Source organism: Lates calcarifer, linkage group LG4 (assembly GCF_001640805.2).
Source record: "Lates calcarifer isolate ASB-BC8 linkage group LG4, TLL_Latcal_v3, whole genome shotgun sequence".
NCBI classification, from domain to species: Eukaryota; Metazoa; Chordata; class Actinopteri; family Centropomidae; genus Lates; species Lates calcarifer.
In genome coordinates, this window is record NC_066836.1 from 17647249 (window position 1) to 17790566 (window position 143318).

Below are 143318 nucleotides of genomic sequence, written 5' to 3' on the forward strand. Positions count from 1 at the left end.
TGGCAATATCTTCATTTTAGGTCAAAGACAGGTGGAGAATACTTGTTTGTGCAGCTCCATCCTCAGGTCTGCTCCTCCATGCATGTGTGTGCTGGCTGAAATGCTTGGAGCACTGCGAGCCAGATAGGAGGGATTAAGCTAATGCACTTACAATGTCTTACACATTTCATGTGTTGGTGAAGGGAGGGGTTCAGCCAGGAGGCTAATTTGAGCTACTCCAAATATTTTCCCCATACAGAACTTAAATAAGTGACAACTAAAGCCCACCTGATGAAAACAATGAGATGTGAGAGTTTTGGAACAGATGTTGAACCTTATGTCATCAGGGGAACAAAATGAAATTGAGTTTCTGTTTATTACTTCTTCAGTTTTTGGTAGAGGGACATACTCCAACAATACAACTACACATACACACCTGAAACATAAGCATAAACACAAACATATGTATGCATGTGCACGCACACATGTACTACAAAACGTGTCCTCAGTTGAGTACTGTTTGGTTGCAGCCAATTGGTTGGACTGAGGCCCAGTCTTTGAGAGAAGTAAACTAAGGCCAGTGGCTCTAATCTGGGAAGCATCTCTTTCACTAAAACGTCACTAACGTCATCACAAGTCATTTCTCTGAAGAGCCCTAAGTGCATTCAGTCTGTTCAAATACTAATGGCCTCACTGTTGTCTTCAGCATGGCTCAGGTTTTACAGTGGCATCTAAAGTGTGTTAAAGCCCAGAATTTGGGGCCATGATCTAATATGTAAAATAAAAACAACTATTAAATACTGTAATGTGCAGGTTTCATCATTGCATCATTATGTTAGATGTGTTTATTTTGAAATTTGTACATATGCAAATATAGATGGTGTATTTGCACACGTTTGAATACATATGTAATACACCTTGAGTAGAGTAAAAGACAAGTGGTGAAAGAAGCAATCAGATATTTTACTTATATGAGTATCAATGCCACAACTAAAAAAAATCTTTCAGGTAAAAGTCTCTCTATATTAAATGTTGGTTGGTACTATCAGCAAAATATACTTTCAATTTAAAAGTGCTCAGTGCAGCAGTAGGGCTTGGTCAGTGTTACAGTATTATATGTACAGTATATATTAGGCTATACTGTTGAATATTATTGATGTGGCAGAGGCATTAATTTAAACGTTTTATTTTATTTTTTTCTTTTACCAATATAATTGTAGTGGAGTGAAACTTAAAAGTAACATAAAATTAAAACACTCAAGTAAAGTACAAGTTACCTGTACTCAAGAACAACTGAGTCAATGTATTTAATAGCTTAGCACCGCTGTAAGAGACTTTAAACTGGTTGTTAGCAGCTAATGCAGGAGTGGTTTTAGCTTTCACACTACATTACCCATGATACCCTCGTCTGGTGAACCCTCTCGTGAACCGTATGATGTTGCGCGTTTACACGTCCCCTTTGTTTAATTCGTGTTTGACTTTTTAAACCTTACATACAAAATGAAAGAATGAAAACGTCTAAGCTCGCATTTCCTCGCTGTTTATTATTTTTTCTTCTGTTTACGCCTCTGAACAAGTGCGTAAGAGGACAAAAGCTGAAGCAGCCAATGAGCGAATAGTTTGTTACAGTGTCCGACATTTCTGGTGGGATGGTGAGGTTGGGCGTTACAGATATTCAGGAAATTATGATTCCTCTGTTTATTTTCCACTTTGCTTATGTCAGCTGGATTGTACGGTGGTTAGTAAAGACGGCCCGTGTCTCTCAGGTAAGACTTTTTCTTTCAAACGCCCCAATATAAATGTTAATTGCCGGGGTAGCACTAAGGGTCGTTTGTCAACACTCTCCCCGGAGGGGGTCCACCCGTCAGACTCTACATAATGTTAGGGGTCCTTGAGGTGGGGAGCGAATCTGCAAATGCAGCCATGAACACCGTTACGAAGTCAGAATAGAAACACGGTTACGAGCTCAATTTCACGTCTCCGTTAGGCCTGTATGGTCTATTGGATGCAGTGTTTATAGCAATCGCTTATTCTTTGTATTACGAAATAGGAAACATTTACATTAAACGTTAAGTCTTTATTGTGCATCTTTTCATGCACAGTTTTCACATTTATAACTTTTCACCATAATGTGTCAGCTTCATGCAGACAGTCCCCTTGCATTTACATGCCATTCGTCTAGCCTCTTCTCACTCAAATCTAAATCTAAACACAGTATTTAAGATGTTAACACCTATGTATATTCAATCTGCCCACTGTTCCTATTCCTCTGGTTTTCAGGAGTGATTCATGGTAGTTCATCAGACACAATGAAGAAAAAGCCTAGTGCTCCTGTGCGTCCCAAACGCAGCAGGCTGGTCAGTGCCAGCAGTGAATGTGCTGCAGGGGTGGACACTGTGCTGATCTCCAGTGCCCCACCAATCTCTGAAACTGTCCCAGGATCAGCCTCACAAATCAGGCATGTGACTATGTCACAGCACAGTCACAACCTCCTCAAGTTTTTGAATGAGGACCGGACCCGGCAGAAGTTCTGTGATGTATCTGTGTCTGTGGGTGGGAAGCTCTACAGCGCCCATAAGGTGGTGTTGGCTCATGGGAGCAGCTACTTCCATGCCGAGCTATCCAAGAACCCCGCTACAACACATGTGACTCTGGACCACGTGGAGGACTCTGTTTTCCAGCACCTGCTTGGCTTTTTGTACACCTCTGAGTGCGTTGTTGCAGAGACAGACCTTGTGGCTCTAACTGAAGCAGCCCGATTCTTGGACATGATGGATATACTAAAGTTGCTGTGTGAAGAAGGAGATGTCCACCCTGTGAGTGTGACCCAGACCCCGGCTGAGATAAGAGAGTCTCCTGATGTAGAAATGACCTCTAGTGACTCACCAGCAGGTGACACAGACATCCAGAGCCCATTTGAGCCGAGCACCCTGTGCAGTCACCTGGTTAGCTCTGAAAACTCAGTGCAGAACCACTTGGCTGAGAGTCATAGTGATGAGCAGCAGGAAACCTCAACTGAAAAAGAGAAGATAGCAAGTCAGAGGGGCGTTACCACACGGAGATCAGCTCGTAGGAGGAGAACACCCACTAAATACAAGAGAGATGATGTAGAGTACTTTGTCAACACCCCTGAGGAAAAGCAAAGGACTGTATCACCAAGAGAGCTGGATGACGCCAGGGTAGAAGAAACAGGGGAGGCGGCTGCGGAAAACCAAACAACCAAACCAGACATGAGCGAAACATCTAAACCAGCCCAGGGGAATGACGTAGAGGATGAGGAGGATGAAGAGGAGGAGGAGGGAGGAGACATGAATGAGGACGTGGCTGCCCAAAAGAAAGCTGCTGAAGTTTGTGCAGCAGAAAAGAGTGCAAGTCAGCAGGGTTCAGATGCAGAGAGGACAGAGCGCCAGGCTGTTGGACAGGTGGAGGCGCACACTCCGGCACCAGCAGGGAGCTCTAACCAGAGTCCAGTGTACCCTGAGGGTCTGGCTCCAGTCATCATCTTGACCTCTAGCAAGAAGACTCTGAAGTGTCCCAAATGTGACAAGATCTTTGACCGCGCAGGTGGGAACCATAGAGAAAGGTCTAGATTATAAGCGTTATCTCTTGCAGCAGCAGTGTTAGTAGTGGTGGCTGTTGTTCAGGGGTATTACTGGTATTACTGAGAACTTTAGCCAAAGTTCTTGTTTTGCTTTTTAGTCAGTTTACCTTACAGACTGGTACTAAACATGAGAATTGGCTCTATTAACTATTATTTACCTAACCTAACTTTAACTATGAAGCAATTCATCATTTTGTATATAAAGTGTCAGAAAATGAAGAAGAACACTTATCACTATTCACCACATGCCAAGGTAATGTCAGTTTGCCTGCTTTATCCAGGCAACAGTCGAAAATCAAAAGATGTTCAGTTTGCAAAGATATAAAATAAAACATGAGCAAATTGTTACATTTGAGAAACTATGAAGAGCAAATGTTTGGCTTTTTAAAGATAATTTTTGACATAATTATCAGAATTGTTGTTTATTGGTGTTCTGTTCTTCTTTTATCCTGTTTGAAAAAAGAATAAGAGCTGATCATTTAAATAGCAAATTTCCCTTTGGTCTGTCACGTGTTGCCTCTGCCAGAAAAGCTGTGGTTGTATTTGTGTTGACAAGATGCTCTCCTCCTGTTTTGTACTATTTAGAAACACAGTAGGTTTCCTTCAACCTGATGGCCACTCAGTGTAAAATTCAGTGGTCACAGTAGTGCCATGTTTATTGACAGCGATTATACTAATGTTTCAAATAATACAATATATTAACCGTTCCTTCACTGTTCAGGGAAGTATGAGAGTCACACCAGAGTGCACACAGGAGAGAAACCGTTCCAGTGTGACATCTGTCTCCAGCGCTACTCCACCAAGTCTAACCTGACCGTACACAAGAAGAAGCACGCCAGCGACGCTCCCTTCCAGAAGAAGGAGCACAAATGCCCTTTCTGCAACAAACTCCATGCCAGCAAGAAAACGCTGGCAAAGCATGTCAGGAGGTGAGACACACAGCTGCATCATAACATCCAGTCTACCCTCAGTCTCCCTTCCTATTCATTGTACTTTGTGTAATAATTTAGTCATCTGATCAATATCAACTGACATAGGTTAATTGTTCGGTGTGTTTGTTTTAACTTGTGGACCTGTCTCCGCTGGTTCACATACAACACTTTGGTGTTTAGATAACATTATTGTCCTGGTTAGGTAACCCCGGTAGCTTTGTAGCTGAATGTCATTGTTGCTAGTCTTGGTGCTGCATTGTTGTCCTGCCATATTGGTTGCTCTCTTAAAATATGTGGCTGGCAGTGCAAGGTAGTAAAAAAAAAAAAAGTAAAAAACAATTTAAGTTAAAAGGTTTTGAACACTTTCTACAATGCTATTGTCTTTGCCAGCACCAACAGGTTCATAAAGAGGCTTTCCTAGTTGTATTTGTATACAGTATTCAGATATTATCTTTCTCCAAAACTGAACAAGTTTTTTTCAGAGTTTTTTAATGGATATATTTTTTACATGCTCTCATGATCACAGTCATACACACAAGCCTGCAGCCATGCAAGTGGTTTTGTGAGCCTGTACTAAATGCTATTGCTCATAGTATAGCTAATAGCTAATAGTAATGTCAATGACTATGAAAACATGCTGATTTTTAGCAGGTGTAATATGTGTTTACAGTCTTAGCTAACTGTGTTAGCATGCATGTCACTGGTTCTGCTGGTATTTGGTCATAAACCAGAGTATTGGACTCTCAGACCTGATGATGGCACTAGATGCAAAGTTTCTGGATCACCAAAGTGATTACAGTCCATCCAGCAGTTGTTGAGACATTTTATCAACCTCATGGTGGTGCTAGAGGAAAAGTCAGCAGATCACCAATGTCAGTCAGCATCATCTCTTAACTGAAGAGATTTTTCATCCTGAACCAAAGTGGTTGACTGACTGACATTGCCATTACTAGAGACAAAACTCAATAGTTTTACACCTTAACATGGCTGTATTATTGGGTGTATTATAAACATAAAATGATGGCAACAGTATCATCAGATGAAATTTGGAAAAAGTACTGTATATGTTCATGTTGACTGTATTTTGGTTTCTAAGTTCTCTATTTAGGAAATCAGATGCTTAATTTGTGTGGCACTGTTGATCTCCATGATGACATTAGCTGCTATAGTCATGCTGTATGATCTTCTTCTCTGTCCTGTCAGGTTTCATCCAGACCACATCCAGGAGTTTCTCACCAAAAGGAAGAGGAAGACTGAAGGCTGGAAATGTGCTGTAAGGACTAGTTCCACTTTTTGAATATTCTTCACATTTTGTCTGATGATGCAGATTGATCATAAGTACAGGCCAGAGTTTTCTTTTCCCATCTTGATCTTATGAATAAACCTAGAACTTTCAAATATGTGCTTATATGTATGTAAGTATGATGATGGTGAATTAAATAACTTCAGTAATGAATACATTTTACACTGTTTGTGAAGAGCGTGTTTAACAGCTTGTAACCCTTGAACTTTCTGAACCAGATTTGTCTTAAGACCTTCACGCGCAGGCCTCATCTGCAAGAGCACATGATCCTGCACAGCCAAGACCGGCCTTTTAAATGCTCCTTCTGTGATGAATACTTCAAGTCAAGGTTTGCCAGGCTGAAGCACCAAGAAAAGTACCACTTAGGTGAGAGCTTCACTTGAGAAATGTAAAGTCTTCCTTTATATATTATTGACAAACAATTTTTTTACAAATGGAAAACCTCTCTAACAATTAAATACTGACATAGAAAAAAACTCAGAAGATAAAAGTTATTGTAGCAATCTATGCATTAGACAAATAGCATTTCTCCCATCTCATTTTTAGGTCCTTTTCCTTGTGAGATCTGTGGCCGACAGTTTAATGACACAGGCAACAGAAAGAGACACATCGAGTGTACTCATGGAGGCAAAAGAAAGTGGACCTGCTTTATTTGTGGGAAATCAGTGAGAGAAAGGTGCGTCTCTCAGTCCATGAATGCTCTCCACATTTTCCTATTGTCAGGTGGCACTGTGAATGTATTATTAGCACAAACCCTCATTTTGATGTGCTAAGTTTCAAAAAATATTTCTTTTTACAGGACGACCCTGAGGGAGCACATGAGGATCCACAGTGGGGAGAAACCTCACCTCTGTAGCATCTGTGGCCAAAGTTTCCGTCATGGCAGCTCCTACAGGTGGGTCCAGTGCTGTTGGTGAATATATCAAGCTCTCAGTTTGATTGGCTGTGTCATTAGTGGAGTTGCCTATAATGAGCTAACTGTTCCACGGACAGGCTTCACCTCAGAGTTCACCATGACGACAAGCGCTATGAGTGTGATGAATGTGGGAAAACCTTTATACGCCATGATCACCTGACCAAACATCAGAAAATACACTCAGGTGCAGTATAAATCAAATTATGTTTCTCAGTATAATATAGTGCAGTAAGAATTACTGTAAACCTTTCCAGTTAGTAATTACATTAACTTAGCCCACATTTGTTACAGGTGAGAAAGCACACCAATGTGAGGAGTGTGGCAAGTGCTTCAGGCGTCATGATCATCTGACTGTCCACTACAAAAGTGTTCATTTAGGAGAGAAAGTTTGGCAGAAGTATGTTATTGTACAAATCAAAGTCCAACTTTATCTCTTTTTTGATAACATTGTAGAAGTTGTAATATTACCCTTAGAGGGGTCCTCAAAGTTTGGCAGATGTTCTTGGTTTCTGTCTCTGTTAATGAGAATTTTTTTCCCAGGTATAAAACGGCAGTGCATCAGTGTGAGGTTTGCAAGAAAGAATTTAAAGGAAAGTCCAGTCTAGAAATGCACTTCAGGACTCACTCAGGTAAGGAAACAAAGACATCAGTTGATGTATTTGCTTGAAAACATGTATGAGGACATAAGAGTGGTAAACTAGTGTTGTTTTTTCTCAGCTGGTCACCATTCCCCACCCTCCTGGTTACACTTCACAACCTTTCTGTTCAAGCATGGCACATATGCAGATTACAGTGGTAACAGCAACAGATTTACCACTTGAAATTCATAGAGAAGTGAGCAAAAGCAACGTCTCATTTCTAGATGACAACTGTGGATTTTGTGGGCTGATTTTACGCCTCTTGCTCGCAGTTTTTATCAGCTGTATCTAGCCAGCATACCAAAATAGGTTGAAAGCTCTTCAGCTGACTTTTTAATGTCCCTAGCTTTGTTTAAATCAAAAGTTTTGAATATACACATGGCTACATATATTGTGCTAAAATACTGGGGCCAAAGCTACGTGTCTCAGTCAGGAATCATTCTTACCAGTTGATGATCCATTTAGAGGACAGGGAAATAAAGGAGCACTATTGTTTGTGTTTTTCAGGGTAGAGCTTGTTAGCTCATAAAGTGTAATTAAATGTCATTTGCTCTAACAAAAATCTTGCATCTCCCAGATGCTAACTATGGAATAACAGTCTTGAACAAGCATCAGAGTGGTTAGACTAATGTACAGTAAGTTTGGCTGGAATTACTGGGGCGTTAACTTCCTTAGACCAAGTGCGGAGCAAGAATGACCTTCTGTTTTAACTTTTGGCTCCCACAGAGTGGATGTTCCAGTCCTCAACAGGCCTCAAACATTTGCAGCTAATGGCAGAACATATAAATACACCATTTAATCAAAGCTTGACAGGTTTAAGCGATAAGATTGGACGATTGCTGTCATAGGGTGGGGGTTCTTTAAAACGGTCAGTTATTCTTAAAAGAGAGGGCGCAATACAACTGGCTACCTAACATACTTTTTTGATACTCTCACACTGATGTCTCCACTTGTGTTGATGACAGGTGAGAAACCCCACAGATGTCCTGAGTGCCACCAGACATTTCGGATCAAGAAGACCTTGACAAAGCACATGGTGATTCACTCAGACGCTCGTCCTTTTAACTGTTCCCAATGCAGCGCCACCTTTAAAAGAAAAGACAAGCTCAAGTATCATGTTGACCACGTGCACAGCACTCGGTTTATTGAGCAACCCCTCAGCACGCTCAGCGAGGACAAAATAGTCTCCATTCCTTTTGAGGAAACCTCAAAAGCATATCGTGCTGAACCTAAGTCAAACCTCCAAAGCACTCCCCCTCCTATGAACGTCTGTGTGCCAGTCACTTTAGTTCCTGTCCAGATGGCAGGAGGAGCGCAAGGCAGCCTGAATGCTCACGGAGCCTCATCTCTCTCCTCTCAAACGCACAGTGTTGTGAGCATGCAGGCACAAGGACAGCAGCAGAACTCTGGCTACCAGGCCGCCACAGACCTGGCATTCTTAGAGAAGTATACCCTCACCCCCCAGCCCGCCAACATCGTCCACCCTGTGAGGCCCGATCAGATGTTGGACCCCCGAGAGCAATCCTATCTGGGCACGCTGCTGGGACTGGATTCAGCTTCCTCTGTGCAGAACATCTCCAACTCCGATCACACGCACTGATGCTCCTCAGCATAAAAATGGGACTTAAAGGCACTGTCCAAAAAACCTACCCAGTCATTTGAGTCAGAGGAACAGAAGCTACAGTCTTCACCACTAAAATATATTTACATTTCAAGACAGAGAGCAGTTTTTGACTTCCATGTAGATGATTCAATTTTAGACAAAAACCACACAACTGTACTTGATTCATACGGCACTGGAAAACCCCTCTGATGTTCAGCCTCATCTCACAGAAAATGTATTTCTGTGAAATGGTCAAAAAGAAGAAAACTGAGTGGATCAGGGAACAGAGTATGTTTCTGTTGTAACTAAAGCCTTAACAAATACCTTCTTAACTCTGAAAAAGTCAGGTGTGGGAACAATATTATTTGCTCATTTTGGCTTTTAATTTGTTTTGTTTTTGAGCAAATTAATTGGTTTACCAAATATCCATGGGTTAATTGATAATAAAAAGATTACACTGCAGCCCTGTAATACTGAGGAGACTGAAATTGAGTGGCCTTAATATGTATTGTTATTTGTGAACTGCCTTTACAACCTGTCACTCAAACATTTTGGGTTTGCAACTGTGTAATGCAAAATGAACAGAGAGGAGATTTTTTTTAAAACTCATGAAGTGTAAATATGAGCACAATAATTAAGTGTCACAAGTCAATGTACTTATGTAAATATGCAAGAACCTTGTTTCAAAATACAGATGTTAAATCACATAAAATATGATGTGATAAAAACTAATAACTTTTTTTAAGAATTGCAAGATAATTGAGATTTGATAACTAAAGAGAGGAAAAACAATAGAATGGCAAAAAAGTACCAGTTGCATCCTGGGGTGGTATTTCTGGTGGATTTTAATTGTTTCAAAGCAGTTACAGATAGTGGCGTTCAGAATTCACTGTTGGTGAATTCAATTTCATGATCTGAAACACTGCTGATGTTTTTGTTTGTTTTTTTTTTCAAACTTTGTGTCATGATCAATAAAAGCAGGATAAGTGGATAATAGAAGTGGTTAATAGATGGGCCGATTGATTAATTTATTGCTTTTGGGGGACGATGTATACGTGGAAAACTCTACAAACACAATTCTAGAAAGATCAGAGTTGAGATCCATGTCTTAAGTTTTATTCAGGCCAGTCCACCAGTCATTTTTGTAACATTGTGCATATGGACAAACAATGTACTCCTACATTGTGTGAGTGTGCAACATGATGATTACAAATTGAAGTTTCCAGGATGGTATTTGTTTTCAGCGAGTGGTGAGCAAATCAAAAGGCAGCAGTATCTCTTCTCCTTGGTGACAACCTCAGCAAAGGTTCTGGTCAAAAGACAAAGTTTTATAGATAATAAACATAATACAAAAAAAGAATCAAGTGTAATATAAATACATAATCAGAAATATATGTAAAATTAAACGATTGCTTCATACAGGAGTAACACTCACCGTCTTTATTTCCAACCAGCTGCAGCCTAAAAATAATCATAGAGAAGCACATCAGTGAATATTGTTTTGTCAACTGAATTGAACTGTAGAGGATAAAACCGTGTGTATGGTGCAGAAACTCAGTCAATCAGCTTGTGAATAGGTGTAATATATAAGACCAATAGCCCTCTCTCCATGTTTGTATGGTAAATATGAAGCTGGAGTCAGCAGGGTAGTGATGGGAATTACACTGCTCTATTTTCTTTTTGGTTGGACCACAACAGCAGGGCCAGAAAATGTCTGTCCCTGACTGACTGATGAAGTTACACCAGCGGTCAGTGGAGTGTTATAGTTTCCCCACCGACTGTGGCTCTTTCAAAATAAATAAACGCTAGATTTTTTTGTCTATAGATCTCTCATACAACACAGTTAAGCCTGGGAACAAATCCTTTATTTATTTAGCTTGCCTATAAGGATAACAATAACTTTTAAACCTTGTGGCTTTTCGTCGTCTTGATCTGATGACCGACAGTGATAATCAGTCTTTGCAGACAAAATTTACAAAACTATCTGGCAGATAGTTAGCACACACATAGCTGACAATGATTAGACAAACATGGTTATCTTAATGTAATGATCTTAAAGTCATACTTACAGTCGCTTAACCACGCTTTTCCATAAAAGCACTGGACCACAGAAAAATGATCTGTCCACCAGTGGTCCTGTCTCACACATTCCAATCTCACCTTCTCACCATATTTTATATATTTAACTCCAGCAGGCACTAATTGATGATATTGACTAGTGTCCACAGAGCAGTAAGCAGCTGCACAAAAGGAACAACAAAAAAACTGTAAACTTTTTTCTTGGCCAACCTCATTGACATTGAAATAATAGTTAATAGTACTGACTTATACCTTTGCAGGTGGGTAGTTTTGACCATGTGCCATCTGCGTAACAATGCACTCTCTCTGGGCCCATTAGTGTGTAAAAGCTATTGCACCGATATTTCAAAAACATTTGATAATTTCCCACAACATCACCATTTGGGATCGTGGGGGGGGCTCCACATTCATCCTCTGTAACGGAAAGAAAAAGAGGTTTCTAAAAACAACAAACGCTGATGGACCCAATCTACCCATGATTAACATACAAGTAAAAATGGTTCTATCTATATATTTACTTGGTATGATTTGAGTTTGAACGACTCTCTCGTTTGGTCTGGAGCTGGTAGAGGACCCTGTAGGATGAAAGAGACACTCCAGTTATTAATTAGTTATTGCACAGTTTTTATGCATTAAAAAACATAAAAAATGCACAAACTTTTTTCTCATCATGCATCCTCAAATCTGAAAATAGCATGGTTGCTCTTGCCAGAGGAGATTTAATTTTCAGTCATATTCATATTCAAAATACTATGGTCTTCATTCATATCTAATGCAACTCAAGATCTACCTCCTTCCACAGGCCGTGTCCCACCACCACTAGATGTAGTGTGCCCCCCTCCTGTTCCCTCTCCAGTACCTGGTCTGCTGCCTGGGGAAAAAAATTCCAAGATATGAAAATTCCACATATATACATTTTGGGGTCCTTTGATAAATTGATTTACTGATTCATATTCAATACAGATCAATAAATTACCTCCACCTGTAGACCATGTTCCACCGCCAGTAGATGTAGTGTGCCCCCCATCTTTTCCCCCCAGAGTGGATCCACCATGTCCAGTATCTGGTCTTGTTCCTTGGCCTGAGAGAAAAAAATATATTGCGCACACTAAACATACAATATGTTCAGTCACAATAGGAGGTGGTTTTCTCTCTGGACAAACTTCAATGTTGGATTATTTCTGTTGGCAGTTACTTGCAGCAGTATTAATTGATCTCTGTGAACACTTGAAGGCAGAACAGACAGAACAAGCTATGAAACATAACATTGACATACTATTATCTCCTATTTACACATCCAGTAGTTACACATTAGCATTCATATAGCCATCCATCCATTTTCTTCCACACAGAAAAGCCCTGTGTGAACCAGGGTTCAATGAGGAAACATTATCTTTACAAATGTTTTATGAGGAAGGAAATGCATTCAATGCATTTGTTAGATTTCAGTTATACACACGATGCATTTTAGTGAGTAACACTGAATTTTGACAGAAAATTTGCTTGTTTACAAGAAATTTCCACAGGATAATCTTTATGTTACAAACCAAAACATCAGACACTAAATCACTTTAAATCTCTGTAGAGCTGAGGGAAACAGAGTCAGATGATAATTATCTGTGGGTTTCTCACTATGAGCGACACTTTTCAGACTGCACAGTCAATACAGATATACTGATAAAGCAACTTTAAAAATAACAGAACTTATTCATTTTGAAGCCATTTCTTGTAAAATATACACTTAAACAACTACTACTAATTTGTTTTCCCAAACACATTTTGTAGTGACACAGTTGATGGATTATATTCCCTGGCTATATCTTTTTAGTGTCATGTGATCTTTTGTAAATATACAAATACTGATGATAGCCACTTCAATGGCAATTAATAAAAAGCATTTTCATCACATCATATCTCAGCACATTTACATTACCACTTACTGCATGTTGGAGCTTCAGTCCAGGTTCCACTTATACAATAAATGAACTGTTTAGTGTGTCCTCCCTCCATCATATATCCATCTTCACATTCATACTGCACTTCTGAATCTACAGCAAACACCTCCTGGTATCTCTGATGAATTATTACAGCATGTGGAATTTTAGGGGGCTCACCGCATGTAGAGATGCTCTCTGTAAACAAGAAAATATACCATGAATAAGAACAGGAAAAGGTGTTGAGATGGATCACTACATGATGCTGTAGTACAGTAGGTGACACTGGTTTAAAATATTATTGTAGTCACTGCTTTTTTTTCTTAAGTTTTTTTTTTTCTCACATCTGTCAGACTTACTCTCACAGATGGGCAAAGACGACCATGTTCCATTTGTACATCTGGCTGTTGCGCTCCAGTCTTTGTGTTCATATCCTTCATCACATGTTGTCCTTATTGTGTCTCCCTCCTCATACCAACCATTTGAGTTTTCAGTGTATTTTGCATTGGGGATAGTTGGTGGAAAACAGGCCTTTTCATCTGAGGAAAGAAGAACAAAACTTCAGTCAACATTTTTATACTTCACAAAATGACTTTTATGAATGTATAATGTTGATACTTTGGAAATAAAAAGTAATATCTACTTGCAACCTCTCATCACAAGTTACAAGTGATGAATTTAAGTTGACATTAAACTATGCAGAGTTTAATCATAAAGATGCAAAGATTAGAGAAAAAAATAAACATAACGTTGAGTCACAGAATTCAGTTTTTTTTCTTTCCTATTGATGACCATTTATATTTATCTTGTGACTCTTTGTGGTGGTCCTGAACCCTGGGTTTGTAACCCCTGTTCAAAATTAGCATAGTATCAATAATTTGTTAATGTAAAGGGTTGTAGCCACAAATGCCTCACTCTCTAAAAGTCATGAAGAATGTGGTTTCTTCAAGAAGATATTTAATATTTGAACTTTTAAAGGTGCTATATGTAGGCTAGATGAAACTTCATTTCTTTATTTGCCAACAGCTGTCTTGAGCTTTGTAAAGCAACAAAGTTCTACTCTTGTTTTTCTTCTATTTCTATCACTTCTTTTCCTCTAGTGAATTAGCACTCTAAAAGCTAGTCACAGCCTGTCCTATCTCATAATACCACTTTGTGATAATGAGTTACTGTAGATTCCAGTCTGCCCTCAGTCCAGTATGAGAGGATGAAGAAGTAGAGCCACCCAGAAGACATATCTGACCTCTTGTCTTGTAAAAGAAATAATTGCTGAAGCTTAAGGTAATGCTAATGTTGGCAATATAGTGCCAACAATATCACTATATTGCCTATATATATATAGCACCTTAAAAGCATTTGTTACAGGTGTAGTAACACATTTCTTTCTTTCTTTTTATTTTATTTTATTTATTTTTACCAGGATTAAAGACTGTAGTAACGGTGCTTAAATAATGCATATGTTTATAGGCAATATAAGACATTAATTTTCTGTTAACATCTTATTTCAGATATATATTCTTTACGTTTAGATAATGGACTCTAAGCCTCTTTGAAAAAGTTACATCTAAAAAGTTACATCTGTTTATTTGCTGAAATAATCTGGTGCCCTCAATGAATCTGTCTATCAATTTTCAGTTTATCTAGCTTTAAGATAACTGATGACATTATTATTCCTTAGCAGCATACACAAAACATCATGACCACTATGAATTTAAAAGTTCCAGATCACCTTCACACAAACCCAGTAGAGATATTAATGAAACACTTACCTATACAATGTGGTTCATGAGACCATTTGCCATTTTGACATGTGCTGGTTGCCCACCAACCCTCCACCGCTGGTTTACGACCCTTATCACAGGCATAAATTAATTCTTTTTCACGAGAATCATTTTCTTGTACAGGGATAAAATAACCACCAACCAGTCTGGGAGCAGGACAAAGCTGAACTGCACTTTGTGCTGAAAGAAATAAAAGTACATACTTAACACATATCTAACTAATTAATGTGTTTCTAAGTGACAGTTCAATGCTCTTACCATGCAGCACTCCAGGAAACAAAACCAGGAGAACAAATCCAAGATACCTCATGCTCATTTTGTCAGGAATTAAAACACTACAACACAGCAGAGTGAAGAGCTTCATTCAGGTTAATAATTGTCAAGGTCTTTTCCCCAAAGAGCTAATAAGTTAAGAAATAGTAAACATTAAGCTGAGTGACTGTCATTATACAGATGCTTGGAAGCCAACACAAATATACTAATAGAGGTCATGTACTTTAGTCAGAACAGTCACATTTTGCAAATCCTATCTTGCTGGAATGAGGTTCTTTACACATGTGACCAAAGTGCACAGACCAGTTTTATTTACAGCTGTTGCTTTACTAGCTGTCAGAGTTGGACTTTATTCTTATTTTGGTACAAACCGCACCATGAACATATCTAAGAGAAGGTTTGATAATATTCAAGAAAATGCTGCTCTTGTTATTTCACGTTTGTTATTTATTTAAGAAATACCCACAGTGGTTCATTTGTTCATAAATGTCTCAGACAATGTTTTCTACAAAAAACTATGAGATCTTTCACAGTTCAGATTTCAAATTGATTTTCTGGACTGCTGTGTTCAGAGATCAGCATTATGCAAAATCAAAACACAGTCACACCAAAGGACCGACTTTAGAAAGAGAGGAGGAGTTCTGTAAAGATTTGATTTAAAAGATTATAATTTTATCATGGGATATTTATCTTGTGGTCTTACAGTTTGTCTTTGTGTTCCAGCTCAGACTTGGATTATTATCTGCTTGATCCTCATGTGCTCTGCATCATTTCATTTCAGCCATAAAACTAGACCTTGTGCTAGACATGTGCTTTTCACAGTGCAGTAATTTATAAAATGAATGATGGCTGAATTCAATTTAGCTGCTTCAGTGTGAGGGTCCTGGTGTTGTTCATGTTGGCTCACTGTCACACTATCACAACACTTGAATAGTACACCTGGATGCCTGTGCTTTTCCTACTGCAAGTCAAAATGTTTGTTGTGAAAAAGGCTTGCTGCCTGCTGTTGTGCTGTGGTTTAGACTGCCTTTGATTTCTAGGTGACACACTGCTAATATGGAGGGCCACAAGTGTCAAAGAAATTGTAATAAAGTATCTAATTAATTAGTAACCAATGGTACAGTGAAAATTAATTAATGTATTTACAAATTAATTTATCCCTCTATGAATATTTAGTCTAGATTACAAAGTAAACCATTATTTGATGTTTTAATGAGAAATAAAAATGAGAATTATAAAAAGAATTTACTAATTAAATATTAATACAAATTATATTAGTTCAAATTAAAAATTACAAAAACAACAACACCTAAACAGTCTTGGAAAAGGTGGCATGAGGTGGGTGCGGCTCTCTAACCAATCATAGAGCTTGTTACATCCCATGGCTAATTTACTTGTTACTTTACTTGTTTTATCAGTGCAAGCTCTGAAGTGTCACAGAAAAACTAACTGGAAAATCCCATTGTTTATCTATTAATTCTTTAACGTATTTTAAAATGATGCACTTGATGATCCCTTTTATAATTCTTCTTTTTATTGGCCATTAAAATGTCAAATAATTAGTTAGTTTGTCATTTAGCATATTAATTTATAAATCAACAAGTTAATTCAAACAAATTGATTAATGCTCATTCTTATTGTACAGTTATGAATTAATGGCATGCTTTATTACTATTTCTGGTGTCCCTGATATGCTTACTTGTGTTTAAACTGCAGCAGAAAATAAATGAAGAAATGAATGAATGAAGATAAATGGAAGAAAGAAGTAAATTTTAAAAGCCTTTCAAACAAAAGCCTGTGATTTAATTTAAAATTTCAAGTAATCATTTAAAAACAGGATTAAGACCTAAAATTTTGTTTTGGTAATTTTTTATGAGCACAATAATTAAGTGTCACAAGTCAATGTACTTATGTAAATATGCAAGAACCTTGTTTCAAAATACAGATGTTAAATCACATAAAATATGATGTGATAAAAACTACTACTTTTTTTAAGAATTGCAAGATAATTGAGATTTGATAACTAAAGAGAGGAAAAACAATAGAATGGCAAAAAAGTACCAGTTGCATCCTGGGGTGGTATTTCTGGTGGATTTTAATTGTTTCAAAGCAGTTACAGATAGTGGCGTTCAGAATTCACTGTTGGTGAATTCAATTTCATGATCTGAAACACTGCTGATGTTTTTTTTTTTTTTCAAACTTTGTGTCATGATCAATAAAAGCAGGATAAGTGGATAATAGAAGTGGTTAATAGATGGGCCGATTGATTAATTTATTGCTTTTGGGGGACGATGTATACGTGGAAAACTCTACAAACACAATTCTAGAAGAGTTGAGATCCATGTCTTAAGTTTTATTCAGGCCAGTCCACCAGTCATTTTTGTAACATTGCATATGGACAAACAATGTACTCCTACATTGTGTGAGTGTGCAACATGATGATTACAAATTGAAGTTTCCAGGATGGTATTTGTTTTCAGCGAGTGGTGAGCAAATCAAAAGGCAGCAGTATCTCTTCTCCTTGGTGACAACCTCAGCAAAGGTTCTGGTCAAAAGACAAAGTTTTATAGATAATAAACATAATACAAAAAAAGAATCAAGTGTAATATAAATACATAATCAGAAATATAAGTAAAATTAAACGATTGCTTCATACAGGAGTAACACTCACCGCCTTTATTTCCAACCAGCTGCAGCCTAAAAATAATCATAGAGAAGCACATCAGTGAATATTGTTTTGTCAACTGAATTGAACTGTAGAGGATAAAACCGTGTGTATGGTGCAGAAACTCAGTCAATCAGCTTGTGAATAGGTGTAATATATAAGACCAATAGCACTCTCTCCATGTTTGTATGGTAAATATGAAGCTGGAGTCAGCAGGGTAGTGATGGGAATTACACTGCTCTATTTTCTTTTTGGTTGGACCACAACAGCAGGGCCAGAAAATGTCTGTCCCTGACTGACTGATGAAGTTACACCAGCGGTCAGTGGAGTGTTATAGTTTCCCCACCGACTGTGGCTCTTTCAAAATAAATAAACGCTAGATTTTTTTTGTCTATAGATCTCTCATACAACACAGTTAAGCCTGGGAACAAATCCTTTATTTATTTGGCTTGCCTATAAGGATAACAATAACTTTTAAACCTTGTGGCTTTTCGTCGTCTTGATATGATGACCGACAGTGATAATCAGTCTTTGCAGACAAAATTTACAAAACTATCTGGCAGATAGTTAGCACACACATAGCTGACAATGATTAGACAAACATGTTTATCTTAATGTAATGATCTTAAAGTCATACTTACAGTCGCTTAACCACGCTCTTCCATAAAAGCACTGGACCACAGAAAAATGATCTGTCCACCAGTGGTCCTGTCTCACACATTCCAATCTCACCTTCTCACCATATTTTATATATTTAACTCCAGCAGGCACTAATTGATGATATTGACTAGTGTCCACAGAGCAGTAAGCAGCTGCACAAAAGGAACAACAAAAAAACTGTAAACTTTTTTCTTGGCCAACCTCATTGACATTGAAATAATAGTTAATAGTACTGACTTATACCTTTGCAGGTGGGTAGTTTTGACCATGTGCCATCTGCGTAACAATGCACTCTCTCTGGGCCCATTAGTGTGTAAAAGCTATCGCACCGATATTTCAAAAACATCTGATAATTTCCCACAACATCACCATTTGGGATCGTGGGGGGGGCTCCACATTCATCCTCTGTAACGGAAAGAAAAAGAGGTTTCTAAAAACAACAAACGCTGATGGACCCAATCTACCCATGATTAATTCACTCAGTAGGATTATTGACAAGAGTCATGGCTATGGATTCCTAATTAACTGGTGAAGACAGATACAGTGGATATAAAAAGTCTACACACCCCTGTTCAAATGCCAGGTTTTGGTGATGTAAAAAAAATGACAGCAAGACAAATAATTTCACAACTTTTTCCTTTTTCTATCACCTTTAATGTGACCTATAACCTGTACAATGCAATTGAAAAACAAACTGAAACCTTTAAAAGGGGAAAAATATAAAATAAAAAACTGAAAATAACCTGGTTGCATAAATATGCATACCCTTAAACTAATACTTTGTTGCAGCACCTTTGGCTTTTATTACAGCACTCAGTCTTTTTGGGTAGGAGCCTATCAGTGTGACACGTCTTGATGTGGCAATATTTGCCCACTCTTCTTTGCAAAACTGCTCCAAATCTGACAGATTGCGAGGGCATCTCCTGTGCACAGCCCTCTTCAGATCACCCCACAGATGTTCGATGGGATTCAGGTCTGGACTCTAGCTGGGCCATTGCAAAGCCTCAATCTTATTCCGGTGAAGCCATTCTTTTGTTGATTTAGATGTGTGCTTTGGGTCATTGTCGTGCTGAAAGATGAAGTTCCTCTTCATCTTCAGCTTTCTAACAGAAGGCCGAAGGTTTTGTGCCAACACTGACTGGTATTTGGAACTGTTCATAATTCCCTCCACCCTGACTAAGGCCCCAGTTCCAGCTGAAGAAAAACAGCCCCAAAGCATGATGCTGCTACCACCATGCTTCACTGTAGGTATGGTGTTATTTTGGTGATGTGCAGTGTTGTTTTTGCGCCAAATATACCTTTTGGAATTATGTCCAAAAAGTTCAACCTTGGTTTCATCAGACCATAACACATTTTCCCACATGCGTTTGGGAGATTTCAGGTGTCTTTTTGCAAAATTAAGCCGGGCTTGGATGTTTTTCTTTGTAAGATAAGGCTTCCGTCTTGCCACCCTACCCCATAGCCCGGACATATGAAGAAGACGGGAGATTGTTGTCACATGTACTACACAGCCAGTACTTGCCAGAAATTCCTGCAGCTCCTTCAGTGTTGCTGTCAGCCTCTTGGCAGCCTCCCTGACTAGCTTTCTTCTCGTCTTATCATCAATTTTGGGCGGACGTCCTGTTCTTGGTAATGTCACTGTTGTGCCATATTTTCTCCACTTGATGATGACGGTCTTCACTGTGTTCCATGGTATATTTAATTCCTTGGAAATTGTTTTGTAGCCTTCACCTGACTGATATCTTTGAATAATGAGATCCCTCTGATGCTTTGGAAGCTCTCTGCAGACCATGGCTTGTGCTGGAAGATGTGGCTACAAAAATGTCAGGAAAAGCCTACTAGAACAGCTGAACTTTATTTGGGGTTGATCAGAGGCACTTTAATTGGTGACAGGTGTGTGCTGACTCCAGTTTAACATGAGTTTGAATGTAATTGGTTAAATCTGAACACAGCCACATCCCCAGTTATAAAAGGGTGTGCACACTTATGCAACCACATTATCTCAGTTGTTTATTTTTACTTCACCTCCCTGAAAGATTTCTGTTTGTTTTTCAATTGCGTTGTACAAGTTATAGGTCACATGAAAGGTGGAAAAAGTTGTGAAATTATTTATCTTGATGTAATTTTTTTACATGACAAAAACCTGGCATTTGAACAGGAGTGTGTAGACTTTTTATATCCACTGTAGATAGTTATAATCAATATTTTTTTCTAAATAACTCAGTAAAGGGCCCTGATTGGTCACGATATTATCTCATCATATGTAACATAAAAGTAAAAATGGTTCTATCTATATATTTACTTGGTATGATTTGAGTTTGAATCACTCTCTCGTTTGGTCTGGAGCTGGTAGAGGACCCTGTAGGATGAAAGAGACACTCCAGTTATTAATTAGCTATTGCACAGTTTTTATGCATCATTGTTCCACACTACATTGCTTTTTTTCACATCATACATCCCAAAATTTGAAAAAGTAATGGTTGTTCTTGCCAGAGGAGATTTAATTTTCAATCAGTGGAATTCATATTTAAAATATTATAGTTTTATGGACTTCAGTGTTGTGTTATCTTAACACTTGAAGGCAGAACAGACAGAACAAGCAAACACAATACTGGCATGTTCCCCTCCCCTCCTATTTACACATCCAGCAGTTACGGTTACCCAACTGTTCATTATTCAGTTATTTTTTTCCGTCTTCAATGGTAGAGACAGTAGAGTGAGTCAGAAAAAACAGGGAAAGAGAGCAGGGGAATGACATGCAGCAAAATGTCTGGCCAGCTGGAAATGGAGCTGCTCAGGGCTTGCGCCCATATGGTATGTGCCCTTACGATTCGGCTATTGAGTCACACCCTTTCTTCTTCTTTTTTCTTTTTCTTTTTAAAAGGGGTTGTTGGTAAATGGACTGTACTTATATAGCTCTTTTCTAGTCATATCGACCACCCAAAGCACTTCACACTGCAGGTCGCATTTATTCATTCACACAGCACTTGTTCTATACATGTAAGTGTTCTCTAACACATACACACACATTCACACACTGATGGGGCAGTTTGGGGTTCAGTATCTTGCCCAAGGAGCCGGGGGATCGAACCACCGACCTTCTGGTTGGTGGGCAACCGCTCTAGCTCCTGAGCCACAGCCACCCTGTTGGTGGAACAGAATAGCTGCTTTAAAGATGCAGAAGTAGTTCAAAATCTAAAAATTAAATGGGGTCCAACCCACACAATGCCACATAACCACCCCAACACCACAAATCATTTGACCCAGATCTGGCCCAGAACCTCCACAAAGTTCTGGTGCACATCTTGTTTTTGGGAGACATGAGGAATGATTTCTTGGAACAAAGATATTTCATCACATCAGCGCATTGTCCACTTACTGCACGTTGGACCTCCAGTCCAGGTTCCACCAACGCAAATAATGGGATTTGTAGTGTCTGCTCCCTCCATCGTATATCCATCTTCACATTCATACTGCACTTCTGAATCTGCAGCAAACACCTCCTGGTATCTCTGATGAATTATTACAGCATGGGCAACTTTAGGGGGTTCACTGCATGAGTTGATGCGTTCTGTGAAGAACAAAACAAATCATCAGTAATATAAAGTGCTCACTACTGGTTTTGTTCCTATTGTTGTGTGTTTTCTATCCACAGCGAACAAATATAAAACATCTGTCAGACTTACTCTCACAGATGGGCAAAGACGACCATGTTCCATTTGTACATCTGGCTGTTGCTCTCCGGTCTTTGTGTTCATATCCTTCATCACATGTTGTCCTTATTGTGTCTCCCTCCTCATACCAACCATTTGAGTTTTCAGTGTATTTTGCATTGGGGATAGTTGGTGGAAAACAGGCCTTCTCATCTGAGAAATAAAAGAGAGAACAAGACCAAGGTTTGACAACATTTCCATTCATTTAATGACATGTCTGTACATAGATATTTCAGTCTGGAGCAACAGGCTGATGTTGCCATCTATAGAGCCTCACAGCTAGCATAGCTAAAGGAAGAAAACAGTTGATCAGCAGATGCATTCAGGGAACACTTACCTATACACTGTGGCTGATGAGACCATTTGCCATTTTCACATGTACTTGTGACCCACCAACCCTTCACTGGTGGTTTATGTCCCTCATGGCAGGTATAGGTCAGTGTTGTTCCATTAGAATAGGTCTCTTGCCTTGGGGAAAAGAAACCACCGTCCAGTCTGGGAGCAGTACAGGACTGTGTTGTATTTTGTGCTAAAATACAACAAGAAGCAAGATAACTCTACAGTAACTGTGTTTCTAACAAACTGAAATGGTTTTAAGTGAAAGTATTCATTGTTCTCACCATGTAGCACTCCAGGAAACCAAACCAGAAGAGCAAAGCCAAAATATCTGATGCACATTTTGTCAGGAATGAAATCATCCCACTACAAAGCAAAACTATGACCACAGTCCAGATCAGAATCAGTTAGTTAATATATAGCAAACACCAAAGCACCATGCAGGTGGACTGGATCCAAAACAAAGAGAAGCAAACACAGAATACACATACAGAAAAAGAGAGAAAACATGCACATACTCTACAGTTATAGTCCTTTTTCCTCTTCATTAATAAAAAACCACTGGACCACAGGCTCTACACAGTCATTTTAGGTCAAATTAGTGTATTAATCCAAATAATTGTTATGATGAGAAAGAAAATGTTTAGAAGACTCCAGATTCAGATCAGTTTCTTTTGCTAAAGTATCTTATTTGAATGAGTTTCCTAAGAAACGTTAGTTTCGTTGTTTCCTGACCTTGATTAATACTGTTCATTGAATCTATTCATTTAATGTCACATCATGTTCTTCAAGAAGCAACACAGTTTTATGTTTATTACATTAATTAATGTGTTTGGGAAAGGCCTGTGATAATGATTCATTAGACCATCTACAGATCATTTGCTTTACAGCTCTCTCAACAAAAAACTGTTTGATTATTTAGAGTCCAAATTCCAAAATGATTTCCTGGACTGCTGTGATCACAGGTCAGTTTTCTGTCTCCCCTGATCTAATTATTTATCCAGCCGGGTCTTCACCACTTCTGAATGAACACAATAAAAACACATATGGCATCTTTTATGAGGAGGAGGGAGTAGATGACATTTTGAGAATTTTAGTGGAAAAATTCTATCAGACACAAATTATCATTCAAAGCAGATTATTATAAAACATGCCTGGAGCAGAACATTAAACAATAAAATGTAAATATTTTGCTGAGATGAAATTATGTCTCATTCAAAGCTGAATTCACATTTTTTAATTTGCCACATTTTCCATGTGCAACAGCTCCCAATTTTATGGAAACATAATGATTTACACATTTGCAGTTACAAATAACACAACAATAATAGAATAATGTGTTGTATCTGTTCAAGGCTACTTAGTGTTCATTACTACATGTTAGCATGCTAACATGCTAACTGACGTTGAGCAGGTTACATAATCTTCACCATCTCAGTGCGTCATCATCGTCACTGTGAGCATGTTAGCATTTAGCTCAAAGCACTGTGTACGTCTGTCTGTCCATGTGTCTGTGCACTTTGCTGTGATGTGGTCTCAAGAAGAACTGATACTTCCTGATATATCCATGTTTAGTGGAAGGGCTGCTCTACACAACGTGTAGACAAAATAATACAAAGGTTTCTGTTGAGATTTCTAGTGAACATTTTATTCAGACTACTGTAGCCATACAAGCTTTAATTATGTGTTCAAAGTATTGACCATGTGTTTGGAGCATTAAGAGCTCAAGTCATAAAGATACAAGCTGACTGTCAAATAATGTCCAGCTCCAACACTGAGTCTGGATTTTAGGTCAAAATGAAAAAAACAAAAAACTGGTTTAAAAAAAATCAAATGAAGATGTGACAACATTTTTCTGAGTGTAGCTGTTTTTCTGGAGGAGACATTTTTAAAAGTTTCCAAAAGGTATTTGTTGTCAGTCAGTGGGGAATGATCCAACAGGCAGCAGTCATTCCCTTGTTGCAATATATCGACAGGCTCCCTGGTTACAACACAGACAAAAACAATAATGTTAACAGTTAATATTAACAGGTAATTAAAGCAAAATAATGTTAATTAATGTAAAATAATGCAGAGTAAGAGTGCAGTGTTAATGTGTTATTCAAGATTAAGCACATAAAACAAATCAATAATAATATAGTTATTTGAAAAGTAAATCCAAGAACAAGACTTACCAGCCAATGGTTATAAGAAGTACAACCTGAATATAAATATATATATATAAGTTGTTAAATTCAGTCAAACTTCTGTTACTGACATCTGTGTGTGTGTGTGTGTGTGTGTGTGTGTGTGTGTGTGTGCATGTGTTAACACACACGGAGGTTAATGGATCGGGTGAATAAGATATATAAGGATCAGTTAATAGTTTTGCCTCTTGTGATGAGGTTTGCTGACAATAAGAAAAATATAAAATAATGCTCAGCTTCTCTTTTAAACACTCGAGGTTCAGCTGCCTTATGGTGTATGAATTTATTTATTTTCTTCCTTCATTATTTCTCCTGAAACCCTCTTACTTACTGTGAATCAGATCCTGGAGAGTTAATATTCATTAATGTTAGCTTACAATAAAAATGCTGAAACTGAGAGCACTGTGTTCAAAGTTCAAATACAAAGAGCTTATGTATATACTTACAGTCGGTATAAGTTATTCTTCCATTAGTGCACCGAACAGCCACACTATAATCTTGCCACATACATGGAAACTTCTGCTCTCCTTCCTTTAAATATACAGCTGCAGATAGATCTAATCCATAAACGTATGGACCAGGTTTCATGACACAGAATGCCTCTGCACAGAAAAAACAAAAAGCTTATTGATAATTGTTTACTCACATATTTGATGGACTTTTTGAATGGAAATAAGTATTGACTTGTTTTTACCTTTGCAGACGGGCAGTGCTGACCAAGTGCCATCATCGTAACACTCCACAGTGTCTAAACCTTCTTGTTTGTAGAAAGAATTACATTTGTATTTCAAATACATTCGTTCCACTTGCACAACAACAGCGTTTGGAACAACTGGATATTTCCCACAGGTGTCGACTGAAATGAGAAAAGAAGTTGTTTGAGGCTGTCACAGTGTCTCACTGAAACAGTGATCACAGCAGCAACAACATGACTTGTTGTAATAAAATGAACATCATATAATCAGTCTGTTATTTGTTTTCATTAGACCTCGCTGAAAAGCCAGAGACACTGCTGCTGAGAACTGAAAACCAGCTTTACTGTACAGTAATGACAAAGATTTTGACCCAAGTCATCCCCAAACCCCTGAGTTACTTCTGAGTGGTTGTAAATTCAGCTTTTTCAGTACAGTAACTGGTCTGTCAGTGAAGAAATATGTGAAAAGTTACAGCAAGAAAAGACGTGAATCAAGACTGATACATGTCATGTAAATGAAGTAATGAATCTGGATAATTTACTTGATGCGTATACAGATCGACTGCCAGAGGTGGTAGAAGATCCTGTAAGATACAGAACAAATAAAGACAAACAGAGGACACAGCAGTTCACTTTGGGATGTTTGTTAATATCCATTTCTTTCTGATTCAGGGTAACATCTAAAGAAATGACCTATCATGGCTTTTGAAAATGAAAAACCGTAAATTATAAAGTAAATTTAACTTTAACTTTAAATCACTGAAAGAAATCTGCTGTTAAAGATTAGAGTTTGTTAGAGTGATAGAAAGGTCAATAATCTACCTCCACCCCCAGGCTGTGTCCCACGGCCAGTTGATGTGGTGTGTCCCCCACCTGTTCCCACCTCTGGAGAACCACCATGTCCAGTACCTGGCCTGCTGTCTAAATGGAAAAAGATGTCAGATACACAGTACACACATGTTCTTTAGAGAGGTTAGATAAATGGATGTATTATTTTTTTAAATTTAATATAGATAAATAAAATACCTTCCCTCCCAGGCTGTGTCCCATGGCCAGTGGATGTGGTGTGTCCCCCACCTGTTCCCACATCTGGAGAACCACCATGTCCAGCATCTGGTCTGCTGCCTATATGGCCAAAGTTAAAGATGTCAGATATACAGTACATACTGTATTCACTGGAAAAATTAGATAAACGGATAAACAAATTAATCTCAAATGTCTTGTTCATTGAAGGTAAATAAATCATCTGGTGGATGCTCTTGGAAGACAGTTTGAGTTTTCATACTTTTATCAGAGCTGAATCAAAACAGGTTACTTAATCAACAGTCATAGTATATAGTGGATGTGCTGATCTGATCAACAAGCTTATAGACAATGTGGCAGTCTTATTCTGAGTTGGCGTCTTTTTGCAAGATACTTTTGGCTGCTCCATCATTCACAAATATCCTCTGTGCTTCCTGTATGCTTTACCAATTTCTGAAATGTATCCTGGGTCCCTGTCATCTTTAGTTTTACCTGTCTTTTTATTTTCATGGGCATGAGTGTCGGAATGCAATTTTGTGTCAACCATCCAATAGTTGTTGAATTATAGTTTTATGGACTTCAGTGTTGTGTTATCTTAACACTTGAAGGCAGAACAGACAGAACAAGCAAACACAATACTGGCATGTTCCCCTCCCCTCCTATTTACACATCCAGCAGTTACGGTTACCCAACTGTTCATTATTCAGTTATTTTTTTCCGTCTTCAATGGTAGAGACAGTAGAGTGAGTCAGAAAAAAACAGGGAAAGAGAGCAGGGGAATGACATGCAGCAAAGGGTCTGGCCAGCTGGAAATGGAGCTGCTCAGGGCTTGCGCCCATATGGTATGTGCCCTTACGATTCGGCTATTGAGTCACACCCCTTCTTCTTTTTTCTTTTTCTTTTTAAAAGGGGTTGTTGGTAAATGGACTGTACTTATATAGCTCTTTTCTAGTCATATCGACCACCCAAAGCACTTCACACTGCAGGTCGCATTTATTCATTCACACAGCACTTGTTCTATACATGTAAGTGTTCTCTAACACATACACACACATTCACACACTGATGGGGCAGTTTGGGGTTCAGTATCTTGCCCAAGGAGCCGGGGGATCGAACCACCGACCTTCTGGTTGGTGGGCAACCGCTCTAGCTCCTGAGCCACAGCCACCCTGTTGGTGGAACAGAATAGCTGCTTTAAAGATGCAGAAGTAGTTCAAAATCTAAAAATTAAATGGGGTCCAACCCACACAATGCCACATAACCACCCCAACACCACAAATCATTTGACCCAGATCTGGCCCAGAACCTCCACAAAGTTCTGGTGCACATCTTGTTTTTGGGAGACATGAGGAATGATTTCTTGGAACAAAGATATTTCATCACATCAGCGCATTGTCCACTTACTGCACGTTGGACCTCCAGTCCAGGTTCCACCAACGCAAATAATGGGATTTGTAGTGTCTGCTCCCTCCATCGTATATCCATCTTCACATTCATACTGCACTTCTGAATCTGCAGCAAACACCTCCTGGTATCTCTGATGAATTATTACAGCATGGGCAACTTTAGGGGGTTCACTGCATGAGTTGATACGGTCTGTGAAGAACAAAACAAATCATCAGTAATATAAAGTGCTCACTACTGGTTTTGTTCCTATTGTTGTGTGTTTTCTATCCACAGCGAACAAATATAAAACATCTGTCAGACTTACTCTCACAGATGGGCAAAGACGACCATGTTCCATTTGTACATCTGGCTGTTGCTCTCCGGTCTTTGTGTTCATATCCTTCATCACATGTTGTCCTTATTGTGTCTCCCTCCTCATACCAACCATTTGAGTTTTCAGTGTATTTTGCATTGGGGATAGTTGGTGGAAAACAGGCCTTTTCATCTGAGAAATAAAAGAGAGAACAAGACCAAGGTTTGACAACATTTCCATTCATTTAATGACATGTCTGTACATAGATATTTCAGTCTGGAGCAACAGGCTGATGTTGCCATCTATAGAGCCTCACAGCTAGCATAGCTAAAGGAAGAAAACAGTTGATCAGCAGATGCATTCAGGGAACACTTACCTATACACTGTGGCTGATGAGACCATTTGCCATTTTCACATGTACTTGTGACCCACCAACCCTTCACTGGTGGTTTATGTCCCTCATGGCAGGTATAGGTCAGTGTTGTTCCATTAGAATAGGTCTCTTGCCTTGGGGAAAAGAAACCACCGTCCAGTCTGGGAGCAGTACAGGACTGTGTTGTATTTTGTGCTAAAATACAACAAGAAGCAAGATAACTCTACAGTAACTGTGTTTCTAACAAACTGAAATGGTTTTAAGTGAAAGTATTCATTGTTCTCACCATGTAGCACTCCAGGAAACCAAACCAGAAGAGCAAAGCCAAAATATCTGATGCACATTTTGTCAGGAATGAAATCATCCCACTACAAAGCAAAACTATGACCACAGTCCAGATCAGAATCAGTTAGTTAATATATAGCAAACACCAAAGCACCATGCAGGTGGACTGGATCCAAAACAAAGAGAAGCAAACACAGAATACACATACAGAAAAAGAGAGAAAACATGCACATACTCTACAGTTATAGTCCTTTTTCCTCTTCATTAATAAAAAACCACTGGACCACAGGCTCTACACAGTCATTTTAGGTCAAATTAGTGTATTAATCCAAATAATTGTTATGATGAGAAAGAAAATGTTTAGAAGACTCCAGATTCAGATCAGTTTCTTTTGCTAAAGTATCTTATTTGAATGAGTTTCCTAAGAAACGTTAGTTTCGTTGTTTCCTGACCTTGATTAATACTGTTCATTGAATCTATTCATTTAATGTCACATCATGTTCTTCAAGAAGCAACACAGTTTTATGTTTATTACATTAATTAATGTGTTTGGGAAAGGCCTGTGATAATGATTCATTAGACCATCTACAGATCATTTGCTTTACAGCTCTCTCAACAAAAAACTGTTTGATTATTTAGAGTCCAAATTCCAAAATGATTTCCTGGACTGCTGTGATCACAGGTCAGTTTTCTGTCTCCCCTGATCTAATTATTTATCCAGCCGGGTCTTCACCACTTCTGAATGAACACAATAAAAACACATATGGCATCTTTTATGAGGAGGAGGGAGTAGATGACATTTTGAGAATTTTAGTGGAAAAATTCTATCAGACACAAATTATCATTCAAAGCAGATTATTATAAAACATGCCTGGAGCAGAACATTAAACAATAAAATGTAAATATTTTGCTGAGATGAAATTATGTCTCATTCAAAGCTGAATTCACATTTTTTAATTTGCCACATTTTCCATGTGCAACAGCTCCCAATTTTATGGAAACATAATGATTTACACATTTGCAGTTACAAATAACACAACAATAATAGAATAATGTGTTGTATCTGTTCAAGGCTACTTAGTGTTCATTACTACATGTTAGCATGCTAACATGCTAACTGACGTTGAGCAGGTTACATAATCTTCACCATCTCAGTGCGTCATCATCGTCACTGTGAGCATGTTAGCATTTAGCTCAAAGCACTGTGTACGTCTGTCTGTCCATGTGTCTGTGCACTTTGCTGTGATGTGGTCTCAAGAAGAACTGATACTTCCTGATATATCCATGTTTAGTGGAAGGGCTGCTCTACACAACGTGTAGACAAAATAATACAAAGGTTTCTGTTGAGATTTCTAGTGAACATTTTATTCAGACTACTGTAGCCATACAAGCTTTAATTATGTGTTCAAAGTATTGACCATGTGTTTGGAGCATTAAGAGCTCAAGTCATAAAGATACAAGCTGACTGTCAAATAATGTCCAGCTCCAACACTGAGTCTGGATTTTAGGTCAAAATGAAAAAAACAAAAAACTGGTTTAAAAAAAATCAAATGAAGATGTGACAACATTTTTCTGAGTGTAGCTGTTTTTCTGGAGGAGACATTTTTAAAAGTTTCCAAAAGGTATTTGTTGTCAGTCAGTGGGGAATGATCCAACAGGCAGCAGTCATTCCCTTGTTGCAATATATCGACAGGCTCCCTGGTTACAACACAGACAAAAACAATAATGTTAACAGTTAATATTAACAGGTAATTAAAGCAAAATAATGTTAATTAATGTAAAATAATGCAGAGTAAGAGTGCAGTGTTAATGTGTTATTCAAGATTAAGCACATAAAACAAATCAATAATAATATAGTTATTTGAAAAGTAAATCCAAGAACAAGACTTACCAGCCAATGGTTATAAGAAGTACAACCTGAATATAAATATATATATATAAGTTGTTAAATTCAGTCAAACTTCTGTTACTGACATCTGTGTGTGTGTGTGTGTGTGTGTGTGTGTGTGTGTGTGTGCATGTGTTAACACACACGGAGGTTAATGGATCGGGTGAATAAGATATATAAGGATCAGTTAATAGTTTTGCCTCTTGTGATGAGGTTTGCTGACAATAAGAAAAATATAAAATAATGCTCAGCTTCTCTTTTAAACACTCGAGGTTCAGCTGCCTTATGGTGTATGAATTTATTTATTTTCTTCCTTCATTATTTCTCCTGAAACCCTCTTACTTACTGTGAATCAGATCCTGGAGAGTTAATATTCATTAATGTTAGCTTACAATAAAAATGCTGAAACTGAGAGCACTGTGTTCAAAGTTCAAATACAAAGAGCTTATGTATATACTTACAGTCGGTATAAGTTATTCTTCCATTAGTGCACCGAACAGCCACACTATAATCTTGCCACATACATGGAAACTTCTGCTCTCCTTCCTTTAAATATACAGCTGCAGATAGATCTAATCCATAAACGTATGGACCAGGTTTCATGACACAGAATGCCTCTGCACAGAAAAAACAAAAAGCTTATTGATAATTGTTTACTCACATATTTGATGGACTTTTTGAATGGAAATAAGTATTGACTTGTTTTTACCTTTGCAGACGGGCAGTGCTGACCAAGTGCCACCATCGTAACACACCACAGTGTCTAAACCTTCTTGTTTGTAGAAAGAATTACATTTGTATTTCAAATACATTCGTTCCACTTGCACAACAACAGCGTTTGGAACAACTGGATGTTTCCCACAGGTGTCGACTGAAATGAGAAAAGAAGTTGTTTGAGGCTGTCACAGTGTCTCACTGAAACAGTGATCACAGCAGCAACAACATGACTTGTTGTAATAAAATGAACATCATATAATCAGTCTGTTATTTGTTTTCATTAGACCTCGCTGAAAAGCCAGAGACACTGCTGCTGAGAACTGAAAACCAGCTTTACTGTACAGTAATGACAAAGATTTTGACCCAAGTCATCCCCAAACCCCTGAGTTACTTCTGAGTGGTTGTAAATTCAGCTTTTTCAGTACAGTAACTGGTCTGTCAGTGAAGAAATATGTGAAAAGTTACAGCAAGAAAAGACGTGAATCAAGACTGATACATGTCATGTAAATGAAGTAATGAATCTGGATAATTTACTTGATGCGTATACAGATCGACTGCCAGAGGTGGTAGAAGATCCTGTAAGATACAGAACAAATAAAGACAAACAGAGGACACAGCAGTTCACTTTGGGATGTTTGTTAATATCCATTTCTTTCTGATTCAGGGTAACATCTAAAGAAATGACCTATCATGGCTTTTGAAAATGAAAAACCGTAAATTATAAAGTAAATTTAACTTTAACTTTAAATCACTGAAAGAAATCTGCTGTTAAAGATTAGAGTTTGTTAGAGTGATAGAAATGTCAATAATCTACCTCCACCCCCAGGCTGTGTCCCACGGCCAGTTGATGTGGTGTGTCCCCCACCTGTTCCCACCTCTGGAGAACCACCATGTCCAGTACCTGGCCTGCTGTCTAAATGGAAAAAGATGTCAGATACACAGTACACACATGTTCTTTAGAGAGGTTAGATAAATGGATGTATTAATGTTTTATTTAATATAGATAAATAAAATACCTTCCCTCCCAGGCTGTGTCCCATGGCCAGTGGATGTGGTGTGTCCCCCACCTGTTCCCACATCTGGAGAACCACCATGTCCAGCATCTGGTCTGCTGCCTATATGGCCAAAGTTACTCTTCAATTTCATGCAGAGGTAAATAGAAGCAGGCTTCTCATTTCAATCCATCGACAGTGGATTTAATAAGTTGTAGCTAGCCAGCATGAGCTCATGCTAATGAAAAACTCCATGGGTTGTTTGAAAAGTCTGTCTCCAGCTGACTTAAGAAAATGAGAAAAAATATCTAAAATAATGATAATAATAATCTTAAATGTGCACTTGATGGTTACATGTGATATGATGCTAAAAGACTGAGGTTAAACCTACATGTCCCAGGGGACTGGATGCTAAGTAAGCTGCACTGATTATTATTATTAGTATTACATAGAATTAGTTGGTTCTCTTATTATATCACAGTATAAAAAATAAAAATTTAATTAATATCCATATTTTTTGTGTTTTCATTCCCACATATCTCAGCACATTGTCTACTTACTGCATGTTGGACCTTCATTCCAGGTTCCACTCATACAGAAAATTGATTTTTTAGTGTGTCCTCCCTCCATCGTATATCCATCTTCACATACATACTGCACTTCTGAATCTACAGCAAACACTTTCCGGTATCTCTGATGAATTATTACAGCATGTGGGAGTTTAGGGGGCTCACCGCATGCATGGTGATGTTCTGTAAAAATAAGCACATTTGTCATGGAAAAGAATGGGTAAGGTGCTCAAATGAAAGACTACTTAGTTGGCTTTGCTGGTGTATCTGGTGAGAATTCAAACTTTAGGATTAAGGTTTAGACTCTGATAATATTCTGGTCACTGTTTTACAGCTCACCAGGACATCTGTCAGACTTACTCTCACAGATGGGCAAAGACGACCATGTTCCATTTGTACATCTGGCTGTTGCGCTCCAGTCTTTGTGTTCATATCCTTCATCACATATTGTCCTTATTGTGTCTCCCTCCTCATACCAACCATTTGAGTTTTCAGTGTATTTTGCATTGGGGATAGTTGGTGGAAAACAGGCCTTTTCATCTGAGAAAAGAAGACAACAAATTAAACTGGGGGCATTCAACCAAACCAACTGGACCAACACCAATCAACCAAAGCAAATTGGAGTCAGGCGTTAAACCTGGAGTTCAATCAATGAAACCAGATTGGGATTGTGGGTTAGAGCTACTTTGACTTAAAAAAAAAAAAACTAAAAGATTTTGAATTTGCTGTTAACAAGAAGCATCTGCTGATGTGAACTACAGTTGAGGACAAAATTATTAGCCCCCCCTATGAAATTTAAAGTTTTCAAAGTGCTTTTTTAACAGAGCAAGAAATTTTTAACATAGCATTTCCAAACATACTAGTTTTCTTTAGAAAGAAATTATTTCTATTTGCACACATTGCACAACTTTTTCAGATTTTTTTTTTTTTTTTTACCAGGGTCAATATTATTACCCCCCTTAAGAACTGACCTTTTTATAGAGCCATAGCACAAACCACTGTTGTGCAGTGATGTGCTTTAACTTTGCAATGCTCAAGGCTTGTAAAATCAAGTTGAAACTGACGGTTATCTCCCAATTTACTCATAGTATAAAAAACTTCACTAAGGGTTTGAGCTGTCACTTGAGAAAGCATCATACCAAAAACAAAAGAACTCATTTTAGACTTGAGAAAAAGAATTGTTGATGCTCACAAAGCAGAAGGATATACAAAGTTATCACAGCGTTTCCAAATGTCTAGAACTGAAGTTAGAAGTATCATCAAGAAATTCAAAGAGAGCCACACAGTACAGAACTAGCCTGGCAGAGGTAGGAAGCAAAAGACTTCAAAGAAGCAAACGACCCTGGAAAGAAAACTAGTGAGAAACCTGTCTGAAGACCCCAGAACAACTGCCAAGACACTAGTGAATGACTTAGCCAATCGAGAACTGTAGTCTCAAAAAAGACAATGACTAGAGCTCTACACAGGAATGGACTGGAAAAAACTACATTTCTGCAGAAGAGACACCTTCAAGCCAGACTGAAGTATGCTAAGGACAACTTGGAGAAAGATTAGGCATACATCTCGTCAGGGTGGGAGGAATCATGAAGAAAGAAGGATATGTGAGGATTTTGAAAGAAAACCTTAAGCAGTCAGCAGCAAAACTGGATCTGGGTCGTCGCTTTGTCTTCCAACACGACAACGACCCAAAACATACATGACTTGAATCCCACTGAAAATCTGTGGGGTGAACTGAAGATGAAGGTCCATGCCAGAAGGCCATCAAATCTGGAGGAGCTTGAGAGATTTGCCAAAGAAGAATGGGCTGGGATTCCTCAGGAGACATGTCAGAGACTTGCTGAAAACTACAACAAATGACTGCAGGCTGTTATCCAGCAAAAAGGATACACAATTGACTATTAGCATCAGGAGGCTAATAATTTTGACCCTGGTAGTTTTTGTGGAATAATTTCGTTTCTGTGTGCAAAGTAAAATAATGTAAGCATCCAAAATAATTCTAAGATGTTTGAAAGAGCTGTGTTAAAATTTCCTTGCTCTGTTTAACAGCACTTTGGAAATACTTTTAAAACAATGAAATTTTTATAGGTGGGCTAATAATTTTGTCCTTATCTGTATGTCTTGTAAAACATGTGATCTCAGAGGCCTTAATGAAGAATTGTTGCTCTGCATAAAGCTGGAAATGGTTACAGAGTCATCTCAAACAGTCAGACAAACTGTCTAAGATTGGACATGAACTAGACTTGCAGGCAGGTATAACAGGGTCCAAGCAGCCTTGTACAATTCAGACTGGAAGCCTCAGAAACCCAAGGCAATGGAGAAGCCATGAGCAACAGGCAGTCTCCTTTCCCCTGTCATTTGCCAAATCTGCTATCTGCTCTAGCTGTTGCTCATACCACCTGACTCTCTGTCCATGACATCTAATATCTTTTAGAAATAAACACATTGATTTTAATAACAACTTTAAGTTGAACTCACTATTAGTGTAGTCAGAGGTGAGACACAAAAGTTGAACCATGACAAAGAGTATGACTGTTTTCAGTCCAGTGTTACTCTTAAAACAACAAACAGACACATTTTATGTATGTTGTGTGTTGTGTGGATGGGGATGAGAAGAAAGTTGGTGACTTTTTGAGAGTTAACCACTGCTGTAATTGAAAGATGGACTAAAAACTAACTAAAGCAAGAAAAATGTCATTTTACAAACTATGGTGTATATTTTGGCATTATGTACGTGCTTAATTCTTATTTGTTTTTTTCTTCCTAAGGCATCGATATAAAAAAACAATACAATGTAGCAGTATCATTCAGAAATGTAAAAGCATTTATGTTTTTTCTATTACTCTACTGTGTCATACAATGAGAGAAGGATGAGTTTAGTTTTTGTGAAATAAATTACCTTAAAATCAAACATAGAATAAATCAACTAAAACGTTAAGGTTTCCAAAGGGTACTGAAAACACAATGCCGAAAAACACATAAACCATGAAAGGTGACAGGATACAGTTAACTCTGAAAAACCACCTTTCAGCATCACATTCAAACAAACAATTGAATATATTATAACACACTTACCTATACATTGTGGGTTATGAACCCATTTGCCATTTTGACATGTGCTTGTTGCCCACCAACCCTCCACAACTGGTTTAAGTCCATTATCACAGGCGTAAGTGAGCTTGGTTTCATGAGGGTAAGTTTCAAGAGCAGGGAGGAAATAACCATGAGCTAGTCCGGGAGCACGACAAGACTGAGCTGTACTTTGTGCTGAAACAGAGATAAGCGAGAGAGAAACACAATGAAATGCTTTTTTTTCTTTAAAACAAATTAAAATGATTCTAGAGGTCAGAATTTAACATTCTTACCATGTAGCACTCCTGGAAACCAAAGGAGGAGGATAAATTCTAAATATCTGGCACACATTTTGTCTGGAATTCAAATACTGTAGGACAAAACAGAGAGAAGACCTCGGTTCAAATCAGAACCAGTTAATAATTGTTGAGGGCATTTCCCCAAAAAGTTAAGAAATGTGGAGTAAACAATTTCTCTAACTCTGGCATCACACTGTTGCTCTGAAGCCAACACTGAAAAAATGCAGCAAACACATATTATTCTACAAATCCATACAAACTTTACATGTTAGGAGTTACTATTGCATAGTAATTCATAATTATGAGCGTAATTTATACATGCAATGGTTTAGTATTTTACGTGATATTATTTTATAAAACAAACCATGTAAACTTAGTGAACACACATTAACAGTTTAATCTGACTAACAATGCAGCTGCTGTGAGCTTCCTGATGATGCTGTGAATTTGGTCTCTTTAATTTAGTTTATTTGATGTAATAATCCAGTACATGTTGCTTCTTTCAGCAGTGTTTTTCCCATATTTCTTAACACAGAAAATCACCCACGGTATTTGTTTAGAGGCCAGATTTCAAAATGATTTCCCGGACTGCTGTGACCAGGTCAGTGTTATGAAATACCAAACATAGTGACGCCAAAGGTCAGACTTTAGAAACAGAGGTGATGTACATATATATAAATGTGTGTGTGTGTGTGTGTGTGTGTTAATGACAAAACAGAAGCAAACGTATTCAAATGACTTAAGTTGACATACATATTGATGATTAATGATTAAGGTGTGATGGTACAGTTTGTCTCTGAGCTCCAGGTCAGTCTTGGATCACCATCTGCTGGATCCTCATGTGCTCTGCGTCACTTAATTCAATTCTGATCACAAATTTAACATGTGTGTATGTAACAACTCCCAGTCAGCAGTTCTACAAGTCTTTAAAAAGTCACCTCCTACAGCATTTTCATTACTGGATGCATTCAAGTGCCCATGGAAAAACTCAGATAATAGAAGAGTAGAATAGAATAGAGAACTTATTTAGTAAAAATTGAATATTTATTCATAGAGCTATACAGTGTATATTAGTCCTCCAGATGGTGTCAGAAATGTTCTTCTCTCAGTCTAAATACAAAACAGTGCAACACCTCACCAACATACTGATGAGCTACAGTGAGTGATTCTATAGTATTTACTGTTTGTTTCATTGTTCGCTTTTGTAAAACCATAACTTAAAAAAGCACATTTTACATTTAAATATACATATATTAAATATCAAATATAGCTGATACTGACATATATTATATCATATTATATTATATATGCTGATACAATTTTATATCACAGACTGAGATGTTACATCCTCACTCATTAATACCAGCACAACTAATTTTTTGTAGTCTTGCATGTTTGGTTGCAGTAACAATTCCTTTTAAACAGGAAGCTCACATTCATTAACACACACACACATACACACACACTTGACTTATCATATTGCCTTTTTTTTCCTTTTAGATTCTCTTATGCAGGGATAAGAGAAATTCATCACGTGTCTGTAGCTGCGGTTCAAAAGTGCAAACTACCACATAGGTTTTCAAAACAGGAAGAATTGAAAATACACAATTTTACACTGTGGTCCTTGTTTGTTTGTTTTGTTTGTGACACCTTTCCATAATGTAAAAATGCCTGTATGTATATTAATGACATTTACTGTAACTGGAACCACATTTTAATGCTTGAAAGTTGCAAATACTGTAACTTTATAATGAAACAACAGCAGCTTCACTGAGGGGCAGCATATACAACACCTACCAGCTCAGACCGAGAAATGTTCCTCTGACTGTTGTCGGTTTATCCTACAGTGGCCCTGAGGAGACAAGAACACTGCACAAAACATATTAACAGGACCATTTCTGGATGTTCTTGTGCCCGAGACAGACATCCATAACTTTTTAAAGCAGTTTACAACATTTGATTTCAAACTTAACTTTATGCGCAAATAAATTTCAGGGACAAAAAACAAGCAGCAGCCAGCAGGTTAATGATATGACAACAAGAGTCGGCCCTCAGAGCAGAGTGTCCATCCACAGACAGGCTGTAGTCTTCTCTCCATGTCAGGTGTTTAATACAGAGTGAGCATATCTGAAAACACATCTTAAAAAACACATTATCAAATCAGAAAACAAACCAACAAAACACATTGTTGTTGTCTCTTGTTCTGTTTCTGAAAAGTTGTATTTTCTGAAATGGAAAAGTGTCTATTATTTTGTTGTTGTGTATTCTGATTTGTCAATGTGTTTGTAAAATGTTGTGTTTTCTAAATGTGTCGTCGTGTTCGTTGTGCTCTTCATTCTGTGTCAGTCTGTGCTCCATGGTCACGAGGTCTCACCGGACAACGTCATCAAAAACCAGCAGAAACCAATAACTGACCCACAGTGACTGAGTGCTGAATCTCTTCTTAGAGCGACGTCAGGAAATGACACAGGGTCAAAAGGTCAGATGTTGCAAAAAAATGAATCAATTTGTCCTCTCTGTGTGTGAGAGCCTCAGTCCCTGGAGGTCTGTGCTGATTTGTCTTTCCACTGTCTGCTTCTGATCCTGCCCTCGCTGACTGATGAGTTTGCCAGTTTCCTCCTGGATTTTTTCCCATTTATCCTCCGTTTGTCACACTACATGTCCGTAGATTTTCTTCTCCCAACTTATTTGATCCCTCCACTCCCAGTCCGTGAACTAAAAACAAGTGAATTTAAAGAGGATATAAAAATAGACACTGTGTTGTGCCAGTGTGAGGAGGATAAAGGCCTTGCTGACATAATGAAATTCATTTGTCTGGTTTAGCTGAAGAAACATGAATCATAAAATCTTGAAATACATCTTTCATTTTATTTTGTTCCCTTTTAATTTGTGCAAATTACCTCCAGATTCCTCATATCGGCTTTTTTCCCCCAAATTCAGCCAGAAGTAGCAACTTAATCACCCACTGTGCGGACTGAGCAGTGCTGATAAAGTGCTCATTACTCTTCATTTAGGAAACATCCCCTACAGACTTCATCTGCCAATACAGCTGAAGAATAATTACTGTGCTTTCAACACTTCCTCTATAGCCAGGATACCCAGACAGGATCTGCTACAAAAGCCTTACAGCCAACCTACATGTGCTGTCAAAGACTGAGGAAGGAGTGCAGAATACATTTTCCACTGCAGAAAAAGTTAATGTATCAAAAGTTCATCCTGCCCTTAAAGCAAAAATCTGTCAGCCAAAGTTAACTGAGAAGTTTAGTTTTTTCCCTCCACTAATCTTTGAACAACAGAGTAAGAAAATCTGTGAGCTCTGGCTGTGGGGCCCCTGAGAAGAGAGGTTCATGAGATGAATATTTATTCTCATAAGTGCATAACACGCTGTCACACTCTCACCACCATAACACACAAAGAGGCAAACGGATGTAAAGACACAGATCACTGTGACTGTTGAAATAAGAGATGAGTCTGGGGCTGCAGCTGATGATCAAGTCCCATGACAGGGACTTCCTGTCAAAGCACCAGTGTGACTTGGGTCACAAATAGTCTGTGAAACTCAAAACAGCCATGAGATGAACAGTGCGACTTTTAGCAGGCACACAGTTCAATTGATTTATAAAGGAGGCTAAAGAACATTATGTTTTTGTAACATTTGTCTCATGTCAGTTCTTCCTTGTTAATTTTTCCTCCATTCTCAGCTGTAAATGGGTTTCATCTGAGTGCTGTAAACTCAAATGTTTTCATTATCTCCAGGACAAGTCAATAAAGAGATACACATCTTTTAACCTGAGGTTTGGTGTCTGTCTCTCAGGCTGACAGCCAGCTAAGATTAATTTCTTCTTTGCTGCCAGAAAACAATGCAGCCAAAAGTAATTTGAGTTCCAGTTTAATTTAAGATGAGTGACAAGAAAGCTGCAGAGTTTTGAATTTGACCACTGATCATCAAAAATGTGTTTCGTTTAGAAACATTGGAGGTAAAAGCAGTCACATCCTATTCTTAATTAGATGTAGAGTTTAAAAAAATAGACTCTAAAAGGTCAGAATCATACATGAGAAATTCAATTAAACCTGCATGAACTGTTTTGTCTACCTCGTGGCAGCAGAAACAAGCTGTGAACACAACACTGACATACACTCCCTGAGCACTTTATTTGGAACACCTGTGCACCTGCTCATTCAGGCAATTATTATTCATTATTCGAATTATTACAGGTGCGTTAGTTAATGTGATCTCACTGACTTTGATCGTGACATGATTGTTGGTGCCAAACAGGCTAGTTTGAGTATTTCTGAAAGTGCCAGCATCCTGGGACTTTCACACACAGCAGTGTCTACAGTTTACCCACAGTGGTGTGAAAAACAAAACAAAACAAAAAAAAAAACACCCAGTGAGCAACAGTTCAGTTGACAGAGACGCCTGAACGATGAGAGCTCAGAGGAGAATGGTCAGACTGGTTGGAGCTGACAGGCTACAGTAACCACTCTTTAACTGTGTTAAATATATAAAAGCATGTGACTAACTTTTACTCAAGAAACCACTGGTGCCCTGTATGGAAGTACCTGTATCCGTTATGTGTCATTGCTCATGAGTTGAGTGTTTTATCTTTGCCGTATGCATCATCTATTTTCTGTTCTTTTTTTTAAGTGGCAGGGGGAGCTGCAGCTGGTTCACCTTGTCCCATTGGTAACAGTTTCCTGACTCATTACTTCTACGTATTCTCTCTACGTCAAATATTAATAAAGATTAACGATCTACATCAGGAAGCACACGAGTGTTTGTTTCTCTGAGGCTTTATTGTCTATTTTCATGTGGTGACTTAAAGCAATACTCTCCATCATTTCTCTCCTCTAGCACAACACCAACAAAGAAGAAAAAGAAGACTTTAATGAGGCCATTGCATGACCAAGAGATGTGCTGATCTGTCAAAAACTGAGCTAAGAGCCGGCTGCTTTACTGAGATCATTTTATTGAGCCTGAGCAGAGTAGCTTTCTAAAGTATTAACAGATCCCTTACTTGCATCGTCCTCTCTGCTCAAAGAGTTTTGGCTCTGACAGGTTTTATCATATATGTACATTCAGATCACAAACACCCAAAATAAAAAAAGAGAAGTGTGAAGGAAGAGTCTTTCGTCAAACTCAGTGGCTGGTTATTTTGAGTACAGTGAGAGATTTTCACATTTCTCTCAGTCCAAACAGTTCTGAGTTGAATTCAGAATATTCTGCATTAGCACTGACAAAACCTCCTCCCCCCTCTGAACCCAATATGCTGCTTAATATCTCATTTGAATCATTTCCAAAGTATGTTGTCTTTTTTATACAAAACATATTTTGGTATTTTTGTTTAACTACATGAAAACATTAGAAAACAAATACAACAAAAACACAAAAATCCCCTAAATCACCTTTCCAGTGTCCAGAGCAACAAATCCAGATCATTGCATTAGGAGTCCTCCAGGAAGAGTTGGAGGAAGACCACTGGATAATCTGTCCTCCGTATTCTCTTGTTAAAATGGGGGTCATGTTGGAGGATGAAATGGCAGCTTGGGTGAGAGGGGATGGGTCGTGGAGAGTGGGAAGGTTTGAGGATTCATTTGGGGGATTTTCGGAGACGGACGCTGTGATCTGGGCTCAGAACCTGAGGTGAGATTTGTGTTTGACCATGTATCTGAAGAGTGAGAAAGAGAAGAGAGGTGAGCAAAATGTCCTTGGAAGATACATAATTTCAAAGAACTGCCAAATAACATGAGCGCAGTGGATGAAAAGTTGGTATACACGAGAATAAATACCTGTCGAGGGTTTCCCAAAAGCGCAGGAAGACGGGCCGGTCCAGATGGCGCCTGTGGCGACTCAACTCCAGGACGGTCACATCCCACTTCTGCACATTGGGGTCTGTCTTTGCCTCATCATACTTCAAATGAAAGGCTCGAACTGGAGGGGAAAGATCAGCTCATTTATATCGATGAATCATGGTTCAGTGCAGAGGCAGCTGCCTTCACTGCACGTCACGTTTAAAACTTTAACACCACTGTAACGTGTGAAAGGATCTGTAATCACTTTAGCCCTAAGTATCACAAAGAGATGCTGTGGGGCCTGTTACACATAAATATCATGCTGTTTACATAAAGTTTTCCACAAATGTAATCTAGTTTTATCAGAGGGCTAGACATATTTTCACCTGCAACAAACAACAAACCACTGCAGGCTGGGAACACACTGGACAAAATTTAATTTTTATAATTTCGTGCATTTCAGATTTTTACTAAATGTTGTCCATTTGATTTAAGTGCCAGAAATCAGAAATTGTAAATGTGCTGATTAATAAACATAAGTTCCAGCTAGGTTTAATTAAAACGACACAGAACTTTCACATCCTGATCCTGTCAATGAAGAAAAAATGCTTTTTATCTATCCTAACCAACATCAATCCAGTCATTTAAGACAGAAAAACCTTCATATCTTATAATCACAATTTATCTAAGGCAGCAACTAACAATTATCCTGATCATCCATTCCTGCTGATTGTTTCCTTGATTAATCAATTAAACGTTGTTCTATAAATGTCAGAAAGTGGCAAAAATCAAGGTGCATCTTTAAATGTCTTGTTTTGTCTGAGCAACTCTTTAAAATCCACAAATATTTAGTTTGCAATGATCTTAAAGAGGGAAAAGCAGAAAATCATCAAACTAGAAGCATTTTTGCTTTTTACTTTCAGTGAATGTGCTCAGTTTGATGCTGCTACTGTAGTAATGGAGCCACTGCTGAAGAGGAAACAAAGAATCAAGATTCTCATTCACCCAGGTCAACTGCCAGTTGTAACTGACACAACTCTCACTCAAATTATAAACCATTTAAAATATTGCAGCCAATCTGTCAACATTAGCAATCACAAACTGAAGCCTTGTTATGCATATTGCTTACTTTTGGCGAAAATATCGACAGGAGATCCATCAGGCAGCAGCCACGGCCAGCCTTTGAACTGCCAGGCAGGACCCTGCACAAACACGGCCACCACTCGATCCCTGCAAGAAGAAACACCCACAGGTTGCTGATGTGAAGTATTTAATAATACTGGTGTAGTGATGCTGCTTCATGTCACACTAAGGTCTCACAAGCACTGTGACATTATGTGTTGTTAGTTTGTAGATTTCATTTATTTTGTATTGTGTGGTTTGTGTGCAGAGAGTTAACATAATAATGACACCCAACTGCAAAACAGGATGGTAACAGGATGTCAAGCCTTGCTCCATGCAATTGAGAGGAAATGAAAGAAAAAACTGCATTCTCCTCTCCTCTCTTGTAAAATGCTATGTGGTAGTACAAAGACGAGAATATTATGTACTGATTAGAAGACACAAATTCTGAATAATCCTCAAAAACACAGTATAACACAGGCTGCATGTGTACCCCTGAGTCATATCTGTCAAACAGTAATGACTCAGTCTCACAACAGTTGAACCATCTGAAGAGAGGTCTGAGTGGTCGTTTCATGCTGTGACTAAGGCAAACCACAGGCTGTACAACTGAAACTGCTCATCTCTATAAAGAATATCAAGCCTAAAAAGACTATCTAACAAATTTCTCTGTAACTTAACTTAAGTTAGAAACTCTCAAAACAAGCCTAAGAAACCCTCGCTAGTTCTCTCCTCATAAGGTTCCTGTGTGAAGGAATACTCACCAGTCCTGTGGAGCCAGTTTCAGCGGCTGATCAATGATACGGTATGGCACAGTGACACTCAGTGTTGTGCCACCGGGCTGGATCTGGTCTTTGCGCCTCTGAAGCAGAACCTCATTGTCACGCTGGATGCCACCCTTCTTCTTTTCTTCTGACGTAACAAACCTGGAACAACACAAAAATTTAAAAAAAAATCTAATTTCATTTTGCCCAGCTAACTAGTTTCAACAGCAGAAGCCGAGTATTACTTCAAAGGCCTATGGGACATCTTTCTACATTATTTTGTGGAGTTACAGCTTCCGAAAAAAGCCCAGTTCACAACAAGCACTTCTACTGTGTGCTGTTTGCCCTCTGTGTGGAAGCTGGAGCTCGGTGCTACTTGTAGGCTAACATTAGTGGCTCTGTCCTGCTCCATTAGATTTGGGGGAAGTTTACACTCAAGCAACTGCAACTTAAGTTGTCTCAAATAGTATTTTGTTTGCCAAACACATCAGCTGATCCTCGGTTTGAATATACAAACTCAAGGTAGGGCTGTTACATAATAAGACTGTGCTTATTATAAAAGCACGTGGTTCACAGTCACACCAAGTGTTATATATTAAAGGTTGGGTATTCATGCACAACTGCTGTAAGTTTCCAATAAGTGACGTCTTTAGTTCATTGCTAGGTACTAATTGAAGTGCACACTTTTGCTACGGCGTTTTCAAGTTGAGCAACGCATCAACTTGAAATTTTTGGTGAAATTGAACAAAACAGCAGCCGAATCTTTTCGTACATTGTATGTAGAACACTGCATGTCACGTGCACGTGTTTGAATGGCACAAAAGAGATGATGAACGTTCTTAGCGCCCATGCACATCAAAAACATTGAAAACATTCAAATCGTGCACAATGATCGACGACTCAGTATAAGAATGATAGCAGAAATGGTCTCCATTAATAGAGAGAGAGTTTTTGCATGAAAATTTTAACAAGACAAAATTGTTAGTAGCAAGAGACAGCATTTTCAGCCGAATCATGGCGCTAATATTAGCGTATTTAACTAACTACCTACAGCAAATCAAATCTGCCAGTCAGGATGACAAGCTAATTCTAAACCGTGTGCTGCATGAGAACGAAAGCTTGTCCGGCGCAGAAACAGGAACTAAGGAACAGGGCTTAGCAAACGTCCAAATCTGCCTCCAGCAAATTACTTATTACTTAATACCCCTTTTGTCACTGGCATCAAAGAATTATTATGATTCACTGTAAGCATGGCTGATCCTGTTCTGTAAATAAGGGCAGGATGTATGGTTGACTAGGTGACATACTGCATGATGTTATCACCGTCTAAATGTTCAGTTTCAGTCTGAACTGAAAATAAGAGGATTTCCTGATGCTGCTCTGAACACAAAGAGAATTTCTTGTTCCTGTTTTTTTTTCAGTGCCAACTGCAAAATAATGTGTCCTGTCCTGTGTGGAGTGTGGAGACACATTTTATAATATGGCAGGTGTGCAAAAATGTATTAGTCATTATAATAGTCACCACCTGAAGGCTGTAGAGCAGTGTTTTAAAGAAGCTAAACAGGAAGAGAGTACAATGTGTACTGTGACACTGTAGATAAGACTTATCTCTCATTCAGTTAGAGGGAGGGTTGGTTGGCCTTTTCTAACATGCAAGACAGAGATATGTTGTTGTTGTTGTTGTTGTTGTTGTTACAATGATAACTGTAAATAATTGTCTAATAATAGTCCAACAGGAGGGATTAGTTTGTTCACTTTAAGCTGACGTCATGTACTGTCTCCAAATTCCACTCAAAAATAAGATTTGGGTGCTTGTAGTAGTTTCCCGTCTATTCTTTGCCACACATGCCACCAATATTATATATTACATTTCTTCTCCTTTGTGTCTAATTCTCATCATAGCTCATGGCGCTGAGAATTTTGACAAAAAGCAGGGATGTGCCACAGGGATCAATCCTGGGGCCTAGTCTGTTTTTCACTTTATACAAATAATCGTGTTTTTCCCCAGACAGCACAGGAGTGTCATGTCTTAAAAATATAGTGTTGCTCAACAACTTCCTGCATCTATTTAACATGTCTTTAAATAACAGCTTAATAGCAAAAAAAAAAAAAAAAATCACAGCAAGGTTACAGCTGAGACCAGACCATTGATTTAATGAGCCCTCTCCTGCATCAGTATTAGTGATTTCTAAAAATACTAAAAGGCAACATTTTCTCCAAATGCCGCAAAAGTCTGACAGTAAGTGGATTAAAAGAATTTTCAAAAGTGCAACAGGAATGTATACATACTTTAGATCCTGCAGAAGATCCTTAGCATTGAGCATTGTGATGAGTGAGGTGGTAGCTGCAGGGATGATGATGATGGGTGTCCTGGACCCTGTCAAGAAAGTCACAATTAAAGGTCTAGAAACAGATAGATAGAAGTGTTGGATGGAGAGTTATATAAAGGCAGTTATGAGATATAATAGTAAGGCAGACAAAGTTCTATAATGTAAATGTTTATATTGCATAATGTACTGTATACTGTATTTCATATCTTTGCCAAAAACATTATTATCAAAGGTACCTTTCTTTTGATTTGGTGGAGGTCTGGCTTGTGAAACTAGAGGGAAAAAAGACAAGACAAATGTGAAATATTTATGTGCACACCCACATATGTAGATAGCATTACAATTCACAGAGAGCAGGCAAAATAATGATACTTTTTTTTAAAAATTGTTTTGCTGTTTTACAGATACGGGTTAATCTTGTTATAATTACTGTTTCCACCAACAACATTAAGAATCAATTTTAAATTACTGTAACAGGATTGAGCTGAAGGGCCCCACTAACTATTAAATTGCAATAAAATTAAAAAGCTTTAGCTGTAGGTAAAACTAAATGTTTCCTCAGAAATTATTTACTGCATGTGGTTCACTTCAAACAAAATCGAAGATATAAAAAGAGCTCTGGGCTGCGGGCAGTTTGTTTAATGTGCATCTTTAGACCTTTTTCTTTTGAGCTCCTCTGTTAATCTATATCACAGCTGTGGGGCAAATGTGTCACAGTCAACCTGTCAGGTTATTGCTCACAACACAGAGACTGATGCTGCTTTGTGGTGATTTCAGACATTCTCCAAATCTCTCTCTCTCTCACACACACAGACACAGACAGACACAGACACAGACACACACACACACACACACACACAAACACACACACACACAAAAACCCTGAGGAGGAGCATCTTGGGTCAGTGTTTGCTGATGAATCAAACAGGCGCCTGATTCTTCTCTCCAAACAAAAGTTCCTTTCACAGATGCTGTTTCATTGGCCAGGAATAATGTGCACATGGTAGCTATGGTATGGTCATGTGTAAATATGGCATGTGTGGCAAAAGCCGATACTAGAAAACTAGAAACTAGAAAATGGCGTTTTTTTTCCTGGTAGTTTTTAATTGAGCAAAAGTGGTAATATGGCCAGATCATGGGCTGAGAATATCACAGTCAAGAAAAGCTTTGCTATGTTCTTTCTTGAACAGTGTTAACTAATATTTTGGTTGTGTACCTTAAATGCACAACCACACCTTATCTACTTCTATGTGGACACTTTCATAGTGGCTACTAACGTCAACAGATGAAATTCCTTAGAGAGACAAAAACTCAGATGTAGCAGCTGCTCAGGTCTGAACACTGTGGCTGAATGACTGGTTGGAGGGATAATGCTGTGTTTTCGCCTCTCACTGTTCCTGTAGAGGCTGTGGGCAGGAGATCCGAGTGACACATGTAGACAGCTGCCCGAGATTTACTGACAAGCAGCACTGGGAGAGAAAACTCCCACAGCCAGGAGAAATGCGACTTGGTGACACTGAAAATCACAAGCAGCCCCATGTGAGTCGGGTCAAGGTTACAGAATATAATGACCGGAAGTGAGGGTGCTATGGTAAAACTTTGTCTGTTTTTTTAAACAACTTCAAGCTCATAACTAAAATTCCATTTTAGGGAGAGCAGAGATTTTACATTTTTGAACCATGAGAAAGTCAGAAAAAAAAGGCCCAACCAACTGTAAAATCCCTGCTCTTCTACTATGAAGAGGAATGCATGAAATAGATGAAGATGATGGACGATGCATGACAAACTACAACTGGAAAAAACACTTATATTTGTGTCAGTGAAAGTCACTCAGTGTATTTTCCTGCAGTGCAGTAATTTGATTTCTCAAAGATGGTTAACTGCTTCACATCTCTTCGATACTGTTTGCAGGGCTCTACATTTGCTAATAATCCTCTGCTACCAGTGCTTCTCTATTAGGAAATGACTTTTCTACAACATTGTGTAGACTCCAATAAAGGTTGTCATTAAAACAAATTAGCATTAGGCAACCTTCACAAAAACACTGCCAGAGGGCACGTGTGAGTAGGTATTTTCAATCAAACACTCACCTGGACGAGGGACAGGCTGCAGTGCTGGGGTTTGGGCCTTCCGGGCAGATGCTCCTTCCTAGAAAAGACATAACAACACCCACAGGTTATATACATGAACATACTATACTGGAAGTCTTTAATGAAAAAAATGTTGCATCAACATTAGGCAAAGCTAGTTTTGCGATCTGTGCATGTGAGTCCAAAGGCTTAATCCAGTACTCGTTAAGACCTAAGTTTTAAAAGTCAAACAACAACAGTCAAGTACAGTCTAATAGGAAAATGAAGATGAAGAAAAAAGCTGAGTTATGGGAAAACAAGACAAGTTCCATTTAAAGGCTGTGACCCTTTTTTCCCACATAAACAGAATTCTCCTTGAAAAACATGATGCTTTGCTGATAGGTGCTCAGTCCTCCAGGTCACTATTGACTCCATGTAGACAAGTAAGTGTGTGTGTGTGTGTGTGTGTGTGTGTGTTCAAGTATGTGTATGAGTGTGTGTGTATGATTGGGGGGGGCATACTAGGAGTCACAGTAATCCATCATTCAGTGACATTCCCTCAGGCTGGAGCTCACACTGACAGAGGAGCTACAGAAACATGCAGACCTGGCCTTTGGCTGAGGCTGCGGGGTGTGGTGTGGGGTGTGGTGCGCTCGACAGTCCACATAATTCAGATATAATATAAACAGCATATAAACACCACTTCTCCCAAAGACAGATTTATATATATAAGGCTGGGCTGTACCTAAAACAATTTTAAAAATAAAAATAAGGATGATGCTGCAGATTTTATTAATTTGCCTGAGAACAAAAGGAAAAAAGGTTTGACTGCACTTTGACAGAAATTGAATTTACAGTTGTACTTATTTTATTTTGCCACATAATGTTCATCTTAAAATTATTTTTGCCTCGTGACTTCCTGATTTAACTTGCGTTGCAGGGGGTTGCTCTCCTTGATGACAGCCAGGCTCTACACTGTGAGAAATTTGCTACATATGTGAGTGTGTGAATGTATAAAATGATTTGGTCTCACTGCTGATTCACTCTGCTCTGATATCCAGGCAAACAAAACACAAAGATTCTCCAAACTCTGACTGTGATGAAGCTGTCATCTCTCCTCTGTTATTAGCAACGCTCAATGTACAAAACGTTCGTTTAGCAGCTTCTCATTTTTAGCCGTGAAGACCATCACTTACACAGTTAAAATGAGTGTCACTCGTGGCAGGTCATTTTAGCTGTCACTAATGAATGTTAATTCTATGAGGAAAAAAAACTAAACAAAGGCAAGGCAGGCCCTGTTAAAGGAAGCACCTCTGTATAACACAACTGTACAACCACAAGCAGTGGTTTTTAATCTCAACAACTAAACCAAAATAGAAAACTGTCTCTCCTGCATCTTGAATTTGGCTCACAAGCAGTACTGTATTGCTTAATGGGATGTATTTATTCACTTTTGCTGAAAAAATTATGAAAATTATGTTCATCTTACACTATTTCATAGGAGTGTGGGGAAGATAATGTTTATGGTTCATGATTAAGAAAACATTTTTAATCCCTGGTTAAGGTGTTTTTAATTAATTTAAAAAACATACATTCAAACTGATGCACATGAGACCTCGGAATAAATTATTCAAGCCATGTTTCCTCAGTCAAAATAATGAACAGTGTGTGAATATTTTATAGGATTCATTTAGACTGTCCTCCAGAACCAGGTCTAAAGGTGTCAATCGTCCCTTATCCCTGCCTTATCCAAGCCATTCTGCTGTCAGAACCGCTGAACTTTTAGAAAACCACAGCTCTGTGGCACAGCTGAGGTTCAGAAGGTAACACCTGCACATCGTCAGGACTTTTACAATAATATAAATGATTTTATAAATAACCTGCCATTAACCATCAGTGAACCCCAAGGTCTCATGATGCATACCAAACACATCCATTTTCCCTCCTCCCATCGTCCTAGCTGCAGGGCAGAGACTGTAAGCAGCACTGCGGGATCACTGTCAGTTACAGATAAACTGCCTGTCTGCAGCTCAGCAGTAGCCTGGATGCTTCTACTTCCTCTCTAGTGATATTACACCAAGAGATGCTCTGCTCCACTGCTTAAATTTACAATATTTACAGGACAGCAAAAGAACAACCCATCAGGGACTTCCCAGGTGGATGGAAGCCATCAAATACATGCAAAAATCCTATAAATCCAATACCTTTGTACCTTAAAGCAGTGAGACTCCTTCAGTCACTGTTACTGCAACAATTAACAACAAACTACATATTGAGGAGCTCAGTAAAACCAAGACAAGGTAAAGAGGAGGGTATAAATAAAAAATATTGGAAATTTTTGTTAAAATTCATTTCAGAACTTTTTTACCATCTTTGTCATGAAAAGATAAAAAAAAATCATTTTTAAAAAAGAACAACTTGGCCATCTGATAAAGCCCACATTTACAATTACAATAAAACATAGAATTTATTACATATACAACATTACTAATATTGGATCTCTGGTTTTATTAGGAGCTTTAGAGAAGTCACATAAGACTTACATCCCCTCTACGATTCTTAATAATTTTTTACAGACTTGTATTGTTAAATAGCTAAAATTCAAAGACAATGTACCAAGATGATATAAAGGGCACATGTTCACAAGAGTTTCGTTCGATGATTTAGTACCTTTATGCTTTTTTAAATCAATATTTAGCTGTGTAGGACTTGTATGTATTTGTAAAAAGTCCTTCAATTTAAATTTCTATATGCTAACCCTGTGTTGGTGTCCCGTCTCTGTGCAGTGTGTAGGCAGATGCACCAACACAGGGTAGAGGTGAGGTTAGAGAGTTGTTCAGACACCAGTAAGACATGAAACAAAATCCATGGAGCCTGGGTTGAGCAGTACAGTACAGCTCCCAGCAAATACTAGTATCCCTGCTCTGTGAGCTATTTTTAAATGTTCTTTTAGCCTGCTAGCTTATAAAGAGATTACACTTTAAGTATATACCCAGAGTATTTGATCAGTTTGTGTTCTGAACCTGCTTGCACCATTAACTTATATCCTAACTTGAGTATGAAAAGCTGGGTAAGCCTGTTAAAAAGGTGGCCAGAGTGCAACTGAAGCAATCGTGACTGCCTAGGGGAACACATGTAAAATCAACCCCAACCCCCTTCCCCTGCCCCTGCCCTCTGAGGGGGAAAAAATTTACTCCCAGTGATAATGTGGTAGATTTAAAATGACAATGGCTGAACATGAAAATTCAGGCATTAGACCAACACAACTGAATGAGCACAGTGGAAACATTGTTTTAATTATCTGTGTTCTAATCATTGTCACATTCAAGGCTGCGACTAAAATTTTGGTTTTGAGTTGCACCATCCATCGTTGCACAAGTAAGAGGATGTAGGAGTATGATGTTTACTGTCTTTCAGTTAGATTAGGCAAACAGCAACCCTCAAGAGATTCCTGGAGGTGACGTGAAGGTTTCTCTTCCCTCTACTGCTGCTTCACAGCATGGCAAAATGAGATAATGCTGTATTTCTCTTTCTGAAGAGTGGGCGTGAATACAAATAGGTCAGGAGCCCAGCCCCTCCCACCCCCCCACACACTCTCCCCCTTCAACAGAGCAGGCAGCAACAGCAGCAGAGACGGCGTGACGTGGTGGGAGAGCGTATTGCCACCAAGCCTGGAGCTGCCTCTCAGAATGAACACACAACTCACGTCTCTGCCTCCTGTACATCTCTCTCCTCCCCCGCCGTTTTCAGCCCTCTTGCCCTCGCACAGGGAGCACAGAGGGGCAGCTGAATGAGGAGGGTGAGAAAAGGAAAATGAAAGCGAAAAAAGGGACGAGAAGCACGTGGGGGCAGGGAACTTAACATGAGAGCGTGTGAATCAGAGGAAGGAGAGGAACAAGACGAAACATGCATCAGCACGGGCATTGGGAGAGAAGCTGGACAAACAGGGATGTAAGGCTCATACATCATCCAGAGATTAACCCAATCTGTCCACTTGCGCTGTGATATTCATAACATGAGAAGAGAGGACTGCGAAAGGACCCAGGTTAACTGTCAGCTATCATCCCTCTTCTCCCTTTGGCCAGAGGCAGCAGAAGCAGCAGCAGCAGTGCAGCACCGTTAGCATCAAGCCTCTGGGGACAATGCGCCAAGGCAGACAGAGATTGCAACACTGGAGCTCTGACACATGTTCTGCCGATCCACAGATATGCTGGTGCATGATTGTGGTAGATAACTACGAGTTCCCAGAGGAGGACAACATTTCCAAGTGAATAATATACCTAAGAAAACGCTGCTATCTGTACTTTCCAGATAAAAGACGAGGGTGATTGGTCACACATCACAGAGCAAATTAATGACGATCTAAGCTGTCAAGCTCAAGCTGTATGTGACAGTGATTTGGCTTGGGGCACAGAGCAAAGACCAAGAGGGCGTCCAGTGTGAGTGGATTGCAATTCATCACATCCAGGAATGATGGATGCCAGGAAGAGACGAGTGCTTAGATTAAAATGGGTAAGTACATGTTATGAAGGCTTAAAATGAAAACGCACATCAACACATTTCATACAGTAAAATCACTCTATTTTTATGTTATGTGCAGGATGTAAAGGGTGTGCCTCTTTTAGCAGGAAACGCTTGTTTCTCTTTCTGTGAACGAATGCAAGGGAGCAAACGCAAGTCTCTCTCAGTGCTCCTGTGAGCTCTCACAAACTGCTCTTTGTCTTGTTGGGGTCCTTTAAGAGGGTAGTGTGTAATTCAGTAAAAAACAGAGAACACACACCACTTCAGGGTGATACCAGCACGTAAACGTAGACTGTTCTTTCTAAAACCATTCCTCATTGGGATTCTGTCCCAAAGCAGCTATGAAAGCAGGAAGGAAAATTTTACGTCAATGTTCAAGCTTAATTCACTGTATTAAATTTGCCATACATGAAACAACTAACAAATTTCACATAAAAATAAAGGGGCAAGGGCAGTACTCTTTTCAAAGATGATCTTTATACAAAATCATTATATAACCACCTACTTTTATTTTTTTATTTATCCTAACACCAAAGGAGATGACCATGACAAAAGGGGACATTTAAACTAAAGACCAGGATCATAAAACTTCAACGTCATCCTAATCTCAGAAGAGCAATAACATATTCTTATACAACCTGAAGGCAGCAGAAACTCTGACATTCAATCCTCAACTCAACCTTTTATGTTTATAAGTCAAACATGTTAAGCAGGAGTCATGTTTCTGAGCCGATATTCACTCTTCAGAAAATATCTGGCTGCTGAATATTCACCAGCTCACTGCTCATCAGATTTGTTTGTTGGATGGTGCTGGACAACTACCACAGCTATTATTCTCATATATATATATATATATATATATATTTTTTTTTTATTTTATTATTTTTAAAAAAGCTGCCAGCTGAGAGCACAAAGTGTGTGTGTTCCTCACAAAGAGTGACACCTTTCACATGCACCTAGATATTCCAGCCATTGTCAGTATCAAAATATTGATTACAGCAGCTTTAATGTGACTGTGTAACATGCTGCATCTATTCATTGCTCAGTTATATCCTCTTCTCTCCTCTGTTTCATAGGCAAGGACTGGACATCAACAAAGTGATTTACATATACAGACATGAGATATATGACACAGGGTCGAAGTCTGTCAGTCAAATCAACCACATAAACTTCACTTTGTCTCTGGGGATCAAGACCTGGTCAGAAGCGACTGACGAGCGGCCTTATAAGTGTACAACTCTGAGCACAACCATGCAGTGGAAACGACGCCACTGCTGTACGCACACAGCTAAACTTCTCTATCTCCTCTCACTGTTGGGTGTACTGGTCTTTCTGGTCCACCAGGAGTGGCTGCCTAGGCTCACAGGTATGCCATGGCGGAGAGGCCATCCTGTGGTGTACGGAGGAAGCAGACTTCATACTACCAAAGCCAAACTTAACATGAGCTCTCAACATTCAGTGTGGAGGTTTGTCATTATTCCTCAGCCGACTTTTAAAACTGACGCCAACATCAGCTCCCATGAGAAGGAGGGTGTCTCCTCTCCTCAAGGAGACCTGGCAGCCAACACAAGCCAAAGTGAAGAGGGAGACCTAAGTGGCACAATAACTCACGGGCCTTTTCCTTATATCATCAATGAGCCAGACAAATGTGCAGAGAATAGACCGGTGCCATTTCTAGTGTTGCTGATAGCCACTGAGGCTCGAAAGGTAGAGGCAAGGAATGCCATACGGCAAACATGGGGGAATGAGAGTGTTGGCGCGGCTCTGGGATTCATCCGACTTTTCATGTTGGGAAAAAATGAGGGAGAGCTAGGGCTTTTACAGCAAAGGATGCTAATAGCAGAGAGCCAAAGGCATCACGATATAATTCAGCAGGACTTTCTGGACACCTACAAAAACCTGACCATAAAGACGTTGATGGGAATGAACTGGGTGGCGATGCACTGCCCACGAGCCAGCTATGTTATGAAGACAGACAGCGACATGTTTGTCAACACAGAGTACCTCATTTATAAGCTGCTCAGGCCAGAACTGAAGCCCAAGAGGAACTACTTCACAGGCTATAACATGAGAGGCTTTGCACCCAACCGAAATAAAAACAGCAAGTGGTACATGCCCCCAGAGCTGTACCCAGGTGACAAGTACCCCACCTTCTGCTCTGGGACTGGTTACGTCTTCTCTGGAGACTTGGCGAGGAAAATCTATCGAGCATCTCTAAGTATCCGCCACCTGCATCTAGAGGATGTGTATGTGGGAGTATGCCTGGCCAAGCTCCAGATCGAGCCCATGCCACCACCCAATGAGTTCCTATTCAACCACTGGCGAGTGTCTTATTCCAGCTGCAAGTACAGTCATCTGATAACGTCGCATGGGTTTCATCCCAATGAACTACTAAAATACTGGCATCACCTGCAAAGCAACAAACCCAACGCCTGTATCAACACAATTAAAGAGAGAGTGGGCAGGACGCACTCAAGCAGAAAGAATAGAAAGAAACAAGCCCAGTAACTATAACTATTACACTCCATTACAGCTCTTTGCTAGAAACAAATCATTTTTGTCTCAGCACATTCTCTTCTTAACTTGATATGAAGCGATTAATCCACACTTTATCCACATGGGGAGTCAATACAAACTTTGCATAAATGAGTAAAAATGATACAATTGCCAGTTTTGTACAAACAAGATGAAAACTGTTTCTATGTCTGAGTCAAACCACTGGAGGGTTTACAGTTATATTTTACAAAAGAATGAGTTGAGTGTGTGCAAAAGCTACTTTTTTGTAATAATGTAAGTTGTATTATATGTCTTTTATATATGTGGATACAAGGTCAAAACTCGTTGACAACGTACAGTGCCAATAAACGAAAATCTGCCAAATTTCTGTTTCACAGACTGTTTACAGTTCAAATATTTGTAACTTTTTTCCCTGACCTAATGCCAACTGAATGGTTTATTATTGACTATTATTGCAATTATGTTTTAACTGTCTATGAACACAGAAGTCTCTTTCTGCTCTGCCGTATGCAAAGTGAAATTCATACATGTAGTGTGACACTGTCGTTAGTCTTCAACAAGAAGCTCTACTCTTACCGTCACTGACTTCAGGGTCATGCCGTGGTAGGTGCCCATGGTATCGATCTTGAAACCCTCAGTTTCTATGAAAACAACATACAATGTGTTGCAGATTATTGGCAGAACAGAAGGAGGCATTTTCAAAAGCATAACTGGACTTAAATATAATGCAACATGTTGAACCTTTTAGTTCTCAGCCTTATCTTTACAGAATTGTATGACAACACTGTATGTCATCTCCTTGTACGTGCTGAAAAGTAGAATTCCTGTCCCAAGTATAAACAAAATTGAGCAGAGAGAACACAGAGCTGACACTGTGATATGACTGCATATGTTGGAGAGGGGTAAGAGCATAAAAACACCAGACGCTATCCAAGCTGTGGGAGTATGTCAGTATAAAAGCAGCTGTGCAGCTGTGTTGGACGTGGGGCCCACACAGATGGCTTAGATGGCTGGTATTTACAGGAAGGAGCAGAATCTGGCTCAGCCAACACAAAGATAGTGGTATCTATGGCATCTGTGAGTGGCTCACATTGTTGTGACATGTTTGTCATGACATTCAAATACTTACAGGTATATTCTACTGCAACATATCAAACTACAAGTAGTTTTCTATAAAAAATAGTTCCATCATGTGTCCTACACTCAATGGTGCAGCAGACCAGGGAGGAGCAGCAAACACTTGTTTCAGCTCCAAGTCTCCATATCCACACTTGAGGTCTTGAACTCTTAACTGTGGGTCTATGCCCTGCCAGGTAGTCTGCAACCGTGTCACATGTCAGAAAAATGCCAACACACGGTACATTAACCCACACTGAATGTGTTCTTCACCTGATGCTGCTTCACTGCAGTACTCATAGTCATTCAATCCAGCTGTTGGCAGTAAAGCTCCTATAGGCTAGTTTTAGGACCAACATTAATTGGTAGACATGAAGAGGTTGAAATGCTGAATTCAGCATAAGCATTATCATCATTACTATTATTGCTTATATTATTATCCAAACGTTATGCAACTGTGGCAGAACCTCAACAGATTATTCAATATCAAAATTCTTCTTAGTAACACTATCAACATAAATACTGAATGTGATTTTTTTTTTTTATAACTTTCTAAATAATGTGACAAGTCTATTATTTACAGTAGACCAAAGTACAAATGGAAAACTTGATTCATTTGCTTCATTAATTGTATCATTTCTTCAGATCATCTAACTGAAACTGCCAGAAATACACACAAGTGAGCATTTGAATCAGCAGGTGTAAGATTTGAACTGAGGTATACCACACGCCAACAAAGACTGAGATGATCTATGGTTATCTATCATAAACACAAAAAGTTGAAAATCAGTGGCGCGGTACTTAACACAAAATTAAACATGTCATCTTAATATTCATCAGTTCTCAGTAACATGCCAACACATTTGCAATAACTGTGTTCTCAGAAATTAGAACCTGACTGCAGCTCTTAAGATCACTGACAATGATAAATTACCACAATGATATACAGCAAGTTCTCACAACTATGACGAAGCATGCCAAAAACTCAACAATAATACTATTCAGTATAAATACACAGAACTATTTTTAAACCACCAACCCAGGACAACAGTGACTTACATGAAGACCTCTGATCACAAGCCTTTGCTTAAATTTACATCTGGTATTAATAATTCTAAGCTCAATTATTTCCCCATTTTGATGAGATCTCACAATACAAATTTGGCAGGCAAAGCTTGGACTAAGGGAAGCAATGCTGCTTTAGGGGCTCCACTTTTATCTTACTTGTTACAATGGGCATAAATTGAGCAAATGGCATGGACTAAATGTGATAAAATCTTTACAGATGCAAAACAACTCTACCTCACTACCACACAGTAAATGTCCAAGACAAATGTTACCCATGGAAACATACTCACCCTCTTTTCCTTTGAATCGCTCCTGATCGTATCTGTTGTAGGCAGCTGGGACAGGCTGCTTGTTCCTTAAGGATGGGTCCTGGGAATTTTATGAAACACAAACATATATTTACTGCACATATCTGTCAATACACTCTTTAGTGAAAAGCTTAGAAGTCGTTTATGGGCTTTCTGATGCTTTTATCAGTTAAATAACTACAAAGCCTTAATTTCAAGCTTGATTAAAAAAGGCAGGTGTATGGGGAGGAAGCAATTGTCTGGTTTGTCAACATCTTACTCTATTAGTGTAAAGCTATTAGTACACATAGACACACATTGGTGCCAGACTGGTGCCTGGGCAAATTTAAATTTCCCTGCACAGTACATAAGTATTTACCACTTGAGTAGTGTTCTGTGCTGGTCTCTGCTCTGGTGCTCGCCCTTCTTCTCTGGCTTTCACTGACTGAAGAATGGCAAAGATGTTCTTGGAGAAGTTCTGCAAAAGAGCAACACAGATACAGATAAAATGAATTATGAATTATGAATGTGCATTCAAGTGAGCAACTGAAAATAATACACTGTGACCCAATACTGCCAACTACAGACATGTTACAACTTTAGTATGATACTTTATGTAACACTGCAACTCACACAACAATCTTCACTGAACAGAAACTGTCTATAACCACAGTGTCTTCAAGAAACACAGCTGAGTTCTACAGCACTGTGGACCTGAACACTTCAGTTTGTCAAAATTAAAAAAACAAAAACAAAGCAGAGTTATCCGTTGCACAGTTGTCAGCTCTGTCCGCAGCTGTCTACTCAAGGTCCTACTGTCCTTCTACACAAGGTTAGCCACAACTCAAAATCATATCAGATTAATGTGGTTTTGATCTAATGAACAGTATCACAACTAATTCTAAAGGGTTGAGAATAAAAACACCAGGTTAGGTTGAGTCTTCAGGTAAAATAAACATAAATACAGGTCAATCATAACACCTGCAGGGCCACCCACACAGTTCAGGGGTTTAGACGCAGAGCATGCAGCGTATCCAGAACAAGTCTGCTCCCTTTTCATGTCGGTCTTAAAATAACAGTAAGATACCCGTATGAGCATCGAAAAACGTTTTGCTTGCTGTAATCACTCCTCCTGTTCATACTGGCCATTTAAAGATTGCTTTCTGCTGTAATAATCAAAATGTTTGATATTTAGGAGTTAAAATCTGGACGATCATGATTAGGATTACACCAGTACTTTCACAACAGCCAATGAGAGATACAAGTGTTACAAACTGATGTTTGTCCCGGACCAGCTAAAGGTGTAGCCAAGCAACAGTAAACATTCTAGCCCTTGAGGCAAACATTAGCTAGCATACTACTTTTGACAGACAATAAATCTCACTTTCATCTCAATCTTGTAGTGCTTTCTTGCTTGAGATTAGAGAGAAGAGCATCTGTGAAGTTTCTCCTGCAAGCTGATTTCAACATGGGTTAGGATTTTTAACTCCTGGAGTCTGAGTGCAGTGTCAGACAAGTCAAGTCCTGCATAGTTACAGTCCTTGTAGTAAAAAAATCCCTGATTATGTGTGTTTTTCCACTGTAGCCCAAAGGGGAAACACTGACTGTGGAAACAAAAAGAAGGAAATTTATCTCACAGCTTTGCAGGATACCCACTTGATTTGACTTAAGTCTGCTGAAGGCTTGTTAGCTTAACTTGAGGAATGTTTTTAACACAATTTTAACACACATTTGAAAAACTGTGAACATATCTTAATTTAACTTGTCTCCCTGTTCACACTTCAACACCAGATTGAACCTTTTAGACTCCTAGGAAAATGTTTTTTAATTAAGAAATGAAGACCAAAACAGAGAGGAAAACATATGTTTTCAAATTTAGACGGATTAACATGGAAAATACATCTGGCAAGTGAACCCATCCCCTGAGAGTAACTTGGTGGAAGTCATGCTATTGCTGCCATCTAGTGGATGTAAATGTCATCTTTCTACACACTTGAGTGTTTTCAAGGTTGGACCATTTAGAAATGTTTCCCCACACACAAGGGCCTAACAGTTCAGCAGGTTTGGTAAAATGCAGTAATGTGTTATGGAGTGCAGCTCCAAATGGTGGTCTGACATTGGTTTCTAGATGGTGAAGTCTATTCAGTCTGCAGCAAGGAGTTCATGGTTGCTCATATTAAAAAATGCATCTCTGGTGAAAGTCTACATCAGCATGAACCTGAACCAGAATGACTAAATAAACAAACCTGGATATGGACTCAACTATTTGGGCCACCTCTGAAAACAACCTCACACCCAAAACCAGAAGTTATGCAACACTGCAGAGCATTGCTCCATCACTGTTGTCTGCGATCAGAGTTGCAACAGACTTTCAACCCACAGAGGTCAGTGTAGCAATACTCTCCTGAAATAAAATACTGTGTGTGGACTTGCTCATTAAATCTCATTCATGATCCGAGGAAAGACCCAGCCAGATGAAGAATCATGGTCTAATATCAAACCAGTTTGCAAGTAAGAATACAAGAAAATCCTGCATGCTAATCTAACACGTGTATTTTAAGAAACAGCCTGAAATTTTGGGAAATAGATTTATTTACTGTCACTGTGGAGAAACATCACTGTGATTGGATATCATTAGCTTAAAGTGGACTCTGACCTTTCCAGTGCTCTGGAGAATGGTTGTCCTGGTCCTCCAGACCCTCTCTCTGCTGACAATATCTCTGGTGACATCCACCTCAGCGTCCACAAAGCTTCTCTGCTTCAGGGTTATGTCATCATCCAGATCTGTTTTGATGGTGGAACGTTTCTTGGCCATAATCTTGGCTTTGATGGCTGCGATTTTCTCCACCGACATGGCTTCAGACAGTGATCTGGAGGAGGAGGAAAGAAGTTTTTCATCATTTTAAGTGAAAACATGACATCAAAATCACTCCGCACTGACAATGTGGTATGTTGAATAAAAATCAAAAGTAATCCTAGTGGTGTAATTATCTACAGAAAGCACGTGATACAAAATGCTACTGCAGGAAATCCATTTTACCTGATCTGGTCAGTCTGCACGATGCCCTCTTTGTGGCCCTCCAGACGGGCAGCCAGACGCTCCTTGTCCAGACGCACTCGTTCTTCATCCTTAAAATCAAAGTAGTGTACACAGTATTAGAAAACTACAGAATAACAGGCATGTAGTATCAAATATCTATGATTTAACAAGTCAGTGCTGAATATATACAATTTAATCTATAATATTTAATCAAAATTTAACAGCCCTCTCAAATAAAACTGTTCTCTTGGCTCATGTTGTTGCGAGTATTTTGGGAATGTGAATATATGAGAATCTTTTTATTGTTTACAGCTCCACCAATGACACATTCTGTGAACTTAAGCTGTTACTTGATGTGGAGAAACAGTTATGGTACTCCTGTTAACTTACCTCAATCCTTGGCTTTTTGGCTTCAGAAGATACCTCATCAGCTGCTCTTTTGACTGAAAAGCAGAACAAAACAACTGCATTATTTCACTGTGGTTTTGTGTCAGCGGTCCACACAGAAATGGCATGAATTCAATACAAAACATTTGTTAAAAATATGACAAAGTTGTAGATAGCAGCAAAAGTTCAAAATATTTTATTACAATCTTAGTTTCAAATAAAAATGCTAATGATAATAATGATTAAGCTACAGCCAAACAAATATAGTGTGAGCTTACCTTGTGTTGGCCGTTGCAAACCTATTTCTATAGGTGCACTTCTGTCAATACTTGTTGATGTAGCTGTAAATGGACAAAATCAGATAACACATTATAGTTCCTTATTAGTTATTAGATCTGTATGAAGGTTCCTATTCAAAGGGCTTCAAACAATGAGACCTAATATTTAGTGAGTCAAAACCTATAAAACAAAATCACAACAATAATGCTGACATGCTTAACTAGTACACATATGGGGAAACAAGTTGTAAACACCTTAAATGTGTTAGAAACACAATATACAATCACTATAGATCTCAAAAGTGTTACTTACAACTTTCGCCATTGAGATATGACAGCAAGCCCTTTCGATCAGGTCGTCTGACAACGGGGATGTTCTCCGTCTATAAACAACAAACAATTGTGTCACCCAAAAACACAGTCTGGGCGGCTGTGAGTAAATTTGAAATTGGGTATTTGGGTAAGTTGAGGGGCTTGTCCTCAAGTAATGTTTTACTATGCGATGAAGGACTGTCACAGACAAATTGTAGCATTTTGGCACTTACTGCAGCCCTTCGCACATAGGATGGATGCGGGAGATGTACATTGTTGAGCAAGAACAAGATAGAGTCCAAAGTATAGTACTCTTTGGGTTGGCCCTCTTTACCAGTACTGAAGGTAGAAACACAAGCAAAGACAAACAGGAAAAAAATCATTCGGACCTCAAATTTATTTGCCCACCATAACATACGATTAATGATGTACACACTGCTGCAAAGTGCAAGCTGTATGTAAATTGCATAAAACTATAACAAATAAAACACATTTAGGCGCAAGTCAAGATGTCAAACAGGCAGGAACTATCAACAGATATTAGGTTGGCTAATCTTCTAATCCTCGTGCGACTTCATGTTCTACGTTACATGAGCAAAGCTTTTAGCACCGACATTAAAACTGATTATAGTCATGGTTGCAGATACAAAAAACCCAAGTATTTCCCATTGATCCAGTGGACCCCTGACTCCATGGGAACACAACTAAGCGCTAGCCAATGTCGCTAATTAGTTAGCATCACATCACTACTGCAAGTTTAGCTGTACATCTCTTATATATATATGTTTCAAGTTACTGAAAAAATAAAGTAAAATCCATGAAGGCTAGCAAATAGGCTCTGTGGTCCAGGCTACAATATTTAACCATCACCCCAAAGTAGCCAAAAGTGCTTAAAGTTTTAAGTACAACAACGAGAAGAGGAGTTAGGTTAGCATCTTAGCATGGGATAGCTAGCGAGCCTTCCGCCGTAACCAACAGCACAAGGCACCGATGAGCTTCAGCTGCAGGCCTGCAAACGCCATTTATACATATTTTTAGCACTGACATACCCCCAGATTATGTAGTTGGTCTTGACATTTTTCGGCCAAGAGAACTCTCCAAAAATAACTTCATCTCCTTTAGCGACGATTTCTTTTTTCTGGATGTTATACTGACGAAGAACACTCAACACATCCGCCATCTTCACTTGTCTTGTTGTAGTGTGTTTGCAAGGCCCCCAGTTATCAACAGCATGTTGCCTCGCAGGATGCCTGATCTGAATTAAACTTTTTTAAAACACCAATTTACCCTTGGTTACAGGGTTGTCAAATACCAGGTTGAATTCATTTCCAGCGCTGATAAACACAGTTCTTCGTTTTGACTAGTTTCATGTTGACTGATAGAAACAGTACTAGAGGAGTCCTGGTGCCTTGGTCAAAGACTCCACTGGGTGGACACGGGTCACAGTCACAGTCAAAGTAATGTTAACATCAAGAAATTCAGATAGAGACAGAGAGCCAAGAATACAACAATATCTGAGGAGCAGCAAACTGTTTATTAGAGATTTACATTGCTACTACAGTCAAATACTTATGTTATATGTTAAGCAAAATGGATACAACAGACAATGGGATGGGATAAAGTTAACCATGGTGGTGAAAGACTTGTGCTCTACCAAACTTCATAATATCTCTTGTGCCAGACATTCAACTACAAAACGTTGTATCAATAATCATATTACACAAATATTTCAGCTTCATAGCATTTTGACCTTTGGCCAAAAAGACAGTGGACATTGTCTTAACATTGAAAATGACAGTTTCAGCATGTGCGGACAAAAATCCTTCACAGTAACATGGTCAGGAGTTTATTTTTCTTCATAAAGACTGAATTTCACAAGAATGAATGATAGGTGACAAGTTTAATGAATGCTGTCAGTAATTACAGCACTTGCTGTTGACTAAAACAAGAAGCACCACTGTAGTCGTTTTCCTGCATTTCCCCAAAATTAACTGGGCCCTTGAACATTGTAACTAGTGTGTGTTTATTCTGTCTGAAGAAATATAAAGCATTGTAATTTAAATCTCTACTGTTACATGTTTTACAAAAAGTACATTCAATTCATTTAATTCCAGAAAGGTAGCAATTATCGGTTAGTTTTTGCATATCGAACATGCTTACATCAGAAATACAGAATCATTACTCTGCTAGCAGATTCAGTCTCAGTAAACAGTTGTTAAATAGCTATGATTTGTCCTTCCTGGACATAACAATAATACAGTAAAATCCCAATTGTGATGCATAGACTTCAGACTAAAATATGAGAACAAGTCTGTTTCTCCAACTTACAGTAAACCGACTTACAGTCCCAAACATTGGCATCATTGTCTCACAAAGGAAAACATAATTACGCATGACCCAAATAACCACCCCACCCCCGCACCCCCACCAAAAAATGTATCATGACATTTAAGAGCACCAAGGGTATTCTTTTATAGAATAAATTCCACAAGAGCAGAATAGACAACTCAGTTTTAAAATAAGAATTGGCTTAGGGGAAAACAAATGTTAATACAACAACTAAAATTTGTGGCTAAGCTAAAGGCAAGAGTTGTGTAAACAGAAATCTAGACATTAATCTTACAAAAAAAAAAAACCTCTCTGGTCAAATAAATCAAAGAACTTAACAGAATAGCCAGAAAACCTGTAAGGTATTCTGTTGACTTTTGGTGCTTAGTTTCAATTCATCTGCTTTATATATCTGTTAATAATTTATAATAATGCTACATAAAACAGAGGGACAGGTTTTCAAATTGAAAGCTCCTCTACCATCACATCAAACCTGCTAAAATCATACCATTGTTAACATACTAGAAACTACAATAAATCCCCTTAAAATAACCCTACCATTCCACTAAGCTTCTAACTTTCTGACTCCTACACTTTTTCTCTTATTTAATCTGCCAACATCTTGCTATAAATGAGTGGAATTCGTTATCGAATGGGTTAGTGTCTCACTAAGAACTGTCACAGCACTGAACAGCCTGTCACACAGAGTGCTGTTTGCACCTTAACTCACATGATGTGCAATGTCATATCATGTCATACCACCTCCTTTTAAATTTCAGAAAAAAATATATGCACACAACATTTCTAGAGTGTTGTCCAGCCCGCTGGACACTTTGACAATTGACTTTGTGAGCGATACAAAAAGAGAAATTGGAATTGTAAATGTCAACATCTTTTGGATTAGTGCTGTTTTAGGGCACTCTACATGCTAAGTGAGCCACGTTGGTCCACTTTGTGCCTTCTTTTTGTTCTCTAACCCCTTGATCCCAAGACGAAGTCCCAATACTTTATCAGATCAGATCCTGGGCTAGGTTACGAATGACGCTCAAAGCTCCAAGGTCGAAGCCACAGATGTTCATTAAACCCCTGTCTTCTGTGTCTGCGATGGTATGTCCGATGGAAGTCAGCCCACACATCACCAACTTGGAATTGGCCCCTGATTTCTGTTGAGAAAATGCACATAGAAAAAATATAACATTTCATTTTTTAAAAGTGAAATGTATTTTTTTTTTTTTTTTTTTTTGCAAAAGTTGTAGTTGAAAACTGGCCCTTAATTCTACTGCTGTTGATGAAAATAGTTAACAGAACATTAACAGTCTTTAAGTGTCTTATAAAGACATGTAAAGTCAGGACAAGATAACAGAAAAGAGTGTCCTATTATAATGTCTATCTAACATAGCAACACAAAACAACAAACTGTGTACTCGTCAAATGCCATCCTGGAAATGAAAACCCAGTGATCAGCTTTAATATAGATGTGAAAAGGACCCTCATCCAATTTGTCTGATTAAGTCTGTACCCATCAAACTGCAAATTCATTTTACCTGGTGGTTGTGTAATCCTATTTTCAAAAACAATTTTGAACAAGAGGAGATGAGTCAATTAAATGAATAAATGTACTTGTCTGTGCTTCTGTAAAGACTCCACTGGACTGGCAGTAAACGCCCACAGTGGGTTGTTGGTCAGAATGATGAACATGTCTACAGCTTTCCCATTCTCTGTGGCCCATATGATGGGAAGAGTGCAGTCTGTGCTCCCACCCGGGATCTGGAACATGTGGGGGAAAGGTCAGAATTCAAGAGCAAGATATGTTCAGTGAAGTCACATGTGAACACAACAACTAACCTGCCAACGGAATTCACAAAATTAAACAGATCATTTGTAAAAATTGTGCAGTTAATAGACATAAATCTTATTCCTAAAATATACTGATCAGTAACTAATTCATTTCTTACTCTGATGCTGTGACAAGCCTTACCTTAACCAGTTCAACTGTTGCTTGGGCAAGAGTCATGTCAGCAGACACAGTGCATGGAACCAAAGCTCCTTCAGAGTAGGCCAGCACTTGTGTATCCGCCTCTGTCCTCGCAAAAATCTGCACCAGACACAAAGGTGAAAAGAAAAGCGTGACATCATCTCTCTCATATATGCAAACATAAAACGCAGCACAACAAAACAACTAAATTATTCTCTCATATTACAATTCTCTCAACAAATCGGAGAATCGTCCTTGTGATGACGCACATCTCAGCTAATAACTCCTGTAGGGCATAGGGACTACGATAATCACGCTATGGAAGGAATTTCGCAGGAATCCACAGCATGCGTCAACAGACCAATTCCTTGACCCAGGCTTCCTCCAAAGATGGGGCTGTCCGAGCCCTGCTCACAGACACAGCTGTTCCAACTGCAACAACAATTAACCCACACTCTGTGAAGCTATCTAGCTCTGGCAGTGTCTTACCATGGTAATGGCGGCAGCAGCAACAGCAGTGCTGATTGACGTCCCTGGGACAACGCTGCTCAGTGACGTGCTCACATCTACTGCCACTACAAAGCGTTTACCCACAGGCTCCACATTCTGAGGAAAGAAATACAACAGCACAAGAGATTATTTGTGTTTTCTAATGCTACTGGTCACTGTCGTCTTTGGTCTGTGAGAGGCTGTGGAAATGAAAGAGCCTACCATAAAACTCTTGTAAAAGGCGGAGTCCATTGCTCTGAGGATGCTGCTGTCTGGTTCCCATTTTGTTTTACCCTGATAGCCTTGGCCTCTTTTGTAGTTCTCTGAAGCCAAGAGTATGCTGAAAGGGTGGATCTTTGCCTGGCAATTACAAGACAGACATCAAATACTCAAACACTGTGTTGTTTTATCAAAAAATACAGCTGCAAATTAAATTAATCTGAAATATCCACAGGTCCTACCTTCTTTAGTGCTGTCTCGCTCTGGATTCTGTCACATACAGCTTGTGTTTCTGAGCCTCCCGGTTCAAGAATTTTGTTTGACGTCATCCTACCCAAGATTCTTAGCACTGAGTGGAGAGGCATTTCCTTCAACAAAGCTCTCCATACCTCCAGAAAAAAAAACATAACCACATAGTTCCTTAAAAGATTCATTCCAGATGATGCACTTCCAATCAGCGCTTCCCATATCTAGTATTTATTGAGGCAACTCATTCAAACATTCAAATCCATATTCACTGTCTTTGAAAAGTCTGCAGGGAAATGCAAATGCAAATGCAAAGTGAAGCCAGAGTGGTGCATTTTTCAGTTCTACTGATGAGAAAACATAGTTTCCAAATAACAAATACCCTGACAGTGCAGCAGTTGTTTTGCAGCCAATTCTGTGGTGCTGGATATGGGATGTGTGGGAAACAGTATCATTGGTATGTAACGTCATTTTAATAATGACAACGACAAAGGAAACTCTGAAAACAATCCATTAGTCAAAATCTCATGAAAAAAATAACACACACACACACACACACACACCCGTCATTCACATAATGCATTCCCTAGCTCCTTACCCTAAACTTAACCTTCACAAGTGAATGACTAACCCCTAACCCTAACCTGAACCCTAAAACCAAGTTTTAACCCTCATAAAGCAATTTAAACTTGTGGGTCCAGCATACTGGTCCCCATGAAGCTGTTGGACCCCACAAGTATAGTGCACTCTTTGTTTTTCAAACCTCACAAATATGGTTAAAAGTACACACACACACACTCACCTGTTTGGACTTCAGGTGGTCTGTTAGGAGCTGCTCCCTCTCTAGTTTGTGTTCCTCTATTAAATTGATGACCTCTGTTTCATCACAACTGTGCTTGACCTTCTCCACCACTTCAAGATATGAAAGCACTTTTACAACCTCCTCTGAGTTCTCTTTGTCTGCGTAAGCAACCTGGACTCCTTTCCATCCTTTTGTTACATATTTGCTGATCAAGGCAATTGCTGAAAACACAAAGATATGAACATTACAGTCTGACTGAAACTGCACTGTTTTTTTTTTGTTTTTTTTAAATCTAAGTCAGGATGTAGATGTAATTCTTGCACATTGTTAGTCATGACAGGTTTACAAATGCACAGGGTCAGGCCAGACATAACAATAAATCTTACAACATATTAGCAATGCAGTTAATGAGAAGCTGGTGAAGATAATGCTTTTTTTTTTCATTAATTTAACTTGATGGCCATTTGTGAGGCTGCAGTTTGCAGTGCTAAGTTACTCTGTCAGTGCTGACAAGTATCTGGTTTTTTGTTTATCATCATGACTTGTGAGGCATTTCCCCCTCTCACATTACATAACTTTGTAGCATTTTCAACACTTGGTGAAATCAATCAAGTGGTGACTGTCAGAGCATTATTAAAGCTTGCACATACTGCTAATAGATATTTAACTTGAATGGTTTTCCAATTTGCAGTTGTCCCTGCCTTTTTTACAGAGACGGGGGTCACAGACACTGCATAATTGCAATGTAGCACAGGAAAACATTTTTGAATGTATGACAATAAATTGGTAGTCATCAGAGGACCATGTCCAACAGTGACTTAAAGATAATTAACAGAACATTTCTTTAAATACCTATAAATTCTACAATGACCTGAAAAAAATCCCCTGAATTACTGTGTCTAGCTTTCCCAAAAAGCTGAAAAAAAGTGTGTTATGACCTTTGTAAGTTACTTATTGCAAAGCAGGGATATTATAATGCAAAGTGTTATTTTTGTCCGTTCCCTGTAAACAGCAGTGAATTATGCAACCTGTGTAAACTCACCTTCATTAGCTGGTTTGGTGTGAGCGAGCCTGAGCAGATCCTGGTGCGACCACCCCTCTCTCTGTTTACATTTGGTCACAGCCACAGCCAGGCTCATGGCATCCTGCTCATTATACCAGTCAGACACTGCTTTCCTCAGGGCGCGTCCCCAAATCCCACACTTCATGCCCTCTTTCAATTCCTTCTTGTACTGGATGACAGAAAACAGATGGGCAGGGTCCCGACAAACTTCCTTTAGGGCTTTGAACGCTGCCTGCCTTGTCTTCAGCTCAGAATGCTGAGTGCATAAAGCCAAGGCAAAGAAGGAGGGGCCGAGCCTGACAGCTCGCTCATCCTGAGTGAACCTTTTTATCTCCTCGACCACCTCAGCACCCCGGCCCTCCTGAAGCAGGGACAGGAGGGCTACGGCGCTCTCCATGCTGACACGACCCTCCTCCCTGGCAGTGTATATGTCTCCCTCCGAGCCATAGCAGAGGAAGCGGCACAGTCTGGCCTTTTCGCTGACCTCCCATAGACAGCCACCACCACCTGTTGAGTTCTGGGTGTGGTTGTTTGATGAAGCTATTGTAGTACTTCCCGATGGCTCCATTGCAATACTAGAGAAGGCCTGAAACAGAAAGTGGTGAAATGGAGTTATACTTACTTTAATATCCACTGGCCACAATGGGTAGTTGGTATTTAATTAAGAAAACTTTTTAAACTTTGCCACACATCAGATAAAACTAACACTGATCAAAATAAATCAATAGACTAACAATCAATCAACCACAGCTGAAATTAACAGAATTGTGCCTGAATTACTTTCCCAATAATGGTGCTGCTGTAACATAGGATTAAGCAGCATGAAAAATTACATTTGAAGATGCCATGTTTGAGCTCCAGTAAACTGCTGTGGAGATACATGCCCCATCAGAGTCTCCCCATGAGCACCAGATAACGTTAACTTCGCTAGCAACATTACTTACTCACTGCCTCTGTGCACTGACATAAATAGCTTAAAGCCGATTACAGGACATGATGATACACATAGGCAGATACAAGCTACACTGAGCTGTTTATAGATGATGGTAGAAAGCGTGACAGCACATAATGTTTATGTTTTACGCATTAAAAGCGAAAACCTCAGCTGCTAACTAGCTTGCCAACCTCAAGTAAGCGAACGTTACCAGTTCAGGTTGCTAACTTAGTTAAGCTAGCAAAGGAAGGCAGTCTGGGCAATGCGAAGTTAGTTAACGTTAGCCATCTGGCTTACCCGAGTTTAATAATGTCATATTCATATTAAATAGTTATATAGCTAGTAATGTAGTAAAATATATCCAGTGTACCCCCAAGGTTTCTTAGCTGTAGCTGCAAAGTATTGTTAGCCACCCGGTCTCCTGCAACCACAAACTATCAACTCCCACATCTGAGGTTTTTCCTGGCCGGGCACCGGAAAGCTGGGCTAGGCGGCTTGATGCAGCTCGCCTTGGATGGGCAGCTGGCTCCTTAGCTACGACAACCCTGACCAAACTGTGTCGGTTTTATCGCTACCAAATAGTGTCTGCTCATCGAAACATTTCGGTCGGGAACTACACAATATATACACGAACTTACCCCAATATATGCGCAGGGTGCTCAAGTTTTTGATGTGGCTAGATGCAGAAAGGCCTCCCCCCTGACCGTCAGTGAGATAACCAGGGGCGGTGCCGCTATGGATGTTGGGATACGGAGTACCATCACACGCAGCCCCATCCCTCTCTCCCTCCCCTTTTCTCCCACTCTCAGTAGTGAAGTAGTAGTGAAACACTGGTTTTACTTTTGACAGTTCAAACTTCACGCATCCATGTAGAAGTATTTACTTCCCTCCCACCCAACACAATACTTTTTAGAATGTATTAGCAAAATATCCATTAACTGACCCCCTTTGACAGAATAATTAGCTGATGGTCAGGTTCTCCGCCCACAGTTCATCACAGTCTGTCTCCTTCAGGGCCAAAAGGCGTGCACTCAAGATCATCTCCAATCAGTCCCACCCTGGACACACTCTTTAAACTCCCTCCCTCAGGAAAAAGACTGACACTAAATAACTGAACTATGCTGTTACCAAACCAGACTTTAAATGGTACTTTTACTGATTCCACTGTGTGTTGCATTTATGGAGCAAACGCAGACACATTCTTGGTGTGCTTGTGAAGAAGATGATAATGTTGAGTGCTTACCCATTGCTCTCAAAGACAATGGTGCAAAAGGCAAGAACAACCAGTGGGCAGCAGATCTCCAGACTAAAACCTTGTTAATGAGAGAGGTCAGAGGAGAATGATCAGACTGGTTGGAGCTGACAGACCACAGTAACTCAGATAACCACTCTTTAACTGTGGAGTGCAGAAAAGCATCACATGTCGAACCTTTTACAGAAACTGTCTGTCTTTTGATATTTTTCTAAATCATAGCCTCAGGTTTCAGGCTGGTTTTTAATCTAACATGACACATTTTTCTGCTTCCTTCCTTTGTAATCTGCTGATCAGCTCCACAGGACACATTACGGAGACTGATTTTGGACTATTAAAGGCTGGTCCAGTGAACATGGCGAATTAAGGATGCATAAAAAATCCTTCCTTATGATTTAACTTGTCCGTAAAACTCTGACACGTAGCTTTCATTTCTTTTAGACTTGGAATATCAATCTTTACACTGTGTTAATGATGTTTTTTCCAAAGGACCTCTGCTATTCCCTTTGGTGGCATAGATTATTTTTTAATTACCTGATCAGATGACAGATATCTGCCTCATTTCCAGATAAACACATCTGGCCACAGGGGGGCACCCCTCAGACACGAGCACTCTTTTGGCATTTGGCGTCACACACATACTGTATTCATGACCTCTGCAACTGAAATATAACTGCATTATCTGGTCAATATGTAGGTGTGGAGCAGGATCCACTGGAGAGTGGGATGTCACGAACCTGTCCCTAGACTTGCCACCTGGAAGTGGAACAGTTAAAAAGATGCATCACCTGATGGTAAGAAACACCTCTCCTCATTCTTTCACATGACAACCCACTGATGTAACGTGCTGATATTGACAGACAATTACTAGTGCCTTCCAAACAGGTGAAGAAAAACTAAATCACCTGATAGCAAACAAAATCCTCAGACTGGGGCTGATAGAGGTAAATATTTGGACTCTATGTGGACTAACTCTGATCATCTTTGTTACTGCTCAGGGTGGTGCTTGCTACAGTTTGGTTAGCCATCAACCATACTGGTGCCACAGCAAGAATCAGTAAGATAACTTATAACTTGAGTCTTAACTCAGCCCATGTAACAATTCTTCCTCTTCTGCTAGGACACTACATCTGTGCCGGGACAGATCCAGATGTGGGACAGGTTGATCTAACTGACTGCTGGTTCACCTACAACAATGGCAGTGGTCACTGAAAGAAGCAGTGCCTGTGTGTGTGACCACAGGCAAAGAACTGATTCAAGAACAGTTTTATCAGATTTTAACTAATGATTATTAGGGGGAAAAAACTTAACTAAAGAGGAAATACTTGAAAATCATGAGCGTAGCATAAATTATGTATGAGTCATTATGGTACCTGCAGACTGTAACATAACAGGTGTAAAAGGTAAGTTTGCTCAGGTAAATTATGTATGAATTGGTTAAAAATAAAACTGATCAAATTAAAAGTGGAACAAAGATAAACAAACAGAATAATTCTTGTTTACTCGTTTACTTACATACCTACACAGACACACAAAAAAACAAGACAAGAGACAAAAGTAATAAGAGGCACAGACACAGATTAAATTAAACACATTATCCTTGCATAAAGAGAAAACGCATCAATAAAACATTCAAATGTCCAAGATTGGATTTCCTCCACTGTGAAGTTATCATTTTTTCAAATTCAGGCATCATTTGACAATTCAAAGTATAATGGAGTATAATGCAGTAAGGCTCTCAGGCCTTTCTATACTGATTGGCAATCTGTACAGGGTATACCCCGCCTCTCGCCCAATGTCAGCTGGGATAGGCTCCAGCACCCCCCACAATCCTTAACAGATAAGCAGTATAGATAATGGATGGATGAATGGATTTTCAAGATGTGTCTTCAAAAGGACCGAAATAAAATGAATTTGTCTGATCTACTTAGGATTTTTTAAAAATAAAACTGACTTGGATATATAATATACAACAGGTTACAGTTGAAACCAAACCTCCATGAATACAGAGTTACTGTTGGTAACATCTTGATAGTGTCTTTCTGGTGCATGTCATTTCAGTTGTCAACAGTTGAGGAGTTCGGAAATTATCGCTTTTTCCTCATAATGACACACAGTCTGTATAACTTATCTTTCGCCAAGTAGCTCAAAATTTATTTTTGTTTGCAGGTTTTCCAAGTCACCACTGGGTGGCAGTAGTACACCAACTGTGAAAACAGGATGCATTTTTTTATGACACCCATGAAGACAGTTTTCATTATTTTAACACAAAAGATAAAGTCTGTAGCATTGCAGTGCTTCATGATGTCTGCATGTCAGGATCATCTAATTTTTAAAAATACATATTGTTTAAGTGAAAACTCAAAATACACAACAGTCCTTATGCATTTAACAGGCCATATGCATTTCATAAATATTAAATTTAACATTCAAAATATATCCAGCATTCAGTGTGCACCTATATGGCAATGCCCTGCAGCATAGTATGACCATTCACTGGCACAGCTTTCAGTCTTGTCAAACATTATGTTGTTGAGGAAACGTTTTGAGGCAAGGGGAAGTGTATGCTCTGTGTCTGGCCTGCTGCTGCTTCCCAAGACCTCTCTGTTTAGAAACTGCATCAAATAAGACTTTGTATTGTTCAGATTGGATGAAGCGTGGGAAGGAATCGTTCTCCATCAGGCTGTAGATTTTCTTCTGTGCCGCAACAAAACATGATGGACTTGGTTGCTGGAGACTCTGGCTGATGAGCTCTCTCGTGTAGAAATCTAAGTTTACCTGTAAAGACATGTAAAGCAAAGCACAGCTTAAAGAGGAGAACATGCGGTACATGCTGAACAGTATGTGCAGCCACCTGCATCATCACCACAGTCGGAAAGTAACTATTTATTTTGCTGTGGTTAATGCACAGTTAATGACACAGGTCAATATTTTTTTTTTAGGTCTTTAACTGCTTGAGCTTTTTTTCTAGAAAATTGTGCTTGTTGTCACTCTTGCAATACACACATTCAATAAAACAATTCAGGTTCTAACAAATTTTGCCGCACAACAGCTATCCCCTTATGATCCAGTCTTCCGGTTGAGTATATTTTTACCTGTCTAGGCGACTCTGCACTGATGAACTCTTCATAAATCCTTGCTGCTCTCCGTGTTAGCTCCTCTTGACTGTCAAAGGTTTTGAACTCTTGACATGCAAACCAGAAGTCCAGGTTTTCCTCACAGTACTCTGACTTCATAAAGTCCCGAAATGCTTTTTGTCCATCTGTAACACAAGAGAACATAACTTCATTATAAAGATAACCAACCGTGATATTAGTTTTGTATTGCTTGAAAGCAGATGAAAATTACGTTTCTGGGAAAGAAGTGTCTCAAGAGATTCTCCCAGTGGGCTTGCTTCATTTATTCTGTGTCTGTAGACAGAAGGAAAAAGGATTTTGGATTTGTTTACATTTTAAAGACAATTTTAGACAATACAATATTGATATGTAGCATGGTCAAATTAAAATTCACCTGGTGATTTTCTTCCATGGTAATGGACTCTGGATGAAGTTATGTATTCTGGATTTCCATGCATCACGTCTGCAAGTGAGTAAAATGACAGGAATATATAAGTCAGACCTAGGTGTAGACAAAAACAACCAAAATAAGGCTCAATGCATTACAAACCAAACATATTGGACTTACATTCTCTTTGTGTCCTGGTGATCCAGAGTTGTCCTAGAGAGTCCATTCATTGTTGCATTTGAATTACACTACTGACTGTTAACTGTAATCTGATGGTGTCTCTCAGTAGGCATGATGCGATTGAATCACCAGAAGAATTTTCCTTAAATTTCAGTTTTCAAACTGTACAACTTCTCCACCTAATCGTGACTATCACTTCCCACTGATGAGAGTCAAAACCACAGTGAAATCTCACAGTGATGTCAAGAGACCACTGTGTCTCACAGGCCTCAGCAGATTTTCCCTCTCTTGAGTCTGGCTATCTTTAACCTCTGTTAATAGACAGGCTGATTGTTGCATAATTACAAGGAGCCACATGAATACACAAAGTGCGTCAAACCTTGTGCTCTTCCTTAATGTTTAAATATAGAACAAAACTTGTCTGTGTATCACAACCCCCATCGCATTCTCCACAGTTAAAAGCATTACATCGGCTGTTGAAAGTCATCCAGTCTCTACGTCAGTTAGCTCACCATTCAAGTCTGTGCTATTCTTAGTCACAGGTCAAGTGGTCACAAATATCTTTTTCTAGTTTTGCTTTTTCTATGTTGTTCCCTGTGTCTTACTTTCACAGTTTCTGGATTATTCCCTCTCCACTATCTTTGCTGCTTCTTGATATAATGGTATTCTAATTACATCTGAGTTTCTTTAAAATGCTTTTAATTTCAGGATAATTACATGAAATTAACAAAGGAGCTTTCCTTGAAGAAAAAGTGATATGCCTCTTTGTAGGATCAATATTAATTTGTTAGGATCATTAAAATAATTGTGTTTGTGTATTTGAAACTGTGTTTTTGAAAGTGATATTATTGCCAGTGTAACATGAGAAGTTGTGATATAAGTAAGTTGTTTTCTGAAACGGACAACTGAATATCAGCAGTATAAACCTGGGTTGAATTCAAATTGTTTTTTGTTACAGTGGTTCACAGATCCAGTCTGTGTTTTTCTGATCATATAAATCACAGGTACAGTATGTTTGTATAAAATGATTTGAGTCTTATGTTTGTTCGGAAGGTAATTAAAGCCTGTTTTAGAATTGTACCTACAAGCATTAAATTAGTTATTGTGAGTACTAATGAGATATTTTACTGCAGTGCATGCTCTCTTTGGAGCCAGAGTAATGACAGTGAAGTAAAACACATAAGTTACTTTCTCACCAATCTGACAAATGCCTCTTAAGAACTGTAAGAGAAGCAGCACTTAAACAGATAACCAAAACTTGCTTGAGACATAAGCCACCACGAATGGAAGGAGATCATCCAAAATGGCAATAATAACTCACAAACTTAGAAATTCTGTTAATTTATCTCAATCAGATGGATAAGATCAGAAGAACAGACGTCATACAACCCAGTCTCACAGCAGTTCATCAGATACTCAAGAAATGTAATTTATTGATTTGTGTACACACAAATTTTCCATTTTTATCACACTGTCACTATCAACTTTAATGCAGATTCACAAGGAGGTGGTTGGTGTAGATGGCAGATTTACAAAGCACACAACCATCACACTCGAGACTGGGGTTTGAATCCAAAGTCCTGTCTGTGGTTGGGTTTAGGCAACAGAAGCACTTCAGGTTAAAGTTGGGGAAAGACTTAGGTTTTGGTTAAGATAGAAATGCTGTGTCTGAAGTCATTGTGAAGCTTTTGTGAAGTATTAGACCACCTCACGATCTTTCACTAACCTTAACAAAATGCTGCCTCCAGGTTTTCCTCTGTTTTGCCTCCAGTTAACACTGTGACTTAATTGTGATATTGTCCCTAAAGATTTTACAAGTCAGCAGCTCTGCTTCTATGTAGGCACAGTGCTGCTTTGAGCTAAATGCTAATGTCAGCATGCAGACATGGTCACAGTAACAATGCTAACATGCAGATGCTAGGTCAAGTAAAATTTTATTATGTTTTATTATGTTCACCATCTCAGTTTAGCATGTTAGCAAGGTAATATTTGCTAATTAGTTGTAAGTGCAAAGTATAGCTGAGGCTGGTGGGAATGTGATTAATTTTGCAGGTATTTGGTTAAAAACAAACTGACATACTGAACAAATTCAAATTTAGACCTGCTGACGGTGCTAAATGAAAAGTAAGGGGAGTTATTATGATCTGTTCCAACCAGGAAATGAGTGATTTGACTTTCCTGGCAATCCATTCAACATTTGGTGGGACATTAAACTCAAGGCCACAAATGTCAGTCTTTTGGTGGCACTAAGAGAAAAGTCAGGGATCACCAAAGTCAGTGGATTACATTGTCTGGGCACCATGCAAAAACAGAGAGTGAATGTGTGCTCTGCAGTAAAGGGAAAGTGAGTATGAACTATATGAACAGAACATCATTGTGAATGAAATACTACACAGACCACACAAACCAAAGAAAAACCGGTATAGGCAAGTCTGAACTTGAACTTGAAACAAGGACATGATGCGCATGAATTAGCATGTGGTTTGCAGGACCAGACTGGGCTGTGTTTAACAGGAAGTTGCTGTGGGAAAACCTGCAACCTCATGCACACCCAAAAGTGTGTTGTTAAAGTTTTTATGACCTGACCTTTGAAAGCAAGAAAAAGTATGCTTTGAGTACAGTTACCTCTGTAGGTAAGTGTACTTGATCCAACACCATTAACAGAAAAATCATGCACAGAGTAGACCCTCATTTAGTTACAATAATCTTAATCAATGACCTGATTTATTTAAAAAAGTGGTAGCCTGAATAAATCAGTAAAATCTCCTGTCCTATTCGGTCCACAGTTCATAACCTTAGTGTTTAGGCCTATCTTGTAATATATGATTTTAGATACTGAGTGCATGAAATATCAGTTCCCAACATTTCAGTCTTGTGACACCTCAAAACAAAGCCAAAACAATGTCTTTTTGCAACCCCTTCTTTCACTGGTTATATGTCTTTTTGAAAACAAAAGCCAGTGATTCATATAGAAAAAAAAATCACAATTATGGCACATTATCTCAAGGTTATTATAAGTGCTTTCATAATTATTTAATCTTAATTCTTCTTTTAATCATAAGTCATTGTTAGGAAAAAGCTTAACATTAGAAAAACAAATATTTAGATTTTTGTGGATTTTTCCCCCTGAAATAGACCATTTGTTCATCTTCAACCACTGCATTACACCACTAACTGAATGAGGTTAAATGTTTATCATGATTTTAGGTATAAGTAAAAACAATATTATATTAAGTATTTAACCTAAAAGCAAACTATGGGTTTGAAAAGTTTACATTTTATTTGAAACCACTAATAGGAATTAAAATGCAATCTTATATCAAGCTTATAAATTCTTCCTGGTTTAAAAACATAAGACTAAAATACATGAAACAAACAAATAAAATTAACTCACCTACTTATAAATTTGACCTAAAAACTAAGAAAGAGAGCACATGACTAAATATGGATGTTTTTGTAGTGCACACATTATTATTAAGGTCTTGCGGAGGAGGTTGTGTTCACACAGGCGGGGCAGAGAAGCAAAACAGTTTAATTTAGGTCTGCTAAATGTTACACCATCACCTACATAAAACCACTGTAATCACACTGGTTTTTAGGCCACAGGAGACCCGAATATTCTACAGACCAGTTACTGTTTGATGTATGAATAAATACAAGTGATAGTAAGCATCATCTTTGATCGTCAGTATTATCATTGTAAGCAATTGTACTCTGCACGAGTCTCACAAATAATTCAGTAACATTTTGCAGCATATAAAGCTGTGTTGTTCTAAAATAAGAAGTTATATAACCCCTATATCCCGCAGATATAAATATAGAGCCTAAATTTGCATGAGACTTTGACTATTATGGTCATTTGGGTATACTGTTAATCACATATTAGTTTTACATGATACAGCTCTGGCAGCCAAAACCAAGGCTGATTTTTTTTTTTTTTTTCATTTGCAAGTCCCGTAATAGCTCGGTGTTTACCAGGTGGATGTATCATGTAACATGCACAGTCGAGTGGGTCTTCCCTGTGTGCTCGATAGCTTCCTCTCACAGTCAAAAGATTTGTAGGTCAATTGGATGGGAGACTCCCAGTCTTCCAAATGATCCATGATAGGATATACACTACCAGTCAAATGTTTGGACACATCTTCTCATTCAGTGGTTTTTCTTTATCATTTTCTTTATTATTGTAGATTAATACTGAAGACATCAAAACTATGAGGGAACACATATGGAACACATATGGAATTGTAGTGAAGTAACAAAGCATGGTAAACAAACCAGATAATGTTTTAAATTTTAGATTCTTCACAGTAGTCACCTTTTGCTCTGATGATAGCTTTGAACACTTCTGGCATTCTCTTTACTGACTAATTTCTAAAACTATGGCTCAGAAAAGGCTCAACACTTTTAAGTTTGAATATACTGAGCACACAGTCTGCCCTACTTTCAGTTTAAACAGAAAATGAAAATATGAAAAAATGCACTTCTGTTTTTTCCACGTGGACAGCATGTGACTAAAAAAAAAAAGAAAAAAAAGAAAAATATTAAAATAAAAATAAATTGTACAGACATTCTTGGTGCCCATGGGATGAATGCTAATGATTTTGGTGTCCTCTGACTTTTCCTCAAGTGCCACTGCAAGATTCACATTAGTGTTTTTGAATGAAATGTCGCACAAACTGTTGCATGGGTTGCACGGTAGCACAGACATTTGTGTCTCGCTCATGATGAATTGTAATAATGTTGACAATTCCTTAACTTTTCATCTAGTACCGCTGTCAATCTATCAACATTTTCTTTTGTTCAGTCCTTTAATTTATGACCAAATACCTGCAAAACTAATGACACTCTTATCAGCCTCAACTGTACTTTGTTTAATGCTAATTACCAATGTTAGCATGCTAACATGCTAAATTTGTGATGGTGAACACGGTAAGCAGAGCACCCATACATTTCACTGTGTTACAGCTTTATAGAGTCACTAGCATGGCTGCAGTTTCTTATTTCTCAGCATGCGCTGCTGTGCTCTCTGTGACATCAATTGCCCTTTTGTTTGTTGACCCAGACGCATGTAAAATCATACTTGTAATAAAAAAAACAGTATTTAAAAAGACCCAATGTCTTCAAATAGTGAAGAATTTTTTAGTTTCAAATTATTTGTGATCTAATCAGTTCTACCACCAATAGAATTTTTTAAACTTCATGTTTGACTGAAATAGATTTTTATCTGGTGGAAAATTTCCTCTCTGGAACATTTTTCACCTGGCCCTGAAACAAAGCCTCCTTTGTTGAACTGGTCATACAACATCACACAGTAATCCAGTGACCTCCTGTATGCAGCCCATGTGGTTCAAAAAGGAAGGTCTAGCTGTCTCATGACATATGTTGCAGTTTGACCTATTGCTTTATAAAACTGAATGTAGGTCTCAGTGACTGAGTAATACATGAAGCGGATAGCAGGTACCTTCTAAGTCAGTGATTTTGTCTTACATTGTGTGATAACTTGAACATCCGGTCCGTCATATGTGGCCTCAGCTTTTTGTTTTTTATTGCTTGTCATGGTCATATGGTTAACCTATCACAGGATCATCATGTTACTAATAAACAGAAAAGTGCAAATAAGGAAATGATGACTAGTCAGGCAATGGTCCATCCATGTCAGTTTAACTCTTCAGCTGCATCTGAGTAAAGAATCAGCTGACAGCCTGTGTGAGAAGTGAAAAGGCTGTTCTCATCCTGCTGAAAGCTCTTTTGGCAAAAACAACAAAAACCTCGGTGCCTTTACACTGAAAACTTATAAAAAACTGAAAACTATTGTGTTTGTGCGTCTGCCTGTGTGATTGTGGTGCTTGCGTAAACACAAGGATGCACAAGTGAAGTCAAAAGAGGATGTGGTGGTTCAGTTAGGTCTTAACACTCCTTCCTAATTTCTGTAACCTTTAGCAGCATGATACCTGATGGGTTCCCACAGATCAACTTCCTTTTCTCAGTTTTTTTGAGATATAAATGCCCTTTCAGTTTTACTTCTGTCCAACTTATTAAGAACAATTTATGAAGGTGAAATCAGATTGCTATGTATGAAAGACTGGAGAATAAAGAAAGAATGGTAAAACAAAGCCTGAGTGAATCGCAGAATGGCAGGAAGATCTTGAAACACATTCATAAGCATGAAAGGCTAATGACACATGAAAGGCTGATGTAAGAACAGCTGCGTAGGTGGGAACATTATGCAACAGTCTATCTTATTCATATAGCCCATACTCAACTATTTGAAAAAGTTTCTGTAGAATCAACATAAATCACCATGTTGTCATTACCACTGCAGCGCTACACATTGAAAACTGCACTGATCCACATAACAAACAAATGTAGTGAAGCCAGACAGAACTTAGTTTCATATTCTGGCTCAAGGGTTCCAAAGATACTAAATGTGCTGGGCTGATTTTTGGGAAACTGGCATAAAATATGTGCAAGACGTCTTAAATTGTTCAGTTTGGCTTTATAACACAGCTATGACAACATCTTTGAGTTTGAATGTGTCACACACATGTGTAAATATCATATACTGGGGGCTCAGTGAGTGAAAAGAAGAAAAGAAAGAAGGTGATACAAATCTAAAGAAGGCTAAATGTGACACTACAGTTAGCTTAGCAAAAAGACTTGAAACAGGAAACAGCTAGCCTAGGTCTATCCAAAAGTATTCTGTATTTGTACATATTAAAAAAGAAAAAAAGAGAAAAGGCAATATAGTGTGCTACTTAGTGAATGCGTTAGACGCTTTTAGGTGGATTTTATTACCTTTGGACAGAGTCAGGCTAGCTGTTTTCCCCTGTTTCCAACCTTTATGCTAAGCTAAGCTAAGGATTTTAAGCAAGCTGTAAATATGTAGCTTCGTATCTGTAATACGTGTGAAGACTCAAAGCACTGCACTCTGTTCAGTATTATAGAGAACATGACTAAGATATCCTGGCACACTGAGGTAGACATCTCTAAACTCATAGAAACCACCAGATGGTAAATACTGTAACTGTGAGTAAGTATATGAATGAACGAAGAAATGAATGAATGATTGAATGAACTGGTGACTAAGTTGTTTCCTGGAATTTTAAGGTGATGTGTATCTACAGGGTTCATGGGAACCTGTTTGTGGCTGTTTGATAAGAACAGATTTTACTCATTTGTGGCAGTGTACATTTAAAACAATTAGTTTTACTCAGACTTCAACTTACAAGTAATATTTTATTTATTAAATATATACAAACCCATCTTAATATTCACATTCACACACTGTGGCATATATATTCAACACATAGCTTATAATAGATTATGATAGTTGTAACATATCAGCTGTTTCAGTTTGCCAGCACTGATGTCAGAATGTACAAAACAAACAAACAGAAAACATCTACATCTTAATACCATCTACCTATCTATTGCATTAGTGAGATAACAATGAATTTAAGGTAAGATGGTGTGCAAATGTGCTGTCTCACACACTTGAATCTTAGGTCGAGGGTGCTATGTGCACCACATACACTTCCTGGTGTCTCTTGCAGAAAGTCCCCAGCATTTCCACTAAATAATCGTCCCATCTCTGGGAAGTCCTTTGCTCTACAGGAGCAAACAGCTGCAACCTCAGAACTCCTCCAACTGAAAAGCAGGGTATGAATGTGTTGAAAATGATATGTTTTGGGTGCATTTGGTCAGAATCACCAGCAGTGGTCCCAGGACAAGCAAACACACACCAGAGCTTCTCTCAGGTAGTCCAGCATTAGGCTCAGCTTCACAGTCCAGCTTCTATAAATACAGTGTCCCCTCTATATATTTTCTTTACATCTTCACTGTTTCCGATGTGGAGTCCATTAGAGCCTGATAGATGTCAGACCTGAGGAAACGTGGATAAGAGTCCCTCTCCATTAGCCCATAGACGATCCTCTGAGCGTCGTTGAAGCACTCTGTGGTGGGGGCCTTAATGTTCCGTCTGATCAGCTCCCTGGTCTTGTGATCAATGTTGATCTGTAAACATGAGAAAACATGATAAGGACCGATGAATACTTTAGTAGTAGAAGTAGTGGTAAGTATTGTGAAAAGAGCTGTCAGAGTGTCTGCATTATAAAAACCTGTGTGCATACCTCTCTCGGAGCCTCTGCCTGAATGTAGCGTTTGAAGATCTTTTTGGCCCTCGAGGACATCCTGAAGGAAGACTTGATCTTCTTATAGTCCTCACACACCAGCCAAAACTCAATGTTTTCATCGCTGAATTCTGACTTCAAGAAGGCCTGGAATATCTTCACGCCATCTGAACAGGAAGAAAAAAATTAGAGCAGCAGTTAGCCACGGGTCAAGAAACAGTAGTGACTATGAAACTGGTCTTTGGGACTGTGTATCGATTGACTTACATTTGGACGACAGAAGTCTCTCAAATGACTGTGCCCACTGGGACATCTCTTCAAAACAAAGCCTGCAAAAGAAGGGTGTACTGTTATTCATACATGCAACAAGTAAGTCAACAGTTTGGATGTTTAGTTTACAGCTTGGAGGGTTTTCTTCACTTACCCCTCAGTGTTAGCAGTTTGAGACGATCTACACTGCAGCCGAGACTTGAGGTTTCCTCCCCTGTTTGACCAAACAAACACTTATTTTACTGACATATTCGTGTCATGGTAATCAACACTGCTCTGAAATACTGTAGAAGGTGTTAAACATTGGTTAAAACAAAAATATTTACCTGTCTTTCCCCCTCTTCTTATTCTCAGTGTCCATGCTGAGGTGCTGCAGCTCCCTTGGTGGTGATGCGACTAGACTTGGCATGGCAACAATGCTTCGTACATGTGTGCTGGGCTTGCGATTTCTCCAACTGCCACTGTGCGTTTGACGAACCTGCTGAGCACCACTATATATGTACTGAGATGAGTTTGGTGAGTAGCGTCACAACATCATTCTGAGCTAACCACAGAAAAAGAGGAAGCTGGGGATGACGCAAACATACACGGACTGCAGCTACAGCTGTACATCTGTACTGTGTTCAAACCTGCATTGGTACCTGTTTGGTCTAAAGTCTGGATGCAAATAGGGCAGTGGAAAATTCAACAGCAGATAGGCAAATGTTTTAGCCTATGTCCCAGTTTGTCTTGCGAAGCAACGCCAGAAACCAATGTTTCAGGTTTAGTGAACTATATGCTGGGACTATTTCAGTCCTTACAGTCAAATTTGAATATAACATGTAAAGTTCTCTTAAGCCACGTAAAACAGGTATATTAGGTAGTGAAAAACATTTTCACATGACTATCATGGGTCAAACAACCCAAAGAATTAATGACTGGTCACATCTTTGCAGTACAAATTCAGTAGAATCCTGATAATAGCAACTATTCCCCTCATGACATTTGAAAAAAGAAATAACACATTCCTCCTTTTATAAATGAATGTGAATGAATTTGAACTCATAAGTACTAAAATCCATCCTCACTCAATTTAAGATAATCTGGGCTTTTTCTGCTACACCCTTTTGGTTGATAAATGTTAGCTAGTCAACAAACGAAAAGCAAAAGATCAGCATTTTTTATTTGGTGATACTTATATCTTATTTGTTTTCTTACTGAGAGACAGATGAGAAGATTGATATCATTCTCATGTCTGTATGCAAATGATTAAGCCAAAGCCAGCAAGCAGTTAGCTTAGCCCACTCACTCTGTGGGCCACACTCTCGACTTGGTATTGTCATTTAAGGACAACTAACATGCAACTCTTGTCTTGTACTTATTTAGCCATCGCCAGCAACTTAGCCTCAGAAATTCAGTGCCACTCCAAAGCAAAGTTCAGTCTTACCTTGGGTCAATTCAAACCTTTTGCTAATGGTTTTTTACATAACTGTGATAATGTCTTTGTCTCCATGTTACAGCTTCTTGCCATTGTTTGATCTTAGACAGTGGAGGCAGACAGGAAGTATGAGGGGAAACAAAGAGGGGGATGACAACAAAGGTCACCCACCGGAACCAAACCAGGCACACTGTGGTTCCTTGGTATGCATCTTAGACCACCAAGCCGCCCCACTGTTTCCATTTTGTACTGAATATAAGCTTATAGACACAGAGGGGATAATGCCAGCTCTTTGTCATAGATAAGATACAGATTATTGTTATATTCATTTCCTGTTACTACGTTGAGAGGAAGTTTTGACAAACAACAAAAACTTTCAGGCGTAGTCTGGAAATTTGTTAAATTCCAGAGGAACATAATCAATCCTTAAGTTTCAGTTCTCTCATCATCTCTTTTATAAAGTTTATAAATGTGTGAGGTGTAGTTCCTCTGTTATTCTCTCTTGTTTTACTTCAGTCCCAGGCAGGGATGTAATGAAATACTGATCTGCACTTTCCATGTTTTGAGGAAATAGTTTTAGGTTAAGTTCTGTTTTTCTATGACTGATAATCTGTTTTACAGCTCAAGCTGTCCACATCATAATGTTATACAGTATCTTCTTTAGTAAAGCCAATACATATAAATCCAATTATTTTCTAATGTGAATTGAAGCCACAATATATTTTTTAAGAAAATTCTAGCATTACTGAATGTTTAAAAGCATAGTGCAAGTTCTTCACTTCCACACAAGTGATGCAGAGTGCCTGAATTCCCATATTTTCAGTCAACACGGGGCAATTTGTTATCCGGTCATGTCGAAAGCTGGTGTTTATAATAACATCCTCAGGTCTGAAGAGGGTTCAAAACAGTTGGCAAACCTGCTTTTTTCAGCTCATAAAATTTTCAAAGAGGAGTGTTCATTTCTACAAAAAAAAAACAAAAAAAAAACTGAACTTTCATAAATGCTTTCCATACATCTTGAGTAGACTAATTTACAATGATTCTCTTCACTTAGACAACAGTTAAATGTCACACACTTGGCTAACAACACTTGATATATGTAATAATATACAGCATGTTGGCATTGTGGAATCAGAGCTGTGGTGTGTAACACAGCGGCCTCGGTGTTGTTTAGTGTCCATTCCACCATCCCGGCGTCATCCCAGCATTTCCCTTTTACATGGTCTTCAATTTGGCTCTGTGACTGCCTCAGCTGCTGGCTTACAGGTGGGACAACAGTGCTTACCCCACTCTATCTTTGTACATTTTATACAAAATGGTGAGGCAAAATAACTCCCAGACTAGCTCTATGAGGTTTGGGCATTGAGCTAAATGCTAATGTTGACATGCTAATATGTGCACAATGGCAATCTTAAATTGCTGTGCAGGCATAATGTTTACCATGTTTAGCATCTTAGTTGAGAATCCACCCAACAGTTGAGACATTTCACTGAAAACCACAAATGGCATGTTATGGTAGGAGGAGAAGTTAGGGGATCACCAAAATCTTTGTACTTCGTCAGACAGACCACAAGAGACCATCTTTAGACTCATGCTGTTATAAACCAACCTGTGGAGATGAAGCCTGAAATGTCTGTTATGGTTCTTCAGAAAACTTATTTCTACAAGGTGTGTAGAAATGTTTGTCATCCGTTTTATACATTTTCTTTTCATTTTGTATCCTTTATTTTTACTTTATCCCAAGTCTAGTCTAGTTTTGTAGTGCAATGTGCACATACTGCAAGATTATTATGTAACAACAGCAGATGCAGGCGTGATGTTCACTGTGAATACCCACATCTATCGCAAGAGACTTTAAAGTCTCTATTAGCTGATTTCTGTTGTGAAATAGTTGAAAACCGGTGGCTGCTGAAAGGCAAGAAAAACAGAATTCATTGTGTACAATAACATATACACATTTGACAAGAAATGAAGAATGAATGAAGAACTTGAAGTTTGAAGTAAATACGTGGAATAAAACACGTAAAAAATGGAGAAGCTCAAATATATGTCTCGCTAGTGTCACCTCAATCAATACATCTTAGTAAAACAAAGACGTTTATGTCTGTTTATCAAGCTGCAACCTTGTTAGCTGCAGTCACATACATTTACATAAACACAAGACACACCCAAGTAAAGTGTTTAGGTGAAATGAATGAGTTTCTTTTGAACTTGGGGTTAGTACTGTTTTGTCGCTCAGTCTTTGCTCATGTTTTGCTCAACAGGAAATGTTTTGTGATAGAGCGCAGCTGTTGGTGGCTTGCTGCGGTGACAGAAACGGTTATCTCAGGCATTTTCTTTATCGGCTGCAACATATGTCTGTGAATTTCCTCCATCAACTGTTGTCACTCTGACAAGTCTGACTTTGCTCAGTGTCTGTCATTTTTGTGCCTTCTTCACTTCTCCTAAGCAATATCTCCTGCTGTTTTTCTGAGCCACGTGTTGCTCTGCTTCATAACTATGACTGCAAATTAAACATGGTTTGTCAACCACTTTTTTTTCTTTTTTACAGTACCCAACGAACTCAACCCTCCTCCCACAAAGAGGTGAATGCAACCAGAGCTGTCTACACTAGAGGAAGTTGTGGTGAGATGTCTGCACAACGCAGAGCAGCTTCTACCAAACATGTGAAACACCTCTTAAAATAAATCCCCCGCGCATTTAATGCCACCAACATAAACAGAACAAACTGTTCGTCTAACACCCAGAAGTCACATGAAGAAACCACGCTGTGCTTACTTCCACTTTCCAAACACTAATAACACATTAGACAATAAGCACAAGCTTAAGCTTATATGTGCAAAAGGGAGCATAGTATTTCATGCCTCATGTTCTGCTTATTTAAATCCAATATGCTCCATGACAGTTTACTCCTTTTTGTGCTTTTGCTAAAAGTAGTTTGGATAACCTGCTTTATTGTGCTCTCTATTGTATTTGCATGCCTTTTACACAGATGATTAGATTAATTCAACATGTCCAAACTAGGAAATAAAAAAAAACAAACTGATAAACTAGCCAATGCTATCTCATACTGTCTAAACCTCAGCATGACACAACCTACACTGATCCTCCTCTGAAGGGAGATTTACATGAAGTACAATGAGCTTAGTGAGAGAGGTTTTTCCACCTCATCAGACTCAAAGTTGTGACTTTTATCCTCTCAGATACTTTTTCAAGAATGAACGGTTTCGCCTGGCGCCACGAAACCAACTGACGTGCCACCAGAAACACGACCCCACCCTCCCACCTTCCTGCCCTCTGTCTGCCACCTGAGGCAATTTGATTCATAAAGTTCCTCTTTTTGCCGTGCTCAATGTACAAACTTCTTCTAAAATACACCACAATACAAGTTGCCTCAGAAAGACTTGGCTGTGAAGCGTTTGCTCTTCTTGGTTAGTTGTGAGTTCTTGTTTACTGAGATGTGATGTTGCTTGAAGGACTCTGTTGCCACCTGGTGTTTATGTGACCTGTGACCATATTACAGTGTACAGACAACTCCTTTCTGACAACAACAAAGGTGATTTGCATTGCATTCAAAAGGACCACACCCAGATGTCATTCAACTGAATATATTTAGTTTTTGTGTTTAAGATATTTCAAAAACTACAATGTAAATGGACAAGAAAACATTTGATAGAACACAGAACATGGAGACAGAAGTTTAGAAATACACTCACATATGTGAAAGCTGAATTTCTAAGAGCAAATTTTGATTTACATTTTCATAATCAATTAGATAAAGTGTTGATAATACTTTACAATAAAGGAATTCTTTTTAACTTAATGGGGTGGGGTTTATTTTTGCCTTAAGATAATTAAAGAGATAAAGTATAATACAAGCCCCAAATTCTCTTGAGCTGTAACTGTCTACTGAATCACACAGACTGAGGAAAAACTATTTCTGCTACACTTAGGATCTGGATTGTATGGCATAAACCTGTTATCCACACTGAAATCAAAGAAGTGCTACAGCAGATCAGAGTCGAAGAGAAGATTTCGCCAGCCTCCATCTGAGAGGCTGTCAGTTTTAAAACAGTCACCTTGAATCGTCTCTCCTCAGGAGTCCCTGATAGATGTCAGATTTTAGGAACCGCGGGTAGCAATCCCTGGCCATCAGACTGTAGATGAGCTTCTGCGCTGTATCAAACGAAGTCAGGGTTGGCTGGGAGATGTTTTTTGTTATATTTTCTCTGGTACTGCAATCTATGTTGATCTGGAATCAAAGAAAATTGCCCAGGGGCGTATTACAGAAGCTCTTTTCATCTTCGTTCACTAAAATGGTCTAAGGGGAAAACACCTTGAGTGCCTTGAAGTGAAGTTCTGTAGTTTTACCACAACAAAAGCCACAAAATTCACAGCTTTCAGATTATAATCAGTGACGGTCTTGAATTCCTAACATAATTGATTTTTTTTACTCAGCTTGCAGTCCTTTACCTGTCTGGGTGCTTCTGAATGGACAAACTCTGAGTAGATCCTGTTGGCAGATGAGATCATCTCTGGGACTGTCTTGATTTTTTTGTACTCTTCACAGGCGAGCCAAAACAGTATGTTCTCCTCACTGTACTCAGACTTCAGGAACTCCCGGAAAGCTATCTGTCCCGCTGGAAATCATAGATGCAAAAACATCACCAGTAAGCAGGTAGAAAGGGTATATATATTTATATATACATTTTTATGTATGTGTATAGAGACTCTCACCTTTACAGCTGAGGACTTTGTCCACAGACTCACTCCAAGTTTCAACATCCTCCAGTGGATCCTTGGGAAAGCAACACAATCTACCCTTGAAAAGAGCATCAAGATCTATCACTAGCCCAGTTATCTTTGAACTCCACAACACATACCTCTAAACCTGAGTGGCAAGCCAATTCATGAATCATTTAAGGTATGTAATGCATTGAGCATCCTCCAGTCACTACAAGCCCCCTTCAGAATAAAAGGCACAATGCAAAGTGAGACTTACAGTGAGAGAAAACCTCCTTGGTATTTTCCACATGGCTGCTGTAAGCTGTTGCCTGCTGAAAATGGTATAAGGCCCAATAATCAAATATGCAGTAACTCACTTTATCGCCATCTCCTCGTCTTCTACAAAGGGAGACAGAGATAAGATCCTGCCAGACTGAAGATGGGGTTGTGATTGTTTGGGAATGAGGTAGTCAAGTGACTGAACAAATCTAAATCCCCCCCCCCACAACATGGATGGAATATATGGAAATCTGTATGCAAAGTGTTGTGTTTGCTGGCAGAGACAGGGCATCCTTCCATGTCTGTCGCACCTCCAGGAACAGAGATCTCAGCTGTGATTTAAGATGACCTCACCTGTATTCTAAATCAGTGATCATCATTAACATGGATGTTATAATAACAAGGCAGCAGAGGACTAAGGGAATCTAATCAAGAAGATTCAAACCAAAGAACTTCAAAAGATCAAATTCTTCATCTCACCACTAAATGTAAACTACTGCATAATCCAGGTTTTATAGTTAGGGATATGGTAACAGAATGGGCTGCTGTGGTACAGTACTACGTGTCAAATTCATATAAGATTTAACTAAAGCAATAAACAGTGGTCAGGAAGCTCCGGGAAAGATCCTGACCATAAACAAATAGCCATAAACAAATTCACTATTAAGGAAGAGGCTTATCCTTCTACCATTTGCATATCTGCAATGTTCCTTATTCATTATGATGACAAAAACACCAACAAGATTTATTAATATGCCTCATACTACACCTTCAGTTGATCACTGATAGTTTAAACAGAGAGGCTGTGAATTTTGACAGAAATTTTCCATGTCCATAAATCAGTCAGTCAGTGAAATATGGATTGAGTAAAAGTCTGGAAAAATCTGCATTGCTCTAGTGAACTTGACTTGTCCTGGATTTATTTTTCAAGGGGAGGTGTGGTGATTTGATTTTAATCCCATTCAGATTGTGTGTATGAGTAAGTTTTCACCCCCACCCCAGTGATAATTACAGCTGCTGCACTGGTCTTCCTGTTATTTAAATCCTGTAGAGTCCCGTCCTTGAATTTTAAAGTGGATCTCTGAGTTTTTTTTGTGCTTTTTTTTCTTGGGCAATAGATCTTTTTTCTTGTCCTTCTACTTGTTTTCTTTTTTTTTTAACACTTTATGTGAAAATGGAGGTAATTTTTCTGTCTCATACACACAACATATTAACCACAACTTTTGGGAACCACTCCAATGACAGAAAAAAACATGCAGGTTAGATTAAAGTCATGAGAAAGGAGGAGCCCACAAAAGTTCATTAAATGGGCCGTTGTAATATAAACTGCAAAGCAGATGCTGAACAAGCCTCTTGGATGAGAGGTGAGCTGTCTATCCACAACCAAATCCAGTTGCCCTCAAGTCATCCCTTCTCATTTAGGTACTGTATTTGACTTGTCCTGTAATTACAAAGGAGGAAAGAGGAGATACATAGGACTGAGGTTTTATTTATTTACATATTTATTTTATTTCCCATCACTCATAATGTTAATCCAATCCCCTTTGGGACCGAAGAGGCCGCAGCCTTGCCAGCAGCTCTTTGAGGCTATCCTGAGGCAGGCAAACAGTGGTGCTCTAAATTAAATGCTAACACTGAATGAAAGCATTCTCACAACAATGCTAACATGCTGATGTTTAGCAGATGAAATGTTTACCATGCTTACCATCTTAATTTAGTGTGTTATTATGCTAACACTTGCTAATTAGAACTAGAAATGAAGTACAGCTGATTGGCTGCCATTAGTTAAGTTGTTTGGTCAATAAACAAGGTATCAGAGAAATTGATGGCGCCAGAGAAAAATTATTCTAATTCATTTTATGGACTTCACCAAAATCATTAGGATTCATCCTCAGTGGGCCATGAATGTTCAAAAATTTCTAAATCTCCTGGCATCCCATCTCAAAGTCAAGATAATTCCATCTGGGCCAAAGTGGCAGAGTAACAGACAGTGCTGCTGAAAACAATGATGTGTTGTGATGGAAATATTCCTTGTACACTTCAGCCTTGAGGGTAATTTTACACCAGCTACTCTATTACAGGAAATTTGAAAATTCTGAAAAATGAAAAACAGATGTTGGGTTAAGAATTTTTACACAGTGGTTTGGTTAACTACTGCTGGAGCTCAGTTAACAGCTAACAGTATAAATATAAAGTCTTATGTACTTTTCAATTTCCACAAATGGATGTTTACTTGTTTGATTTAATATTTACTTTGGTTTAAAACAGAATTTGTGTCACACTTTACCTCTCCACAGTATATTGTCTATAATGTTTATCAGAGCATTTACGTACTGTATGATTGCATATTCTTGTTATTAAAAATAGACAAACACAAATAGAGCTATCTTGCCACTGAGCTATGATCATGAGCTTGATTTGGAGAACTGTCCCTTGTTCCTTTGGGTCTGTTGGTGGTACAAAGGTCATGACACATAAAGAATTGTAATGCTTATATCATCATAAATATGTCCAGTGGATTTTAACCTGACCTGACCTTCCTGACCACTGCTGGAGATGTGATGAGGCCAAAACAAACCAAGAATGTAAATCACAGCAGGTGATGGAAAACACCCAGGCTGCCCCTATTTGCATGTGTGTAGATGCACCAAGTTGAGGAAATTTGCTTTTCAAAAAAGGCACAGCCAGGAACGATATGGGGACTACACGGAGGAGTGTGACCATTCCACAGTACAAGGTGTTTTATCTTGTTGTATTTTGGCTCTCCTGTGAGTGTTACCATCCAAGGACAAAAATTACTCCATACAACCCTAAAAAGGCTCTTTTTGTAAAAGAGCAGTGATTCATTTTCACACCTCTTCAATGACATGTCCCACTAGTGATACAGCAATTCACTGTGGCTCCATACCAAGTTGCACTTTATTCATCAAACACAGGGTGGCACTCCAGTCCTCTCCAGGCCTCCCATATTTCTACTATAGAATTCCCCCATGTGTCCACCTTTCTCTGTAATTGGTGACAGCATTGAATTTATCTGTTTCTCTTTGCTGCTGGCCCTGCTTGCTTTATTCATTTGGACATGAATGAGGTTCAGACCCTTCTCTTGCAGCTGTGCAAGTCCTGGGCTGCAGGGTGGAGGTCGTTGTAGAGTGAAGATGTAACCAAAAACCAATTTAAATTAGATTTTGAGCCCCTGAAACTGATTCAGTAAGCATGCATCCGATTTGATTAAACATTGTCTCATCTTTTTCTTTCAACTGGCATGGGATCCTTAAGTGACCTTGTTTTTTTTTTTTTTTTTTAAATTTACTTTCACCCTCTCAGTAGGTAAATTTTATCCAGCATTTGATGGTCTTTAAATAATACATCAAACCAAGAAAATAATGATTCAAAACCTCTGCTCAACCTTTCTGAAAAACACAATCAGAATCAGCTTGAGTTTTTCCTCCTTATTAACAAACTTCTTTTAAGAGCACATGTAACAGTGATTGTTTGTGGCATGCAGTTGAGGAAAATAGCAAGTCTCTGCGGGTCCAGTGCCTTCCTCATAGACAATGCCTTCAGCCTGCAGAGACTGTCCTTAAGAGTTATCTGCAGCCTCCAGAAACCTGCCACCTACTCATTGATGAACATGCAGCCACTTTCAGAATCGTGGGAGGTTGACCCTTAGCTATTCTACTGCATACATTTTTTTCAGTCTTTAAATATTCTCCAAACACTTCACTTCAAGTACAGTGTTTAGAATGGAAGGTACAAACTCTCACATTGAGACTGTCAGACTGAAAATGCCCTTTTGTTTGCTGTAGCAAACTGTCAATATCGTTGCAAGCCAACAGCACTGAGTTCAAACAGGTTTGTTAAAGGGAATAGTTCCATTCTATATATGAACCAGGGATTCAGCAGATCTGTAACTAAATTTGTCTCATATATAAACCCAGTTAAAAGCTTCTGAGATGGGACAAAGTGGTTCTAAAAATGTCAACCTGTGGTGTAAAAGCTTGACCAGAGCCCAAGGGTGCAAAACTACAGACTTTGGCTTCACTTGAAAATTCCTTTTAAAAACAAACCTTTGCTTGAGACAGTCCATGTAAAACTTGTTTTAAATTCCTCTTAGACTGGTATTCATCGTGTTTTACAAGCCTCATATCTTCAGGCAAACTGCTTTCTTACTCTTTTGTTTCCCTTCAGAGGTTCTACAATACATCTTTAACTTGTGGATGATTTCAGAGGCTTTCAGCGCACACTGAGTCACAAATTTAAATACCAAAGGGAGAGAAAAAAGAAATCTGCCAGCAAATTCTTAGCGGACAACACGTCTTAAGCTATGATGAATTTGGCAGGCCAGCTGAGCTTCTACCTTTGTTAATGCATCATTACGCTCTCCCCCCCTCCGTCTCTTCTTATTTGTGTAGACAGCAGGAACTGCAGCACACATGTGCCACTGTCGTCTGGATGGATGCATACTTAATGTGAACTGTGAGGTATTCCATGCAGGTTTTTGCAAAATGACAGTAACTTGGGCTGAGATGGACTTTAGCCCTGTGAAGGCAACTGCAGACCTGACATCTGTGTTAATGAGCTAAAGCAGCGCTGCATGTATGTACTGGGATGTGTTTTTTCGGCATATTCAGAAGTTGAACTTGGTGGGATTACTGACAGTTTCAAATTAATACTTATTTGTCTTGGTAAGATATATAGCTTGTGCATACATACACAGTTACATGAATAATTCTGTGCCAGAGTGGTGGGAGTTGATAAGGTCTATTAATTTTTCAGTGATTTGGAATAGGGAGCTACACACGATCACAATTTTCCCCACTAGTGTAATATGCACACATTATGGCTCCATTTGTCGTAGTTAGAAGCGGTCATTCAGACTAATTAATGACACTAAAGGCCTCATTAAAACTATTTTTGTAAGAAAGTGTTTATTTGAGTTACTCCACATATAATAGTATGTACATTTACAACAGCAAGGCAACACATATGATCATAATAATACATAAATTATATTAGATGGTAGCAATCTGAAAAATAGCAATCATAATTAATATGATGTAATATTAGTATTCAAATAAGACACATGCATTTTCTGTGTGTGAAAATGGGATACATTCTAATTAATAACAGAAATGAAAGATTTATATCCCTCATTAAAAAGTTTCAGCGCTTTGCAGTCACTATGGCTGCAGGCCTTCACTCCAAGTTAGTCTGGAGGGGATTGGACAGTGCGAGGGATAAAATCATAAAACCATTTTAATGAGATATGGTCAAATTAGCTTGTATGCCATATCGGCTGTATTAATGTTGTGTAAGGTGCTATTGCTAGATTGGAAGACAAAGCAATCAAAGTGTATCATGTCTGAAGTCAGAGTGGCCTCAGTGTGGCTGCCTGTACAGCTGGCTGGGTACTGTCAGTAGTATGGAGGCACTTCAGCTGAGATTCTGTCTCCAACCACCCCATTGTCATTCAAGTTTTGTAAAATTTGAGAAAATATAGAAATCATCAGGTTCAATCCAGAAGCAGTGCAGTGCCTCTGAGAGAGAGAATGGATCTTTGCTGCAGGTGCTGCAAAGTAATCTGGTGTCTTTGGCCACAGAGAACAGTCAGTTCTGATTGGCCGGAGGGTGCCCATTATTTTCAGATAACCACATGGTTGTGACGTAGTGGCCTAGTAACCTTTTTTAAATGTATTCTTGTAGCTGAGAGGCTAATGGTGTCAGCTGTTATTCGGCTGCGTAGTACAGTACTTAAAGAAAAAGTACAACATCTTAAATATGCTTATTCACATTCTTGCCACAAGCTAGATGAGAAGATAAATATCGCTCTTGTGTCTGTACGGTAGATATCAGTTAGCTTTGCTTTGTATAAACACTGGAAAAAGGCAGTAACAACAAGGAAGCTAAACTTCCTTAAATGTTGTCATATGTGTGGTTGTCAGGCAACCAGTGAAGACTCCAGGAAGTTAGTGTGTCTGGGTAATAAATAGCCCCTAACACCACAACATATCCTTTTTGCTTTTGCTTTTTGTACAGATTGAACAAAAAAAGATATATGTTAATAAGTGCCTGTTTCCAGTCTTTATGCTATGCTAAGCTAAGCTAGCCATCTGCTGTCTGTAGCTTCATATTTACACACCTGAGAGTGGTATCAATCCTCATGTTTGAGTTCAAGAAAGCAAATAAGTGCATTACCTAAAATGTCAAATTATTGAAATTATTATTAATTTTATATCACTGGCATGCTGCTGTGGTGCTCTGTAACTGGGATAGTCCACCCCTGTAGTTACAAAAAATAACACACTCCGCAGAAGCAAACCTGTGGATAATAAGCCCCCGCACCACTCATAATGTTTCAACAACTGCGCTGCAAATCATGGATTATCTCCTATATAGCGATCTGTTTCACAGAGGGAGCTACTACACCTGTGATGTTACAACTACCAGGCCGAGGGTTCAGTTGTGGCCTCGCCTCTCTCGTTGAATACACAGGAGCGTGACCTTCTGCGAAACATGGTGGCCCCGGGGCCTTTCCGCCTGGTCACACGCAGATAAATGTCAGAGTGCAGGAACCTGGGGTAGGAGTCCTTTTTCATCAGGCTGTAGACTTTCATCTGTGCAGCTTCAAAACAGCTCTTTGTGGGCTGTGCTATGTTCTTCTGGATGGCCATCTTGGTGTTGTAGTCAATGTTGACCTGAGTGAACAGAAAGTGGGACACACTGAAAAACCATGAACAACGACAAATCATCGACATACATTAACTTAAACTTAAAAGGAGGGATATATGTGACAATGGGGTGGGTGGTGATGGGATGGATGAAGGTCCTGGTAGATTTGTTTCTAACTGAGAAAATGTCAAGTAGTGGCGAGAAGGAAGGGGAAACCCCAAGATCCACAGTGAGTGAGCAGTATGAAACAGAGCCACTACCAAAATCAACAAACACATATTTCAATCCATTACACACAGAATCTTTTTCCACAAGGACATAAGCACCATTTGTGTCTTCAGGTTCATGTGAATCAAAGCTAGATTCTGTGTTATTCATGACTCTTCTCTTTGGGTGATAGATAAGACTGAGACTTATGGACACTGCCACAGGACCAGGTATTATTAATATGAAGAGATTCTCTGTTTTTGTTGGCACTGACTGAGTTTAAAGATCATTCAAACAATCACTGACACACATCATCTTCCTGGATATCATCACAAATAAAGATGTTAATTTTCTAGCTCCTACTTTTGTGAATGAGTTGTTTGTTTTAAAATACCGATTAAAATAATCATAATCATGCCAGTTATAGACTGTGAATCATCCTTAAACAACATTTTTTCTGGTGAGGTGTCTTACACAGTAATGACACAGCTCTGTTTAACCAGCATCACTGCAGTATCTCCCACCATCAATACTGGAGGTTACATTTATGTAAATGTATTTACTTGAATATCATCGCTGCTTTCATGTTACTGCAGCATGCCCCAACGAAACTATGTCATATTTACATGTACATTTATCTTCGACTGAAAGTGTGTGGGTGACGCTCTCTCCACCCCTGCAGAGGAATGTCAAAACCTCAGACCAGACACCAAACTCTTTTAACGGTCAGATCTGCTGCAGGCCCCCGACAGCACATCGGATGGCAGCCGCTAGAGGATAAAGCAACCGCAGCTGTCTTGCACAGAACCAACACGACCTGTTTTGCAGTGTTGCACGCACTAGATGCATGACCTCAGCCAGCTCCTGCTCCTAACGATTGTTCACAAAGGTCAACCCGCTGCAGGCTCGTGACTATGCAGAGCTTTAGAATTCGCCCACTGTTATTTTCATTACAGTGGCATAAATATTTCAAACCTCCAACGGCCCACAGTGACAGATAAGCGTAAAGAAAATGTTAAACCGCGGGGGTTATTTGAGCCTTTGCATCTCAACTTTATAGCCTATTTTGCAGCTTTACATCCATGCAGTTTATGATAAATAAACATGCCATGCCATACCTCTTTAGGGGCCTCCGATTCGATAAATACTGTATAAATATATTTGGCTTTGGACAGCAGCTTTGTCTCAGAATCAATGGTCTTGTATTCTTCGCAGGCCAACCAGAACTCGATGTTTTCCTCACTGAACTCTGTCCTGAGGAACTGAGAGAAGGTTTCTACACCATCTGATGTAAAGAAACAGAGACAGAGACACTCTGTTAGATAGTAAAACAAAGTAGACAGCTGTTAAAAAAACAAATCAGTAACTTTTCTGAGCATGTTGGGTAAATGAGGCTCATATTCGATTATAGCAGGATGTGTTATGGAGGTGTGGGCTCAATAAAATGTGTCTACTGTGTGAAGAATTTAATTATATAATAATAAGCAATAGCTTTAATATACCAAAACAATGTTATTATCTTCATTACATTGCATTAACTGTATTAATATTTCCCAAATGAGCACATACAATGGTCTGCAGTGTTTCAATGTGGCACTAAAGTGCAACTTCTGTGATTATGAGGAAGTTGAACAGTTTCTGTATTACTATCTGTGCTAACAAGCAGTAAAAGATGTAATGAAACTCTTGCTGCCTCTCTCCATTAACTATTTATTGCCTCTAGCACTTCTAGACAGGTTTACAATTCAAATGGAGCAAACTGTTTGACAGCAGGCAAAACTGTTTTGGGCAGCGATTCGACACAACGTTCTTGAGAAGTTTGGGGGCATTAATCTGACCTGAGTGCTTTAGCAGTTCTTCAAAGGAGTCACTCCATTGCAAAGCTGCCTCTGGTGAGATGCTGCAGAGAGAGAGAGAAAAAAAAAACAGAGATGCGGTCAGCTCTTTCCTAATGATGCAGCAAAAAATTGTTTAGGATTCTCGTGAGATGTCTAGATGCCATGTTTCTATAAGTGTGCAATGAGTCATGGTGGATGCTGGAAACAGAGGTTAAAAAAATGAACAATACTTGTCCCCAAACAATATTGGCTGTATATGAAATTAATGGATTTTGCCTCACTTGCTGGATGCCGTATTTGTCTTTTTATGGGGACTGACGTTTTCATGGGAGCCTGACTTGGTGAGAAAAAGGCTTAGTCGGCTCTTCCTCTCCTTGTCTTTCTGTCTGCAAACAACAGAGAAAATACATCAAGTTCCACAAACTGTCTGTAAGTGCAGCTGTGGTATGATTCACCAAATCAGCAACTTATCAGACAATTACTCCTCACAGACACAGCTCTAAAGTGGCTTACATGACATGCCATAAATTACATCTCTGTGCCACAAAATGCACGTGTTGAAACAAAAAGCGAGAACAGAGTCATCATGGAGGACGGCAGCTTTTAAAACACCTTACACAGAGTAGTAGCTTTCAGTCACGCTAAGGCAAGGTACAATATAGAAACATTACATATCTGTTATGACAGTGCTGCTGCTCTTGAGTAAAATAAGACTTCTCTATACAGAAGAAACTGTTACTTAATCTCCTCTCTCATGGTTTAAGTTACAGTCCTCAGTTTTCTGACATTAACAGTAACATTATCAAAGCACAACATGAAATTACTCATTCCCAAATAAAAAAAAATCTGTTTGAAAATAACTGAGGTTTGCACACCAACCTGCTAGAATCGTCCTTCATCTTTGGTGCCTGCAAGTCTTCTGGACCAAGCATTTTGAAATATGCTTCCTCCTTTGGGGCCATGTAGTTGAATTGAGGAAATAGAAAAAGAAGTGTCTCCATGCTGTTCTGTCTGTATCTGGCGTGTGAGGCGGCAGGCCACAAATAGCTCTCTGAAATTTTTAACCCATCACTCGATGAACCACCTCGTCTTTTATAAACCTAGCTCGCATTTCATTTCCCATACCTTTTTGCTCTACTTCCTGTAATGTTGTAACTGCTTACTGCTAACAGCTTCATCAGTGCAGAAACCCCCCCTGGGTTCAGCATCCTGTCAAGTGTTTTACTTAGAAATTTAGAAAAAGGCAGCTGATTTACGCTCATTCACAGAGAAGGTTTTTTGGGTTGTTTGTTTTTGCTTGAGGTAACATTCTACATTCAACATTCTTGATGATTAGGACACAGTTTTTAACATTTTTGTAGATTCTGCAGTGTTTATACTCTCTCACTGATGCCATGTGATTACGTGGCTGACAAATGACTCACATCAAGATTGTTGATAAATGTCCTCTTTAAGCTTGAGATCCTCTGCACTATAAGAGAGGTCAGGCTTATTCTGCAATTCCACTTGCACCACCAGCAAGGCCAGACACTGCAGAAGGCTGAAGGAACTAAATGTAATGAATAATAAAATGTGTCTACGCAGTGTCTGGGCTTAGCTCTTTCCAGAACATCAGGGCCTTAATGGAGAAAGACAAACTCACTGTGACACAATGGAGGGCAACAGGGAATAGGTGCGTTCTGGGGCAGATGGAGACAAATGTGATGTCCCTGTTAGAGAGAGGCTGTCTTTAAAAATACTACCAGTGTCTTTGAATGTGTGTTGCTTATTGTTACATCACTTGGATGTTCGACCTTCACCGTACACAGTGATATACTGTATGTGCAGAGTATGATACTGTTTTGTCTGTGCTCACCTTAGATCTGAGTTTAACACATGTATGTACAGTACATGCGTGACCTTGTAACATCCCAACTGGTTTGAAAGACAATCACCGTCCAATAGGCAACCTGCACAAGTGTGATGTGGAAACTTGAAGGCTTGTGCTAAATGTGGACTGAAACAAACATCCATGCAGGACTAAAGACCACATCAGATGGAATACATATTACCAAATCAATTTTTTGGCAGTTAGGAATCATGACTGACCGACTTAATTTGGCCCCAAAAAAATACCACCTGTGGACGTACTCAGAATCCTAAAACTCATACACACACATCCAATTTCAGATGTCTTTGGTTCTGGGAATTATAATTCGTTTTTCAAAGTCTGCAGCTTAAATCATTTTGTTTTTAAATTCTGGGTCATTTACAGGTGAATTCAGCAACTTCTGCAACACATTTTCTTCTCACCTGTATAACGTGGAAGCATTTTAAATTTGCTACTGCTATGATCCATACATCTGACAGGCCTGTTCTCCATGGCAAACATGGCTGAGGCTCCTGGGTTTTATGGTATTTTGACCTGTCCGCAATGTTAAAATAATAAACAAAATGTGATTTTTCACACCTATCTATATCACAGAGACTAGAGGTGGCAGAGGGGTGGAGTGGAGACTAACTGGAAGTGAACAAATGTGCATTGTGTTGCTTTGTTTTTGTGTTCATTGTGAACACAAAAGCAAATTTTAGAAAAAATGTCAAATCCCCCTTGAGAGCACATGAATTATGGAGAGAATCAGTTTCTTGGTAAGTTATATGATCTCCGCAAACACATGGTTAGTGCATACGTTGCTAGCTAGCTGCTAGTTGGAGCTAGCAACCAGCTTGACAAGTACTCAAATGGCCAAAGTCACACAAATGGTGCAAGGTGAAAACTCTCTTTACTTGTCATAGTCCTGTGTAACTCCAGGCTATATGAAAGCCCTTCTCTATCCTCGCATTAAAAAACAAAACCCATTGATTAAAAGAGACAAATTCTGTCCTGCAAATGCATGTACTCAGCTACAGCCCAGTGGTCCGATAAACTGAAGCTGCAGTATCCTTTCCCTTCAGGTAAACAGCGTATTGCTGAATCACTGAAACCAAATTAAATAGCAGCCATTTAGCTTCGCTGTATGTATTTGCCTCTTGTCAACATACCAGATGAGAGAACCAGAAAAATCAATACACACACAGAGCCAAGAAGGTGCTCACGCCAGCTGGACACAAAAGATTAGGATTGTTTTATTTGATCATTTTGAAATAATACTCCCATTTACAGTTTTAATTATGTAACAATTTCACCAGCACCAGGTCTTATGGTTGGTTTCCCATACAATGAGATGGTACTTTTAGCAAAGAGTGAAGAAAAAACAGATAGCACTGTTCTTCCACATTTACTGCCAGTGGAGAAGTTTGTGATAAAGCAATTTAGCTCAGGGATAACCAGGTTGTTACTGAACTAAGCAATGAATATTTCCTGCTCATGATCATCACACTAATAAGAAATCACATGATGTCTGGTTGATACATGGTGGTTAATTTCTTACGGTTCCCATATGACTGCATCAGTAAACAAAACTGTACATCTGTGGGTAGAGATAATATACTAATAGATCTTTATGAGAGTCTTTTAGACGTTGTTTGGTGAAAGGGGAAGTGATGGAGTTGAAACTGCTGACATGGGTGAAGGGGGAAGGAGGGGTGTTGTTACTTCCTGTTTGAAAACATCTGGTCTAGTCCGCCTGGTATGTTTGCACATTTTGTCATTAGGTGAAAACAGAGTCAAAGTCAGATGAGGAAAAGAAGTGTCAGAGAATTACAGACTCTGTGTAACCAGCAGGATAGCACACAAACACCCACCCACCTGCACACAACACACCCACACACACCCACATACACCCACCCACACACACACACACACACACACACACACGCACACACACACACACACACACACACACACATGCATGCACACATACAAAGCCACAAACACAAACGCAGAAACAAAGCGAAGGTGTGAATTTTCTTGAAAATGTACATAATTTGCATTATTCCCTTTGTGTTCGTACATTCAAATGCCTAACGAACAATATGCCTCAGTGGGATTTGCTTTCATCTAAAAATGGGACACTGCAAGTGCGATGAATAGGAAGACATTTGGGTGCTCAGCAGAGAGGCCAGGCATCGATAAGACCTTGATCTTTCCCGAGTGGGTACAGTATGTCAAAGCAGGATGGACGACTGAAGAACGTCCCCCTAGTTCTTTTTATCATCTGCCGTATTAGACATTCTATTTAATGACATCAACTTTGAATTATAATAAGCCTCTATCCCATTTTTGATATAAAAAAATGTGTTATCCAGTAATTCATTCATTAAATGATTAAAAAAAAAAGTTTTATCTGAGAAAATGTATTTCAGCTTCAGAATGAAAATTCACCATTCATACAGGTTCTGTACTGTGCCAAAGTGCAGTATTTGGACCAACTAGGCTAGGTACATTTAGGTATCTAGTTAAATTTTTTTGTTGTGTTTAGGTATGAGGATGAAGATGATTTAGGTGTGTGTTTGGTGTGGTTAAGGTCAGCGTGAGTGGGTGTACAGTCCAGTATTTTAGGAATTCTGTTCATATTGGATGATTCTGCACCTCAACCTTTAAGCTCAGTGTCCAAGCTACTCGGCATTTTAATGGGCATGTAGCACATTTGACTCATGCTAGAGACTAAACCTAACGATACCATATTTCCTATAACCGTGATCTTTTCCTAACCTTAACTGTACCATAGTTGCCATATATATTGTGGAAGATCACACTGAACATAACAGATTTTGTAGGATCAACCAACATTCAAGTCTCTGGTAATAAAATAAATGAAGCAAAGCCTGCACTCTAGTTCAGGCCATCAACTCGAGACCCCTGCTACACTCACTGCCAGCATCCACCTGTGAGCTCAGAGTCTACATTTCCCCTAGAGGGAAAGTTAGTATAATCACTCTTCAGTCCCTGCTGTACTGAGCAGAGTGTCTCTCTATGGGGAGTGATGAGATAAGTGATCAGCTGGCACTTGGATCAGTGGTCACTTATTAGTTTCCTCTGTACAATCTAATGCAATCCAGCACAACACAGATCCTTACAATGCTCATAATATTCCGTTTTTGGTGACATTGTAAATGTGCAAATTAAATTATATGTTTATTATTGAGGTCATAGTTAAACATGGTGTTGCGCTGGATGTGCTATGTTTACAACATACATAATGGATAACATCAAACCTCCTGACATAAGTGCTAAAACATATTTTAATTAACATCTCTATGACAATGTAAAAAAAAAAAAAAAAGCATGCAAACAATTTTATGGGCACTATAAATGCAGGCTTTGTGGCAGAAGGGTTGTATTCCTTTGCATTAGACTGGACAGGTGTACCTAGTTAAATATCCCACTGTGCATCCTGTACATGTGGGTCACTACTGGAGCTAAGTGGGTGGGGCCCTTATGGCAAAATTGGACCATAAGTGAGATTTCTCTTGGTTACCATGTGGGTTAAACATGCGTTGGCGTATTGTTGTGGAAATCTTAATTGCAAATCAACATTTATTTGCTGTTCTCTCCCACTCCCACCTATGATGCCTCTTAATGTTAACTGTTTGCATGACTGAAACTCAGTTAGACTATACTCATGGTTGGTTTCTGTGTGATGCAGAAGAACATCATTTGCCCACTGCTGCAGCAAACTGGATCCAATACCCAGTTGTAGGTGCATTTCAGCTTCAGGCTTGCAGTTGTGTAGATGGCGTCGCTAGGCTAATGACTCCAGCTGGGTGGTTAGTGTGCTTGTGCAGTGAATGCCAAACAAAAAGTAAAACATAAAAGCATATGTAAGCTAATGGGCATAACTGGGACCATCTTGTCTCAAACATGAACCCAATTAAATGAACACAAAAGTAGTCCATGTGAAGACTGGGGTCTTTTCACATGGGCCCCACTTGAAACTCTAATGGAACTTGGTTCCATTAGAAATCCACGTGTACAGAAACAGGACCACATTCACGTAGACATATTGGCTAGTTAGTGTAAAATGAATTCTGTAATAGTCACAGTCAGAAAATGATAACTTGTGTACGGTTAATGACAGAATTGTTTACGTTTCCATGTTCAGTATCTACAAATGTGCATCCAGAGAGAAAGAAGACAAAGCAAGAGACAAACAATGAGAATCCACATTAAAATATCATGTTATAACCTGTGGTAAATATTATTTTAAATATTAGTTTTTTTTCTACTCCAGATTTTTATATTTCTTATTTCACAAGTTGTGCACAGATGGTATAGATTCCACAAAACTGATGAAAACTTTTATTCTCACATAAATAAGCCTGAATAATGAGAACAGACCAAGAAGAAACGAATAAGATCTGGAAATAAAAAAACTTTTGTGCTCACACTGTGTGATAACATTAGCTGGATTCTTATCTGTATTAAGTTACAATGAATATGCTGATTGCTGCCTTGAAGGATTTAATCACTTCAAATACACTGTACTTTTAAGATGATTTTCACAGCCTTGCGACCAGGCGTGGGATCTCCCTCATTAGATTTTACAAGAAGGTTGAGAGCTTCCAGGAAATGAGCTCCACTTTTAGGTGATGTCTTTGAGCAGCACACATCAGAGACTTCACACACCAACATGGCTGCATGTTGGTGTTGACATCATTTCCTTGTTAGTGAGTCACTCAGGTGCTCCTTCCACAGATGAAAGGCGTGCTGCATTCTGGTGTAAATTGTCACCTCACAGCAGTATGTGAACGGGGAATGTACAGGAAAGTAAAAAATGTTTGCTCTGGTTTAATGTGAAATGGCTTTGATATGGGAAATGACTCATCAACATAAAGTCGGAGCGTCTCAACTCTTGTGCTGAAACAACAACATTAGATTTGGGAAACTTGTGAAACTTGCTGAAATATTTTTCTCAAATATATTATTATTTGATAATTATTTGAGTTATATAATGTTGTTGTTGTTGAGACATTCTAACTATATGTTGATGAGACATATCCCAATCAATCTGTCTCAGCTTGGATTGGTATAGATAATTAATGGATGGGTCCCAATCTAGCATCTCTGGGACCTGCCCAATATTCCATGGGTCCCTTTCATGCTGCCAGAACAGCTCTGTCCCGAGCATAGACATGGTGTCAGGTCAGGTCATTCGCCCTCTGCCACCTCTGTAGTGGGCACACTGTCCTACCAGGGGAGGCCCCTGCTGTTGGGGAGTGCTGTTACCACAGAGGGGTTTGTTTGATCTGCAACAATGTTTAGGTGGGTGGTACATGTCAAAGTAGCATCCAGATGACTGAAGGACCCAAGGTTTCCCAGCTGAACATTTCATTGTAACAAGATCTTCAAGATCAAGATCACATCATCTGTCAGTGGTTTTAATAGTGTGGCTGATCATTGTATATAATTGAAATTATTAGTCAAAAGTTTTAAGTTTAAGCATTTTTAAAGCATAAGTGACAAACCTCTAGTTCAAGCTTCTCAAAAATGAGGTTTTGCTGCTTTTCTTTATCTTATGACAGTGATTCCCAACCTGGAGGTTGAGAGCCCTCCACTGGGCCACAGGTTAGGTTATCTAAGGGGTTCACAAGATCTGTAATGGGGCTGTCAAAGAAGAAGAAAAGGTCTTAAGCCTCGAAAAGCCTTGAAAATGTATTAAAATGAGGTAATATAAGAAGTGTAGTCTGACATTTGCAATGAGGGCTCACAATCATACACTGTTTTATTCAAAGAGGTCACAAGCTAAAAAAGGTAGGCAAGCACAGTCTTAATCTGATAAAAACTGAATATCTTTAGGTTTGGGAGTGTTGGTCAGACAAAGCAAGGAACATTTACACATTATCCTGTAAATCAGGAAAGTGTTATGGGCACATGAAAAATATTTTCTGATATTTTATTGCCCAAATGATTAATCGTTTGATCATGGAAAGATAAACCAATAATGAACATAATGAACCAAATTAGCTGAAACCCTAATTTTAATACTAGTATGGAAGTGTGCTATTTACAAGTGGTGATCTGATTCTAATGAACACTGCTGCCATCTGACCAACAGTAATGAACACAAGTCAACATGTGTTTTGTTTACGTATGAGCCTTGCCCTAAGATGCTTTGACAGGCAAAGCAGACTCAATGCCGCCACCCAATGACATGTTGAGGAATCACTGGACAACCAACAGCTGAGCGACATCAAAACATATGTAAAACTAAGTTGGTTTCTTATGGGTAAACCACTTCTCATGGCTTTCAGCTGCAACCGCGGGACATAAAAATATATTTTCCTCAGTTGGAAGGTTGGATGGAGATTCTAAAGAGGATGAATATTTTTGTCTGTGTTAACAGTTATCACACATGCAAGATGTACTGTCTATACTTGCTCCGTGAGCCAGGAGCTTAGTCAGACTGGGCTTTTCTGCCTGCTGTTGCAAAATGCTAACTCCTTCCTGATTACCATACCCGCTGCTGGAAAGATCGTTTTTCACATTTTATTTTTCCTCCTTTGCCAGTGTGGTGTTTTCGAATCAAAATGGACCACCCCGCCTACTCTGGAGAACAAATTGGCTCTGCTACTGAATCTTACTAACATTTCAAATGTGAATCAAATGCAAGTCAGATTCCACGTCTCTACCTCCCCATGAATATTACATCTGTTTTTGCTTACAGTCTCACACTTTTCAAGACATTTATGTCTTAATGTGATTTTAATTTAGGTTCTAGTCGAGTTCAAGTTTGTTTTTCCTTTCCTGAAATATTTTGTAGCCGTCGTTTACAAAGACTTTAAAAGTGTTTCTGTGGTTCACATGCAAGAATCTCTGCTGAGATAAAGCCAAGTTAAGCGGATTGTGCCAAGACAAGGCCTTTTTTTATTTTTTTATTTTTTGCAATGCACCGTTCCTTTGTGCAGACACCCTGAGTGATGTGGTTGTAAAGAGGCCTGGACAGAGTTCTTTATCATAGGTCTATGAGACTTTCAGAGTCTCTCCAGTAATCAGGTCCACATGCCAATAGTGATGGATTCTACTCTGCAGCTACTCTGCACCAGACAACACACACATACAAATCAGAATTTACATGGCCGAGTCTTTCCTGATCAATAAACATTTACTCCTGAGGAGAGGCTGCATCTGCAGGCCTGTCTTCATAATCAGATCAAACTTTTCTATTGATATATGAGAAAATGCATCAATGGGATGACCTCTCAGTAGGCTGGCTTTTGTCAAGTATTTTCTGTCAATGTACATAAACAGTACTTTGTTTTCTCACATCACCATGTCTCGATTTTAAACTTTAGTCCAAACTTTTACAGGAGGATTCTGCTAATACTGTCAGACACCAAGTAATTGCAGGTAGGAACACAGCCGCTGCAGCTGCCAGAATTATAAGGATGCTAATGATAATGCTGTAAAATACAGGGATCATTTTAATCAATTAGCTGAGAGCATTTGCGTCACTGATAAGCCGGAGAGGAAAGCAACAAATGGCTGTTACTCCTCAGGTTGGATGAGGAGAAAGTCGCCCCATTTCAGCCGTGACGGATATCGGAGTATGCCAGGAGACGCAGCTGGACTGCTAAAACTTTGCTGACAGACGCTTGATATTTCACATTCGACCTCAGCATGGCTCCATAGCAAGAAATGTAATACACGTTTGACTGCCGGACTATGAGAGAACAGTCTCACGCTGTGACACAGATTGGAGTTTCGAATGTGAAAAGCTTTTCTGCAGGACCAGCAGTTTGTACAATTCTCTCCCCTATTTTATGACAGTGTAATATTTGTGTGTTTTTTTAAAAATGTAAAATTAACACATTCATCCCTTGTCACTCTTTCTAGAATAATAATTTTAACACGAAAGTAAATAGATTACAACCAGAAATGGACTTCGTGATTATTTTTCAGCCATTATTATTTTAGGTATGAATACTAATGTGTGTCAATTTAGCCTTCTCACATAGAAAACAAAACTGTTGCCTTGTTTTATGACTGCTAATCCCTCACACACTGATTGAGTGTTCCTGCTTCTCACTGAATCGGTTTGACCGCTGCTGCTATCTCACCCGTGCAGCCAGGAGGAAAAAGTAGATAGTGTATCATTTATAAAAGCAGGGAGATATATATATATATATATATTTTGATTCACTCACTCCCCTCTGCAGGGAGGTCAGAGGTCAGAGTCAGCTACAGGCCAGTTGTCCTAGAGCTGGTGGGGATTCAGTGTCAAGCTCAAGGACATTTCGGTAAGAAGGTTTCTTGCAGAGTCCTCCGGTATTAAGGTCAGTAACCTTGCTCAATGTGCTACCCTGCTGCCTGAAAGTCACCTCCAGAACACTTCTCCCAAATATACAGCCATGAATGAATATATAAATATGTTGCATTGTTGTTCTTTCACTGATTTGAAAAGAGTTTACTAACTCATATTTCAGCTGATGATAACTCTACAGCGTGTCTGTGTCATACTCCAAATGAAAAAGATTATGTTCTGTATAATCCCATGGTGTCATGTCAATTGTAAGTCAATGCAAGTCCTAATTGAAGAATATTGCTGTGCATGAAATGCTCCTGTGACTCCTGTGTTCAGGAAAATGTGATCCACATTCCCACCACCACTATTGTACTTCTAATAACAGAGGATATATCCTAAGAATTTCATGTAGACTATTTATGGTAAATCATGAAATGTAGACATAGTGCCACCTGATTTCTCTCCATCATCTCTCCCTTTCACTCTCTGTCTCTCAATGACTCATCATTGGGCCCCCCCCACCACCCCACCCCTCCTGCTCTCACTTTGTATGAGGCAAGTCTAATTAGAGTGAATTATTTGGCTGATGGTCTGTGAAACACATTGCGCCAATTATCAGCGTACTATAAACAGACTGTTATCTGTGAAATCCCTCTGCCTGGGAGTGTACGAGGATGGAAGCGTGATTAATATGCAAAGAAACCAGGTCACAGATAAAACTATCCATCGGTCAAACTGGAGACTCCTACAGGGGGTTGACTGTTTCTGCTTTTTCTTTATTGATGGGGTGTTTTGTCCTGATACGAGGAATGTCTCAGCTGGAGGTGAATCATATTTACGCCTATGTAGCAGTTCAATTTTACATTTTACTTCTTTAGTTGATAGTATTAAATATTCTTGTCTAATCTTTTAAAACTTCTACCATTTATTTAACAATTAAGTTTAAACCATATTTATTTTAGTAATGGTGAGCATCTGTTTTGAAAGAAACTCATTGACGACCACATCAATCATCTGCCATGGAGGGATAAAATTAGTCAGAGTGACTCGGCAGCCAACACTGTACTTCTCTCCACTGCCAACACAGAATGAAACTAGAATGGCCGTCAGTAGAGCGCTAAGCCCTGCCAAGGCCAAACAATCCTACACATCTGTCTAGCTCTTATGCCTAAAAAAAAATTTAACCTGATTTACACCAAAATGTAATAGGTCCTTCCCTGGCTCATATCCCATCCCTCCACCAGGTTTGGTGCAAATCACTTCAGTGCTTTTTGTGTAATCGTGCTGACAAACAAACAAGGGTGAGACCATAACCTCTTTGGCAGAGGTAAAAAAAAAAAAAAAAAAAAAAAAAAACACACACACTAGTTTATTAACACAGACTTGTATCATTGATATCATCAGGTGACATCAGTAGCACAATTAATTGGTCTCAGTATCCCAGTAAACTCACCATGGGATCTGACATTGTGTCCCGGCAGTTGTTTAAACCCCTCCCCCAAATAACAACTGTCCAATCACAGCTTTGCAACCATGGAGTGTGGACTGAGTTTGGCATTTTGAGAGACTGGAAGGCTGTGTATGTTTTTTTTTTTTTTAGTCCTTTCAAAACACAGGAGCAGAAGTGCAAGGAATGGTTTAATCTGTACATTTATCAACTTGACTGTAAGCTACAAACATTAGCATGTCTGGCGGACCACCGTCAGTGTTACTGAGATCAGTAATGGAAGAATTCAGATCCTTTACTTAAGCAAAGGTAATACCACATTGTGAAAATACTCCACTAGTAGTCCGACATTCAAAACCTTTCTGAAGTCAAAGTATTGTAAGTATTATCAAGCAAATGCATTAAATAAGTATGAAAAGTAAACATACTCCTTGTGCAGTAAAATGTTGGTTTAATGTTATATGTGATGTTTTTGGGTTAATATTACTGCTGCATTAATATGTATGTTGCATTTTACTGCTTTGATGTTTAAGGTTCCAGTAATATTAACTACTTTACATACTGTTGGGTGGTTTAACCCACAGCAATGCGTCATATTCAATAACGTCATCATATTCATCATATGTTTGTAGCGTCTGTGTCCTCTGAGAACCACATATCTCTAAAAAGTCAGAAGTCTTTTCATGAGCTTAGAAAAAGAGCCCTGTTTTCAGCTTTGTGACGATACATTTTCCATCTTAAAAGGAGTCAACTGGAAACATCAAAAAGTCAGTCAGAGAAAGTGTTTAAATGAACTCATGGTGCTTAGGTTAGCTCACTTAGTTAGCTGATAAAATCTGTCACCAACAGTCATCTTTTCAGCATAACTGACAGTCTCCAGCTAGAAATAAGAAGTTTCTTTTGTCCACATCTGTCTGAAATGAAGTACTCCAACCTAAACCAACATTTGTCATTTGTCCCTGTGATATGCAAGCTGGACCTCCCCTTTAATGTGGGTTAAACAGAATTATAATAACAGAGAGCTCAAAGCAAGTAGTCTGATTAGTTGTCAGCAATGATGTAATAACCATATACAACGGTGACGACATCTAATTCAGTTACACAATTCAGCTAGCTCTATGGTCTGAGCAGCTATATTGGTCTCTGTGCTGGACTTAACCGTTACATTAACGACCCACTGCTCAGTCAGTCCTGGTGTCTCCACAAATACACTGACTTCACAATGTACAACAATGTACTCACCAGCGTGTGAAAACCGTTCAAGGGAAAGGACTCAACATGACAGTTCAACATGTGTCAATATCAGATGATGACTTCAAAGCGATAAAGAAGGTGCTAGGGCTGGTAAACAAAGTGTGGTTTGACGTCTGAATACACTTGCGGCACAAGGTAAATGAGGGCAGCTCGAAGCACGTCAATCACCATCAAAAGAGACAAAAACAGACTTAAGTATGCAACACTGGCCTTCAACGAACATACAAAGAACCAATAATGACCCACAGGAGAAGAAGAAAAAGAACACAAGGGAATTTGTGTATGTACAGTCTGACGATCCTCTCTGCCCTGTTTAACACTAGCCAAATTATGAAATCTATGGTTAAAGAAAAAAGATAAATGAAATAGGCTCGTACGTTGCATAGCAACTGCCTCACACTATCTGCAGACAGTCAGGAGGACCTAAATCTTTGTAGGAACAATACTTTATGAATGCTTCATGAACATATTAATAAAAATGGGATGCGAGATGTGTCTATAACTTTCATATGGCCATATGGTTTTATAAAAGCAATAGCTCACTCCAGGCTGATATATTGTGATTATTTTGAGCTGACAAAAAACAAGCTACTGCCTAAGTGAGTACTGAAAGCTCTTTGACTCATTAGTACTGTTTATATTGAGTTTGTAAACCTTAATGTCCACCCTATGGAGAGACGTTAGATGCTGCCACGAATCTCAATCCCTCTGCAACAGCTAATAACATTTTTCCTCATTATATTATAGAGTGTATCATAATGTTTACACTGCAGTTTTCAGCATCGCCAGCCCACTATACAGTACTAAATCTTATTAGTAATTCTGAATAGCTTGTGCTCTAGTTAACACAATTCATTTGGGTCTCATTAAAGTGTTTTTAATGAATAAAGAAGTGACTTAATGTGCTCCAGTAGTGACCTGTGATGGTTTAGAACATCATTAGAATCACCAGGCATCAAAGTGAAGGCTGATCCTGGCTGATTACCATGAATGTGGACAAAGCAGTTTTGAAAACCTAATAAATATCAAGCTAACTGTAACTTGTTTTCAGAGAGCCTCTTATTGTAATTATATTTCACATCAAGCAAATACCTCCACATTCTATGTAGTTTCCTCTACTGTAATAAAACATCTTAAGTAAAAGAAAGAAAGGACTGGAGGCAGAGGCGCATTTATGGATACAGCTCTTCATTATATCATACTGATGACCCATTTGACTGTGTGTGTGTGTGTGTGTGTGTGCGTGTGTGTGTGTCAGTGTGTGTGTACTGGAAAAAATGCTACCACTATTAATGACATGTGATATTTTAATAAAAATCTGGTAAATTACATGGCTATCATGTGTATATATAAGCAACCTTATCAAATATTAATACATTACATTTTACATTATGAGAATTAAAAGGTCACTGACCTGACACTGATGCACTTAATTTATTTAAATCTCTGAAATATGACAAGACACAGAATATATAACCCTGTCATTTCCTGTAAGCCATGTTAGATGTGGAAAACAGTTTTATTTTGGTGGCTCATGCAAATTATGTGTTCCTTCAGTCTGATGAGAAATCTAAAAACAGACCATCAATTAAGTGCTAGCAATTAAAGAAAGGTTAAAAGAGTTCAACAGATAATGATATGAATGAATTTGTGTCGTGAGAATATCCACAATCTCTTATTTCACAGAATTTACTCAATTCAATACAACTTCACACAGTATAACATGCACACACAGTATAATGATATTTTTATGGCCACAGTGGAGCTTAGTATAGTAGGAGTCAGATCTTTTAAAGGCAGTACAGGGGCTGTTCGCAGCTATAGTAGCCTGGAGGTTATAGAATGAGCCTTATAAACGGGAGTGTGATGATTTGGATAGTGAATAAAAGACTCTTCGACAACTACAGTTAAAAGTTAAGTGCCCTTAAGTGAGACACTTCTCCTCCAACTGCTGCAGCAGTGTTGTTAGTGGCCTTCAGGAACAGATATGCAGTTGGTAATATACTGGGCAGTGTGTACATCTGAAACACTGACATACAAAACAGAAATATACACACAAAGGACACAAAATGTAGTTAGATTAGGTGCAATTTACTGAATGATTATCAAATTAAGATAAGGGTTGCCTCGGTGGCTCACACTCATAATCTCATGATCAAAACCTTTAAATGGGTTTGAATCCATTGGCTGATTGGAGCCTTTCTATATGGAGTTAATATGTTCTCCCTGTGGCAGTTTCACATGTTTCACAGACATTTCACACAATCAGTTGTTTCCTCCCACAGAACTGGAGACTCTGAACCGCCTAAAGGTGTGAATGTGGGTTCATGCAATCTGTGTATGTTAGCCTTGTGACAGACAGGCAACCTGTGTAACTTGCTGAACTCAATGCATGCTGGGACAGGCTCCGGCAAACCCCCCTGCAAACCAGTACAGAAATTGAATGGATATTAATTCCCAGCATGCAGCAGTCTCAGTCAACTTTCTCTGGGTAAATTAAAGAGTTACCACATCAAAGCATCATTTTGTAACTTTTAAATTAAGACATTTCTTCTCATACATTTATTTCTCGTAAATGAAAATATGAAACACAGCCTTGCTCATTTTAGTACATTCAGTGGTTTTGCTTACTCAGCCTGATATGACCAGTGGCTTATGGTAGCTAATGTTAGCTGGTGTTAACCAACTATAGATGACGGATACTGCTGTGTAACTACTGTTCACTGACTACTGTGCTGCAGTCAAGCTATGCTAGTTCTAATATATAATCTATTTAAGCTTTTAGCCTCTGGTAACTGCCATTTTGTCATCCCAGTTCTGCTATTCAGTCAAAGTTACTCTGTATCACTTTAATGAAAAAAAGATGTTATTCATTCAGAGTGATATATTTTCATATATTTTTTATATATTTTCGTTTATTGTGCTTAACTAAAGAAGTATATTGTAATGTAGTCACTTCCTTCACTATGTATCTCTTTAAATGTTGCTATATTGCAACTAGAAAACAACATACTATAGCTGGAGAGTCACAGCCTTACACATAAGAGGCTAAAGGACATAATCAATTTTGCTGTTCACACCAACGCACTCATATAGAGCACTCAGCTATATTTACAGCATGTGTGTGTACAGAGTGTTCACACTGACAAAGGTCATGGTAACATGAATACAATACATGCAGACTAAAATAAACTGTATACTATATTCTTGTAGGATTCCTTTTTATTGGTGCTGCAGTTTTTCTCCCACGTAACAAAGTCATACAAGTCAGGAACTGTAAACTGAAGACCTTAACTTGCACAAATGTGTATGAGTAATGGTGTGTGTGTGTGTGTGTGTGTTTACGGCTGACCTGATCCTCTCCCTCTGTCCAGTTCATGCTGGGAGAGGCATACACCCACGTTCACCCAGCTAAAGAAAATAAACTGAATGAAAAACTTTTACTGAATGGTAAAACTTCACTTTGTTTTTTAGCCTCTTTAGCAGCTGAGCCCTGTGGATGGAAATGATAGTCTGTCAGTTGGTCCACCACTTTGGTCCAGACTAAAATATCTCAGCAACTATTGGCATGATTGCTGTGATTTTTGTTAATACACACATTTTCTCCAGGGCAACCATAAGGTTGACAGTTTTGTTTTCTTGTGAAACTTTGTGCAGACATTCATGGTTTCCAGAGAAAAGTAGAAAAGTTTTGTTTCACAGGTTGGAGACGGTCTCTCCAAGCAGCAGAAGTGGAAATGCTGGGTGAGATTCTGCTTTTAAATCTTTGGTCGTTTGTTATTTACTGTACATCTTTCGTCTAAGCAAATTCAGACAAGTTGGATTGACTTGGACTGACCATCTTACCTTGTCGCAGCAGGTGCACCACAGAACTGCTGCTCGGCTTCCTGTTTTTCAGATTAAATTCTGAACTCAAAATGCATCTATGCAAATCATCCCCATAACCATGCATCTCAGATCTTTGACCTTGTTGAGATGTATCAACACAACATCTTCCCGGCGCTGGAAGGAGTGGTGTTTTGCCCTAATTAACCCACTTAGATTGTATCCGAGGCCAAGATTAAATGATACCTTTCATTCTGTGCCAGGCAGTCAGCCTCATTTGTCTTCAGGACACAGTCTTCTCTGTTTTAAGTCAAGGGTAAAAGAACAACACTCTGGGTGGTTTACCAATTGTATAACTGAGAGTCTGGCCGACTGAGCCGACACAGGACAGAAGCACGTCAGAGCTCACTTATGAATTGATGACTTACGCATCACTCGACCAGTTTCTTTCTTTTCTCTTTGTTTCTTTGTCTGTGTGTGTGGAAAGAGTTGGTGGGTGGGTGGGTGGTTGTGGGGTTCACCATATGACGTGATTTACTTTCAATGGAGAAAACTGCTATCACAAAAAACAGGAAATTAGATAGGTGAGGCATTCTTCTTCGCCTCAAAAAAGTCTATCTTTGGTATTCATGTGAGTCCATGAGGGACCTGTCGAGGTACCCCCCCCCCCCCCCCCCAATATTCAGGAGGATTAACTCTGGCTGTGATAGAGGACACACTTCCTTTCCCACATTCCTGTTATAAGAACTAATTAACAGTCAAGAAAAACATTCAGCCTTGAATATTCTTTCTATTCAATTCAAAAGACTTGCAGAGACCACTCATCCTGAAAATGTCAGTTTGTGCCCAATAGATTTTTTGGCAAAGTGAATTAGTCAGTACTTCAAACTGTGTGTCAGTCAAGCACTTGAGTAATGAATAAGTAATTCAGGTGTTTGCTATCTGAAGGAGGGAACAGATCAATTGCAGGGATCTTTGAAATGCAGCCAAATCGCTCAGTGACAGAAGAAGAGAGAGAAATCGACAGATGAGCTTTAAACCCAAATCAGAACGCAATGTCTCTTTTTTTCTCTCCCTTTCTGACAACTGATAAACAAGACACGTTTTGCATTCAGTCAATAGTGTTTGCTGGGTGGTTCAACTCAGCCAGAGTGATTTAACAATTAACATTTCGCCCCAGACTGAAGGCTATACTTAGAGCTTGTCAGTTTCTGACCACACACTTATACAAATTGAAGCAATCTGGATATCTAGTTAAGCTTTACGCAAAACTGTAATAAATCTTTCCTGCTGTTTTCCAGAGTTGCCCATCTTCTATCACACTAGGCTGTTTTAGATTCTGCTCACAAGACAAGAAGGAGAGACTGATCCTCTGTAAGTTAACTCGTTTAGAATCAACCTCCGGGTCTAAACAACAACAGAGAGAAAGTTTCCATGTCTGGTTTGCTCTACAGAGAAATATACTCCGAAGTAATTTTCATTCATGTGAAAACAGCATACTGTTTTCACATTACAAAAGGGACTGTGATATAGAAAATGATAGAAACAGATGTGTGTGTAGAAAATGATAGAAACAGATGTGTGGGTGCTGTAGATGCACAGTATCTGTGGTGTTTGTAGTCTGATTGATTAAACTTTAATTAATTACTGCTAAGCATAAAATCCTTATTTCATGAAAATATATGAATATGGGATTATTGTCATACTCTCAGTTGAAGAAAATGGTGTTCAGCACTGCTCTCAAAGGTCAAATCTGTAACTGCAGTTCCCTTTATCCAGAGATTTATTGGACCCAAGATCTTTTCCATCAATCAAAAACATATTAATTGAGCTTTTCTAATACAAGGCCTGTCATTATATGGCAGGGAGAATTTATGATGTGTTAAACAGCAGCTAAAAATAGTTTAATTGATTATAGTATAGGGCTATTATACTACATATCACTGGGGTTGCCACAAAACAGACCAGTATTTTGAATTACAATGGATTCTGAAGTTTCTAAAAACATACTTTTCATCCAAGTTCACTTTCTCAATAGTATCTGTCTCACAAAATGTTCAAATTAAGATGTTTGTTGTTGTTGTTATTAATGACTTTTGTTGAAAATTTTATGCCTTTATTAGCCAGCCAAAGATGAAAGATGAAAGAAAATGAGGGAATGTGGACTCAAAGAGAACTCAAACTGGGGATGCTGTGGTTCACAGTCAATGTCTTCACCCCAAAACCACAGGTGCACTCCAAATTAAGTTTAATATTGGATCACTAAAGGGACTTGTATAAACTTTAAAACACACAGAACTTAAAATGTTTTTTAATGCAAGTTTTTACTGTCTCAACACCTCTGTTCCCACTTCTGTCCCCTGAAGAGAAATAAGCTAAAAAATTAATGAATGCAACCTGTTTACACAACTGCATGCAATCAAATAAAGTAAATGGAAATAATGAAACTAAAGTGAGTATTCTAAACTAAAGTATTCCTGTGGATCAGATGGTTTTCTAGTTTCATCCTGTCTGAAATTTTAAAAATAAAGTCAGGAGCAATGTCCATTGTTGTAGTCAAAAGTTTTGTTGTCCTTCATTTGAAGGTTAGAGAAACTCCTAAAAGAATTAAAATGCACATAAAATTTGGGCACTGTAGTAAAATCTTGAGTAAAAGAAGTTCAAACAACAACTGATATAAAAACTACAGATAAAAGCACTAAAAACATAAAAAGAATACTTGTTCTGTGAAAAATGTGTGATGGGCTAAATATGGAATTATGCCCCGCTTGTTTTTTTTTTTTTTTTTTTTTTTTTTTGGTTTGTTTTTTGTTCTTTGTTCATCATGAGGGAAAAGTTGAAACAAAAGTGTTTTCTATACTTGCTATAGGCCCAAATGGTTGCTGTAGTCTTTTTGATCTAGGAAGGCGTGTGTGTCCTAGAAAGGATCTCCACTGGGAGCATCTTGAACGCCTCGTACTGGAATGTGATACCATGAGTAGAAAAGGCGCCGCAGATGACTGACGGCTGCCTAAAGGTGAGAGAAGCTGCGCGGAGACTCAAAGGTTGCCTGTTCAAACCCTCTGACTCAATGGGAAAATGTGGGCAGGGTAAAGTGAAGGCGTTAAGACTCTCTCCCTCCACCCTCCTCTTGTAGCACAGATCATCAAGAAGGCATCCCATCACTGCTAAAAAATCCCATTTCATATTACAGGCTCGTGTCACTGCTGTACTCTGTGGCAGCGTCTTCTTGCCAGTCAAATGTTGAAGGCTCAGAGCTGTTTTGAGGAAGTTAAGTGATGCAACCTTCTATCTCATATGCTGAAATGTGGCAAGTCGCGCAGATGAAGTACACATATTCTCTCAGATGTGCGGGCGGGGGGGGGGGACAAGGGTCTCTGCTGACATTATTGCTTCAACAACACAGGATAAAAGGCTGTGAATGTGTCTTAAATATTCACAGAGTTTCACTGACCGGCGTTGACACTGGCACTCCTCATTCCAGTCTGACGTGCTGAAGACAGATGAGAGAGGGAAACATTTGCACATCTGTCACTCCCTCAGTCATAAAAAAGGGTGAGCTTGCTGTTGTGCATCAAAGGAGGGCACGGCATCCGAAAGCTCTGAAAATAAGTTTATGGGAAAAAGCAGGAGATATTTGAGATTCAGGGGCAGATATGGCCTCTGTTCCAAGACAAAAGAAGTGCAAGGAAATAATACACACTTAACTCATACATTTATACATGATTTTACACATTATCCAGCCACATGCAACATATGTCATGTAAGGAACTGGGTTTTAAGTGTGGGAGAGGAACATCCATTTCAAAACAAGTTACAAATTGAATTAATGAAATGAATTTCTCTACCACCAGCCTCACTGATCAAGTAAACATTCAAATGAAATTAACAAACCACAAAACCAGGAATTTAATGAAAAACAATCATATCTGCTCATCACTTGTTCTCTGCCATAAATTGGACTTGTACTTATTCAAGCTTGATCTCCCTGTGAAAGTCAGACTTTCACAGACATTTTATAACCCCATTAAGCCTTTAATAGGAAATTCTGTCAGGTGGATGGTTTCACTAATGTATGAAAAACATGTTTTTTTCTCTCCTAATTGCATGTTGCTTTAAAGTGCTTTACTTGTCATTTCCTCCAAATTAATTATTACCTTCACCAAGGAGCTCTTATTGTTGGCTCAATATCTAAAAAACTACTTCAGAGATTTCCATGAATCTTGGTGGAAAGTTACAGCAACATATAAATGGAGAATTTTAAGACTGAAATCAATGAAATTCAGAGGATTTATCAGGATTTGGACCCTTCCATTATAAATAGCTTCATAAAAGAGACATTACAAGGTCTGCTTGGAGTCACGAGATACGATTAGATCATACAGATATGTTCCCTTGAATTGCCTGTGAAGTTACTACATCACCAAGCTTCTAAAAATCAACAAAACAAACAGACAAATGAAAACGTTGGAGCCAAGAATTAAAAGGAGCTTTACAGAGGTACGTGAGCAGTAATTTAAACCGGGGCAGAGGTTTGGCACATCTGATCTCCTCCAGCAGGACATTCCAAAGTCTGGAGGCTCTAATGGGAAAAGTCACAGTCACCTTTGGTCTTTAGCCCAGACTTTGGGACAGATAATAGAGTTTTACCCAAGGAACTCAGGCAGCTCATTCTGAGATAGAGGGAGGTACCAAACCAGACAGAGCCTCGCAACTGATTGAGTATTTTAAAATCGATTCTACATAGACACGGGTAGCAAGTGTAGGGAGGCTAAAATGGGTGTAATATGGTCACATTATGTGGAACAAGTTAAGAGTCTAGCTGCAGCATTTTGTATGAATTGCAGGGAACAAAGAGATTTTTGAGAGAGACGTGTGCAGTTGCAGTTGTCAAGTTGCGATGAGATAAATGTGTGGACAGGCTTCTTCAAATCAGTGAATGACACAAATGATTTGATTTTGGTGATATCCTGGAGCTGAAAAAAACAGCACATTTCACCTAAGGATGACACCTCAGGATTATGACTGATTTGAATAAAAACTCAGTGGTAATAAGTCTGACTCACTAAATAATTTCCTCTACAGGCCTGTATATTAATAGGATTTACATATTCTCCCAAAATCAGAGCTGGGTTCAGATGTAACTTCTGAACAGGACTGTGCAACCTTGGCAGATCTATGCACTCTCTAGTTCATTTTTGATTTAAATCTGCTCAGCAGCAGTTGAAATAAGTTTCAACAAGTCTCAACAATATCAAAGCATCAGTCACCCATTAAGTCTTCCTTTGTGCAGTGTACTGTACCACAGGACACCAGATGGCCATGAAAAAACTCTCTTTCATTTCCTGTGCCTTTTATCTCCACTCATTAAAAAACACCCTTTTGAGAGGGCAAAGCCCAGAACACAACCTCAGGCCTCAAAACACAAACTCTCTTGTCTGACTTTCATTGTAACAAATCTGGATATAGAGGTTTATTGAATGAAAAATCTCACCCAGCCACATAGACCAATTATGTGACTATGTTGTCCAGGTATGAATCACTGACCTCAAAAACCTGAACAATAATGACCCTCGGTCCTTAAAGTGATAAGTATTGAGCAGCCTGGAGACTCATTGGCCTGTAATGCCCTGACTGAGCTGGGGTAAGAGATGGAGGGGAAAGAGAAGAGGGACAGAAAGCTCTCTGGGCTGCAGCTGCCCGCCCAGCACCTCTCATGGAATAAAAATGCACCTCTTATCTCTGATTCCGTGGCCTCGGCTTGATCTAAAATGACTTTGTAGTTCCAGAACATTATCCTGCCTCTCCGCAGCCATCAGCGGCATCGGCCAACACACAAGCATTAATTATAAATCCATTAAAAGGCCTAGTTCGTCAGCAATGCAGCCATTATCAGATGACATGTCATTATTTTCCCCTCTCACTGCAGCAGTGAGCAGCGGCGACGGCGGCTCCTGGCGGGTTCACAGGAACAAACAACTCATCTGTTTAAAGGGGCTGGTTTGGGAACATATAATGCATGCTGAGGGGTCGCCAGGGTAATGTGGCGTCCAGCCTGAGAATACGATGACACCTGGTTGGGATATCAATTAAATACATTTATTTGTTGCATATTGGCCAATAGAGCTCATCTCATCTCACAGCAGCTTTAACCCAAACAAAATGGAAAGGATTGGCAAATGCATCGCAAGCAATTTGAAAGTGTGATGTGGTGTTATTTGTGAACAGACTGATGAGATGGGGATGAATAAGGAGACAAAACACAAGCAAATGATAAAACGTCTTCACCACTCTCAAATCACATATTTAGCAAACTAAAGCTAAATACAAAAAAGAACATGAGAAATGTGTGGCAAATACAGAAAATAAAGGCAAATGCATAGAGCAGAACAAAGTTACTATATAACAGCAATTCATGTACAGCTAGTAATTGGACCCTGAACTGGGGTTGTTTCGTAACTATTTCCAAAGCCAAGAATGAATGTCCATTCTGAATTCATGCAGACAAGAAAATTCTGAAAGTGCTTTGCCTGAAATTAACAGTTTCCTTTCCAAGAGATACTGTAAAACATCTCTGTAATAATCTCAGTCCATTGATAAAGTCAATAGTGTGTGATATAGTTGAAAGCTGGAGAAATCTTGAGTTGGGACTGCTTTGTCAAGGTCAAGCTGCTGTATATAATGCCATAGCAAGTAAATCTTAATACAAAGCTCAGTACAGAAATATTCAACTTTTTAAAATATATATATATATCATTATGATTTTTCACTTTAGAGATGAAACTGTACTTCCCAGAGCACCAAGGCTTATCATGTTAAAAGTTTCCTACTGTTAGAACTGCTCAGATACAAGGGCTCAGATGTTCACTCTATCAACTGGGAAAGGGATCATATGTCTGTGCCAAATCATGCTGTAGTTTGTTTGTGTAGCAGGTGGACTGTGCGCTAACAATAAGACTCAACCCGATCCAATTTGATTTTTGTTGTGTTGTGCAGGATAGATAAGCAATAATCAAATGGCATGGTGCAGCTCAAGAACAGGGAAATCATGCCTTGGGAAATCATGTACAGAAGGCTTTTCTGTAGATAGACGTTCTTAACAATGTTGTCCTCTGTAGGGTAAACAGCTCTCTGGTGTTTGTATTTGAAGGACTTAAATGATGTACACACAAGCATAAAAATGCATAAAAAATCATTTTGACCTTAAGATGACTCAATTGGTGTCTTCATTCAACAAGATAAAAATGAAAGGACTAATTAGCGCTGTGCAGATGGCCACCTAAAATTAAGTCCTGCCTGATAATAAAAATGAACAACTACTGAGAGGAATTTAAATCCCTCTATCTTCAGCACACAGTTTCTCTCATTCTATAAAAATCACAGCATAAAACCACAATGAAACAGGAAAATCTGCATGTACAAAATTAGCTCCGGGCTTATCACAATTTGCCCTGATTCAGACTGAAACATCTGAGCCTCGGGGCTGAACACAGGTCTGAAGGCACAGACAGAGAGACCGAGCTGAGTGCACCTGAACCTTAACCATTCCCTATTTATAGACTTTTGTTCTGTCAGTGGTTAGAAGAGGTTCTGAGTACAGTAGATGCCACTCTCTACTTTGTTTTATATATTTTCATTTCCCTGGCAGTTCTGGAGGGACTAATGAGTACGAGTAATGAGTGACAGTATGTGTTGGTTTCTATTTTGTTATCCACACTACCTCTATATAAGACATCCTCATTATCTCCAACTGCGCTCTGAAAGGCAGAACACCTGAGCTGTAATTCTCAGCCATGTTAACTCCTGCGGACTGGAGCTGGTCTTCATTATGCGTTCATCATATTTGTTTCAGCAGCATGCTGTGTTTAAATGGTACTAACACAGCTGGGATGATACAATGCCTACAATCTACGGCAAACTTTATTTGCATCTTTCTGTATCAGATCTGTGGGACTTTAAACAACAATTTCTCCTCTTTCACTGCTGTAGATGTGGTTATTCAAGCTGCTGGCACCCCACATTTTGAATATTTAGCGCAACAGCAGTGCCACATCAGGACACTCGAGTAGAGTTGCAGAGTAGATCCTAATGGAAGTATTCTTGAAATGTAATGAAACTTCAGTGCCAAAAACAGAAAATAAAGGTTATCAAAAGGCTATGTTTTCTCTGCCACCAAATGTGGTTTCTTGCCGGGAGCAGGTGGTGGTGATGGTCTCTTGCCAAGACTTTCAGCCATTGTTGCATTTACAATACAGGAAATTAGAATATGACCTCTGAGCAGTGCTACTTCTTCAGGAGAGTCTGAACGCTACGGTGAGTCACTATCATAAAGTGATGAGACAGGGCTAGCTGGTTAGCATGCTAACTTCAGTAGAAAAAAAGAGGTGATAGAAATAGAAGCAAGGCAGATCTTGGTGAGTATAAAGGAACTAAATTTGATGCTGAATTTGAGACATTTCTACTCAACTTGTAAGTAAACACAGTTAATGCTAACGTTGGCTATCTAGCAATAACAAAATTTTACATATAGCACATTTAAATACAGTTTCAGTAATGCTTTACATTACATTCCACAATTTACAGGGAAATGATTTAGTATATAAAGTATAAATAAAATACTTAATGCTTACCTAAACCAAATACGTAAGTATAATGGAAGAAGACATGAGGTTGGACAAAATCACTGTCAGGAAAATTAGGTAATGGGATAAGTGTTGATTTAGTAATAAATCATGTTGTGCTATAATGTATAATGTAAATACATATCTATCTATTTATCTATCTATCTATATATATATATTTATCTATATATATATATATATATATATATATATATATATACACACACACACACACACACACATACATACACACATATATGGGACATTCTTAGTGACATTTTAAGTTTTTGAACATAAAATACTTTTTATCATCAACATAGTAAAAATCATTGTTGTTTGGAGATGTAATGCTAAACTAACAGGTTCCACATGAGCAAGGTGTCTTCTAATGTATCTGAAGTTAAGAGGTAGGTAAGTGAATGAATTTCCCAAAATGGTGATGTGTGATATGGTGTATATTAGTATGTGATTTGGAGAAGCAGATACATTTACACCTTTTCAACACCTGTCAGAGACATGACAGGTTTCAGCGATCAGACTTTAATCCATATCAAACACTTCTTGGATGCACTTAGTTTTTTGATTCTCACGAGATGCAGGAGGTAACTGAGTGTAGATGGGATATGAGTGTCCAACCTTCTTGCTGCTGCATTTCTTCTTTTCCAGGTTTGTATTTTTCTCCCATTTCATAATCACAACACTCTCTGGTGACTTCTGTGAGTAAGTGATGATTAGTTGTGCCTCATGTCAGCTCGCTCTGGCAGTAAGGTCAAAAAAAGCTAACACCTACAAAAATAGGGCAGTTCAACAAACAGAAGGCCACCTGGAATATTTCATGTGCTCTGAGCTTGTTCTTGCCTCAGTCTGTACCTGCAGCTGACAGCATGGCAGGAAAGGTGAAAAGCGCTGAGCTCGTGGGGACCGTGGAACTGCCAGATTGGGTTGAGGTTGCCTCTCTACATGAACCCTGAACATCCGGGCGAACATCATGGCCAGCACACACAGTACAATAAAAAAAATTAGAATATGGCTGTTTGGCTGCAGATCTAACTCTAATCACTGAAGTCAGGCTGTATTTGACAGCATCTCCAGATGGCAGTAGGCAAGGGGACATGGCCACATGACCGCATCTTCCTCTGTGGTCCCCGCTGCGAGGAAGATGGCAGTACGGTCGCTGTCTGCAGTGACAGATTGCTGGAGAAGAAGCCTGTCTAAATAAAGCACAAATATCTGTAATGAACTTAATCTTGCATTTGGGGATATAGGGAATGTTCTGCTTCTGTTCTGCATGTAAAATGAGAGCAAATTCAGAAGGTATAGAAACAGATGCTTGAGCAACCTTTTACCTAATACTGTATATGGTGCATAATCATAGCACTTATGTGAGGCACAAACTAGAATTGCACTTGCAGGGGGTCCGGGAGGAAATTGCTCCTTTACATCTCCTGATATCCTGATATATAATTCCACATTTTTTTCAGCTCTTGAATTGATGAATTTGATGCATTGCTGATCATTTCCCAGTAATTTCAGGACTTTCTCCACCACCATCATTATTACAGTGAACTCAGCCAAGGAGCCCCATGACTCCAAACGTGAAAAGAAATGAAGAAAAAGAAATTCTGTAGAAATTGCAGGGTAAAAGCGTGCTTGAAGGCACAGCAGCCACTCAGCCAAGCGAGTGTTTAAAGGACGGTCTCCATACTTTCAGGAGACAAGTCCTGGAGGGCTCCAGTGCTCTGCTGGCATTGAAAGCATTTCTTTATTTTATCATAAGATTGGCTTCTGAATGTGAATGTTGTGTTATTTTTCTATCATTGATAACCCATAAGGCTACCCATAACACACTGGGTTTACTGCATTCATTTTGCAAGAAAAGCATGAATTTCCTGTCGAAGGAAAGAACTGCAATCAGCAGTAATGGCACATTTTAATGCGTGCACACATTTTTACTGGAGCACAAGAGTATGAAAAAAATAGATTCTGACCAAACATATTAGAATAGTAAAACATAAAAGGGCACACATCCAAAAAAAGATTGAGAACTGTACTGCATCTAATCCATGTGATTACAATAGGCAGAAAAAGCTCTGGAACAGTGATGAGAGGCCTGCTCTTGTAATGGAGAGGGAGCCATCTGGTTAAACCTGGACTAGAAAGAGCAGAAGCAATCAAGACCTTGTCCTCAGCTGCTTTGGCAGAACGGATGTCGACAGTTTACATGGACACAGATCAGTCCACCAGCCTGAAGGTGAGCATTACACAAGGCGCAGCATGACAAGACGGAAACTGACACAGAAAACAGATGCCAACACAAGCGGCAAGACACGCAGCGGGAGGAGATCAATTGTGTCTTCTTGGCTTTCATCAAAGTTTGTCAGGAAGGAAAATGTGTCTGTGCTTCTTCACAGCCCCCAGAGATTTATTTGTAAATGTCACACTTGTCAAATCATCAGCAACTGAGTCTCCAGTGGATGCCACATTTTTCCCTGGAACAGAGAAAACCAGTGGATGCAAATTACAAAATAACCTGCTGATATTTATTTATTTATTATTACTTTCTTTTTTTCTTTTTCTTTTCTTTTTTTTTTTGGATCAGTTTTTGGTCATCTGCAGGCAAGAGAATCCTAAACTTGGAATCCCCACTGCAGTTTTTATTGTAAATTAAGACTCAAGCTCCAACATCACCACACACATACACAAACACAAACACACACACAGACACGCACAGATGTTACAAGAACCTTTATGCCACACATCAGCAGGCAGGCAGTATTCACTTCTCAACCACGTCTTGGTTTGCCTCTCATTAAAAATGTTTGCCTGGATGACACCATTCTGTCTTTAACCAACTGTGACCATGTCATCTGTCCCAGAAATCTGTGAAAAATCTGTGACAGTCCATTGTTTTTTCCTTTTCATAGCTGTATTGTAGATATCAAGTAAAATACTTTCAAATGATTTGCCAGATTACCCGAAAAATTACATCATCCTGAATTTTAAATCTGTTGTGTCAGCCAAAATTACAAGTTGAAGCTGCAACAGGGTGCTGGGCCATGTTTCTCGATCATAATCAGATTTCCTGTCTGTCCAAATTATTTTTGGCCACCAAACAGAAGCTTAAGAGCAAAATATACAGTAAATCCTTCACAGAAAGAGAAAAGCAAGCAGCATTAGAGAAAACTGAGAAAATCAGGAAGAGTCAAAACAATTAAACATTTCCACTTCATTTCAGTTCCTGAAAACTCTGTGATAAATTTCTGTCAGGTTTGTTATTGTTTCATAGTTTTACAGATGATTCATCATTTCCTCACTTTTCCTGATAGGAAGTCTAATTGTTGGTTGGATTATGTTTTTTTAACCCATAAAGTACAACATTTAATAACTGCACCTGAGGTGGGGTGGAAGGTGGCCATAAAAAAGCACACAACTGTCTGACTGTGTTTAGGTTTAGGCAGCAGAAGCACTTTGGTTAGAGAAAGATCATGGTTTTGGTTAAATGTGAATAAACATGTTGTACCTGAAATCACTATGAACTTTTTTGTCTGGTTTAAACCAGAACCCGACCTTTCTCTAATCTTAAGTGTTGTGAGGGTAAACAGAACCACAAAAAAGTTTAATGATATTTTGGTGGGAAACAAATACATGGTCAGGGAACATCTTACTCATACATTCAGTATCAATATTTTTGTGAATCATAAATACGTAAATTCCCTCTTTATGTTAACAGAAAATGTCGCTCAAAACTGTTGCAAATAAGTTGTATCTAATTTCTAATTTCTGGGAGACAGAGTTGATTTTGATTCTGGTCATTTGAAAGGAATAGTTGAGATTCTGGGAAATATGTTCATTGACTTTGTTGTAGATCGATAGATAAAAAGATCAATACCACTTTCACATCTGTGTGGTAAATGTGTGTATGACACTATAGCCAGTAGCTGGTTAGCTTAGCTTAATGCAAAGAGTGCAAACAAATAGTTAGCTCACTTTTTAACGGCAAAAACCATAACTTTACCAGGTTAGCTGTTTCTAACACTGACATGAACAAACATAGGAAACCTTAAACATCAGCATAAAATGAATAAAGCGTGGAAAACCTCAAAGTTCAGCCTTAATCCCTGTTCAATCAAGCAGTTCATTGTAGCTTTGACACCATCATCTAATGTTCATATAATTTGTTGCATAGTGGTCTCTTTGCTTGTTCATTGTGCAGCTACAGAAAGTGACTGTCTGCAGGGTCTTTGACCCCCCCGTCCATCACATATAACATCTCAAATGCTGTCAGTTTAACATTATTGAAACATGGGCAAATGATGCATTTCATGCCTGAATTCGAGCTTTGTAAAATTACTCTGATTGGACTAGCGTCATACATGAACATTATTACATAATAAAACTGTGTCACAGCAATCGACTCTGAAGGATCTTTAGATTCAAATGTACAAACAGGCTGAGTTACTGTAGGTTTGACTCATCCTGACATGCCTATATTTGCCTTGTTTAACCTTGTTTTACTAATTGAAACTGATTAAAATGTAATATTGTAATCCACGCTGTCCCTGTTTTCACTGCATGAGCAGCTGATGGATATCAGTGTCAAACTGTTAAATTAAAACGATGAGTAATGACAGTTTTGCCCTTCAACTTCACAGTGTCATTTGTCATTTTGTGAGTGGCTTTACCTGCCACCGTGTCAACACGACCACATGCTGTAACACTGTGGAGTGTCATTGAGAATACATGGCACGAGACCTTGCTTTTTAGTCCACGTCCATCCATCAAAGCTCCTTCAGCGCTGATCAAGTTGGCAGTGCGCTTCCTGCAACGCCTGTTGGTGGTTTGCAGAAAGTGGCTCACCTTCACCTCATTTGAACCAGACAACCAACAAGTGATAAATAAAGTAGTGAAAGTAATGATCCCAACACACGCACGTTTCCCCTCGCTGTCCGCAAGTTATTGTGTCAGTTGGATTCCAATTTCCAATCTCTGTTTGGCATAAAATGGCAACATGAGGCATCTGATGAATGAAGGGTTTATGTGGGCAGTGGCCTACTTGAATGTCAGTGTGTGACTGATGGCTGCATCCATCACTTCAATGTCATTATTCAAAAGACATCAAGTAACTATCAGGAAAAGTGGGTCAAAAGAAGAACTTTGTGAGTGGACTGATTTGACATATGGGAGGGTTGCATCAGAGCATTTGAAGTTTAGTCTTGGCTCTCCGCCCTGCGACAAATCACAGCAGCACAGGAGTTAATGTCGGCGCAGTAACTAAATTAACATTATATGGGCGAACCCAAGAGGAGAGACGGCAAAGGTGGAATCTACCTCAGGGTCTAGAAAGTTAACACATACTCCTACAGCTGAGGAATACCTGATGAGGACATGTTTATATGTATGAGGGTTGCTGCCACTTTTTATATCCCCATGAAATGATGTAGCAGATGGCAATAAAATTCACATGCCTACATGTTAATGTTTTGTGCTTGTGTGTGTGTGTGTGTGTATGTGTTCATGCATGTGTGACAAAGCCCAACATTGTTATGAGGATGAGGAAATGTTTTGTGTAGTCATACTATTCTCTTTCTTTCTTTTTTTTGGCCAGAAAATACAGTAATTTTGATTTTTAAAAATCATTATTATTTATCTTTTTGTGACTAATTTTAAATTATACCCCAGTTGCTTGAAGTACTAAAACAACAATACAAACATCTTAGATATGCAAACTAAGTCTTGAGTTAATGACTACATTTATGAGCATACAATAAACCATGTTACTGGGAGAATCAGGTTAAGGCAAGAAATCCGAAAATGCATTTACATGCACCAGAACAACCTGTGTTACCTTAAATCTTCCCATCCCAGTAATGCCATATTATAAGATTGGTGGTATTTTAGTGAAATAGTGAAATACGACCCTGCAACCTGGAGAGTTTTATATTGACAGTGCAGTGAGAGGACAGTCTCTGCAGTGAGTGCTGAAGACAGGTTTGTGAAAAAGTGAAAATGTTTTTAAAGTTTAAAAAAAAGCTTTGTTGACTTCAGGTGTAGTTGGACTCAGTACTTTCCTTGCCTGAAGTCAGTGTCATTATATATGACATTAGTGTCATATTTTTAGTGTAAACACTGTTGGAAATCTGGTTTATGTGTCCACACAGAGGTAGAAGCTAGTAAGTCATTTTAGGTCATTAAAATACTGAACATTATCTAGTTCCAATTCTCCAATGTGAGGATTGGATGTTTTTCTGACTAAATAGAGGATTACAACAGGAAAAACACCAATACATGAATTAATAATGAAAGAAATGCTTGACTTGCCTGCCTTTGCTTAATCTGACAAAAAATCAGCCAACCAAATCCTTCATTCTGCATCCTTTATTCAGGTGCATTAACATGAGATTGTGGCTCAAAATGAGAATTTTTTTCTGTCGTATAAATAGATTATATGTTTCCTGAATCTGTGGAGTCTTAGGATTATTCCAGTTTTTGACATTTGTGTCTATAATGCTTCTCTTTGCCACAGTGCTCACATAAAATCTATCTTAGAAACTGTTGAAAAATGTTTGTCCCTGAGTTTATAAGAGCTCAAGTGACCATTGTCTTTGCCAGACAAACATACAAGGATACTTGAATGAAAGCACTGAAACGTTTGAAATAATTCAGAATATAATACAGTAAAAGATGAATAAAATCAAGCCTGGAGGTTGGCCTTCATGTCCATGTTGCTGAAAGTGGGCAAATTTAAGTTACTTATTATTAAAAGTTTTACAAAAAGCAATAAGAAGGAGACAGAGGACCCCAAAGCAGTGAAAAGAAAACCATTTAAGAAGTAAGGCGCATGAAAGATATGGGGAGAGAGTGAAATATTTCTTTATTCAGATAGTTTTTATTCAGAAATATTTCTTTATTCAGATGTATTTAAACGCATAATTACTCAGCAGGGTAGAGGAGAATTGAACAGAGCAAATGGAGGTGGTCCTGTAAAAAAGTCAATGTACATTTACAACACAGTGCAGTGTGTGTGTACCTGCACAGCCCTGACAGAGTGAGGACATTTTGGGAAAGTGGGGCCATTTTGAACACTCCTCAGAGCTTTAAAGGGCTGTTTGAGGGTTAACATCCCTACACCATGACCCCAAAACCACGGGGATGTAGATGATGATTAGAATTAGGTTTAGGATAAGGTTAGGGGTCAGGACATGGGTTGGGGTTAGGCATTTAGTTGTAATGGTTAATGTTAGGAGTAAGGCGTTAGGGAATGCATTATGTCAGTGATGGGTCCCCACAAAGATAGGTGTACATAGATGTGTGTATGTGTGTGTGCAATCATAGCAGAGTAGCATAATTCTTTTGAGTTGACAGCCAGCTCCCACAAAGGCCTCCAAATGGACGATAGATTTTATTGGATCAGTTTAAGCTTCTGTTGATTTTAGGCAGACTTTGGCAACAGGGAATAACAGACACGTGAGATAAAGTGTGAGTGAGTCCACATTTTTCTGTACAGATCATTTGCTATGGTTTAGAGAAGTGGCTTCCAACCTTGTTCTATCAGATATACCCCCACAGGCCTGTCAGATGAACTTTAGCACCCCTTCATCAACACCACTGTTACAAATGTGTTCATCTGAAGTGGATGCTACTTAGTTGATATTGTTACAGTAATATTTTAATACAACTGGACTGTCACTTTCAGTGGTTTGATCAAGTATGTATGTACTTTTACCACTTAGAGAAATGGATGTTACAACAATTTATTCATTAGTTCAACATATTTCAGCTATTTGCCCATTAGCTGCTTCAGTTAACCATTTCAAATGTTTATCCATTACTTTTAGCTCATTTCATCTGTGTATCCATTAACTACTTTAGCTAATAATTTCAACTGTTTACTGTTCTCTCTGTAAATTTTATAAGATAAGGAGTATGGTCCAGACCTTCTCTATATGTACAGTGCCTCGAGATAACTTCTGTTGTGAATTGGCACCAGATAAATAAAAATGACTTGGCTTGACTTTACCTGTATCTTTTAGCTAATTTCAACTGTGTATCCATTAGTGTGTTGTGATTGGACTCACTATGTGGATATAACATTAATTTCTGAATTCCACAATCTTTTCACCCACCCATTAGACAATTAGACAAGTACTAGCTGGTGTACACCAAGTAGTCAAGTCAAATTATATGTGGCCTATTTGCCTTAAAGGACTGTACAATCTATACAGCAGACGTCCTCTGTGCTTAGATAACTAAGTAACTGCCAACGATACATTTTTAAAAGTAATTTAAACATAGTTCATATGTTTTTTCAGTAAAGGTCACAGCAATGGAGCAAGGTGAAACAATTTCATTATGAAAGAACCTTTAAAACTGTCCTTCATTTTTGGTGCTAATCATAATGTCTTTGTGTAACCCACTGAATATAAATCCATCGTTCATATATTGGTTCAGTGAGAAGACACCTCAACCTTCCTGATGACTCAGTTGGATGCCTCTCTCACTTCAAAACTGAAAAAGAAAATAATCGAGAATGCAGTGCTACAAGTGGGCTCCTGTGCACTCTTGCTCTCCGTGAAGATGATTTTGTAGCATTATGGATAATGTTCAAGACTACTCACTACCTGAGTACCAACTGTATGTCTGTATGTAACAATTTCATATGATCAAAACACATTCGACAAATCAAAGACTTGATGTGACAAAACTTAGAGACAAAACTGAGATAAAAGATGGCTGAGATGCACTCATGTCTACTTTCTGTCTTTGAGAACTAAAAATCAAGTTAGTTGTTGTTATGATTTTCAATTTTAATAACTACATCATATCAATAGCAAAGTCGGCTTATTATCTAACAAAAATAACAAATATGAGAACATTTGTGTCCTGACATGACTCTGAAAAATCCCCACATATATTTCCCAGGATGACTATTGTAACAGTGCTCGTTCAGGACACTTCAGCTATTCAAAATGCTGCTTTTAGGGTTATAACACCAGTTCTCTGGATTGTTCTGACTGTGCTACAGAAAAGACTTTAAAATACTACTACTTCTCTATAAATCTCTCAGTGTTTATGGGACCAAAACACACCTCTGAGTGTCTTTTACTATATGTGCTCTCTCCGATCATCTCAATGTGGTGTGCTAATGTTGTTGTTGTCCTGAGTCTTTATGTTCCACAGAGCTGAAACAATCGTCAACAATGTGTTGACGTTGACACTTTTCCTGACTTTAAAGGGATTTGAGGACAAATTTTTCAAAATACATTCTACTGCCTCTGACTGAATCACAAGCACTCACTATTATCCACTTTGCACTTACATCCTTTCCTCCTACATTTTTTCTGTTTGCCTTTTTCTGTTGTCATAAGTTTGTCTTTTTATTTAATGTCATTTATGCCTCATGTAAAGCAGTTGATTGTCTTTGTGTATAATTATGTGCCATTTAAAAAAATCTTGCCTTGCCTAACTAAGACAGGACTAAAACTGGGATGCCAGTGTTGAAGATATAATTCAAAAGACCACACCTGTGATGTCCTCTTTATGTTGCTGCTCATGTGATTAAGACTCTCCTATTGTTCCAGGTGGCCATTGTTGGCTAAAATAATATTATTGTGTGGCAGTGGCTTTATAAATGCAGACTGTTTTGCAACACAGTGTATTGAGATGCAGAAATAACTAGATTGAGGGAAAAATGAAGGTAGACATTACGCTCACTATAATAGATCACCTACTAAACCTAAACACTATATTATGCTTTGGAAAATGGTCTGCAGTAAGGTACAGTATAAAGCATGTGCTTTTTGGTAAATGAAAAAAATAATATGTTGTCCCCCTACTTTATATTATTCCTGTTGACATAATAATCAATCTCAGTAAACGAGAAGCCTTAATTTAGCCTTCAGTTGTTTTTGTTGTTTGTTTTTTTGTCATTTATTATTCTTCTCATACAGCACGCTGCACTGTGTCTTCTCACGGGTGTCGCTCATTGTGATGAGGAATTTATCATCTTAATCCACATTTTCCGTCAGCTGTGAGGAGCCATTTAGCATCTTTCAGCTCATTGTTTTGTTTTTTTGGGCCTGCAACTTTACTGTTTTGGTTGACCCTCACTGCTCTCATAGTACCACAGCTATTTTCAGTGAAAAAGCACCAAAAACCACTGTACACTACCTGCCCAGGACCAAACAGCAGACAAACAAAGCAAGTGACTCCTGGTAAACGCACTGGAACATGTAGCAGATATAGAGCCAAATATTCAGGAGCTCTCAGGAGCTGGTGGAGACCAAACAACAAAGCTAAAAGGAGAATGAATATTGGACTTCATCACAAACACAACTCCAAGTGAAAGCTAATGTTGCCATATCAAGTTAATGGGTGATAATATGTCAGGTGTCCAGTAATCAGCAACTGCAGGTTTAAAGCGAGAGCTGGCACTGGACCCACAAAGCAGCACTAACAACATCATTGGTATTCAACTTGCGCACATACAGTGTGTTGACTCGTGGCTTGGTAGGAAAGCAACAGTCCCCTTTCGGTAAAAAACTAACAGTGACCTTGTATTTCGACAGCTTTGAAGCAATTGTTGACTCAAACTTTTCAATTGTAATGTCAGTGATTTTGTAACCTCAAAGTAATTGCTCAAAGAAGACTACATTATTCAGAGGAGAAAAATACCTTTTCTGGTATTTGCTCCAACTCTGACAAAGCCACTGACCAAATCAGTGACATGGAAGTACTGTACTGTATGTTCCCAAGGCACATCATCCATTTACCACATAATAATCATTCCAGGTTATTGCGCATCACAGCTATAAAGTCATCATGCGATCTGAGTGCTGAACATATGGTGCTATGAACTATAGTGCTGTCAAACCACTGAAGTTATAAAATCACACAATACATTAATTAATGGTGAAACTTTGACATCGATCACATTAAAAAAAAATGCTTTTTTCCTCCCATAGAACACAAGTCTGACTTTTGCAGTCATTATAATTGTACGGTAGCTGCATCTGTTTATACATAACAAATGCAAATTGCAAGACTCAGACATAATTGTATGCTTTAACATTCTTTATCCTAATAGTCACTTCTGGACAAAATGCACTTTGTAACCCCAGCACTTGATGAGACTGCACAGTGCATTATCTAAAAAAAATTTTTTTTTTTTAAAGAATATGGTGACTTATACCATGTGAAAGCCTGTAATGGACAAGTTAGTTTAATTTGTAAAAATGACACAGGGAATTGTGTGAGATTGATCTGAGCTGAGGATTCTGCATTATTTTTTGTTCATTTTTACAGCTGAGCTTCTTTGTCTACTCTTTTACTGCACATGCTTTATAATCACTGCCATCAGGTTGTTATCGCTGCTTTTGTTGCTAGCAGTGAGTCAGAACAGAGATGGGATTTTCTTTTAGTTTAAATGAATTATTTGCAGCTTTTTATGTAGGCTATTGTTTCATAATGAATTGCAAAGGACAGTCGAGGTGTCTATTTGCTCAGCAAATAAATATTCACACAGAAAAGAAACAAGATGTTTTTAAAAGTGAAAAGAGATTTTCGGCCTCAAGGCAACCAATACGAACAATTTTCACAATGGGTATTCATCATGTCGACCACTGTATTCAGCTTTCATAATTAATGTGTGAGTGACATTTGTTGGTGTTTAATTTATTCAAATGCCAGTGGACGAGGCCTGAATATATTTCTCTGAACAGGGCAAATAGGTTTCTGTTTTGGAAAACTGAAGGCTGTTTTTTGGAATCATATACCATTTAATTGGAAATCTGTTTTTTTTCAAGGCTTGCTCTGTCAATCAAAATCACGATACATAGGACTGTTTATGAATCAACAGGGCCTGTTATCTGAAACAAATCTTGGTTTGTGCTCTGATAACTACCTGCTGCAGGCACCAAAATGTAAAGAAACAGACTGAGAGCAGCAGCCTGGCTTCAAGTGATGACTGGATTTGTTTGACTGCTGCACCTACAGTGACACTTGAACTATGATGCACAGTATAAATCTCAGGTGTTTGTCAAACTGTGATACAGGCATGATTTAAAAAGACAATAAGGTCAAATCAATTAGACATAATGAGGGAGGTAAGCATAGGTTGGATTATGGAGGTCATGTAGTACATTAGGAACATGATTAGATATACACACACTCACACACTTTTTATGCTATATAAATTAATTGGTTTACCCTTTTTTCCAGTTTTCTTCCAGTTTAGCTCAATCTGTCTCTGGTTATTGGCCCAAGTGGTAAAAAAAAAAAAAATATAGGCATTGTTACATTAGTCAACGCTCTTATACACACAATTATTCCATTAAAACTGCTTCTACTCTAAAGTTGATCGGACAGCTGTTCTGCTGCAGTAAGAGCATGGTTTACCTCCGGTTTTGTTCCCAGCTGTCCTTTCTGTCCCTACGTAGATGTATTCTGACACTTGATTATTACTTCTGTCTTTTTGATGGTACTTCCCTCTCTCTGTCCTTATACTTGCCCTCTTTCCTCTCCTCCCATCTTCTGTTCTTTGTTGCAATTCTACCCTGTCAACTTCTATTTTCTTCAGGTCGCTGCCATTTTCTCTATGTATCTCAATATTTTTTTGCCTTTTGTCTCCTCAATATCCTCTACTGTTGATTTGAACTCTCTCGTCGCTGCTTTTTAAATAGACAATGTTCTGCTGGCAGTTCCTGTAGCCTTTTCTTCCACCTGAAGTATATTTTCTGGTTTTCCTCTATAGTACATTTGTATGTGTTTTTGCAGCCTCCTTTCTCAACAGTTCTTGTATGTATCTTGTCAGTCTCCAGTCTCCCATCTCTCTTCACTGTTCATGTTTTTTGTCTTTTTATTTTCATGTTCTTGTTGTGATATGTCTGTCCTGCTTCATTTTTGTCTTTCAAATTTAACCAGATTCTTCTTTTAATTATCTTCTTTCCATCTTTTTTGTGTGTTTTAGTCAGTTCTTCTTTGAGGTTGGAATCATTGAGTTGTCCCTCCTTGACCTGAGCTTAGCAAATCGAGGAGGAGCTGTGTGTGTAGACAGAGCGCACAACCTGCACTTGTTAGAAAAATGATTTACTTTAATTCAATCAGGAGAGACTTATAAGAAGGACCAAAGTGAGAGTGAGAAAATTCTGAGGTAGAATTGAATTTATTGTGCACAGGAGAAATAGACTTTGGCAGTTAGACCCCAGGAGGAAGTGGTTCACCAAAGGAAGCAGCCAAATGTATCTGATGCTTCCAATATGCAGGGAACTTCCTCCAGGACATTGGTTGTGGTGGTGTTGAGGGATGGAGGCCGAGGTTGGGACGTCTTCATGAGAGGGAAACTTCTGATCAGAAGGGTAGATAGGAGGGCTTAGAGATGTTGCGATAGAGATAGTGCTTGTGACTCAAATTGCATGTGAAGCGAGTAAGATTTTCTTACTGAACCTTTGTTAAGCTTCATTTATCTGTGTAAATGCCACTTAGCTTGGGTTGCTATAGTTACAGTATGTCAGGAAATATAACTTCTTAACCATTTACCTTCATTTGTCATCTTGAAAGAGCCAAGAAGGCTATCATTTTACAATGAAAAAGCCTTTGTGCAGCCCAATATTTCTCCCCTCCCCCTGTAAGTTCTGTTCTGTTACAAAGTGCACTCCTTTTGCAGGACCTAAAATATTCAGAGCTAGCCTCAAAATATTCAGGGCTAAATCCATGGATGATGCAACCTCATGACGCTACATGTTTGCATGAATGACCAGAAATGACACTCAGTAGAGCCCATGCCTCCGCTAAGACCAAAATGTCGCAAAATTTAAGGAAGGTGATTTAACTTCTCCTTAAACTGCATCTGCACCACAATTTAATTGGTTCCTCCCTGGCTCATGCCCCGTCCCTCCACGAAGTGCAGGTGGTGCAAATCAGCTCTGTAGTTTTTGCATTATCAGCAGAATGTACTTGACTCATTATTAGCTTGTTAATGCTGATGCATCAGTGTGCAAGTAGCACTTACTGTTGTAGCTGGTAGAAGTGGAGCTAGTGTTAACAGCTTGCCATCCAACTGTAAGGATCAGTCCACCAAGATAAATTTGAGGGGCAGTGACATTATTATTGCAGTAGAAAAGATAAAAAAATATCTCTAACATGTGGCTTTTGTAACATAATGAATATCTATTTTTCAGTACCTGTGCCTGCATATACTTTAGTTTTTATCATTGGTGGTGGGATCCACCATTCCCTCAACAAATAAAGATTGCCCACCTTAAGAATTAGCAATGCATGTATATAATCAGCATAATTTCATTTCATTCATAAAACCTTTCTGCTCCCTTTGTTTATTAATCACAAATTGATCATTCTACTGCTGCATTACATGTGAAGTATGTTTAGCTGCACTGTAAATAGATACACCAGTTGTTCTCTTTAATTACTGACAATGTACAGTAGCTGCTAAAGGGGTGTTTGCTGTGGTATTAAACCACATTTGCTGTTTCTGTGGTAACCATGGATATCGCAGAATCAACCAGGACTGATATTTAAAGGATTATGGATTTTAAAGGGCTAGAGTTAAGTTTAGGGTTACATCCCTCTTTGGAAGAACTGCTAACAATTCATATACATCTGAAACATGACAAGAGTAGTGGCCCTGAGAGTAACAGCAAAACAACATTTCGAAAAACAAAACAACTGTACACTGTGGAAGAGGCCCCAGATGTACAATACGTTTTTGTCACAAGTTAAAAAGGATGGGCAGATTGGATGGGCGAGATTAATCTAGTTTAATCCGCAACATTAAGTTTACCGTACACGTTTCAATACAAAATCCTAATTAGAAAATAACTTTCTAGCTGAAATGTAGTGGAAGTTTAAGTACAAGGTACTCTAAATCGTACAGCACGTGAGTAAATGTACTTTGATATTTACCACCACTGATTGAGACTGTGTGTAACATTATCTATGAGTCAGTGGCTGCTGTCAAAGCTGCTGCTTCCACATATCTTTTGGTCAGTGGACTAAATAATTAATAACACTGAAAACTCACAAGATATGAAGCCCAAATGATTACAAATGTGATCAATACTGCAAGGAGAGACGCAGAGTCCTTCCACTCAAAACCTAAAGCTGTCAATAGAGCTGAAATAAGAAAAAAAACATTCCTCTTCTAAATTGCATTCTTCTTTATTTTCTCATAGTTTTACACTCCACCACTTTTGATATTGATTGTGCATCTTCCATAGCTAAAAGAAATATTTTTGATGTTTTTGTTTTTAACCTGCAGAAAAAATGTAATGTGAGCTCATGTTTATGTGTGTGTGTGTATATATGTGTATGCAGGGGTTGTAATTGTGTGCGTGTGTGTGCATACACAAAACATTTCTTTAATTTAGCTTAGTGAAGCATGGGGACTCACGCCTTGCACCGGTGCTCATTTCATACTCCCATTTGTATTGAACATTTGGAATGCAGATGAGCTTCACTGCTGGTATTTTAGCACTAGCTGTTTGGCTTTGTTCTAATGAGGTATCAGTAAATGGGTTTCTATTATACCAGATATGGTGCTTAGAGGCAAGACACAGAAATATGTTGACAGAGACAAGGAGGATAACCTTAATGAGCTCAGACTGGAGATTTCCCAATTTAGATATGCAGATAAAAATCTTGTCATTAGGTGTGATAACCTGCAAAGTCCTGTGATAAGTGGACTTGTGTTGCCTTCAGGGCACTGCTGTTCTAACGTTAAACTGCTGTCTCACAGTAAGTCCTTACACATAAAAGTGTGTGTGTCACATCCTCTGAACTAATATTTGTTCTGATGCCCCAGCAGGAATTTAACTCTATTTTGAGGCAGTGCAAGTGAAGCTTTCACCCACCTACTCTTCGTAATAGTCACACACACACGCACGCTCCTCTCAGATGTGCCCACTTCAGAGCCCCCGGGGATCCAGTTGAGAGGGATCGATGATGGTGTCTGCACCTCCTGACCTACGCTCCGAGTCTCTGCCACCTCTCCTCCAGCCTCCAACAGCCGAGAGGTTAAAAAAATAGAAAACCCACACCACAAACTCGCCGTGAAATGAGATAGTCGCTCTGAAAAATGTCTGCGGCTTTATGCGTTCCATACCACGGAAGGTCCTTGAAATGTACTTACACTTACAAAAGTGCCATCTTAAACAAAAGACTGAGAACAGTTTATCTTAAAGTGCAGCTGAACTTTGTCACCAGTAGAGTGCTCCGTCAAGGTTAACAAGTTTACTTCATTTTATTGCATGAAAGCAAAGAAAAACACAATTAAAATACAGTGGCGAAAAACACACAGAGGGGAAATAGAATGAAACTTGCGCAGGTGATATTAAAAACCCGAGGGGCTCATGAAGGCATCCCACTTCAAAACAACGAACCAAAAAACCTCTTTGATCCCCTCCTATTAATATCCTCACTTAAATTCTACACTGTAAAGTGAAGTTTGTTCATCTTAATGATTAAAGCTGAAAAATTTTGAATCCTTTTGATCAAGGGGTGACTGTAAACAGGCTGTCACATGCTATTGTAGTGATTATAGTCTTCTTTCATGTGAAAGTCTGCGCTTAGTCTCTCAAAAACTTAAGTGCTTTGTACCAATTCAGTTGAGATTCCAGTATCCAACTCAAGAGAGGAAATATCACTTATGTGTTATTCTACGTTTTCAAATGAGATTAATCTGTGGTTTCTCATTTCATCTTCACAAGTGCCACATCGGCAGACTCACACCTGCAACATCACTGCCTCCAGACCAGCCGTCTGATCTGTATGATGCTGGTCATTGTTAAATAAGCGTTAGCAGTAATAACGGACAACTAGCAGTCAAAGAGACCTTTGGCTAAGCCGACATTACGCCTGGACGCTTTCATTTCAAAGCGTAAATAAATCAGAATTCTGTGTGACTGCACTCTTTTAGAAGTACAAAGACTTACTGCTGTATGCTCAGGTCAGTCATTAACAACACATAAGAAGAAAAAGATGTTTCTCTTTTCTAACAAAGAATGACTAATAGGATGAACTGCAGTGACACTGATGGTAATATGTCACCAGCTCCTTTAGACACACTCATTACTGTGCAACACAATTCACACAGGTATGTAGACTCTTAGAATTTATATTTGTGGGCTGAAGTACACCAAACGTTGTCCTGCAGCAAACCTGTCTATTAAAATGCAGTCGCTGCAGAATGGAAACAGCCCAGCTGATGTAGACCCAGACTCCGCTGCCTGGACCATCATGACTCATTAACCCATTCAGAGTGTGAAGCTCAGGGGCCTGCAGGCCAGATAGGGGTCTCACACAAATTAACTAATTTTATTTGCCAGATACATTTTGGAATGAATATAATTGCTCCCTGGATTATGTTGATGTTCTTATACTGCACAGGACTTGGGGTTGGATATTGACTTTTTTTTTTTTTTTTTAACATTTGACCCAAACCACAGTCCTTCCCAGGCAAGCACCAGGATTTTAGAGTCCCTCAACAGAACTCCATCCACCCACATAAATTTTTGACTGGCCACCAAACAAACTTTTTAAAATATTGTTTAAAATGTGGATTTAATATAATTCTGATATGTGTGTTCTTTTAGCATGTAATAAGCATTAAACACAATGTATATCATCAGAGGCTTATGTTAATGTCATTAATTTTGCAGGAGGCACTGGATGAGTTTGACCCAATGATGGTGCATCAAAGTTATTAAGATTCATCCTCAGGGGGGCATGAATGTCTGTTCAGAATCTAGGTCAATCCATCCTGTAGAATCTCAAACATTTTACTGGATAATATAACTACTACTGAGGATATGACCTCTGTCTCTGTGACCTCTGTTTACTCAGTTTCACCTAATTATTATATTATCATTAAGAATATTTAGCAGACATGTTCAGGACAATGCTTCAGTGAACAGATTCCTTCATTATGCGGTCAAACACTTTCATCCTAGCACTATGTGGTTTAGTACAAAATGTACAAATGTAATTTCTAGGAGACAGGGTTACACAGACAAACTATTTGTGCAGGCCAAACTCACCTTTAACCTTAAAACTACATGACTGACTCTGCTGTCTGCTCGCTGTCTCTTTGAGGAATCCTGTTCACATTGACCGAGAGATCACACACAAAGTTTATGTGTTTTGCAAAAAGTTTCAATAAATGTGGTTGATTCTGTAGTTGGTGTAAATTATATTACACCATTAAAATTGCATAATTTGACAATGTGCAAGTGGAGTTGGGAATATCTACTGATGTATATAAATTATCTCCATCAGCAGGTGTTGTTGAGTGTGACTTCTTTACTCTTGCCTTGAACTCTTACCCAAAGCAAAACCTAATTTTAAAATTAATCCTTAATCCAAAATCCTAATCCTCGACAACAAACTGAACCGGGTGAAGCGAGGACTGGCCGAAATGACCTCACTTCCCAAATAAGTCCAAAGCTCAAAATGACATTCTGAACCAAAGCAATACTAGTCCACAAACACACACACATGCACACATACACACACACACACACACACACACACACACACTCTCTCTGTCTTGATCTCTTTTCCAGGCTGGGGATTGGACACACTGGACAGCATAATCTCACACCCGCTGTCTCCCACACATTAAGAACTTAGTACATGAAAGCATGGGTGTCATGTCTGCTGTGTGTGGGGCAAGATTTATCATGGCAAACATTCAGCTGCAGCTGAAGAGGTTAATGAGGACCACCAGCTCCTACACAGGTAACAGTGACAGAGACAGAGACATTTCCATATAATGAGCAGTGTGCTGCAGACAAGTGGAGCACTGAGTAAAGAGAAAACATTGCATCTGTGCTTAGATGCTCACAGATTTTTAACTAAGCCTTGGAAAGTGAAGCAGGATTGTTTACAACAAAATTGTTTCCTCCTCAAACAAGTTTCAGACAGGTTCGAGTGTGAGAGACTGGGGCAGAGATTTGCAGATAAGTAGGCATGCAGATATACACAGAGACAGAGGATGGGTGAAGAGGAGCATATGCAATGGGCAAAGACTTGAACTTCAAGTAAGAGGCTTATTTTAGTCAAAGGACTCTTTTTGGTGTCCTTTGGTTCTTTATGAAAGCTGACAGGGCAGATTATGCTGACATCAAGACGGTCAGAGTGAATGTCATGTCTGTCTTTGAGCACAAAACCCAACAATTCCTCACATCAATAACAGAGTTCACTATGGCATTACTCACTGCCAAATATAAAATGTTACATGACATCTCGGGCCTGGTGAAAACGTGTCCTATTTTTTGTTCTGAGACAAGAACTCTGTGTTGGAGTGAGGCAAAACAGGTGCCTTATTGGAGTGAAACAGAAACATGACTAAGAGTAAACAGCCATACTGGTGGGGCTGTGAGGATGTTCTTACACACACAGCAGTGCTTTGAGGTAGATTCTCAGCATGCTTACACACTCATGTTTCGCAGGTACTGCATTATGTTTATAATATTCAGCATCTAGGTTCAATGTAAAAGCCCTAAAAGGAGAGACACATCCTCAGATCAGGTCTGTAATGATGTGAATATCACATTAACCATATAAATCAGTACAAATACTAATAAAAACATATCAATATCAATATGGATACAGCTCTCTTCTGTACTTAAGTGCTATGAGGAAAACATCAATAAAACTGCT

At 38.9% G+C, this 143318-nt stretch overlaps 10 protein-coding genes across 18 annotated transcripts; 2 read left to right on the top strand and 8 right to left on the bottom strand.

Annotated features, from left to right (window-relative positions):
• Positions 1-1389: 1389 nt before the first annotated feature.
• Positions 1390-9983, top strand: zbtb41 (zinc finger and BTB domain containing 41). Its single transcript, XM_018677250.2, has 11 exons — positions 1390-1745; positions 2260-3543; positions 4302-4509; positions 5716-5785; positions 6034-6181; positions 6362-6491; positions 6615-6710; positions 6809-6915; positions 7023-7128; positions 7272-7360; positions 8335-9983. Exons 2-11 carry the CDS (start codon positions 2289-2291, stop codon positions 8967-8969), a joined length of 2844 nt encoding a protein of 947 aa, XP_018532766.1. The 5' UTR covers positions 1390-1745; positions 2260-2288; the 3' UTR covers positions 8970-9983.
• An 83-nt stretch (positions 9984-10066) lies between these two features.
• On the bottom strand, positions 10067-28864 carry LOC108883778 (complement factor H). 6 transcript variants are annotated; one of them, XM_051070121.1, is made up of 11 exons: positions 28675-28843; positions 22415-22606; positions 13345-13524; positions 12992-13183; positions 12028-12132; positions 11842-11922; positions 11570-11626; positions 11304-11465; positions 11042-11212; positions 10408-10433; positions 10067-10281 (listed from the first exon to the last, which is right to left on the bottom strand). In XM_051070121.1, exons 1-11 carry the CDS (start codon positions 28730-28732, stop codon positions 10270-10272), a joined length of 1236 nt encoding a protein of 411 aa, XP_050926078.1. In that variant the 5' UTR covers positions 28733-28843; the 3' UTR covers positions 10067-10269. The 6 variants fall into 6 exon arrangements, with proteins under 6 accessions (XP_050926078.1, XP_050926077.1, XP_050926079.1 ...); XM_051070120.1 differs by lacking the exon at positions 28675-28843 and adding an exon at positions 22698-22865; XM_051070122.1 differs by lacking the exons at positions 13345-13524; positions 28675-28843 and adding exons at positions 22051-22230; positions 22698-22865.
• Positions 28865-30010: 1146 nt separating this feature from the next.
• Positions 30011-36705, bottom strand: LOC108883779 (complement factor H). Of its 2 annotated transcripts, XM_018677258.2 has the most exons (12): positions 36617-36705; positions 36202-36278; positions 35912-36103; positions 33200-33379; positions 32831-33022; positions 32295-32393; positions 32093-32191; positions 31813-31854; positions 31271-31432; positions 31023-31178; positions 30565-30590; positions 30011-30371 (listed from the first exon to the last, which is right to left on the bottom strand). In XM_018677258.2, the coding sequence occupies exons 2-12, from the start codon at positions 36257-36259 to the stop codon at positions 30339-30341; spliced, it is 1239 nt and encodes a 412-aa protein (XP_018532774.1). In that variant the 5' UTR covers positions 36260-36278; positions 36617-36705; the 3' UTR covers positions 30011-30338. The 2 variants fall into 2 exon arrangements, with proteins under 2 accessions (XP_018532774.1, XP_050926081.1); XM_051070124.1 differs by lacking the exon at positions 30565-30590.
• A 4280-nt stretch (positions 36706-40985) lies between these two features.
• Positions 40986-63028, bottom strand: cdc73 (cell division cycle 73, Paf1/RNA polymerase II complex component, homolog (S. cerevisiae)). Its single transcript, XM_018677264.2, has 17 exons — positions 62861-63028; positions 62045-62150; positions 61813-61882; positions 61500-61562; positions 61225-61277; positions 60835-60923; positions 60451-60664; positions 58174-58272; positions 57798-57876; positions 55900-55964; positions 48307-48364; positions 46453-46488; positions 46176-46263; positions 43887-44048; positions 43130-43230; positions 41998-42139; positions 40986-41876 (listed from the first exon to the last, which is right to left on the bottom strand). The coding sequence occupies exons 1-17, from the start codon at positions 62989-62991 to the stop codon at positions 41840-41842; spliced, it is 1593 nt and encodes a 530-aa protein (XP_018532780.1). The 5' UTR covers positions 62992-63028; the 3' UTR covers positions 40986-41839.
• On the top strand, positions 51889-55686 carry LOC108883786 (beta-1,3-galactosyltransferase 2). Its single transcript, XM_018677266.2, has 2 exons — positions 51889-52797; positions 53883-55686. Exon 2 carries the CDS (start codon positions 54058-54060, stop codon positions 55312-55314), a length of 1257 nt encoding a protein of 418 aa, XP_018532782.1. The 5' UTR covers positions 51889-52797; positions 53883-54057; the 3' UTR covers positions 55315-55686.
• Positions 63029-63324: 296 nt separating the features above from the next.
• On the bottom strand, positions 63325-70642 carry ro60 (Ro60, Y RNA binding protein). Of its 2 annotated transcripts, none has more exons than XM_018677267.2 (9): positions 70506-70642; positions 68913-69519; positions 67871-68091; positions 67065-67211; positions 66826-66963; positions 66604-66720; positions 66118-66234; positions 65760-65906; positions 63325-65302 (listed from the first exon to the last, which is right to left on the bottom strand). In XM_018677267.2, exons 2-9 carry the CDS (start codon positions 69499-69501, stop codon positions 65150-65152), a joined length of 1629 nt encoding a protein of 542 aa, XP_018532783.1. In that variant the 5' UTR covers positions 69502-69519; positions 70506-70642; the 3' UTR covers positions 63325-65149. The 2 variants fall into 2 exon arrangements, with proteins under 2 accessions (XP_018532783.1, XP_018532784.1); XM_018677268.2 differs by lacking the exon at positions 70506-70642 and adding an exon at positions 70238-70468.
• A 1963-nt stretch (positions 70643-72605) lies between these two features.
• On the bottom strand, positions 72606-75168 carry LOC108883788 (regulator of G-protein signaling 21). The gene is made up of 5 exons (XM_018677269.2): positions 74804-75168; positions 74630-74698; positions 74468-74529; positions 74215-74381; positions 72606-73897 (listed from the first exon to the last, which is right to left on the bottom strand). The coding sequence occupies exons 1-5, from the start codon at positions 74851-74853 to the stop codon at positions 73637-73639; spliced, it is 609 nt and encodes a 202-aa protein (XP_018532785.1). The 5' UTR covers positions 74854-75168; the 3' UTR covers positions 72606-73636.
• Positions 75169-82019: 6851 nt separating this feature from the next.
• LOC108883790 (regulator of G-protein signaling 13) lies at positions 82020-83697 on the bottom strand. Its single transcript, XM_018677271.2, has 5 exons — positions 83529-83697; positions 83357-83416; positions 83200-83261; positions 82933-83099; positions 82020-82816 (listed from the first exon to the last, which is right to left on the bottom strand). Exons 1-5 carry the CDS (start codon positions 83609-83611, stop codon positions 82631-82633), a joined length of 558 nt encoding a protein of 185 aa, XP_018532787.1. The 5' UTR covers positions 83612-83697; the 3' UTR covers positions 82020-82630.
• A 4125-nt stretch (positions 83698-87822) lies between these two features.
• rgs1 (regulator of G protein signaling 1) lies at positions 87823-90847 on the bottom strand. 2 transcript variants are annotated; one of them, XM_018677273.2, is made up of 4 exons: positions 89722-90847; positions 89357-89436; positions 89093-89259; positions 87823-88871 (listed from the first exon to the last, which is right to left on the bottom strand). In XM_018677273.2, the coding sequence occupies exons 1-4, from the start codon at positions 89913-89915 to the stop codon at positions 88695-88697; spliced, it is 618 nt and encodes a 205-aa protein (XP_018532789.2). In that variant the 5' UTR covers positions 89916-90847; the 3' UTR covers positions 87823-88694. The 2 variants fall into 2 exon arrangements, with proteins under 2 accessions (XP_018532789.2, XP_018532788.1); XM_018677272.2 differs by having other exon boundaries at positions 89357-89441; positions 89622-89853.
• Positions 90848-94532: 3685 nt separating this feature from the next.
• rgs18 (regulator of G protein signaling 18) lies at positions 94533-99474 on the bottom strand. The gene is made up of 5 exons (XM_018677270.2): positions 99217-99474; positions 98619-98723; positions 98338-98399; positions 97618-97784; positions 94533-96318 (listed from the first exon to the last, which is right to left on the bottom strand). Exons 1-5 carry the CDS (start codon positions 99336-99338, stop codon positions 96064-96066), a joined length of 711 nt encoding a protein of 236 aa, XP_018532786.1. The 5' UTR covers positions 99339-99474; the 3' UTR covers positions 94533-96063.
• Positions 99475-143318: the final 43844 nt, after the last annotated feature.

Bases quoted from the DNA above. Each gene is read 5' to 3' on its own strand.
- zbtb41 (XM_018677250.2), top strand. From the start codon at position 2,289: ATGAAGAAAAAGCCTAGTGCTCCTGTGCGTCCCAAACGCAGCAGGCTG. The intron at 5,786-6,033 runs GTAAGGACTAGT...TTTCTGAACCAG, and splicing joins CTGAAGGCTGGAAATGTGCT to ATTTGTCTTAAGACCTTCAC. The intron at 7,361-8,334 runs GTAAGGAAACAA...TGTTGATGACAG, and splicing joins GCACTTCAGGACTCACTCAG to GTGAGAAACCCCACAGATGT.
- LOC108883778 (XM_018677257.2), bottom strand. From the start codon at position 15,130: ATGAAGCTCTTCACTCTGCTGTGTTGTAGTGTTTTAATTCCTGACAAA. The intron at 11,923-12,027 runs GTAATTTATTGA...TTTTTTCCCCAG, and splicing joins AACATGGTCTACAGGTGGAG to GCAGCAGACCAGGTACTGGA. The intron at 11,466-11,569 runs GTAAATATATAG...TTTCCGTTACAG, and splicing joins TCAAACTCAAATCATACCAA to AGGATGAATGTGGAGCCCCC.
- LOC108883779 (XM_051070124.1), bottom strand. From the start codon at position 36,259: ATGTGTGCCAGATATTTAGAATTTATCCTCCTCCTTTGGTTTCCAGGA. The intron at 33,023-33,199 runs GTAAGTCTGACA...TTATTTTTACAG, and splicing joins GTCTTTGCCCATCTGTGAGA to AACATCACCATGCATGCGGT. The intron at 32,192-32,294 runs GTATTTTATTTA...TTTTCCATTTAG, and splicing joins GACACAGCCTGGGAGGGAAG to ACAGCAGGCCAGGTACTGGA.
- LOC108883786 (XM_018677266.2), top strand. From the start codon at position 54,058: ATGCAGTGGAAACGACGCCACTGCTGTACGCACACAGCTAAACTTCTC.
- cdc73 (XM_018677264.2), bottom strand. From the start codon at position 62,991: ATGGCGGATGTGTTGAGTGTTCTTCGTCAGTATAACATCCAGAAAAAA. The intron at 58,273-60,450 runs GTCAGAGTCCAC...GCTCTTTTGCAG, and splicing joins TTCTCCAGAGCACTGGAAAG to AACTTCTCCAAGAACATCTT. The intron at 41,877-41,997 runs GTATTTATTCTC...CTCACTCTTCAG, and splicing joins TTTTGGGAAACCCTCGACAG to ATACATGGTCAAACACAAAT.
- ro60 (XM_018677267.2), bottom strand. From the start codon at position 69,501: ATGGAGCCATCGGGAAGTACTACAATAGCTTCATCAAACAACCACACC. The intron at 65,907-66,117 runs GTAAGGCTTGTC...CACATGTTCCAG, and splicing joins CAACAGTTGAACTGGTTAAG to ATCCCGGGTGGGAGCACAGA. The intron at 65,303-65,759 runs GTACATTTATTC...TTTTCTCAACAG, and splicing joins CTTTACAGAAGCACAGACAA to AAATCAGGGGCCAATTCCAA.
- LOC108883788 (XM_018677269.2), bottom strand. From the start codon at position 74,853: ATGAATGGACTCTCTAGGACAACTCTGGATCACCAGGACACAAAGAGA. The intron at 74,699-74,803 runs GTAAGTCCAATA...ACTCACTTGCAG, and splicing joins CACCAGGACACAAAGAGAAT to ACGTGATGCATGGAAATCCA. The intron at 74,382-74,467 runs GTAATTTTCATC...CTTGTGTTACAG, and splicing joins GACACTTCTTTCCCAGAAAC to ATGGACAAAAAGCATTTCGG.
- LOC108883790 (XM_018677271.2), bottom strand. From the start codon at position 83,611: ATGCCAAGTCTAGTCGCATCACCACCAAGGGAGCTGCAGCACCTCAGC. The intron at 83,100-83,199 runs GTAAGTCAATCG...CTTCCTGTTCAG, and splicing joins GAGACTTCTGTCGTCCAAAT to ATGGCGTGAAGATATTCCAG. The intron at 82,817-82,932 runs GTATGCACACAG...TCATGTTTACAG, and splicing joins AGGCAGAGGCTCCGAGAGAG to ATCAACATTGATCACAAGAC.
- rgs1 (XM_018677273.2), bottom strand. From the start codon at position 89,915: ATGCCCTGTCTCTGCCAGCAAACACAACACTTTGCATACAGATTTCCA. The intron at 89,437-89,721 runs GTGAGTTACTGC...TTTCAAGGGTAG, and splicing joins GACGAGGAGATGGCGATAAA to ATTGTGTTGCTTTCCCAAGG. The intron at 89,260-89,356 runs GTGAGAGTCTCT...TATGATTTCCAG, and splicing joins CAAAGTCCTCAGCTGTAAAG to CGGGACAGATAGCTTTCCGG.
- rgs18 (XM_018677270.2), bottom strand. From the start codon at position 99,338: ATGGAGACACTTCTTTTTCTATTTCCTCAATTCAACTACATGGCCCCA. The intron at 97,785-98,337 runs GTCAGATTAATG...TCTTTACATCAG, and splicing joins AGAACTGCTAAAGCACTCAG to ATGGTGTAGAAACCTTCTCT. The intron at 96,319-97,617 runs GTATGGCATGGC...CTGTTCACTCAG, and splicing joins AATCGGAGGCCCCTAAAGAG to GTCAACATTGACTACAACAC.